Source organism: Haliotis rubra, unplaced genomic scaffold (genome assembly GCF_003918875.1).
Source record: "Haliotis rubra isolate DU_JTF1 unplaced genomic scaffold, ASM391887v1 Scf11, whole genome shotgun sequence".
Lineage (NCBI taxonomy): Eukaryota > Metazoa > Mollusca > Gastropoda > Lepetellida > Haliotidae > Haliotis > Haliotis rubra.
This window is the reverse complement of record NW_025765003.1, coordinates 2,841,379-2,985,557: the sequence shown is the minus strand read 5'-3', so window position 1 is coordinate 2,985,557 and position 144,179 is coordinate 2,841,379. Positions and strand designations below refer to the sequence as shown.

Sequence of the window (144,179 nt, the reverse complement as noted above, 5' to 3'; positions counted from 1 at the left end):
TACGCTTCCATATATACTGCATCAGTTGCTGCGCAGAATTACCGTACAGCATGCGATGTCGTCAGAACGCCGGTAAGGTCAACCGTATGGCATAATGCAACGTTAAAATCTTACAGTCGTCAATAAAACTTATATTTCTAGGTAAATATGATGCATACCAGCATATTTAGTCACGTAAACTACAAAAAATAAGAGACGTTAGTTGCCGTGTTGCGATCGATGTGCTTAGGTGCGTGGAATTACCGGACGGCATTGTATCAATCTTTTCGTCCCGACCATCGTCGCTGTATGGCTGAAGCTAAGTTGATGCGACGTTACATTTTAACTCACTCACTCGTCCCGACCACTTGCTGCACATATTAGTCGAAAGGCCTATAATGAACTATGGTTATAACGAAATCAGTGGTCAATTTGGATTCGGTATAACCGTAGTTTTTTGTAATTACTGACTGACTGATTGAGTTTGGGTTTACGCCGCTTTTAGCAATATTCCAGCAACATCACGGCGGGGAACACCAGAAATGGGCTTCACTCATTGTGCCCATGTGGGGATTCGAACCCGGGTCTTCGGCGTGACGAGTCAACGCTTTAACCACTAGGCTACCCCACCGCCCCGTTTTTTGTAATTAGAAGTACATGTAGTATCAAATTAAAATACAAAAGGGACGGTGGGTAGCTTAATTAATGGTTAAAGCGTCCGTTCGTCACGCTGAAGACCCGGGTTCGATTCCCCGCTGGGGTACAATGTGTGAAGCCCATTTCTAGTGCCCCCCACCGTGATATTGATGGAATATTGCTGAAAACGGCGTTAAACCATACTCAATTACTACAATACAAAATACCCAAAATACCCTCAGTATTGTGTGCGTATGGGAAATATTTGAGTGTGCATGTATGGAATATATATTTATCAATTACCTTAAGTTCATCACGACATTGTTAATCCCCTTTAGGACGCTGAGGCCTCCCTGACAACGACCTACATTCCGCTCTTGCTCCCCATCCCTCTTCCTCAGCCCGATAAGCTCATATGTATATATACTTACATAATATAAGCCATTGTTACCTACTTATAATAAGCAACGTGTAGGTCAGATGACCGACAGGTAGCTGACCCTTAAGTGGTAGTTGACCGCATTTGAAACATGGAGGATTGACCTGCATGCCTACAAAGGGCATCGGTATACTGACTTTCATATTTGAACCTACTTAACCCCTTATGTTTAATGTGAACATTCTGGTCCGAGAACTGGTCAAATGTGCTTTGGATTTATTCCAGGACAGCAAACTGACTGACTGACTGAGTTTGGTTTTACGCCGCTTTTAGCAATATTCCAGCAACATCACGGCGGGCGACACCAGAAATGGGCTAAGCCCATTTCTAGTGCCCCCACCGTGATATTGATGGAATATTGCTGAAACCGGCGTTAAACCATACTCACTTACTACAATACAAAATACCCAAAATACCCTCAGTATTGTGTGCGTATGGGAAATATTTGAGGTGCATGTATGGAACATATATTCATCAATTACCTTAAGTTCATCACGACATTGTTAATCCCCTTTAGGACGCTGAGGCCTCCCTGACAACGACCTACATTCCGCTCTTGCTCCCCATCCCTCTTCCTCAGCCCGATAAGCTCATATGTATATATACTTACATAATATAAGCCATTGTTACCTACTTATAATAAGCAACGTGTAGGTCAGATGACCGACAGGTAGCTGACCCTTAAGTGGTAGTTGACCGCATTTGAAACATGGAGGATTGACCTGCATGCCTACAAAGGGCATCGGTATACTGACTTTCATATTTGAACCTACTTAACCCCTTATGTTTAATGTGAACATTCTGGTCCGAGAACTGGTCAAATGTGCTTTGGATTTATTCCAGGACAGCAAACTGACTGACTGACTGAGTTTGGTTTTACGCCGCTTTTAGCAATATTCCAGCAACATCACGGCGGGCGACACCAGAAATGGGCTTCACACATTGCGCCCATGTGGGGATTCGAACCCGGGTCTTCGGCGTGACGAGCCAACGCTTTAACCATTAGGCTACCCCACCGCCCCTCCAGGACAGCAAACACCTCTACAGGACAGCAAACAAAAGTACCTCTTCGAAGTCGGGCTCTCCCCCAACAAAAAGCTGTGAAGCCCATTTCTGGTGTCCCCCCGCCTTGATATTGCTGGAATATTGCTAAAAGCGGCGTTAAACCATACCCACTCACTCACTCACTCCCACATTAACCTGACACGACGTGATATAACTTGAATATAGTTCCAAGCGGCGTAACACCCAATTCATTCACTCGCTTTGCACAAAAGGACGATTTTAGAAATGACTACAGGAATTATTTAATAAAATGAAATGTATCGACATGTTGTCTTTGATGAGAACTGAACAAAGAGAACGTCAGGGCCTACGTGGCACTGATATTTATATAAATGTCCCCCTCTCGACTGTAGCGTAGAGATTACCAGGACCATGAACGTATTGACCCCGCCATAAAGGACAAGATTAGTGGCTAAGACCGAAATAATCAATTTGTTACTGCCACGTCCTATTTGTTTAACACTTTACACATGATTTGTCTTAGACTGCCGCCTAGTCCCAGGAATAGTTTTCATGTTTATCTATCTACAAACAAATCAACATGAAACCCAGGATAAGCCTTTATCTGAGATTGGAAGTAAGCTAATCAGGAAGTCAGGTTTTGCCAAATCGATCTGTACTTGCGTAGGAGTTATGGTAAAATATATCCTGTAAGGTCCGGGGATGTATATTTGTATCAGAGTGTGTTGGACAAGATGTAGCGTTGCCATAGTTGGATTTATGGGAGGTAAATCTTCCCCACGTGAATAACGTGTCACTATATGACTACCACGTTGACTGCTGTGTCACTATATGACTACCACGTTGAATGCTGTGTCACTATGACTACCACGTTGAATGCTGTGTCACTATGACTACCACGTTGAATGCTGTGTCACTATGACTACCACGTTGAATGCTGTGTCACTATATGACTACCACGTTGAATGCTGTGTCACTATGACTACCACGTTGAATGCTGTGTCACTATGACTACCACGTTGAATGCTGTGTCACTATATGACTACCACGTTGAATGCTGTGTCACTATATGACTACCACGTTGAATGCTGTGTCACTATGACTACCACGTTGAATGCTTTCACTATATGACTACCAAGTTGAATGCTGTGTCACTATGACTACCACGTTGAATGCTGTGTCACTATATGACCACCACGTTGAATGCTGTGTCACTATGACTACCACGTTGAATGCTTTCACTATATGACTACCACGTTGAATGCTGTGTCACTATGACTACCACGTTGAATGCTGTGTCACTATATGACTACCACGTTGAATGCTGTCACTATATGACTACCACGTTGAATGCTGTGTCACTATGACTACCACGTTGAATGCTGTGTCACTATGACTACCACGTTGAATGTTGTGTCACTATATGACTACCACGTTGAATAACGTGTCACTATATGACCATCACGTTGAACGATGTGTCACTATATGACCATCACGTTGAACAGGTCAGTTGAACAGGTCGTGTACTTTGAACTACGGAATGTCAAGATCAGAGTTTGAGATCAGGGTCCAGCATTCTTCGCTTTCCGGCCACGTGTGTCTCCGCCCTCTGTCATCGAATACCGCCGTGAGTAATCTCGTCAGTGCAATGATATTCACCACTCAGCGGCTCCATCTTCAACAAAAGAACTGGTGTCATGGAATGACCTACACTAAATAAATGACTCATGATGTTCGAAAAGGTGCCTTAAAGCATGGCAAACTATTCTGCTAATGTTCTAATGTTCTAGTCAAATACATTGCATAAATTGTTGTTAATTTCAAAATAGGCTTCACAAGCAGTGTCAATTAATTTGTACAATAAGTGTGATAATCCAGGTGAGAACTGGTCTTCAGTAACACATGCTTGTAAGGGGCGACTAACGGGATCGGGTGGTCAGGCTTGGTTGACCCATGCCATCGTATCCCAATTGAGTAGATCGATGCTCATGCTGTTGAGCACTGGATTGCCTGGTCCAGACACGATTATTTACAGACCGTCGCCACATAGCTGGAATATTGCTGGGTGTGGGGCTTAACAACACTCATACAGATAACGAGATGCAAGTCGTTTCAGTTTTGTACTAACCATGTCAAATAGCTTAGTAGATAAAGGGGGCGGCGGGGTAGCCTAGTGGTTTCGCTTGTCACGCCGAAGGCCCGGGTTCGATTCCCCACATTGGTACAAGTTGTGAAGCCCATTTCTGGTGTCCCCCGCCGTGATATTGCTGGGATATTGCTAAAAACGGCGTAAAACCATACTCACTCAGTCAGTCAGTAGTAGATAAAGCGTTCGCTTCCGACGCCGAAGGGCAGAGCTCGGCCATACAGCACAACTATATTTGGTAAACTTGATAAAAACCGAACCTAGGACAATATATTCAGATAACTGCTTGAGCCAAGAAACATCTGAACTGTCAGTGATATTTTTTCGTTTCCCTGTCTCGTCCTTTGAAGTTCTAAGGGCCATTCTGTAGTGTATATGTTCAGACAAGACATTAAGCCTGCATCATGTCAGTTTGCTAACTGGGCCATGAAACGACTATTCTTCACTATCTAATTTGCACACAAGGGGAACACAAATAATATTCTATAAAATGTATTAAAAAGTTCTTTGAGTCGAATATTAGCTTCCCCCTGGGCCCTGTTGATCGTAGGTCCCATACTCCAAGACAGGCTTACGATAGTCGTACCCAAATGGCTTTGTTACAAGGGACCAGAGCCTCGTTCAACAAACTCGTTAGCACTGAAAAAGGTAGGCCCCATACTCTAAGACAGACTTACAATAGTCGTACCTGTACGATGGTTTTGTTACAAGGCCCCAACAAAGCGTTCTTAGTACTAACATAATCGTAAGTCCCATACTCTAAGACAGACTTACAATAGTCGTACCTGTTTGATGGTTTTGTCACAAGGCACCAACAAAGCGTTCTTAGCACTAAGATGATCGTAGGTCCCATACTCTAAGACAGACTTACAATAGTCGTACCTGTTTGATGGTTTTGTCACAAGGCACCAACAAAGCGTTCTTAGCACTAAGATGATCGTAGGTCCCATACTCTAAGACAGACTTACAAGAGTCGTACCTGTACGATGGTTTTGTTACAAGGCCCCAACAAAGCGTTCTTAGTACTAACATAATCGTAAGTCCCATACTCTAAGACAGACTTACAATAGTCGTACCTGTTTGATGGTTTTGTCACAAGGCACCAACAAAGCGTTCTTAGCACTAAGATGATCGTAGGTCCCATACTCTAAGACAGACTTACAATAGTCGTACCTGTTTGATGGTTTTGTCACAAGGCACCAACAAAGCGTTCTTAGCACTAAGATGATCGTAGGTCCCATACTCTAAGACAGACTTACAAGAGTCGTACCTGTACGATGGTTTTGTTACAAGGCCCCAACAAAGCGTTCTTAGTACTAACATAATCGTAAGTCCCATACTCTAAGACAGACTTACAATAGTCGTACATGCACGATGGTTTTGTTACAAGGCACCAACAAAGATATCTTAGCACTAAGATGATCGTTAGTCCCATACTAACAGATAGGCTTATGACAGTTGTAGCGCTGCGACGACTGCGTGAAACGAGGTCAAGGTCTTCTTAGTCCCAAAGGACCCAAATACCACTGACCTACTGCTATATACAGCACAGGTAACCAGAAACTTCTCAAACATAAAGTTCGTGACTGCGACACAAAGGGTCAAAAGATCAGATGTTTGATCAGTAGAACCGGCTCAATATTCACAAACGTAACCACCCTCAGAAACCCAATATGGCGGATTTTATGGTTGGTTAAATCAAACATATATCTTGCTGCAACTGGTTTTAACTAGATTTATTGGGCATGTGATGTTTTCGTGATGGCGGAGCAGCCGGGTTGGAATGTGTTGTCATCAGCCAATATACTCTTTTGATCCTTACAAAAATATTATGAAATTGCAGCTATTGTTATGTTGACGCACTCACATAACTGGTGCAGTGTGTTGTGATGAAGCTTGTCATGATATTGTGGACGATGATGTTTGCCTCGTTGTTAAAGCATAGACGGAGGGACGTCCTTTTTTTCAGAGGGACGGTTAGGATAGTGAGTGAGTTTAGTTTTACGCCGCAATCGGCAATATTCCAGCTATATGGCAGCGGTCTGTATATAATCGAGTTTGGACCAGGCAATCCAGTGATCAACATCACGAGCATCGATCTGCACGATGTCACGGCGACCTATGTTTGTTTGTTTGTTGTTTAACGCCACACTTAATGACTGACACGTCCGTTCAAGGAGCAATATAGTGCTGTTGCCACAACCAGCAATATTACAGCTATATGGCGACGGTCGGTAAATGATCAAATCTGGACCAGACAATCCAATGATCAACACCATGAGCATCGATTTCGATGGGATACGATGACATGTGTCAACCAAGTCAGCGAGCATGACCACCCGATCCCGTTAGTCGCCTCTTAAGACAAACATGGGTTACTGAAAGTCAATTCTAACCGGATCTTCACGTGTCCGGTTAGGATATATTTCAATGTACACAAATTTGGCTGGTTTTCATCACAAGGCTGCTAATTATGCATGTACGGATATGTACTAGCCTGTTTCACAATGAATCCATTACATTCCCCTTATTGTGTCCAAACCCTTTCAGCAATGGGGTCGGTAGGGTAGCCTAGTGGTTAAAGCGTTGGCTCGTCACGCTGAAGACCCGGGTTCGATTCCCAACATGGGTACAGTGTGTGAAGCCCATTTCTGTTGTATTGCTGGAATAGTGCTGAAGTGGGCGCAAAACCTTACCCTCCCTTAGTGCAATGCTAAAGAATGTTAGCAAGTCTATATTATGCTCCCTAAGTATGGGGCTCCTTTTCAATTTTAGTGTAGTGGCATCATTGTATGTGTTGAAGCGTTGCTCACCAATTTGATGACAACGGTGGTTTTGATATAGTTGTATTTGGGTAGTGACTTGGATGGGCACAGCTGTTTGTAAATTATATAAAAGATAAATGCAAATAATGCTTGTAGGAAACATTTAACTAAAAAAATAAGCCTGACTCAAAAAACTGTTTGTGTGTGCCTCCTCCCCCTACACGCACACACACACGCGCACACGCACGCACACACACACACCATCCCCTTACCTAGCTGCGGGTATGCCAATATAGGTCAATGCACATTTGCTACTTCCTGGAGACACCCATTCGAGTGACGTTTTGTCCTTTTTACAATCGGTGTCCTTTGGTGCCCTTTAACTTCAGTTGAAGTCAAACATCGGAATCACTCGTAACAGAATTGAAAGTGAAAAGGAAACATAGTTCTATGAAATGCTGATATTAATGGATCACATTATATAGATCATTTCTAGTGTTCGAATCAAGAATTCACAGAGAGAGTTGCTGGCAGGTGAATTTGTATGCGTTTATGGCTGACGGAGTTGTCTCCCCTGGATGTGTGACGAAGTACTGTGTCGCTATCGATCGTGCTACAACGTGTGCGACTGTGTACAGCACAGGAATGAGTGAGTAACTATAATTTTACGCCGCACTCAGCAATATTCCAGCTATATGGCGGCAGTCTGTAAATAATCCAGACAATCCAGTGATCAACAGCATGAGCATCAAGTCAGCGAGCATGACCACCCGATCCCGTTAGTCGCCTCTTAAGACAAACATGGGTTACTGAAAGTCAATTCTAACCGGATCTTCACGTGTCCGGTTAGGATATATTCAATGTACACAAATTTGGCTGGTTTTCATCACAAGGCTGCTAATTATGCATGTACGGATATGTACTAGCCTGTTTCACAATGAATCCATTACATTCCCCTTATTGTGTCCAAACCCTTTCAGCAATGGGGTCGGTAGGGTAAGCCTAGTGGTTAAAGCGTTGGCTCGTCACGCTGAAGACCCGGGTTCGATTCCCAACATGGGTACAGTGTGTGAAGCCCATTTCTGTTGTATTGCTGGAATAGTGCTGAAGTGGGCGCAAAACCTTACCCTCCTTAGTGCAATGCTAAAGAATGTTAGCAAGTCTATATTATGCTCCCCTAAGTATGGGGCTCCTTTTCAATTTTAGTGTAGTGGCATCATTGTATGTGTTGAAGCGTTGCTCACCAATTTGATGACAACGGTGGTTTTGATATAGTTGTATTTGGGTAGTGACTTGGATGGGCACAGCTGTTTTGTAAATTATATAAAAGATAAATGCAAATAATGCTTGTAGGAAACATTTAACTAAAAAAAAATAAGCCTGACTCAAAACTGTTTGTGTGTGCCTCCTCCCCTACACGCACACACACACACACACGCACGCACGCACACACACACCATCCCCTTACCTAGCTGCGGGTATGCCAATATAGGTCAATGCACATTTGCTACTTCCTGGAGACACCCATTCGAGTGACGTTTTGTCCTTTTTACAATCGGTGTCCTTTGGTGCCCTTTAACTTCAGTTGAAGTCAAACATCGGAATCACTCGTAACAGAATTGAAAGTGAAAAGGAAACATAGTTCTATGAAATGCTGATATTAATGGATCACATTATATAGATCATTTCTAGTGTTCGAATCAAGAATTCACAGAGAGAGTTGCTGGCAGGTGAATTTGTATGCGTTTATGGCTGACGGAGTTGTCTCCCCTGGATGTGTGACGAAGTACTGTGTCGCTATCGATCGTGCTACAACGTGTGCGACTGTGTACAGCACAGGAATGAGTGAGTAACTTTAGTTTTACGCCGCACTCAGCAATATTCCAGCTATATGGCGGCAGTCTGTAAATAATCCAGACAATCCAGTGATCAACAGCATGAGCATCAATTTACACAATTGGGATATAAATTAAAACTAGTACTTAACTCTAAAATATTGTAACTATACATGACAATACAATATAAACACAAGCTATATTTTGCTAACAACAGAAGTTAGATCACCATACTAGGGACCATGGGGACTTACAATACAGTTGCTTCCTGCATGGACCCTAGCTGGATTTACACCATCCTTTCAGCTGTCAGCTCACAGCAAGTTTAGACAATTTAGCCATAAGTTAAAGTAACACACATTCTACGGTTAAAAATAATGGTAGGTTTAAATTTACTTTGAATGTTTTGGGACTTGCGTACCCCACTTAAACGTAGATATATAATTTGAAATCGTATCCATTTAAAACTGGATAAATAATAATAATATGGTAACACCTCTTTAGCAAACAGTCACTTTAATGTAACCTTATGCACTTGATACATGAGTACCAGTAAAAATGGTTTTCATGGCACCAATCAACCATTATGCAAATCATGGAACGAGTCATTGACAAGTACACAACACCTGTCAGTAGCAGGTATGGGATCCACAAGATGAAATGACAAAATGAAACCTAGGATTCATGATTACAATAAGCTTAGATATGGAAACCAAGTTTGACCCCACATCATAGTTTTCTGTTGAATCCATGATTTGTTCCTTAGCAAAGTGTGAAAAGTATATAAAACGCCAGATTTTCGATGACGTAATGTCAGCCACCAAACAATCTTAAGCACGCTTCAAGACGAAGCTGAATGTAACAAGATTTCTGCCGGACCGGTGCGGGTGGGAAGGGGTCATTGAAGCGTTCGTAAAGCTTCTTCGGCGACGGACATTGATAATCTATGGAATCATCAATGAATAATTGGTTATGTTTAGCTGAATGTACAAATATTTCCATGCACCATCTGCCACCTACCATTATGTTAATGGTATATATGTTACGATGATTCGCATAAACAATTTATTACCCATATGGTGAATCATAACCAGTGTCATATATATCATATGTGCACATATCACTTTTCCCCAGCAATGATTGTTTTTGTATTTTGTAGTCTGTATTTCGGCGCCATTAAACAGTTGAACGTGACGTCAATGAAGAGGGTAGTCACACTTGGGGCTGCTTACCGTGTTTTACTGCACAAATGTACATGAATAAAATGGATAATAAAGACATTATTATGACCTATGCGAAACGAGTGTGAAATTTTGTATTGCCATTTGCTCGTGTAATAATCTCTGTACGTGTTTCGGGGTAGCAGTCCAAACGGTAGAGACAGTGCAGGAAAGATTTCACATCTCGCTAGACTGTTTGCATGGACTATTGAAGGGCTGGTTGTGTGGTGAACTAGTGAAGAACTAGTAATGAGGAGAATGCAAGACTAATTGCGTGTCGTAGTTAAAGACTACTAGCCACCAAAACCACCACAAATCGGCTCTTACTACTGGGGTACTGAGGACGTATTCTACTGTGGTGCTCCCACAAGAAGACAGAACTAAAATGCTGAGGACCTAATGTGTCCAGGATCTCCAACAAGAAGACAGACATGGGGACTGAGGACCTATTGTATCCAGGGACCACACGAAGACAAACATAGGGTACTGAGGAGCTGCTGTGCCCGGTGCTCCCACAAGAAGACAGACAGGGGGTAACAGGACCTATTGTGTCCAGGGGCTCCCACAAGACAGACAACAGGACAGGGTGTCCCTGACAGGGGGTAATGGACTGAGGTCCCACAAGGACCTATTGTGTCCATGAGGTCAGAAGACAGACAGGGGTAACAGGACCCTATTGTGTCCATGAGTTCCCAAAGAAGACAGACAGGGGTAACAGGACCCTATTGTGTCCATGAGGTCCCACAAGAAGACAGACAGGGGGTAACAGGACCTATTGTGTCCATGAGTTCCCACAAGAAGACAGACAGGGGGTAACAGGACCTATTGTGTCCATGAGTTCTCACAAGAAGACAGACAGGGGGTAACAGGACCTATTGTGTCCATGAGTTCCCACAAGAAGACAGACAGGGGGTAACAGGACCTATTGTGTCCATGAGTTCCCACACAAGAAGACAGACAGGGGGTAACAGGACCTATTGTGTCCATGAGGTTCTCACAAGAAGACAGACAGGGGTAACAGGACCTATTGTGTCCATGAGTTCTCACAAGAAGACAGACAGGGGGTAACAGGACCTATTGTGTCCATGAGGTCCCACAAGAAGACAGACAGGGGGTAACAGGACCTATTGTGTCCATGAGTTCCCACAAGAAGACAGACAGGGGGTAACAGGACCTATTGTGTCCATGAGTTCTCACAAGAAGACAGACAGGGGTAACAGGACCTATTGTGTCCATGAGTTCCCACAAGAAGACAGACAGGGGTAACAGGACCTATTGTGTCCATGAGTTCCCACAAGAAGACAGACAGGGGGTAACAGGACCTATTGTGTCCATGAGTCCCACAAGAAGACAGACAGGGGGTAACAGGACCTATTGTGTCCATGAGGTCCCACAAGAAGACAGACAGGGGGTAACAGGACCTATTGTGTCCATGAGTTCCCACAAGAAGACAGACAGGGGGTAACAGGACCTATTGTGTCCATGAGTTCCCACAAGAAGACAGACAGGGGGTAACAGGACCTATTGTGTCCATGAGGTGCCCAAGAAAGAGAAGACAGACAGGGGGTGCAACACAAACCAGACAGGGGACTAAGGTGACCCTATTGTGTCCATGAGTTCCCACAAGAAGACAGACAGGGGGTAACAGGACCTATTGTGTCCATGAGGTCCCACAAGAAGACAGACAGGGGGTAACAGGACCTATTGTGTCCATGAGTTCCCACAAAGAAGACAGACAGGGGTAACAGGACCTATTGTGTCCATGAGGTCCCACAAGAAGACAGACAGGGGGTAACAGGACCTATTGTGTCCTGGAGGTCCCACAAGAAGACAGACAGGGGGTAACAGGACCTATTGTGTCCATGAGTTCCCACAAGAAGACAGACAGGGGGGGACTAAGGACCTATTGTGTCCATGAGGCTCCCACAAGAAGACGAGACAGGGGTAACAGGACCCTATTGTGTCCAGCGGAGGTGCCACAAGAAGACAGACAGGGGGTACAGGACCTATTGTGTCCATGAGTTCCCACAAGAAGACAGACAGGGGGTAACAGGACCTATTGTGTCCATGAGGTCCCACAAGAAGACAGACAGGGGTAACAGGACCCTATTATGTCCATGAGGTTCCCACAAGAACAGACAGGGGGGTAACAGGACCCATTGTGTCCATGAGTTCTTCACAAGAAGACAGACAGGGGGTACAGGACCCATTAAAGTCCTGAGGTCCCAACAAGAGACCCAGACAGGGTACTTGGGACCTATTGTGTCATGAGTTCTCACAAGAAGACAGACAGGGGTAACAGGACCTATTGTGTCCATGAGGTCCCACAAGAAGACAGACAGGGGGTAACAGGACCTATTGTGTCCATGAGTTCCCACAAGAAGACAGACAGGGGGTAACAGGACCTATTGTGTCCATGAGGTCCCACAAGAAGACAGACAGGGGGTAACAGGACCTATTGTGTCCATGAGTTCCCACAAGAAGACAGACAGGGGTAACAGGACCTATTGTGTCCATGAGGTGCCACAAGAAGACAGACAGGGTAATAGGACCCATTGTGTCCATAACAAGAAGACCTGGGGGTAATAGGACCTATTGTGTCCATGAGTTCCCGCAAGAAGACAGACAGGGGGTAACAGGACCTATTGTGTCCATGAGGTGCCACAAGAAGACAGACAGGGGGTAACAGGACCTATTGTGTCCATGTGTTCCCACAAGAAGACAGACAGGGGGTAACAGGACCTATTGTGTCCATGAGTTCCCACAAGAAGACAGACAGGGGGTAACAGGACCTATTGTGTCCATGAGTTCCCACAAGAAGACAGACAGGGGGTAACAGGACCCATTGTGTCCATGAGCCCCCATGAAGAAGACAGACAGGGGTAACAGGACCCATTGTGTCCTGAGGTCCCACAAGAAGACAGACAGGGGCAACAGGACCTATTGTGTCCATGAGTTCCCACACGAAGACAGACAGGGGGTAACAGGACCTATTGTGTCCATGAGTTCCCACAAGAAGACAGACAGGGGGTAACAGGACCTATTGTGTCCTGGAGGTCCCACAAGAAGACAGACAGGGGGTAACAGGACCTATTGTGTCCATGAGTTCCCACAAGAAGACAGACAGGGGGTAACAGGACCTATTGTGTCCATGAGGTCCCACAAGAAGACAGACAGGGGTAACAGGACCTATTGTGTCCATGAGTCTCACACAAGAAGACAGACAGGGGGTAACAGGACCTATTGTGTCCATGAGTTCCCCACAGAGCCACAAGAAGACAGACAGGGGTAACACAGGAAGACTCAGACAGGGGTAGCTGAGACCATGTGTGTCCCACAGTTCCCTCACACCTAAGACAGACAGGGGTAACAGGACTATTGTGTCCATGTGTTCTCACACAGAAGACAGACAGGGGTAACAGGACCCTATTGTGTCCATGAGTTCCCACAAGAAGACAGACAGGGGTAACAGGACCTATTGTGTCCATGAGTTCCCACAAGAGAGACAGACAGGGGTAACAGGACCTATTGTGTCCATGAGGTCCCACAAGAAGACAGACAGGGGGTAACAGGACCCATTGTGTCCATGAGGTCCCACAAGAAGACAGACAGGGTAACAGGACCTATTGTGTCCATGAGTTCCCCACAAGAAGACAGACAGGGGGTAACAGGACCCATTGTGTCCATGAGTTCTCACAAGAAGACAGACAGGGGGGTAACAGGACCCATTGTGTCCATGTGTTCCCACAAGAAGACAGACAGGGGGTAACAGGACCTATTGTGTCCATGTGTTCCCACAAGAAGACAGACAGGGGGTAACAGGACCTATTGTGTCCATGAGTTCCCACAAGAAGACAGACAGGGGGTAACAGGACCCATTATGTCCATGAGTTCCACAAGAAGACAGACAGGGGGTAACAGGACCTATTGTGTCCATGAGTTCCCACACAAGAAGACAGACAGACAGGGGTAACAGGGACCTATTGTGTCCATGAGCTCCCACAAGAAGACAGACAGGGGGTAACAGGACCTATTGTGTCCATGAGTTCTCACAAGAAGACAGACAGGGGGTAACAGGACCTATTGTGTGAATGAGGTGCCACAAGAAGACATACTCGGGGTAACAGGACCTATAGTGTCCAGGAGCTCCCACAAGGAGACAGACATGGGGGACTGAGGACCTATTGTGTCCTGGAGGTCCCACAAGAAGACAGACAGGGGGTAACAGGACCTATTGTGTCCAGGGGCTCCCACAAGAAGACAGACAGGGGGTAACAGGACCTATTGTGTCCATGAGGTGCCCACAAGAAGACAGACAGGGGTAACAGGACCTGTGTGTCCATGAGTTCCCACAAGAAGACAGACAGGGGTAACAGGACCTATTGTGTCCATGAGTTCCCACAAGAAGACAGACAGGGGGTAACAGGACCTATTGCTGTCCATGAGGTGCCACAAGAAGACATACTGGGGTACAGGGACCTATAGTGTCCAGGAGCTCCCACAAGGAGACAGACATGGGGACTGAGGACCCATTGTGTCCTGGAGGTCCCACAAGAAGACAGACAGGGGGTAAGAGGACCTATTGTGTCCAGGGTTCCAACACAGAAGACAGACATGGGGTATATTGTGTCCATGTGTTCCAAGAAGAAGACAGACAGGGGTAAGAGGAGAGGACCTATTGTGTCCATGAGTTCCTACAAGAAGACATAAGTTATTGAGGACCTATTGTGTCCTGGAGGTCCCACAAGAAGACAGACAGGGGGTAATAGGACCCGTTGTGTCCATGAGCTCCTACAAGACAGACATAAGTTATTGAGGACCTGTTGTGTCCATGAGCTCCTACAAGAAGACATAAGTTATTGAGGACCTATTTCTATTGGCAGTTGCAGTATATACTTAATGAACAAAAATAGATTGTAAATATATGTATTTTGTTATTCAAGAAGCAACTTGAATGAAAAGAAGAATACATGTACAACAATCGAGAATAGTTTTGAAATTGGGTTGCGTACTACATTGTCAGACAGTGCAGTCTAACTTGTATTAGAGGTGGAAACAGTCCTGCCCTTGTTCTGGTAATGAAAATCACAAACAGTAACATAGAAATGCCAACACCTTTGAAACTGGATAAAAAATGATTTAAACATTAAAACACATGAACATAGCATTATTTTGAGCTATTCAGAAGACTGTGATGGTGATGGAGATTCAGGGGTTTATGGAGATGTGGGGTTTCATTAAGATTCAGGGGTTTATGGGAATGTGGGGTTTCATTAAGATTCAGGGGTTTATGGGAATGTGGGGTTTCATTAAGATTCAGGGGTTTATGGAATGTGGGGTTTCATCAAGATTCAGGGGTTTATGGGAATGTGGGGTTTCATTAAGATTCAGGGGTTTATGGAATGTGGGTTTCCATTAAGATTCAGGGGTTTATGGGAATGTGGGGTTTCATTAAGATTCAGGGGGTTTAGGGGTTTATGGGAATGGAATGGGGGTTTCATTAAGATTCAGGGGTTTATGGGAATGTGGGGTTTCATTAAGATTCAGGGTTGGGATGGAGATGTGGGGTTTCATTAAGATTCAGGGTTTATGGAGATGTGAGGGTTTTCATTAAGATTCAGGGGTTTATGGGAATGTGGGGTTTCATTAAGATTCAGGGGTTTATGGAAATGTGGGGTTTCATTAAGGGGTTTATGATTCATTCAGGGGTTTATGGAGGCGGGGTTTCATTAATGTGGGGGGTTTCATTAAGATTCAGGGGTTTATGGAGATGTGGGGTTTCAGATTCAGGGGTTTATGGAGATGTGGGGTTTCATTAAGATTCAGGGGTTTATGGAATGTGGGGTTTCATTAAGATTCAGGGGTTTATGGAATGTGGGGTTTCATTATGATTCAGGGGTTTATGGAGATGTGGGGTTTCATTAAGATTCAGGGGTTTATGGAGATGTGGGGTTTCATTAAGATTCAGGGGTTTATGGAGATGTGGGGTTTCATTAAGATTCAGGGGTTTATGGAATGTGGGGTTTCATTAAGATTCAGGGGTTTATGGGAATGTGGGGTTTCATTAAGATTCAGGGGTTTATGGGAATGTGGGGTTTCATCAAGATTCAGGAGTTTATGGGAATGTGGGGTTTCATTAAGATTCAGGGGTTTATGGGAATGTGGGGTTTCATTAAGATTCAGGGGTTTATGGGAATGTGGGGTTTCATTAAGATTCAGGGGTTTATGGGAATGTGGGGTTTCATTAAGATTCAGGGGTTTATGGAGACGTGGGGTTTCATTAAGATTCAGGGGTTTATGGAGATGTGTGGTTTTATGGGCATTCATGGTCTTAAGGGGATGAAGGGTTTTATAGGGATGTGGGGTTTCAGGGGGATGCAGGGTTTTAAGGAGATGTAGGGTTTTATGGAAATTCTTTTTTTTTATAAGAATGCATGGTTTCATGTGGATGCAGGGTTAGCAATGCTGGGTTGCATAGGGATGCAGGGTTTATTGGAATTCTGGGTTTATGGGGATGCAGGATTTTATGGGGATGTTGGGTTATATGGGAATGCAGGCTTGTATGGAGATTATCGGTTTTATGGGGATGTGGGTTTCATGATAATTCTGGTTTCATGGGGATGTGGGATTTATGATAATTCTGGTTTCATGGGGATGTGGGGTTTCATGATAATCTGGTTTAATGGGGATGTGGGTTTCATGATAATTCTGGTTTCATGGGGATGTGGGGTTTTATGATAATTCTGATTTTATGGGGATGCAGAGGTATATGGTGATCTAGGGTTTCATGGGGATCTGGTATGGGATCTTGCATGAAGCAGACATTTACATCCAATAAGCAGGACACATAATAATATTTCATGGAACCCAATTCTAGTCAAGAAGTATGACGTTCCTGCAATAAAAGTAACTACTAAATCTTACAACACAGTACACTAAACCAAAATCTGTCATACAGACCTTGAAACAAATATATCCAAGAAACCCCATTGAAGCCTAGATTATGTGGCAAGTCTAGATTTCTACAGTTTGATGAAGAAAGTCTCTGGGCTCCTTTTTATTATATTTTATCATTATAAGTTAGGAACTGTTTTTTCTGTAAAACATGCTCAATTCAGAGACTATAACTTTATACAGGGGCAAATCCAGAGGCGGGGTGCAGGGGTGCTGGGGGGTGCACCCCCTCACCCCAAAACAAATTTTCCCTGAGGAGCATTTTAACCTAACCTTTGGACTTCATGATTTATGTGCACCCCTGTTCTCCCAAATCCTTGATCTGCTCCTGTTTACAGTATCATCTATGAAGGCCTTTGATCATAGTACTGATATATGGGGGTCCTCTGGTCAATTAGTTTGTTGGTCAAAATAAAAGGCTGATGATATATTGAATACAGCGACAGTTAAGTATGATTCTTTATGCTACTATCAGTCGTCATTTTAAGATTCCCGTAGATTTCTGTCTTCAAACTTGATGTGTTATGGTAACAACTCAGGGGCGAGCGTGGCTAGACTGAATGAATGACAGGTTTATTCGCGGTGTATAAATTTTCGCTCTAAAATGTTTTGCGCGAAAAGCCCGAAAATAAAACCTGCGCAAAATATAATACGTTTACAGTATTTTGATAACGAGATTGAGGAGGTTACTGGTACACTGGAAAATGTGAAAATTTAATGCCAGATTGCTATAAGGGCTCTTGTGAAACTTGGGAATATGTAAGAAAGAGCAAACCATTCCTTAAATGGCCAGATGTACACATATGAATGAGAATTAGAGATAACATGAGATAACACTACATTTATGCATTTAGCTAAAATGTGTTGAAAAAGCTGATTTGAGAACTTTTTTTCCAAGCAGGTTTTAAATATTTTCACATGAGCAAATCTTTGACTAATGGTGTCCTTTAGAAGAGATGCAAACATAAACCATTCAAACATGTGATAACAAATCTAACAAACCCTATAGATCTTCGTACCAGATTCACTGCTTAATTACCTGTTGATTGGGGCTGTGTAAGGCAAATAAACTGTATAGCCATATATGGAGATTGTGGTACTCGTATTGCAATACTCATTGCAATATATTGTCAGCTAAAGTGTTTGTCCTTGAGTGACACACAGTGATAGTACAAGCACACGTAAAGATCCGGGTAAGAACTGGTCTTCACTAACCCATGCTTGTCATATGAGGTGACTAACGGGATTGGGTGGTCAGGCTCGCTGACTTGGTTGATGTCATCGTACCGCAATTGAGTAGTCCGATGCTCATGCTGTTGATCACTAGATTGTCTGTACGGCGCTAAGCAACCAACCAACCAACTGATAGTACAAGCAGATCCTATTTTCTACATATTAAGGCCATAAAAATACATGCTATGGTTCTGATAACAACAATCTTTAATCTCTTGGATAGTTAAAGATTTATTTTTCAATTTTTCAAAAATTTATAGCATGTGAAGCAGGCCACTGTTTCAAAACATTACAAAGGGACACATTAGTTGTGAATGAAATTCTGTGTAGATTTTACCTTAAACCATAGAGACAATCACAAAAATGCTTATATTCTTTTACCCAACGTACTGGTTCTCAAACATTATATTGCAATACGGTTCTTTCAAAAAGTGTATTGCAGTATACCTGTATTCTGGTTACACTGTGTAGTGCTTTTCTACTCATATTAGCCTTTCATTTCATACTCAAATGACAGAGGTCATCAGCTTGTAAATACAAGAAAGACAAAAAGCTTTTTATCAACCATTTTATATTTTACATTTCGACCATTTGCACCAATCATACTTCATCATTCATAAGTAATAAATTGCGGTCAAGTAATCACTGAAGTATTATCCTGGAATGACAAATACATATTTTCCATCCTTTTGCTGAATAAGATTCTTCAAAGCACCCATCTTGCTAACATCCAGGTAGTACAACAGACCTCCCTCTAACTGACCACTGGGTAGCAGACAACTCACGGGCAGCTCTCCGACTCGTGTAAAACCAAAATAATCGGAGAGCTTTTGCATGACTGTGTTATTTCTCACCATGTTTAACAAAAGTCCAACATAACCAAAATCGCGTGCCAACAGAATTGATAAATGGAGGACCAAGTATCCTAGCTTTCGACCTCGTTCTGAACGTTTGACGACGAGGAAGGCTTCGACAACCACCTGAGTCCGGCATGTATGTCCGATACTGTTTCCCACACCTGCTATCAGCTCGCCTGTGTCCCGTCTCATGACCGCCAGCTTCTCACCTGACCCAACTTCAGATCGGAATCCTTCCTCATTCAGATATTCATCCATTCCATATCCTTCACCGTGTTGGGCGGCATCTTTAATCATTGCATACATCTCGGTCATCTGGGCATCGGTCAGGTGGTCAATGATGACGTCACTACCGTCGGGGAGAGTCAGAGTCAGGGGAAGGGGTATGCTCAAACGTTGGACAGGATCTGCCATGTCTGAATCTGAAATCAGTGATGTTATACTCAGGAGTGAAAATATGTATTTACAGTTGCTTACATCTGTGTTCACTGCTGTATCAACAGTTGTTTACATCTGTTTACTATTGTATTTACAGTTGTTTACATCTGTTTACTATTGTATTTACAGTTGTTTACATCTGTTTACTATTGTATTTTACTATTGTACAGTTGTTTACATCTGTGTTTACTGCTGTATCATGTTACACAAAGACCTGTTATGTTTGTTACAATGGCCGACTCCTAATCTGTTTTCTTAAATCCTGGTGAAAAATAATTCTCAAAGTTTTTCAAAGACATGATTCACTTAACATTATGGATGCACTGAAAAATTATCAATGGGGGAGAAAAAATAAAATTTTGGCTGCTTTCAATGACTGAAATTGCATGTTTGGATACTTTGACTTTAAAGACATGTTCTGCCTTAAACAGAAATCCCAGTTTCTGGTACAACAAAGGGAAGCAACTCAAACCTTAACTCATATTGTAACTGGGGTGGTGGGGTAGCCTAGTGGTTAAAGCGTTCACTTGTCCTGCTGTATACCCGACATGAGTACAATATGTGAAGCCCATTTCTGGTGTCCTCCACCGTCATATTACTGCAATTTTGCTAAAACTGGCGGAAAATCAAACTCACTTACTCATATTGTAACAGATATAGTGCCTGTCAGCGTCATGGGATATGGGTTCCAACATATTTCCTACTTGGAATGTACTCCCCGACTCTATGGTGGCTGAGACACTGTGATTGATCATGCAGTGTTATATAATGAAAGGCTTCAAGCTCCAGCGACCATCAAGCGATATAAGCAAAAACAACAACAGCAATTACTGTGGGCTCATTTGCATCTATTTTCTTTGCAAGATCAGACCTGCCATCACATTGGACTGTCATCACTAATAGGTTAAAGGAAAATCACTAGATGACATATCTTCAAAGTTGTGTTTGGGCATTTGAATCAAACATGGTGCTGGTGTGTTTCAGCACCCTTGTTTTTCAATGTTTTTAACAATGTTTCATTTCACTCAAACTCAACGAATATTGAATCAGTTGCTTCACTACATGTTCCAACATGTCGTTTAAAGTGCCCATTAAGCACACACAAAGTTGCATTTACCTCACCACATTTAAGTTTATGTATAACTATCAAATATTAGGGTGTTCCCATACTTTTTGTTTGTAGTATATTATCAAGAGCTCATTGTTATCACATCCTGGGGCGGATACAGCTTTTTGAGAAAGGGATGCATGTTCAGCACACCATTGACAAAATGGGGGTGCACATTTCATTTTCACCCGAGTCTCAATGGTCATTTAACAAACTTTCAGGACAAAAGGTGGGGTGCGTACCCCTGCACCCCCCTCTGGATCTGCCTATGACATCCTGGTAATCCTGATAATAATCGGTCAATCGATCGATCTCACTTGCATCAGCCCTTGGGAGACTAACTGATACTAGTATTCATACAAAAAATTAAACATCAAAAACCTTAGAAAGCATGTTTCTTATCGTTATGCTTGTTATATTAAGCTGGCAGTGGGGTAGCCTAGTGGTTAAAGCGCTGGCATCAAGACCCGGTTCAATACCCACATGGGTACAATGTGTGAAGCCCATTTCTGGTGTCCCCCGCCGTGATGTTGCTGGAATATTACTAAAAGCGGCGTAAAACCAAAAGTCAGTCAGTCAGTCAGTGTTATATTAAGCATAAATATTTACCCACCATAATACACCACAGTGTTTAGTCATGCAAATATGGAAGTCAATGTTGAATCACCACATTAATAGTTTAAGTCAATGTCTGGTTAACACAATACTGGTCGACGTCAAAATTTTGTCAACACAAAACTTAGAATAGAAATGTCTTCAGCAGTGACAGAAACAGGTAAATTGTTTCAACCACAAAATAAACCCCACAAAAAAGCTAGTGCATTTATAACCATTTTTACATGCATCAAACATCATATAGGTTTGCCTGTAAACTGTGAATTTTGTACACAATGTAAGTGCTTTGTACTTACATGATAGAGAGAGATGCTGACAGATATACAAGCTACTGTGATGGAAAGCACTGAAACAAAATACACAGCTGTCGCATCACGAAGCTGTGGTTTATCTGTACTCATGACACGTACGTTCTGACCTACATTTTGCATACATACAAAATTCTACACACAATTTGAAGCTCAGGTATTATTCAAGCACCAATTGGAACAAAAATAATTCAAAATTACGAGAACAATTTGCAGTCATTAAAACTCTTCCTCTTTCAAAGTTTGCACATATATTTTCATCCTTGCCTAACCGACAGAGGATTTCTGTAGTGATCATATATATAAACAGCATAGCCTTTAAAATCATTTGGAATAATAAACAGGGTAATATTAATAGAACAGCATAAACACAGAGATTACATGGATGAGGGACTCAGAATGAAAACTTGAATATTGTTATTGAATCTTTAAAGCTCCCCACTTTTCAAATATAGTATTATTAGTCCTAGCTGCTTTCCGTGGGGTAGCCTAGTGGATAAATTGTTTGCTTGTCACACCGAACATCTGGGGTTGATTCCCACATGGGTACAATATGCGAAACCCATTTCTGGTGTCCCCCTACCGTGATATTGCTGGAATATTGCTGAAAGTGTCATTAAACTAAGTTCACTCACTCACTTTTTCTATAATAGAAATCTTCAATATGGCAGCGATTACTGATTATTACTATTTTACTAAGGTTGACCATCCTTTTTGGAAAGATTAACTTTTGATTTGAGAAAGATATTACAGAAAACATACAATAAATCATGAAATAACTGAAAATATTTTATCAGAACCAGGCAGGTTAAACCATTACTCTAATTAGTTTAACGTTGTCAAAGTAAACTGGTATAAGAAAAATCCATTTCAAAATGGGCGTTCAACGTCCAAGGTATCTTTCCTTATATTAGTATTCTTAGAACTAAGCATAACATAAAGAGGACATTTTAGACTATAAAAGAATGTTGAATGATAAATCCTGCAATCCACCCGATCCCGTTAGTCGCCTCTTACAACAAGCATGGGTTACTGAAGATCAATTCTAACCTGGATCTTCACGGGGAGGAGACAAGCATGGGTTACTGAAGATCAATTCTAACCTGGATCTTCATGGTTCTAAACCCCCCCAAAATTAATGTGATTATTGTTGGTGACATGACTTGTTAATTTGGTGAAAATGAGCCAGAATCTGTTACATGTTTATATGGGATGCCACTATGTAATATCATTCATGACACAGCTGAATAACTTTCATAACAAAAGTGTACCTTTCTGAAATTAAGTTTGATAAAAATAAGATAACTATTTGCCATCAATGACAAAAACTGTAATCATATGATACATGAGGTCTCACCTTAGGCAAGTGAGTTTGTTCAAAATTGCTTCTGTTCACCTAGCAGAAAATGGGTACCCGGTGGGGTAAGTCATGTGGCTGTTAACCTAGTGCCTCATAGGCTGCTTGGGTTATCCAAGGTAATAATCATCAGATCGTGCGCTTTGACTCAACATCCTTAAGGTTGGAAATACTGCCATAGAAATGCACTATTATTATTATTATTATTATTATTATATTTAAGTAAAAGATGTATGCATGTCTGGTAATAAAGAGAAAAATCAACACTGATCTCTTTCATAAAAATATGAAAAAAACCCACTGATCCTAGCTGAAAAATTCCTGGCAAAAGCAAATATCTCAATGAATTTTTTTGTATCAATGGTCTTAGACTATCTGATCTGGATGACCTATTTTGCCAAGAGTGAGTGAGTGAGTGAGTTTAGTTTTACGCTGCTTCTAGCAATATTCCAGCAACATCACAGCAGGGGACACCAGTACTAGGCTTCACACACTGTACCCATGCGGGGAATCAAACCCCTGTCTTCAGCATGAAGAGCAAACTCTTAGCCACTAGGCCACCTCTGACCGCCCTATTTTGCCTGAACACAATTGGTTTTAAGAAGTACCCTAAACACATGATCATAAAGATATAGTATTACTGTATGTGTGTACACACAGGGGTGGAAATAACTTTAAAATTGCTAGTGTACTCCGGTACAGTGGCACATGTAAAATCACTTGCCCTGATAATTTTTCCACTATACCGGACGTTTTCTTGTTGATTTTTAAAATAAACAACATAATTAATATTTGGAAAGTCAACTGGACACCGGTACAGTGTGATATACAAATTTGCTTGCCCGACAGAAAAAAACACTGGACTCGGGCGTCGGGCAATGGGTTATTTCCACCCTTGATTTTTAAAATAAACAACATAATTAATATTTGGAAAGTCAACTGGACACCGGTACAGTGTGATATACAAATTTGCTTGCCCGACAGAAAAACCACTGGACTCGGGCATCGGGCAATGGGTTATTTCCACCCCTGACACAGTATATGATTCAATTTCTTAATGATACCAAATTTTAAACAATGCAATGTACCTTGAAACCATATCATGACATATGAGCAAGTTTTGATCTGGCAAGAGTTTAAGGACTAAATTTCCAAAACAAAATAAAACAGGGTTTACCTTGACTTACAAAAGTGGGGATCAAGGGCACCCTAAGCAATAAATTTTATGGTCCTTACAGTTAATATGTAATACTGGTAATAAGTCTCCCACATACAGTGTTGTAAACCTCAAATGCTTATCATTTTACTGACTTAGTGATCATATGCAGTCTGTTGCAATAACAGACAATTACAATACATAAAGTTCATTATGGGGGCGGGGGTAGCCTAGTGGTTAAAGCGTTGGCTTGTCAAACCGAAGACCCAGGTTCGAATCCCCACATGGGTACAATGTGTGAAGCCCATTTCTGGTGTCCCAGGCTGTGATGTTGCTGAAATATTGCTAAAAGCGGCGTAAAACCAAACTCAGTCAGTCAGTCATTATGAATTTCTATACACCTTAAACCATAACATGTTTTCACATTCTAAAATGATAACTTTCCAATTTCAACCCATATAAATCTGTGATAAATTAAATTTGAATGCAATTTGCATTGCACAATGCAGCTTAGATTATCGGCAAGACCATTCATGAGGTATTAAACAATGAAGTCCTTGTAACTGAATTATTTCATAAAGTTGAATACCTACCAGTTGTACTAATAATGACACCCCCTTCCCCCTCAGTCCCCAAAAAGAAAAAAGTGCAAAAGAAAAACAATCTTGGCTAAAATGAATGTGTGTTTAAGAAATAGGTTTCAATAAATGATTTCAGATTTCAGAATGTGCATACTGTCAGACTTCATTATCACCTGAACATGCCGTGTTGCAACAAAGCAATATATACCATTCAAAGAAAGTAGGGATATTGGATTTACAAGATTGATAAAATGCAAATGATGAAGCCAAGGAGGAAACAGATGATGAAGAGAAATTATGGGAAAATGTGACCATTTATTCCATTCCTTTGGAAATGGTTCATCTGTATGGATATATATTACTTTTCTCATATTCATTGGCATTGGCTAGTGGTATGCTCACTATATGGAATATCCCCTACATTTTTGGAATGGTATATAATAGGCAGTGTGAAAATGAAAGTCATATAATTAGAAAGCATTTAATGCACATGCTACTCTCACCCTAATGGCATCACAGAAGTGCATAACCATGACAAAATGCCACATGACATTGAGTGAGTGTGAGTAAGTGAGTGAGTGAGCAAGTGAGCAAGTGAGTATGATTTTATGTTGCTTTCAGCAATATTCCAGCAATATCACGGCAGGGGAAACAAGAAATGGGCTTCCCACAAAATGTTACATGACATGACATGGGAGGGGTGGAGATCAAAGTATTTCTAAGATCCATCTTGTACGGATCACACTTCCATATATATAGCGAGTAGTTATCGGCATTCGCCATCCCTTCTTTCAAGTACTCTGTGGAGCGGTGGGGTAGCCTAGTTGTTAAAGCGTTCATTCGTCACGCCGAAGACCCAGGTTCGATTCCCCACATGGGTACAATGTGTGAAGCCCATTTCTGGTGTCCCCTGCCGTGATATTGCTGGAATGAATATTGCTAAGAAAGCGGCATAAAACTAAACTCACTCACTTACTTTCAAGCACTCTCATGACCTCATCTAGTGTATGTGTTACTTATTCCTCGTCATGAGAACAGGGAAATATAAAAACAAAACCGACACATGTAGGGAAATATTTAAAAAAACAACTCACAATTTAGTACCTCAAACAGCAGTTATTGTCTCAATCCTTGCCAGAAACATGTAAAAACAAGCAACAATCTAAGCCTGAGCCAATATTATTTCAGTTATAAGCTAAGCCCGGTAAACAGTTTTGTTAACTAACTGTACTTTTAGATTTTACCATGGTTACCTCAGAGTGAGTGAGTGAGTTGGGTTTTACGTCGCTTTTAGCAACATTCCACAAACATCACAGTGGGGGACACCAGAAATGGGCTTCACACATTGTACCCATGTGGGGAATCGAACCCGGGTCTTCGCGTGACGAGCCAACGCTTTAACCACTATGCTACCCCACCGCCCGGTTACCTCAGAAATCCATGGCAATGTTACAGATTGGTAAACATAAAATATTCCAGCATACTATGGAATCTCCTGGAATGTATTTCAGGGACATTCCTCTTTAGTCACATATTACATGAAGACTAGTGGTCGTATATTTACCCTGGTTGTCCGGCCTAGGTCTGTTGTGAAAGCTTGACCACAGCTGTTGTTGGAGAATGGTATTATCACTGACCCAACAGCTGTTACCGTTGCTGTGTTATTTCATGCTGCCATTGAATTTTGTGCGGCCACTCTATTGTGAACATGCATTGTTGTTAATAGGGAGGAATTCGTATCGATTTGTGGACCTAGTTATTTTGTGACACAGTTATTGATTGTATAAATTTTGTCAGTTGTTTGCAGGTTTCACACAGAATTCTTTTGTGTGTAGATTTTTATACTGTTGTAAAGCAGGAACGTAACATGATATTCAATTGCGTGTGTGGCTTTTGTTTGTGTCTGTGTGTGTGCACGCGTGTGTCTGTGTGTGCATGTGTGTTTGTGTGCACGCACATGTGTCTGCTTGTGCATGGTGTGTGTCTGTGTGTGCATGTGTGTGAGTGAGTGAGTGACATTTGTTCTGGGAGGTGGGATATGGGGAGTGGGGGTGGGATGTGTCATAAATTTTGTACACATGAACAGGGGTGGGGGTGTCAGCAAGTTTCTATAGAAAGATGTTGAAATATGCGTAAAAATTATGGAAGGGAGGGAGGAGGTCATTGATTTGGTATATGACATGCTGGTCGGGTCACATACTTTGTACTTTTGTAGATAAAGTTTAGTGGGGGGAGTGGGGCATTTGCATTGTACATGCTTCTCCATAAAAATCATCACCACACACACGCACACACACACACACGCAACACACACACGCACACACAGAGCCACAAGTTATGAACGGTACCTTAAAACAAGATACTGGATATACACATTCTGGCCTTGCATCATCCACAGAAGTGCAACATTAACACTGAGAAAAAACATTAAAAAGTTGCGCAGTTGAGAACTAGCACAGTCAGACATCGGTAAAGTTCTGTTGCAACAGTTTTGATTCCTTCTCATCGCATTCAGGCGTGTAGTAAGCCATTTTTTTGTGTGTAAATCCGATAGGTTGCAAAGCTACTGTATATATTTAGAAAGTATTGACGGCTTACCCAACTTTCAGTTTCATAGAAAAAATAATAATGTGTAATCCCGGTCTTTTTATATAATGGTAGCTATAAATCTACTCTAACCTTTCCACGTACTGAAGGACCTTAAAATTCCGCGAGTCTATGATCAGCAAACGAGATATTCCGATATTTGCGCCTTGTTTGATAAATAAAAAAAGGTATTGTTACAGTCATGGACACTCAATAACAAGACTTAGCGGCCACAGGTAATTTAATTAGATACACGGAACATAAACGAAAATGCACGAAGAGTAGGTTAGTTCCGGGAGAATATATAATGTTGTAGATTATCCCTGGTTAGTTGAAGGTTAGCAAAGAAGTGTTGAATAACAATTATTTTACGTTACTGCCATTAACTTAATGCGGAATAACAGGATGAATGCTTACATTGTCGAGGTCGTTGTAAAGCACGCTGGAACACCTTTTCCCAGCTGTGAAACCATTAGCTGTATTAGAGTTATCTCCCTTGGACTGAAGAACCCTCTTCCGGGTCCAAATGCTCGTCTCCCCACTAAGCATATTTTTGGTTATGAGTCAACTCGTTCAGAGACACTTTTATGTATATGATATCATCTGTATCGTAATACCTATTTCCTCTAATAAGCGCTTGGGTGCTTATTTTGTTCAATGAACTTCCAGACCTGGCGCTTATTAGAGGCCCGGCGCTTATTGCTCTTCATGACTGACATAGGAATCCCAACTTGAAAGAGGCCTCCCAAATGCATTAGATGAATATTTTATTGCAACCAATTTCAATGACAAAAATCCCTACCTGTAACAAGAGACAGTGTGACTCTAGGTGTAACAACTCTATTAACAATGCTAGTAACAGCACGCCTTCCGCGCTAATGGTAGTCTGTCACACAGTCCCTGAACCACATTATTTTCCCAACTGCCTAGCCCTCCCTGCAACGTTAAGCCCTAAATGAAACAAGTTGAGATTTCCTCAGGTTCTGCATCTCACATCTCACTGGGGATCCTTTTCAACTTAAATGTGATTATTTGTTACTATCAAAATTATATATATATATTCAGAGACTAAGCGTCAGTGAACGCTCATCGGAGTACGCCGGCCGGCACAGCTCAGCACAGCTCGATCAAGCATTCATTAGGGGATTTATTGTAAATGAATTGTATTCAATTACCGTTTAGGGTGCACACACACTACGTCCAATTATGCGATGCGTCATGCGATACGTAGTCTGTCGTACAGACCCTGAAGCAAATATATCCACGAAAGCCCACACAAGTCTAGAAAATGTGGCAAGTCTAGATTTCCTCAGCTGAAAATGAAGAAGGTCTCAGGGCTCCTTTTCATTTATATTTTATATTTTTTTACTATGAACTTTTTTCAGTAAAATATGTTCATTTCAGAGACTAGTTGTTAGTCTATGCGATATGATGCGTCATGCGATACGATGCGTTGCGTTGCGTTGCGTTGCGTTGCGTTGCGTTGCGTTGCGTTTCGTTTTTCCCCGCTCACACTACATGCGTTTTGCTTTTGCTATTTATACCTTTGTAACCTTGTAGACACTCCTTACATATAAATACTCCTTCAGACTGATCAACATCAATTATTTACTGCTGTATATTTGGCAAAGAAGTTAAACATATACAACGTAGGCTTTTCTGAAAGAATAAAAGAAATACAATTTTTTAAATTGTATTGTTCTCGGTTATGTTATGGGGAGGGATTAGTTGTTGCACTTGATATTGTACTGTCTTACTGCCGGTGTTGCTGAGGCAAATGTATTGGCAAGGATGTAATAATTTATACCCCGTATTTCCAGTAATCAGCGAGTAACAAGCTTTACCGGGATTAGGTGAAGTACGCGGAGGTGGGGTAGTAGTTGAAGCGTTCGCTCGTCACGCCGAAGGTCCGGGTTCGATTCCTTACATGGGTACAATGTGTGAAGAACATTTCTGGCGTCCCCCATCTAGTATTGCTGGAATATTTCTAAAAGCAGCGTAAAACTAAAACCACTCACTAAACCCAGTTTCACCTCTCCAAGACAAGAAAGCTATGGCGCCGAATATCACAACAACAACAGTAGCAGCAGCAGCAGCAGCAGCAAACAACAACAACAACAACAACAACAGCATAATAATCAGGGAAAATCAAACTGAATTACGACATATACCACCTGGTAGCACTTGCTCTTTGTATTACAGAAAGTGCATTCGTTTTACCTCCTGGTGAAACTGACCACAGCGTCACTGACTGACTGACTGACTGAGTTTAGTTTTACGCCGCTTTTAACAATATTCCAGCAATATCACGGCGGGGGACACCAGAAATGGGCTTAACACATTGTGCCCATGTGGGGAATCGAACCCGGGTCTTCGGCGTGACGAGCCAAACAGCGTCACTACATAGTATTAAGATATATAGCACGTTGGTCCTATTTTTGTATATTGACGGATATATTCTTCGAACAAAATACACTGTATCTGCCACATATACATGTAAGTTGTTTGGTTGTAAAGACGATGCGCATTTGTTTTCAATCCTTGGCTGTAGCAGGAACGCGTGAGGCCTCAATGGACACTGATCAAACTGTTCCATACGTAAAATTATCCGTTAATACCAAGTAATTCTTCCAAAGTTACTAATATACAGTTAAAGCCATAATTTCTGATAAAATAAGTTTCATTTCATCGTAGCAAAAAATGTCTTTGAAATTATAGGCTTTTTTAAACTGCATCACAGGTAGAGTTGTGAAAACAGCTGATTGCTGATTGTTTGATTACGAGAACATCCATAAAATAATCTCTATACCTTTGAATAAAACTGTGCCTGATAGGACCAGAAATACAATATAAACATAAAATACCTGGCTTTCTTTTTATAGTCGACTTTGAAAAGCATTTGATACGTTTGAAAGGAATTTTATAGACACAGCATTAGAATGTTTCAACTTCGGCCCCTCTGCAACATATGTTATATTTGGGATTACACTTTCTTAGTAAAGTACAAATTATAGTAGTTTTGGGGTTGAGTCCGATCCGGGATTCGAACCCACACCCAGACACCTATCGCCAGCACACAAAGTCAGCCGCCCAACCCGCTCAGCCACTGCGACTTCCACAAAAATGGAAGTCAGACAACTGGTAGTCTAGACTGCGGACTTTGTGTACCCCTCTGATAAGTATAAATTGGCACGGCTCACACGGCCGAAACCTATGATTACACAATGCCATTTAGAAAGTGGTCAAATGCAACATATGCTACATTTGTATATCTGGGATTACACTTTCTTAGTAAAGTACCAATTCAAGTACTCACCCCAAAAAGTACTAGAATTTGTACTTTACTAAGAAAGTGTAATCCCAAATATAACATATGTTGCATTTTACCACTTTCTAAATGGCATTGTGTAATCTTCGGCCCCTCTTTTTCAAAATGGGTCAAACTATTCCAATCAAGTATCTGCAGTGCTACTATTAATGCTGGCCACGTATCAGATTATTTCAATCTTGGTAGAGGCTGTTGATAACTGGATCCTTTGTCGCCATGTATGTTTCTCGTATGCGCTGAATTACTTTCAAACGCAGTCAAAAAGAATAAAAACATAAAAAGTATTGACATAAATGGCGTAACGTATACAATATTTCAAAATGGAGACTACACGTGTATGCAAATTTTAATCCTGTTGGATCAGAAACTAGTCTTGCTGAACTAATATCTGTACTGGACAAATTTGCTGTATGCTCAGGATTAAAAATATATTGCGAGAAATCTAGAGCAATATGGATAGGATAAAAAAGTAGCAATGAACAACTCTGTCCACATCCCTATGCAGTGGTCCAAAGAACCTTTCAAAATCTTAGGTATTGTTTTTGATACAAATCTAAGTGCGATGAACTTTGCTAAACAATATATATGGTAGAGATGCCAAAGTCACCCAGAGGCACTGGAACAAGTCACTCTACACATCCCACTTTACCGATACGGGTGTGGCGTTGATTGAACGTCACGCACAGAGTTATGTTCGTGAGGTTGTCCAATTTGGAGGGGACAACGTCATGGTTTGAGGAGTATTCTGTTCCAACGGCCGATTTCAACTGATTGTCGTCCAGGGGGTTCTTACTGTCATACAGTTTATGACCCCAGTCCACCTGCCATCCATGCGGTTACATTTCTGGATTCAATACGACGACTCTACGTCCCATACTGCAGTTCTAAAGCGCAACTTCTCGCCTAACATTGGTGTTAATGTCATAGACTGGCCTTCCCATTCCAGAGACTTCAAGTCGATCGAACACAATTTGGATAAACAAGGGGAAGCCGAGTACGATAGCGATTCAACCCCAGATCCTGCAATGAGCTTGGAAGGCTCTCGTTGACCAATGAGGACGACTTCCGGTTAGAATGTTCCAACATGTTCTCCTGACACGGCTAAGGAGCTCACATTTGTTTTACTTCTTCAGTTCCAACAGTTTTATCACTGTGAAGTTCGCATTTAGGGGTCATGGAACGTTGTGGATTGTTTTTTGTTCTTGTATTTTTAAAAAAAATAATGCAATGCACTTTTCATCATCTTTTCATTATTACAGCAGTATGATACCATAGGCTATAAAATAAATATTTAATAATATATTATAATAATGTATTATATGGTCTCTGATGATACTTATCTACGTTCATAATAATGCTCACACTACTTCCATAGCGGGATTTAGTTTGTCAGGTTTTTAGATTGTGTGAGTATTCGAACTGCACAAAGACGCCTACGATTTAATGAATTGGTCAGGTTTCTATTTACTTCAGCTGATAAGATCTATTCATGCATCTTGGTATTGTCCATGGATCCATGGATCGTCAGGTGGTACATATGTTCCTAGAGCCATTCATTTTCCACCACGGCTTCGTTCCGGAAGTGACGTCACCCGTTCCATCTTCTTAACCCCAACTTACCCTTAAGTGAGTGAGTTTAGTTTTACGCTGCACTCAGCAATATTCCAGCTATATGGCGGTAGTCTGTAAATGATCGAATCTGGTCCAGACAATCCAGTGATCAACAGCATGAGCATCCATCTACATTAGTGGGTTACGATGACATGTGTCAAGTCAGCGAGCCTGACCACCCGATCACGTTAGTCGCCTCTTACGACAAGCATGGGTTACTGAAGATCAATTCTAACCCGGATCTTCACGGGTTCTTACCGTTCAGAAGCGTACATGTTCATAATACGTCATAGTTCAAAACACATTTTGTTCAAATAATTGACAGGACCATTACTCGAACGTCTATCTAGAAACATGACAACAGCGTTCATCTCGGCTCACACAGTGGGACCTGTGCCTGTGCGTAAGTTTCCGTAGTCCTCAACACTACTTCCGGTTTTGACGACGCATATTTCTCAACACGGCGATCGCTGTAGTAAAATGAGTTGGGATGTGGCAGGAATGTGTCCTTCCAGGGCTGTCTGCAGTATTTGTTTTCTGTCTGTTTTCCTACCTTCTGTCTCCACTGTGAAAAAAATGTAAGTCACTTTCCATGTGCATTGTTTGTTTGCATGATCGATATTCAATTGCGCACGCACGCACGTACATACACACACGCACATATGTATATACACTTACATTCCGGAAGCGAATCCTTTAACCACCAGACAATTGCAGAGTCTGTGACATCTAGTTTACATGATTTAATTCGGATTAGATTTTAAAAACGTAATGTTTATAAAGGCTAGATTCATGCTTTGGGCTCCTTCCAATCAATTCGTTGTCATGAATTCAGTCTCTTTCAGTCTTTCACTGACGAGTTTTGAAATAAGTCTACCGTAATGAACCAACGAAGGGACACTACTCTGTAATACTTCACGTGTAATGTTGAAGCTTTCCCAGGGTCGGATCTCGATATGGATACAGTGTTTGGAATCCATTGCTTGACTGACCCCCTGACTGTCTCACATTCACTCAGTCACTCAAATAACTCACCAACTCACTCGTCACATACTCCAGCTGGCAACTATCCCCTTACTCAACCCGCCCCAACTCTCCCCACACCACCAAAACAACCAACTCACTCAAGCAACTTACCCACTTACCACGCAAAGCCCATCCAACTCACGCTTGCAATACAAACTGTTTGTTTCAGATGACATGGGTACGATGTGTGGAGACAGACTAGACATGGATGTAGCAGGACTTGAGAACTTGGAGATCACCAACAACGTCGCTGTTGAAAGCGGACGTAACTGTGACTTCACCGTCTTGGCACCTGCAGGCAAGATGATGATGGCGACCTTCACCTTCGTCGAATTTACCCCGGGCATTTTCTGTGAGAGTGCCGGTTACGTGACGCTAAATGGTATGTATTTTATTATCAAGAACATGGCAACCAATATAACACCGACTACAGACCCACACGCAGTTAAGTGAGTGAGCAACTTTAGTTTTACGCCGATTTGAGCAATATCCTAGCAACATCACGGCTGGGGACACCAGAAATGGGCTTCACACATTGTACCCAAGTGGGGAATCGAACACGGCTCTTCGGGGTGACGAGCGAACGCTTTAACCACTTGGCTACCCCACCGCGCCGCAAGCAGTTTAAGAGTAGCCACACAGACAGTGTTACAAAAGTCAAACACTGCCCCGATTTCTCGAAACAATCTTAAGTCTGAGTTTTGACTTAAGTTAGAGTTTTTTACTCAAATTTGAGAAAACGCATTTCCCAGAATGAACTGAAATCAATATTTAATTCAAACATAGTAGATAATTTGAGTTTGGTGAATAGAATACTGAAGTTGTTTGGGCTCTTTTTATTTAAAAAATACAGATTAGTTAAAATTCAGCCGTTTCAAATAGTCAAACTCAGTTTGAAATTTGAGTAAAAACTTAAGTTTGTTTCGAGAAATCGGGGCCCGATCTTAGTCCGATCGTAGCCGGTCCCGATCTTACGATCCGATCCAAGCTTAGATCGAGACTCTTTCGTGCGAGAGATAGAGGAATGAGAGGCACGAGTTATCTCCCTTTGCATAGTCTAGCAAGTGATGGAAGTAGTTTACGAACCAACTGAGTGAGTGAGTGAGTTTAGATTTACGCCGCACTCAGCAATAGTCCAGCTATATGGCGGCGGTCTATAAATAATCTAGCTAAGATGCATAGCGTTCACTAACATGAGCGTTCATGTTAGTGAACGCTATGTATCTTAGCTATAAATAATCGAGACTGGACCAGACAATCCAGTGATCAACAGCATGAGCATGGATCTGCGCAGTTGGGAACCGATGACATGTGTCAACCAAGTCAACGAGCCTGACCACCCGATCCCGTTAGTGGCCTCTTACGACAAGCATGGGTTATTGAAGTTCAATATTCTAACCCGGGCCTTCATGGGTATTTTTCCAACCAAGTGTAAACGTGGAGAAAAAACCTAGAGCAAAATATTAGGGTAGTGAGCACCTTGGTTTCAGGTGCAAGTGCGTGTGAACGCTGGGTATCAGGCATAATAATAATAACAATAAATACATATTTATAATGCGCCTATTCCACATCCTGGGGCATGCTCAAAGCGCTATGTACAGATAATTTACACGAGAGTATTTACAGCCGACATTCAGGGGCGGATACAGCTTTTTGAGAAAGGGGGGGTGCACACTATTGAGAAAAGGAGGGGAGCACACTTCATTTTCACCCGAGTTTCAATGGTCATTTAACAAACTTTCAGCACAAAAGGGGAGGTGCGCACCCCTGCACCCCCCCTCTGGATCCGCCTATGGACATTATAAGTAATAATGTACTGAGAACAGGTTTTAAGTTTGGACTTTAAAAATGTCAATTGTGTCAGAGCTTTTAATATGTGCCTGAACCTTGTCAATCAGAATAAACAATGCGTGAGGAGGCATCCTCTATAACGTATGTAAAATCTGTCAGTGGTCTTGCATAATAACACGCGGCCTGCCTTTAGAATCCCCCACCAAATAAGCGCACGTGAAATCAAACATATTTGTATCTTTTTGCTTCAGAACATTGTTCACTTCACGGCTGTCCCTATTCTTAACCATGACGTTGCAATATTGTTGTACAAATGTGTTACACCGACTCGCTCGGTTGTGTTCCCATGACGACAGTGGTCAGACTGGCCTGACATTTGTAAGGCTTCAGTGCAGTGTTTGTTTACATCACAGAAATATACAAATTCATTTCATGGGGGATTTTAGGGGACGCTCACGGTGAAATCCGCGCTTATTTTTCACATAGAATAGGAAAGCCACCATTTTGGTTTTTCTACGATTGATTTTAGCTATCCGAAGTTGGTCATGAGCAACTTAGACTTTGAATCTTAACTTTACGATTGACTTAGGTAAGATTGGTTAGTGGAACGGTATGCCGATCGTAACGTCACGCTAAGATTGGGATTTTAAGGGTTTACGATTGGCCCAGGGCTAAGATTGGTTAGTGGAACGGCACCCTGGACTGATCACTTGCACAAAGCGATTCTAGCTCTATAATGACAGTAACTCCCATTCTCCAACATAGGCTTAAGATAGTCGTAGCGCTAAGATCGCTTTGTGTAAGTGGGCCCTGGGTGCCGTTCCACTAACCGATCTTATCTAAGATCAATCTTAGCAAGTTACGCCAATTTTACAATCGTCTTAGCTAAAAGTTACACCCGTTCCACTAACCGATCCTAGGCCGATCGTAGCCGGTCCCGATCTTACGATCCGATCCAAGCTTAGATCGAGACTCTTTCGTGCGAGAGATAGAGGAATGCGAGGCACGCGTTATCTCCCTTTGCATAGTCTAGCAAATGATAGAAAGTAGTTTACGAACCAACTGAGTGAGTGAGTGAGTTTAGATTTACGCCGCACTCAGCAATAGTCCAGCTATATGGCGGCGGTCTGTAAATAATCTAGCTAAGATGCATAGCGTTCACTAACATGAGCGTTCATGTTAGTGAACGCTATATCTTAACTATAAATAATCGAGACTGGACCAGACAATCCAGTGATCAACAGCATGCGCATCGATCTGCGCAGTTGGGAACCGATGACATGTGTCAACCAAGTCAGCGAGGCTGACCACCCGATCCCGTTAGTGGCCTCTTAGTGGCCTCTTACGACAAGCATGGGTTATTGAAGTTCAATATTCTAACACGGTCCTTCATGGGTATTTTTCCAACCAAGTGTCAACGTGGAGAAAAACCTAGAGCAAAATATTAGGGTAGTGAGCACCTTGGATTCAGGTGCAAGTGCGTGAGAACGCTGGGTATCAAGCATAATATAATAATAATAAATGCCCATTCCACATCCTTGGGCATGTTCAATGCGCTGTGTACAGATAATTTACACGAGAATAATTACAGCCGAGATTATAAGTAATATACTGAGAACAGGTTTTAAGTCTGTACTTTAAAAATGTCAATTGTGTCAGAGCTTTTAATATGTGCCTGAACCTTGTCAATCAGAATAAACAAGGCGTGACGAGGTATCCTCTATAACGTATGTAGAATCTGTCAGTGGTCTTGAATAACACGCGGCCTGCCTTTAGAATCCCCCACCAAATATGCGCAGTGAAATCAAACATATTTGTATCTTTTTGCTTCAGAACATTGTTCACTTCACGGCTGTCCCTATTCTTAACCATGACGTTGCAATATTGTTGTACAAATGTGTTACACCGACTCGCTCGGTTGTGTTCCCATGACGACAGTGGTCAGACTGGCCTGACATTTGTAAGGCTTCAGTGCAGTGTTTGTTTACATCACAGAAATATACAAATTCATTTCATGGGGGACTTTAGGGGACGCTCACGGTGAAATGCTCGCGCTTATTTTTCACATAGAATAGGAAAGCCACCATTTTGGTTTCTCTACGATTGATTTTAGCTATCCTTAGTTGGTCATGAGCAACTTAGACTTTGAATCTTAACTTTACGATTGACTTAGGTAAGATTGGTTAGTGGAACGGTATACCGATCGTAACGTCACGCTAAGATTGAGATTTTAGGGGTTTACGATTGGCATAGGGCTAAGATCGGTTAGTGGAACGGCACCTTGGTACTTTATTAAGGGTGGGAGTTTGAACGATTAGAAAGTGTGTATGTGAATGTGCGTGCTTGCGTGCTTGTGTGTATGTATGTGAGTCTATGTGCGTAAGTGTGTGAACGTGTGTTTGAGGAAATAGTGGTTTGGGGTTCATTATATTATGATACGGTGCTGATTTTACAAATTATAAAACAAGTTATAAAAGTGAACATTATATTGGGACTGATAATCTATTACAGTGGTGCCAGAATGAAATCGTACAGTATTGTCTCTGTTCTACGGGTCAATCAGAATAAACAAGTTCTTCTTCCTAACAGTTTATTTGCCACCCGAATTGTATATACTCTCATCTTTGTCCTACACCTCGCTTACTACTAATAATCGATCGTCATGCTGAAGACCCGGGTTCGATTCCCCATATGGATACAATTTGTACCCCCTCGTGATATTGCTGGAATATTTGCTAAAAGCGGCGTAAAACTAAACACACTCGCTAATGATCGAACATTTTATTGTCTCTGTAGCTTACAGTTCACTTGCAACAAGAATGAACAGGTAGACAGATCACGAAGGAACCAGTATATCATTATCTGTCTATCCTACACTCCTTGAAATACTAAGGAACAGGTGTATCATTGTCTCTCTATTCTATATTTCACTTGGAGCAAGAAGCAACAAGTATATCATTGCCCATCTATACTACTTATACCTTCCACGTGGAACAAGAAGCAACAAGTATATCATTGCCCATCTATACTACGTATACCCTCCACGTGGAACAAGAAGCAACAAGTATATCATTGCCGATCTATACTACGTATACCCTCCACGTGGAACAAGAAGCAACAAGTATATCATTGCCCATCTATACTACGTATACCCTCCACGTGGAACAAGAAGCAACAAGTATATTATTGCCCATCTATACTACGTATACCCTCCACGTGGAACAAGAAGGAACAAGTATATCATTGCCGATCTATACTACGTATACCCTCCACGTGGAACAAGAAGCAACAAGTATATCATTGCCCATCTATACTACGTATACCCTCCACGTGGAACAAGAAGCAACAAGTATATCATTGCCCATCTATACTACGTATACCCTCCACGTGGAACAAGAAGCAACAAGTATATTATTGCCCATCTATACTACGTATACCCTCCACGTGGAACAAGAAGGAACAAGTATATCATTGCCGATATATACTACGTATACCCTCCACGTGGAACAAGAAGCAACAAGTATATCATTGCCCATCTATACTACGTATACCCTCCACGTGGAACAAGAAGCAACAAATATATCATTGCCCAACTATACTACGTATACCCTCCACGTGGAACAAGAAGCAACAAGTATATCATTGCCCATCTATACTACGTATACCCTCCACGTGGAACAAGAAGCAACAAGTATATCATTGCCCATCTATACTACGTATACCCTCCACGTGGAACAAGAAGCCACAAGTATATCATTGCCGATCTATACTACGTATACCCTCCACGTGGAACAAGAAGGAACAAGTATATCATTGCCCATCTATACTACGTATACCCTCCACGTGGAACAAGAAGCAACAAGTATATCATTGCCCATCTATACTACGTATACCCTCCACGTGGAACAAGAAGCCACAAGTATATCATTGCCCATCTATACTACGTATACCCTCCACGTGGAACAAGAAGCAACAAGTATATCATTGCCCATCTATACTACGTATACCCTCCACGTGGAACAAGAAGGAACAAGTATATCATTGCCCATCTATACTACGTATACCCTCCACGTGGAACAAGAAGCCACAAGTATATCATTGCCCATCTATACTACGTATACCCTCCACGTGGAACAAGAAGCAACAAGTATATCATTGCCCATCTATACTACGTATACCCTCCACGTGGAACAAGAAGCAACAAGTATATCATTGCCCATCTATACTACGTATACCCTCCACGTGGAACAAGAAGGAACAAGTATATCATTGCCCATCTATACTACGTATACCCTCCACGTGGAACAAGAAGCCACAAGTATATCATTGCCCATCTATACTACGTATACCCTCCACGTGGAACAAGAAGCAACAAGTATATCATTGCCCATCTATACTACGTATACCCTCCACGTGGAACAAGAAGGAACAAGTATATCATTGCCCATCTATACTACGTATACCCTCCACGTGGAACAAGAAGCCACAAGTATATCATTGCCCATCTATACTACGTATACCCTCCACGTGGAACAAGAAGGAACAAGCATATCATTGTTTCTCTATTCTACATTTCACTCGCAACGAGAACAAATAAGTAAGATCGCCATCATATACCTGGGATATTTTAGAGCGGATGTTGAACACCAAACAAAGAAACAAATACATACGACCCAGCATGAAACAGCTTTTACTCATCCTCCATCTTACGTTTTTGACATGTTCCTGATTTTGTAGGGGCGGTGTGGGTAGCTCAGTGGTTAAAGCGTTCACTCGGATTCGATTCCCCACATGGGTAAATGTGTGAAGCCGTTTTATGGTGTCCCCAGCGATGATATTGCTGGAATATTGCTAAAAGCGGCGTAAAGCCATACCCACTCACTCCTGGTACTGTAGTCCACTTTTTATAGGTACGTTTTTTGCGAAAGGATGTCTCTCTTTCCTCCAGGTGAGAGATGCAGGACGCGGTTTCCTGTTCCCAACGTCCCCCGCCTTTTCCCACGGGTCGACCTCTCCATCGCTTTCAGGCCAGGTGGAAACAGGGATGGACCACGCTTCAGTCTCCTCCTCACTGCATACAGTAATGGTTGGTGGTCTGTTAGCACTCTGTATTGTACATTGAGTAACGGTTGTTTTATGCATTTAGTGAAGGTTGGTAGTCGACTAACCTTGTGTAGTTTGCATTCAGTGAAGGTTGGTGATCGGACAATTGAGATTTCATTGCGATGCAGCCATATTGCGAGGCGCAACTTCCGATACTAAGCTGGTTCCCGGCTCCCTTAGCACGCGCCTGCTTGCGATAAGCGAGACGGGGCCCAGTTTACTTCCGGTACCTGATTTCCGGTGACAAGCGTATATTAAAGAACCAGTTCTGGTTCCAAATTGCGCTAAATATGACTTTACTAGACTGGACCAAGTGCACAGCCATGCATGGCTATTGACAGTCATGATAGTTGGCTAATTTGGGGATGGTTAGATCGGAAATTTGTTATTCCTGCAAAAGTTATCGGTTCCTTACTGTCAGCTGACAACCATGAGATCATTTGAAAAGGAATGAAACGTTGTTTGTCACCGGATGTACTAAACAACGTGAGGTCTCGCGAAGTCCCTTGACCTACTTACGGGCCTATACCTTGACGTGTAATGGAGGAACGTGTGCACACAAACAACTTAACTAATGACGCAGCTTTATTACAGCTTCAAGTTTGTCTGAAGTGTATTGACCGTTTGTCCAGTGACAATACAAATTAAAAACCCTTTAAAGTTGGACTTTTATTTTAAGTGTTGACAGAGAGTTGTGACAAGTATACTATTTCTTTTCCTATATCCAGTAATTCACCAGCTATTTTTTCACCAGCTCCCTGTCTCCCCGAGGACTTCACCTGCTCCAACAACGTGTGTATATCTCGCCGTCTCCTTGGCAACGGGTTGGACAATTGTGGTGATGGGACCCTTCAGGCCGACGATGAGTCTGAAGCACCTGTGCCCATATGGGTGCTGGCAGTGTTCGTTGTCATGGCGATCTTAACCGTTATTATCGTCATAGTGTGCGTTATTCGTTGGCGGAAGAAAAAGCGGGATGACGTATCAACTGTCCACGTCATTAGTTTTACTAATGAAAACTTCCGTACTTCACAGGCCCTAGCCGACACCTAATCTGTTGTATTCTATATATAAGGGTATATAATTGAAGAACGAGGTAGGAAAAGGACCTTCAAATCCACCCAACATCGTTAAATGGCAAATTTTAATGTAGTGTTAAACGTTGAAACATCGTATTGGGATGAATATTATTAAAATTTTATATCTAGCTGTTTTCGTTTTATTCATTCGATTTGAACTCTTGGCATGATTTTGACTACATTTAGGAAATACCACCAAATTTAGTGAATTTAGGAAATTATTTGCTTACTAAGTTATATGCTCTTATTGGTTAGTTTATCCTCTTATAAAAATAGACCAAACACTTGTTCGTATTTAGTTATCAGCAAATGTGTCCCTCCAAACTTTTAACCTAAGTTTTTGAACTCACTAGCTGTCAACATGAATTTATCGCTTTCACAGGACAAAATTAACAAGATTTCCTACTTTCCAAATTATGCATAGCACATAGGCCAAACAAAGTCCTTATATCCACTTCATCTTTTCTTAATCTTTGGATATTATTTGACCATTCATGTATTTTTTAGCCAAGCCGCTTTCCTTTATATATAGTTTGGTTGTTTTTCCTACTGTCAAGGCCTCAAATTACATAGAAATCGGTAAGCATCTCTATATTAACCGTTTGATCAAAGAACTTGATATAAGTGACATATTAAATTGTGCCACATACGAAGCCAGTATGTTACCTGAGGAAGTAGTTTATCAAGATCAAGGACCAGAACTATTAATTTGGGCTTTATTCTAAAACCTGGAGACCTTTTCCAACTTTTCCCACCCACATACTAACTTACGGAAAAGCTTGTTTCCTTGATCCATACAGGACTCGCCGGTATTTTCTCATTCTGAACGTGGATATAGTTACAACCATGTGTTCAAAGGTTCAGGAGGTCTATATAATATAATATAATATAATATAATATAATATAATATAATATAATATAATATAATATAATATAATATAATATAATATAATATAATATAATATAATATAATATAATATAATATAATATAATATAATATAATATAAAGGTGTATAATGAAATAAGTTGTTAGGTGAAGGTTACTGAGAAAACAATTTATGAACTTCGGAACTTACAGACAACATATCACATGTGAAACTAGGGGATACGACATTTAAGCAAGAATATGCATCTCCATTGGTCCTAACTGCTGGGGACACCAGAAATGGGCTTCACACGTTGTACCCATGTGGGGAATTGAACCGGGGTCTTCGGCGTGACGAGCGGACGCTATAACCACTAGGCTACCCCACCGCCCCGAGAAAATTGTAAGTTGGACGCATCGGCGTTTCTACGGACAGTGATTCATAAAGATATGCTCCCGATGTGGTGTTAATCGTGTAATACACTCTGCTTCTAGCAGATATTTCTTATTATGGAAAGGAGTTGTCTCTTTTTCATCATTTTGGTAAAATAATTACCTTTGGACATTTGGATTGTGCCTCACACCATATCAGAAATATACATTTATTTACTTCAGGGTGTGTACAGAACGCGTCATATTATATGTAATTAATTTTTACCTTAATAAATATATTTTTGTGGGGAAAAAAGTGTGTTGCATATAATTTGAAGGTGATAGGTGTCTCAGCTGTACGCATGCTCACTGAGGTCACTGTTTTCGCATCGTGATTTTCTGGAATTTGCTGTTAGTTATTGATTAAATAAGTATTCTGTGAAGGGTTAATGGCAAACTACGATTTTAACGAACTGAAATTAGACCTCCCGTTGAGTTCGTTTTAACCGTAGTTCACTGTATCTAGCCTTCCAGTATATCATGCAGTTCTCCACAATATCAATACCATTGTTTAAGGAGGACGGACTGTTTGTCTTGTCTGAAGTCAGAACATCCTGCTTCTAGTATTGTTGTAAACATCCTCGACACACGCGTTTGCAAAACAACGGAAAGCTGTCATAAGGCTAATAATTTCCGCCCTCCACAACGACGTGCCGCGTCCCAGTCCAACACCACCGTGGTTGTCGTATACTCGTCGTCGTGGTATACGGTAAGTGAGTGAGTGAGTGAGTGAGTGAGTTTAATTTTACGCCACATTCAGCAATATTCCAGCTATATGGCGGCGGTCTGTAAATAATCGAGTTTGGACGAGATAATCCAGTTATCAACAGCATGAGCATCGATCTACGCAATTGGGAAAAGAACACAGATGTGTCAACCAGGTCAGCGAGCCTGACCACCCGATCCCCTTTAGTCGTCTCTAGCTCTGTCAGAATACTCGGGGTCAATCAATAGAATACTATTACATGTATGCCATTGAGATACAATGTCCGCCGTGATGTTACGATGACATCACATGTGTCATCTAAGTTAGCGAGTCTGAACACCCGACCCCGTGGTATACGGCCTATGTAAGGTAAGGACGGGTCTGAAGCTACCCGCTTGATTTGTATCATTGCTATTGATTTGTCAACGGGTGTGAGTTCGAGACTGCAGACATGTAAGAAGCTTAGTCAAGTGGTAAGACGCTTGCTTGTCTCGCTGAAAGTTCGGGTGTGATTGGAAATATCGATCGTATGTGTGGAGCCAGTTTTTGTCTTTTAGCCACGATATGGCTTAAATATTATTAAAATAGCCCTGAAACGTTTCACACTTGTTGAGATCAGTCTGGTCAAATTTTATTTGGAACATCAGACGAAAACAACGGGACGTGATAACAACCCAATGAGCTCGTTAATCAAGAAGTGTGCTTATAGAAACGATCTTTCTGGAAATACTCGCCGGGTAAATAACGTTACCATTTATCAAGGAGACGTGATATACCCAAAATGGGATTCAAGATTCGAACCTTGGGCGCGGTCCACAAACGATCGTAACGCAGAGATAGTCGTTAATCTATGTTGAAGCATGGGAGTTTGATCACCTTAGCGCACCGCTTGCTTTGTGGAACAGACCTTCATCAGTCTGGGAGCAAGTACACCATTTCACAAATCACGTCTATCTGCCACATACAAAATACGTTTGAGTGAGATCCCTGTCCCAGTTTACAGGAAGGGCACAAAGCACAACGTCATCTGAAGCGCCGGATTAGTTCCTCAGAGTTACGCGCCTTGGGTGAGGCTGATAACCACGATTACATAAGCACAGCCAAATATTTTTCCATTGACTTCAACAGTAGCGTCATATTTAAAAAAATAACTAAGATATCAACAGATATATCATGTACATATGTGCATTACCTTGCCTTAAAGAAGCAATAAAAAGATAAAATATGGCCACCGTAAAGAGGCAATAAAAAACATAAAATATGACCACCTCAGGCACCTCCTTTTCCCAGTAGAGGACTGACTGACTGACTGAGTTTGGTTTTACGCCGCTTTTAGCAATATTCCAGCAACATCACGGCGGGAGACACCAGAAATGGGCTTCACATATTGTACCCATGTGGGGATTCGAACCTGGGTCTTCGGCGTGACGCGTTTACGCATTAACCACTACGCTAACCAACCAACAAAACAAAAAAAAACGCCCCACCCCCACCCCCAAGTAGAGGATGGCCCCCATATAAATCATTATGTAAAAGAAAACAGCACTAAAAGTTATGGTCAGGTTTAATTACTGGATGGATGTACATTTTAAAAACACAAAAATCTTACACAAAATCACCCAATCACAGCTGTCAAATGATTCCTTCAAAAACTGCTCGTTAAAATACGGATTCTGATTTAGTGTGGTGTAACCTGTATGGGAACCGCCTCGCATCACATCTCCGGTTTCCCCCAACATCAGCAATAATAATAACCTTGATGATACAGCTCAACCACATAACCTTTACGAGAGGCATTTAGAAGCTGGCTTACTAAAGAAGGATAATAACATATGGATGAACAGCATCTTAAGTGACATTTTTGTGTGGGTTTTCAAACACATTATCAGTGAAACGTCGCTCCTATTGTAAGAAATTAATAACGTTGTCCGTATATTCTTATCCTTCCAAAAGTGCAACATGCTTTTTCCAGCTGCTCTGGTCAGGAGAAAAATATAATTTGTGAGTGAGTACGATGATATAAATTTAACAACTGTATTGCGACGAAGGCCAACACAGATACTCTTGCATTGTTGCCATTGGGTTTGAATTGGTTGGAAGGAATCAAACCCGTTATTCAGAATGAGAGGCGAACGCCTCAGCCACTTAGCTACATCGACGCCCCATGATCGTATGCAAAAGCAATTACAGTCCGTTTGGATCAAAATCGGACCGATGAATTGCAATTTAACTCGAAAACAACTAAACATGGAATACTCAGTGAAACACTGATCATAATCATAACATCAGACCAGCTCTGTGATTTTTTGCAGAATTTATGACCTAAAGATACAAAAGTTGTATTAATTTTGATACAGTTCACTATTTGTTACGAGGGAGGACTGCAGAGGGAGGAACAGCGAGGTGTACGTGAAGCACGTGCACAAATGCCGAGAAAGTCATTGATTCATTAACCTGTGCTGTGGTGTCTCCATCCTTTCTTGCATACCTGGCTGTTCCTCTCTTTGCAACCCTCCCTCGTAACAAATAGTGAACTATCGCTAAGAGAGTCCCACGGACTATAGACGAAATAGCAGTCCGCAGTCCGTTTTTTTTAAGGTTAAACTACCGTTATAACGAACCCAAGGGGAACACTAAAAATACTAGTTCGTTATAACAGTAGTTCGTTATGTGCATTTCTACTAAAATATACGGAAAACATCCCAGTTCGTTATACATAGTTACCAATTCGTTACAAGCATGTTCGTCATACACGAACTGTAATTATAACACTGCACCAATGACTTGTTGTGCCGTCAGATATAAAACGTCTCAGCTTTACATAAAAAAGACTGCCCAATTTCTAGAATTGATCAGGTGTTACTTGTCTAAGTTAAAAAGCGAAGTGTGCCTTTACTTTAATCTACTTAATGATAATAAGGCATGCTGTTCTAAGGGATGTTATTGCAGATGGCCATTGCTCAAAGAAGCTCTCGTTTGGGATGCTATAATACGTTCAGTTAGTTGTATGGTATAAATAGAGGAAATATACAACAACTTAGCACTCAAAGAACATTTCTATATGATTCCTTTTATAGAAAATATTAATAAATTGCATGATACTGCAATAATTAAATAATAACTGTTGATTGGTATTGAAACCTGATTTTTCTAAATAAAAGCTGATTTAAGGGACCGTTCATAATATATGGCTAGGGGGTGATGATAATTTTAAGGGGGTCACCCATTTTGTTCTGGGGAGGTAGGGGGGTCATCAATTTTGTATATAGCAATATTAAAAAAAAATATGCTTACAAATTATGGGAAGGAACAGGGGTCTAATTGATTTTGTACATGACATGCAGGGCGGTGTCACTTACTTTGTACATAAATTAGGGGTGGGGTGGGGGCATTCACATTGTATATGCTTCTCCATGAAAACCATCATCACCCCCCTAGCCATAAATTATGAACGGTCCCTTACCAACATATTTACGACATTTCAAACGTGGTAGTGGTGGGTGCTAATTCATTTTTTTCCCCAGTCTCACTGAACCATCCTGTTACACAACATTAACCCTGTCACAGATTACTTTACAAACTGTTGCATGAATCAAGCATGGTGAAAAGAAAAAGATTTAGAAAAAAGATTTATGTCAGATTTTACTATAGTTCTTTTACTTTTAATTTGTATAAAATACCAACACTAAATACTTTCTTTTACCCGTCAGTCTAAATATATTAGTTGAGTTGACTTGGGTCTTAGGTGACATCGGCATTATTCCAGCCATATAGTGACGAGAACAAGTTTGCATTAATAAACATTGTAAGTACATACTCGGAATGAGTTTTATTTCAAAAGCATATATTCATTACATTGTCATTTAAAAACCGAAAAAGTCATAACACCAAATTTAAAAGCAGGCGATTCGTTAGTCACATTACACAGTTACAATTTATGATACAGATCAACTTCCCTCAGGTAGTTCACTATCAGATGAGCGCTCACGCGGGAGAACAGATCTTTCAGATTTGTTGCATCATAATGTGAGTCCCTTGCAGACGACAAGTCCACACAGTCAAGCAGAATATGCTTGATGGTGAAAACCGCATCGCAAGAGACACACATGGGGGATCCAACTCCATCCGTCTTCAGCAAATAGTCATGTGTAAACCGACTGTGGCCAATACGACATCGTCGTAAAATTACCTCATCGCGTCTTGACTGACAACCCAAGTAGCTATAACCAATTATTGGCTTCAATTCATACAGTTTGTTTCTTCCTACTTGAGTGTCCCACCTTTTTTGCATGAGGTCCCGTGTATAGCTTTTGATCCTGAGACCTACCTCACTGCAATGGTACAACTTCCGGTTTCCAATCCCTTTTAAAGAATTGAATTGTATATTCAGAATTGCAAGCTCGTGTATTAATTTCCTCTTGTTCTGGAGTTGAAAAGTGTTGGGTGTTTCAGATGACATGGGTACGATGTGTGGACACACACCAGACAAGGATGTAGCAGGACCTGACAACGTGGAGATCACCAACAACGTCGCTGTTGAAAACCGACCTTACGGTCGTGGCTCCTTCGAACAAAACGCTGATGGCAACCTTCATCTTCATAGAGTTCACGCCACAAGGCCTATCTTGCGACGATGTCGGTAACGTGACGGTATATCATTTAATATTTTGAAGTTTATGACTGTGTATTTCTTAAAACAAGCCCGCATGGCGTGTTACGGTGAGTGAATGTGTTTTCACGTCGTTTTGGCAATATTCAGCAAGATCACGGCGGGGAACACAGAAATGAGCTAAATATGTTGTGGAGAAAATCCCAATACAGTGGGAATTAAGTCACCAAGCATTTTCCTCCAAAGTCGATATTCGCGCGCTGAATTGTTTTCGTTAATATGCATATACTACTGAACAGTTTATGGGGATATTCTTAACGTGAGGCTGGAATTGTCTGATTGTAGCCTCCAAGATGGAGTCCTACAAATAGTATCCCATATTGCCACGTGGCTGGGTAATGCTCGGCTTATGTATTTACTAATCTAAATTACTTAAAGTCAGTCCATAACTGAAGTACACCGGATGCTGTCATCTAATTACTCATTGAAGTAACCCTGCATCCCTCTCAAATATTGACTCACTCTGGAAGACATACACACACACGCTCGCACACACATACATACATGTATACTATATACATATACCTGAGTAGAGTCCCATGACCACATCAGGATCCGCTTATCAGTGGTTTATATCCCAGGCTCTACAAATTATGGCGGCTTGTTTATAAAGATCGGGGCGGTGGGGTAGCCTAGTGGTTAAGGCGTTTGCTCGTCACTCCGAAGACCCGGGTTCGATTCCCCACATGGGTTCAATGTATGAAGCCCATTTCTGGTGTCCCCGGTCGTGATATTTCTGGAATATTGCTAAAAGCAGCGTTAAACTAAACTCACTCACTCACCCTACAAATTATGACGGCTTGTTTACAAAGATCGGATCGGCCCTCCTGAGTCGCTCTTCGGCTGTTCGACACCGTGATGCCTATTTAGAAACGATACCCAGCAACATGCGCTGGTCGCAAGATATGGATGGGGTTGTCAGGCTGGGTAATTTGGTTGATGGCGTGTCTTCGAAGGCGTAGATCGTTTCACCTAGAAACAAGTTAATCACCCGTGAATCTGTTGACCGCTAACAGAAGTATGGTCAAGTTCAGCTTGTGTATGATGATAAGTATGATAATAATTTTCATTTGAGGAATTATGGCAAGTTTACTTGGCGGAAAGTGTCTCCCAAACACACCCCGTTGACCATGTCCAGAAGCAAACCCTCGATTTTTCAATGCAGTTTGTGGTCCTGTCACATGTCGGTATTTAATCTGGATGGGTTACTATGTTCAGTCATTTTCTGCAACCATGGTACGAAGAAGATTATCAGATGGCCAGAGATGGCAAATTACTGGTTTGTATAGCTTGTTTTCATTCCTTTTATTGTTCCAGGTGAGCTATGCAGATCTCAGTCTCCATCTGCAAACATCTCCCGCTTTCCCCCGTGTCATGACCTCACTGCTGCCTACCGACTTGAAGAGACCCTGGGTGGCCCTCGTTTCAATCTCATTCTTACTGCACACACTAACGATATTAAATCTAACACGATATCGATATTCTACCTTTTGCCTGTTATTAGATTTTGGGAAATATCCAAATATAATCACAGAGTACGGTGTATGGAACCCGTGAAGATCGGGTTAGAATTGGTCTAACTAAACAATGCTCGTAATAGGCAACTAATGGGATCGGATGGTCAAGACCCCGTTTCACAAAGCGATGGTAACGCAACGACAGTTTAACATTGATTTACGACAGTAGTAGCGCTACGATCACTTTGTGAAACTGGACCGAGGTCCAGATCTATGCGCATGACATCGGGCACTGGATTGTCTGGTCCAGATTCGATTGATTTACAGATCGCGGCCATATACCTGGAATATTTCTGGTTGTGGCAACAGATTGGTATTTGGACAGACGGACCAGTCATTATTGCATGACTCCGAAATACATGTCAAAATGATCACGAATCCCTTCCTAATATTGAATAATGTTATAATGTTTTTTAAAAAATGTCTTAATTGTTTTTTAACAATGCCTAAAAGATAAAATGTTCATGCCTTTTCTTGACAACAGCCTAACTATTGAATGACCGTAAACTACATCTTCACAGCAAATATTTTAAACGCTTTCTTTATATAACTTTTTTCTTGCCTTCTTTATGAAACTAATAATAATTTATGTAATTAATCGTAACACTATTACACACCAAGCATAGTGCAGCTTCTTCGCTGAGTGGAATGGTCGAGACAGGGTAATATGAAGTGAGCTGGTGGATTTCTGAACTAAATATCTGAAAAATGGTTCGATTATACAATCTGATTAGTTGAGGCTGCCCAAGAGAATTAATTAAGCCTGAAAATGTTTTACATTCAATAACCTTGTGTTATAATTATTTGTTTGGTTATAAATCAGAAAATAAACCTATATTATAATGATACGTTGATGCATGATGTTTTGCCTTGAGTTAATGTGCTGTATGTTATTTCGTCACATCGGTATATATAAACAGACTTCTACACTGAGGTTATTAAACAAAATGGCAACAGCTGTGGGCCGAAGCGTGAGCGAGTCAGACGTATTTGAAAAAATACCAGTTTTGCAGAGATATTACGAACAGATGCAGATCTTACTACTTTGGCAGGAGCTTGATCAAACGAAGCCGGGCTTCGAACCCGTCTACATGATTTCTTTTCACGTCTAGGGGACGCAGCTCGGCGCCTTTGGTCATGTGACCACGGATCCGTAGGTGCCTTGCTGGAAACCCATCAAAGGATTTGTCCTTCAATGAATCAAATGTTTGTGATCCATGACACCGTCTCAACGTGTGAGACTGAGTGAGCTTATAGCTTCCCATTGTGAACTCTTTCCGGGAATCCAAATCAGTAAGACGAGTCAACAGATTATCCACAGCGCCTTAGATCTCTGAGGTAACTGAATGCTACCAAGGAGTCATCATGTTATCTGGAACCAACTCAATAATGCCATCGTGGCAGTTCTTTAAAACTCAGCTTCGAGCCAATTCATAGCCGAAACAGAACAATATAATTATGATACTACATGATAACCTAGGAATCAAGTCAATTTAACAAGAAAGAATACAAGACAACGTGATTCTTCTGTGCCAGAAATTTACGTTGCTCCGAGTTGACAAGAGCGCTGCTAAAATCTTGTAGGTTTGAATATCGAAAAGCGTCTATCCATCCAACCACAAATCGCCAGAGGAGGTGATTTCAAGGCTCTCAGTCTTAACCCTCTTAAAAGACACGAACAGCATTTCCGTCACATCAGAGCAAAATATATGTCTCCAAGAAGACATCAAGTACATCGGATCTGAAAACCAATACAAAGTAGAAGTGGGTACAGATATTTGGCCCTTTGTTGAACTACTATCATTACTCACCTTCTTCGTACGATAATCTTCACCGTACTGAGGATGAAGAAAAGAGGAAGAGGAGAAACAATGGGTAAAAGACATGCGGTAGAGGAAAACTTAAAGTCTAGAGATTGACGCGGCAGAAAGATCCAGTACATCAGTAACCGGTGCAAAGAAGAAGATATCTAAAGGTGGAGAGTCAGATAAAGTTGAAAAGGAAAAAGGAAGTGACACGCCCAAGGAAAATGTCACTGTCACTGCTCAAAAGACCGAAACACTGAGGCAAGAAAGACTCTTGGGCACCTGGACAATCACAAGGAAAAGACGGAAAAATATGATGGACGACATGAAGCGACATCAGCGGATGAACAGACCTACATCGAAGGGGAACTATCAACATGTCACAAGGAGAAGAAGAAATCAGATAGGGGACGACATGATCCATCAGCTGCCCCAAGGACACCCATTGGATCATTCACAAGGCACAAGGTGAAGGTGAGACAAGACTGTCATAATTGGACCTTTAGTTTTGCGTTATCAACCTGTACCCACCAAGGTCGAACCTGAAACAAGTGGTCACGCATCTATGGATTCCGATGCTGAGAACCCTGATGATGAAGGTTTGTGTAATGAAGACGAATGTTCTCCCTTGAGATGATCCAGGTATTGGAACCTCTGGAGAACATCGCCAAAAACTCAGTCGCCATCGACTTCCATGTGAGACGGCTCTTACCTGAAAAGACCATCTTTATCAGCTATCGCAAGGTAATGCACTCCAGGTACAGCAGTTCATTGGTGTATGTCAGTGCTCCAAATACCTGTTTTATAAACATTTTAGTGCAACAATGTACTGACGTAGACAATATTTCACACTTCCAGACGGGATCGGATGGTCAGGCTCGCTGACTTGGTTGACACATGCCATTGTATCTGTCATAAACTATACATCATTTATAGGTCGCCGACCTGTTTTGAATTGATTTTCAGCAACCCATGCTTGTCGTAAGAGGCAAATAACGGGATCGGGTGGTCAGGCGCGCTGACTTGGTTGACACATGTCAGTGTATCCCAATTACTTGGATCGATGCTCATGCTGTTGATCACTGGATTATCTAATGAACATGACACCAATGAAGGATTTCCTATTTCGTTGTTCTAGAACGCCATCAACTTTCTACTTCTACTACGTCAACAACTAAACTAACGGGGTACAGAAACGATACCAAATCGAGATGACTGATACAAACCACCATTGTGAAAATGGAAGTGAATTTTAATAACAGGATTAAAATTCACTTTCCTTTTTCACAATGGTGGTTTCTGCTTCTTCAACTTCGACAACTACCAACTACGTCTACTTTTGTAATCATGTTGTAGACTGTTTTTACATCCTAAGTATGTTTATCTAAGCTCCTATATCTGGAGTATGCACAACCTGTGTCGCCGAGCACATGTAGGCCACTTGGTAATAGTCTATGAAATTAAGATACATGTAAAAGTAGATCAAGTCTCTTTGCTCCACGCAAAAAGCCCGAGAAAAATATACGGACAGCCTTCCAGAACAGGCTGTCCCAAACAGGCTCCGACGATACAAATAACTCCTTTTCTATCCATTTTTCTCTGTACAACAATATTCATTCAAGTGTAACGTAGCCTGTGTAACAAGAATTCGAAGTCTCTGAGAAGTGAACAACGCCCTGTATTCACTGTAGGTAGGCGGATGTTCATAATGCCCTAGAATTATTATGTAAGGGGTCACCATTGACGTATCACTGTCACGATATCTTGACATGCTCGGATACACATACCTTATGTAGAACCTATAATAGCTGCAGGACAAATATCTAATTTTGGCACTCATGATCCCACACAGTATTATTGCGAAAGCAGCAATTTTTCACATACTTAATTTTACATGCCCCAACACGCATGCATGATCTGGATCTTGAAATAGCTATATGACGAATGTAGCTTTTTGCACTCGTCTTACATATCATATCAGGTGTATTACAGAATATACACCGGCCGAAGTGAGGGTCCACGAGCACTCCAAAAGGGTTCCTACTTTCAACTTTGTACCTTGTGAGTATGGTTTTAGTAATTTACCAATACCTTTATAAATATTCCACTAACATCGAGTCTAGGGGCTTCACACATTGTCCCCATGTGGGAAATCGTACCCGGGTCTTGGGCGTAACGAACGAACGATGTAACCACTAGGCTATCCAACCACACCTTATTTGGGACTTAGACTCCTTCCCCAGTTCAAAGGATCGTGTCGCCCGGGACGGTGATATCGTGTTTAGTTCCAAGGATCAATCACTAAACTGTTGAAATATTGTTGAGTGTGGCGTTCAAGAGCAACAATACAAAAATATTCAAACAAATCTGACAATGACGAGTTTTGACTATTCATCGAAACAGAGACCACTGCGCGGTATAGATGCAACAGTTACTTAGGAATACATTACTTGAGATGAAACCTAGTATGTCACACATACTGGCACACTTAACAAGTTAAGGGTTAAGAAAAATCTGGATGCGCGAGGTCTATGGATGACAGAAATATGGACACCCGCTCAACGGGAGATTAATGTTAAGTAAAGCACAAACGCCACTTTCACAAGTTTTTTTTAATTGCCTTGCAGCGTCGGAATTGTCTAATAAGGGGCGGTGGAGTAGCATTGTGGTTAAAGTGTTTGCTCGTCACGCCGAAGGCTCGGGTTCGATTCCCCACAGGGGAACAAAGTGTGAAGCCCATTTCTGGTGTCCCCCGCCGTTATTGCTGGAATATTGCTACAATCGGCGTAAAACTAAACTCACCCACTTTGCCGACAAAACACGGACTTTTAAACATACTCACTGCCAGTGCACGTTGTTGAGAGACGGAGTGTTTTTCGGTCACAGCTGAAGCACATTTATTGCAAAAGATGCCCAGCAAAAATATGATACGTATATTGTTTTATTTTTAATGTCAAATATAAAAAGAGTCGAAGGTTTAATTGCCTGTTCTGATAAATATTTTTTCATTCACTTTTGCTATTACTTCTAAGAGGTATTGACAATTTTAGGATCATGTGTCATAAAATAATAATAATAATAATAATAATAATAATAATAATGGGATTTCAGGGGATTCCTTTAGTCCTTTGCTTTTTGTCTGTCTTTAAATCCTTTGAGCTTTCTGCTCAATAAAGAGGAGGGTTACCATCCCGGACCTCCTCAGCACAGATCCCCAACACCTCTTACTCATCTCCTTTACATGGATGATATCGAGCTCCTTGCCAAAGGAGATTCCAATTTGAAAGAGCAGGTTCTCCTTGTCGAGTCCTTTTCTAATGATATTGGCATGACATTTGGACTCGACAAATGTAATACTCTTCATTTGAAACGTGGCAAGGTAACTAATGATGGCTCGGTCAAGTTACAAGGGGGAGGAGTTATTGAGCATCTTGTGGAAGATCAGGCCTACACCTATCTTGGAATGCAAGTTCGAGATTAAGCTCCAGGATGCCCAGATTCAAGACAAACTTCGGGCTGAGTATAAATCTCGTTTAAAGAAAATCACTGAGCTCAGAGCTAAATGCTCGAAACAAGGTCAAAGCCACCAATACTTTTGCTGTGCCAGTCCTTTTCCTATTCCTTTGAGTAGTTGATTGGACGAAACAAGACATCCAGAGTCTTGACCGTCTAACCAGAAGGATCATGTCTGATAACAGAGCCCACCACCCTCGTTCCTCTCTTAACCGTTTATACATGCCAATCAATTCTGGAGGTCGGGGTTTGATTAATGTGGAAAGTGAATTTTAATAACGGGATTAAAATTCACTTTCCTTCACAATGGTGAACTCTAGGCTCTTCATGATAGAATTTTATTGTGTACTGCTACTTTGCATATTTATTTATCAGATGATCTAAGCTCTAGTGATGCATGTGAAGACTCATGATGAAAGCAAGAGATTCCACAGCTATTTTAAGCGTGCCAAGGTTGTTGGACAGAATCTGAAATTTGAGGGTTGACTTTGCTGATGGCAATGTACCGCTGGACGGGGTACAGCGATGGGAGTAAACCAGGTGAAGTCCTTTGCACCAAGTCTGCCCAGAGTCGGTCTTTTGTGGACAGCTTTCTGAGTAAGCCATTGCATCGTGTTGTACATGCAGTGTGTTGAATAGAATAGCAATCCCACCGACTCCTTCTGCCTGGATGAAGTCGGCTGGTCTTAAATGTGAAACTGAGGGGCTTCCTTTTGCTGCCTGGGACCAGTCACTTCCCACTCGTAATCGCCTAAATGTGATTCTTAAAGAGAACATTAACATGAAAATGTCGACTTGCAATGAATTTACTATTAGAGACTGTCCAACACCTTGTCAGTGGATGCCCCTTCCTTGGCACAAACAGCATATCTTAAACGACATGATGGCATGGCTCGTTGCTTTTACTACCGTCTCCGACATGCCTGTGCCTTGCGACTCTTTTAATAGGTCCATCCATGGTGTGACCCTGACTCCATGTCCCATGGGACCCCGAACGTCATGGAAAATGATGCTTTCAAACTTCTGTGGAATAGGCCCATATACAGCCTCAGAAGAATTCCAGCTAACAAACCTGATCTTGTCCTTTTTGATAAAGCCAATGAATTTTTTATATCATTGAATTTTTGACACCAATGTGATTGGCAAGATTGAGGAAAAGCATGATAAATATGCGGACCTCGCCTTTGAAATGTCTCGCTTGCATCCCAAGTACACTGTCGTCAGGCTCCCCATTGTTCTCGGTGCCCTTGGCTTGGTACCTCCTGATCTCTTGGCGCAGATCAGGAGAGTGCCCGGGTTCTTCACCGGGAGCACAGCCCTTCTGACACTCTGGGTAATGCAGAAGGCTGCAGTGTTAGGGAGCCTTCATATTCTCCGGAAAGTTCTTGGTGGGTCTGACTAGGCAGCGTTTCCTGGGAGAAGTCCCATTCGCTGTCTGGGCTGCGTGTAGAGGGGGGCAAGGGCCCTGAGCTGATGATGAGCCTTACCAGCCTGACTGTGCCAGGATCACCCGAACCCTCTCTGCTGCATACAATCTTAATAATCTGTAAAATAATAATGGCATGGCTTGTTGCTTTTACTACCGTCTCCGACATGCCTGTGGCTTTGACTCCGAGGTCCATCCATGGTACGACCCTGAACATGTCCAGGGCGTCATGGAAAATGATGCTTTCAAACTTCTCTGGAATAGGCCCATATACAGCCTCAGAAGAATTCCAGCCAACAAACCTGATCTTGTCCTTTTTGATAAAGCCAATGAATTTATTTATATCATTGAATTTTCTGTCCCTTTTGACACCAATGTGATTGGCAAGATTCAGGAAAAGCATGATAAATATGCGGACCTCGCCTTTGAAATGTCTCGCTTGCATCCCAAGTACACTGTCGCCAGGCTCCCCATTGTTCTCGGTGCCCTTGGTTTGGTACCTCCTGATCTCTTGGCGCAGATCAGGAGAGTGCCCGGGTTCTCCACCGGGAGTACAGCCCTTCTGACACTCTGGGTAATGCAGAAGGCTGCAGTGTTGGGGAGCCTTCATATTCTCCGGAAAGTTATTGGTGGGTTCGACTGGGCAGCGTTTCCTGGGAGAAGTCCCATTCGCTGTCTGGGCTGCGTGTAGAGGGGGCAAGGGCCCTGAGCTGATGATGAGCCTTACCAGCCTGACTGTGCCAGGATCACCCGAATCCTCTCTACTGCATACTATCTTTAATCTATAAAACATAAAATATAGAGTTTGATATAGCGGCAATATCCAGACGAGTCCTGCTCAAAGGCGCTTTCGTATGAGTCTGACAAGGAAAGAGTCACTAGGAATTGTAACATGATTTGAAAAAGAATGTTTTCAACATTCCCTGAAATGCACAGATTTTCTCTGCACTTTTAATGCCCATTGGAATGTTGTTCCAAAGCATCAGACCCGCTTTTGAGAAACATTTGTCTCCAAATGTCTTTGTCCTCGTACGTGGCACAACTAGTAACTGGGCACTACCAGACCGTAGGGAACGGGAGGGTTGATGGCACTGGGTCAGTTCGTTGATGTATGATGGGCCAATACCGTGAAAAACTTTGTATACAAGCACAAGAATCTTAAATTCTATCCGTTTGACTATTGGGAGCCAATGCAGATGCATCAGAACTGGAGTTATGTGCTCATATTTGCTGGTTCGAGAGATAACTCTAGCAGCTAAATTTTGTACCCGCTGTAACTTTTCAATTCGTTAAATTAACAAAGAAGAAGACAATGGGTAGAACATTGATGACCTAACTACTAGTATTTGAAAAATGAGGCATACAACTCTATGGTGCGTGTTTATTGCACACTGTTATCACGGGCGTGTGTCATAGTTATTACTTTATCTTTCAGGAAACAAATATGGCCTCTAACAACTACGAATGCAGTATTTGCGACATTATTGGTTCAAAGGAAAAGTTAACAGAGCATTTCATCCGAACCCACGTGAGCCTTGACAAGGTTCCCTGGATATGCTCACTTTGCGGTTTCAAGGCTGTGTCGCGTCTTCAGTGTAGCAATCATGTAGGTCATTTTCGTCATAAAAAGGCATTAGAGCGAAACCCTGGAGGAAAAACCGAGTACAGAAGATCCCAATCCCCGTATGAAGTACAAGTTGGACGAGATATTTTCCTTTATCGTGAGGATGAACCTGTCTATCGTCACGGCGTGGACAAGGTCATCGATTACAATCATAGATCAGTCGGTATGGTTGTCGGTAATAGATCCAAAGAAGGAGGAGGGAGCACAATTGAAAGAAGAAAGACAGTGGAGGACAGAGAAGGAAAGGGCGGAGAAAGAAAAGGGAAATTGGACAGCAGAGAAGAAAACGGCGGAGAAGGAAGAGAGATATTGGAAGACAGAGAAGGAAAAGGTGGAGGAAGAAAAAGGAAATCGGAGGAAAGAGAAGGAAGCACAATCGAAAGAAGAAATATATCGGGGAATGGAGAACAGAATGGCGAAAAAAGGAGACAAAAACACAGAACATCAGAACCAGACAAACTACAGAAAAAGCCTAAACTGACGTCATCACGGGGCAAGGACTCAAACACTTTGACCAAACTAGACCGACCAGTCAGTGACACGCATCAAAATTTGCGACGGGAAAATGGACACGTTGTAACCAACGATTCTGGCGCAAAAGAGAAAACAAACACGAAGAACAATCTCGAAGAGGATCATGGGATTGGAATTACCAAGATCCACAACGAGGCTCAGAAGGCGACGACATTTTTTACAGAAAGAACAGAAGAACCAGCCATGTCATTTAGCAGCGAACAAGGATATAACCTCGCAAGTGAACCTGAAGAATCAGCAGAGGTCAAGGTCGAACCTGACATTGACACTGAGGGTCAGACATCACGAAGTGGTATTGAAGGGGAATCGGAAGTCAGGGCTCCGTGGGAAGAGGGCGCTCTGGTCGAGAAGATAACTGAGCTTACCCAGAGTCTCGAACCACTAAAGAACATCTCAAAGGCCCTCATCGCTCTGGACCACCACATGAGACGCCTTTTGCCTCTAGTAAACCAGATTCTTACTGGACCCCCTTCTTCAACAGCAGGCTTGGGTGCGGTCAGAAAATGACTGTGAACTCGGGAAGAAATTCCTACGTTTACTTATTGGTAAATGTTGATGATGTAGCCCTCAGCAAGCAAAAGAAATGGTAAACATGACATGTTTAGAATATTCTTTTACATTAGCATCTTGAAATACTTTTAAATGTGCTTCAAGCTTCTCTCTAATGTTTGGTCAGATTCTCTCATACGATCCGTGTAAACTACTAATATCTGTCATCTGTTGACATGCCTGTCAACAGCTGTCAGCTTTTCAAAATATATATATACACACAATGTATAGTCTTAACTTTATGTGTAATTAGCATGCAGTTACATATTCTTATCACTTAATACAGTGATATTTTCGATGATATTGACGTTTTTTGCCACCCCAATATGGGCAGGATCGGCATGGTCATTTATAACCCACGTGGTCAACGTATGGGTAGTTGCATACTAATCTCGTACGTCACACAAGTGTCGTATCGCGTTGACCTGTGTCGTAACGACTTGACCTGAGATTCTAACGATTTGATTGGATAACCGATGACCTCTCAATTAGGTCACATTCTGACGTAACTAGTTTTTCATTCATAACAAACACGTGAATTCATTCATTCTACAACTTAAATGCATTGTGGGAATGTAAACATTGCGAACGTTGCCGTGTCGCTGTTTAATTGTGAGTCGAACTGAGACATTATATCCGTCAAAAAACATAAACGCAATGTTTCCACCAGTGATGTTAGCCGAATGAAGCAACTGCAAACCAAGAAACGGGGTGCTACGGAGTAGTTTACTGTAGGAGGCTGTACGAGGCGATGACAACTGACATGCATCGTGACGTCGGTTACCAAGGCAGTGACGTCATTACAGTGTGACGTCATGCAAATATTGTACTACAGTACAAAAATTCTTCCGCAACCTCTTTATGAAACCGGTTTCGGTTTGAAGCCATAAAAATAACAAAAAATACGCTATTTTGTCAATTTAATGTATGTAAGACCACTCTCCTACCCAGAGTTCCATGCGGCAAGCCAGCATAGTACCTCTGCCACAGGCCAGAAAAAAATGTGACGATTCGCCACATCTTGCAATGTCCATTCAATATAATGTACATATTTCTTTTACTCTTTTATTTTTGACGAGTCTACACATCTAACTAAACATCTTTAATAGAATGGTTTAGTTTCACTGAGAAAATATCCAAAAACATGTAACACTATTTCGATTTGCGTAGCGATCCTTTGTTTACATAGGTTGTATGGTTCCACGTGCTGTCATCGAAGCCGACGAAGAGCGAACGATGCAGCCAGTTTGATATCTAAATATGTACTGTCATAGACCTTACTGTCGCAGTTGTGGAAGAATATATATGTAACAATGTAAAACCTTATGAAGAGAGCGCAGAAAAGCTTTGGTGAGTCCAGTCTCTTCTTACTATGAATATGCGCGTTTGATTACAAACAAGAGAAAAGTCCGGTCACGTGATATGCAAATTAGCCTGTGGCAGTGATGTTATGTTAAGTCATCGCTGTAGTCTGGCAGAATGTTGACATGACCTTGCAATTAAGGTCCCACAATAGTTTTTGCATGATTTCATTCCCTCAGACACTAAAGATGAATAAACTATCGGATGCCACCTTGGCACCCTTGAGGGTTTGAAAAAAAATGATTTTTAAAAAAAATGACCCTCTTTTGATGATCGGCAACATTTTGGTGGTTATAAATAAACACACTATGAGCTTTACAGTGATTAAATGTGTTGTATATTCTTAGTATACAACATGTTTTCACCACTGTTGCTCCACACATGATATGTGAGTTCTTTACAGTATTTAAACAAAGGGAATTATGGGTTATTTTAAAAAAAAAAACCTCTTTTGTCCAGACAGTATCCAATCAATACCATTTTACTCTAGAATAAGGCAATTATTTTGTTGTGTAATTTCTGACATGAATATAGTTGATTTATACCCGAAAAACAGGTCAAGGATGTTATTAAATTAATTGTATGGATAATAGAGTGTTATTACAACATCTATTCAGGGCTTTAATCTTATTGTTTCATAGAATCTTATGCATGAATTATGAATATAATTATCCATTTAAAATCCATGTCCAAACTGTATGATATATAGACTGATTGTTACTTACAATGCTACAAAAGTGAAGAGCTTGCATAATACAAATAATTACCCAAATCAATTTGAGTCTGTATTCATGAGTGAGAGTCATAGGCAAAGTCTGTTTCAGACTCTTGGCACAATGGATTTGAAATGTCAGTCACTTTCATTGAGCACTCTAAGGGCAGCTCTGGTGTGCTGGTTATAGCAGTCATCACATCCTGTACACTCGCAGAACATTGTACAGGGAAGTCGAGCAACAGCACATCCACACTTTGCTGAGGTGCAGTTTTCACAACAACATTTCAGCAGTTTGAGAATGTAGTCGGAAGCTGAGCACTGAAGCACTGAGCCACTGTGTCACAGCTTCATCAGTAAACATAGAAGTAGGCACTGGTGCCAACTCAAATGTTAAGACTTGGGCAATGTTGATATCTCTCCCTGCGGCTTGAAGTCCAATGATTCTGGAGTAGATAAGATTTGTGTCATACAAATTTGCAGATCCAATCTGAACATGATTCTTCAAGACAGCCCTAGTTTTTATTTTCTTTGACAAAGGCCTATGAAATCCATCTGGCCATGACCTTTCAAATTTCTCCATTTCTTCCTGGCCTACTGCCAGTCCCTTATCAACATTCACAGAACTGTCTGCAAATCGGCCACTCACAACCTGCAACAGTTTATCTGTAGGGAGCTGTGACACATCTAATGGATCACTTGACTCTTGGAGTTTCTGGCGAATGTTTTTACGAGATTCGGCCTTTCATTTCTTCTTTGTGAATTTGACTTGTTGATTTATCCTTGGTTGTCATATCAGAGATATCGTTTGACAAAACACTGCAAGTATGAAGAATCAAGGCCCATGTCTTCAGAGTATTTGGCTTTAAGGTGATGCCAATGATGCCATCTGGACCCTTTCCATATTTCATGAATGTAGTCTCAATCATCATGTCTGTCCATATCCCATTCCAAGTCCCAGGTGTATGGCGCGTGACATGTTCCCCTGTTAGAAATTTCTCAAGTTGTTCTGGATTGAGATCTTCTGCTGTTCTAAGATAGTACAGGCCACAACGTGCATAGTTCTGATGTCCAGCAGCAAAGAAGTAGGGCATCATCAACTTAACTGCAAGCAAATGGAGTGGCCAATCTGCTTCTTTCTCAGCTCTGACAAACTGTAGCATCAGTAAAACTGGCTTGATCGGCATATCGAGCCACAGTCTTGTTGTTCTGGCTTGTCTTGCTCTTTCTTCCAAGATGCTAAATAAGTCATCTGGCGTGGATACCTCTGTTAGCACGTTCCGTAATAGTTCTTCAACTAGAATTCTTAAGGCTCGTAAATTTTGAGGATATCTCTTTCCTGACATCATGTTTGCTACACTTCCAAAAGAACTTTCAAGAATGTCCAACAGTCCACTTCCAGCCATCAGTGTGCCAACACATCCAATAAAATTCATAAGGAAGTGCATTCCTCCTAGGCGTAGAAAGAAATGACTGAATCTTTCTGGGTATACCCATGTTATGTGAACTGCCACCCTGTAAAGTTGTTGGTGACATGTGAAAACAACAACATTTTGTCCAACTTGTTTAGTCAATTTGTCAGCTTCCTTCATAGCAGTTAACATGGTGTCAGGGTCAGCTGGTTTCATGTCTATCAAAAGAGTGTAAACTGATGTTGTTTTCGACCTGACTGTGTGACCTTCCCTTCTGTTCAGTGCACTGTTATAGCCGTTCCATTCTGGACAGGGGACATCTTGAACAACTTTAAACAAGAAGTCCACATCCCTAACAGTTGCACGTGATGTCGAGACGATCTGCATGGCTAAAATTTTCAGTGGTTTCACTGACTTCATGATGCAGTCCTTAGGCATGTTTGGCTTTTTGGGACCTGTGTATCATTCTACTGTGATTTCATCATTCACTTGCTGTGTCATTTCCTCTTTCTTTATCCGACGAAATGTATCTTTGTCACCAGTGTTCTTGTCATCATCAAGTGTCTGAGTTAGAAGCATTGCAAGAGCATGTGTTGATTGGAGTCATTTTGGCTGGAAATGTTGGCATCAAAGTTGTCGACTATGACTTGTACAAGGGGAGTTTCTCTTGGTGATTCCAACCTTAATCCTCTAGATGTGACATCATTTGATGCAAGGGCTGCTGACTTTTTGAATCGAAGAACTTCATCAAAGGTGCACATCATACCAAACTTGTTCAATTCTTGAATCAGATCTTTTCCTTTGATGAATACTCCAAGACTTGTCTGCAGTGGTGTTGGTTGCTTTTTTTAGTAGACCAGTAATCATATTACAAATCATCAGGACTGGCAGCGCATGTTCTTCACCTTGGAGAATGTAACTCAAGAGTTCTTGAAATGTTGGACTACAACTCTCTCCTGCAATCTGGCAGTCTATTCTCTTTTTGTATTCCTCTTTGGAAAGCGGTATTTCTTTAGTCTCTTGTCGTACCTGTTTGGAAATTTTCTTCATGGAAGAAGTCAAATCATCATCTTCAGTTTCATCAAGGACCACCTTAAGGGTGTCTGTTGCAGTTTGCCGGAAGACAAGAATACTGGCTATTCCTTTTCCTCTTAGAATAATCAGTTCATCGGCAAAACACCTTGATATTTCTTCAATAAACTGTCTTTTTGAAAGCTTGACCCCACCACTCTCCAGGTACTGGTTGTATACTTCTGTGGAGTTTCTGATTTGTTTCCGATCAGCATTCATTGATCTAATCACATAATCAAATGCTTCATCTGAGCTTGACTCAGTTCCTTTCAATTTTGAAATGGCTAATCGAACAGATTTGGGGGCCATAAAATTTGTACGATAGTTGTCATGATATCTTGCTTCTGCAGCTGAAGATCACTTATGGCTCCTTCTACTCTCAGTCTTACTTCATCTCCCCACTTATCCTGACGTATGTCACATGTGCCAAGAATTATATTCTTGAAGGATCTTTGGCCATCATCCACAGTTCTGCAAAGGATAGATCTCTTCCATCGTCTAGGATTTCTAGAGTCTTTCTCAATTTCACATGGTCTCCCACAGAATACACAATGTTCGAGAAAGTTGAAGTCAGCAGCTGAATCTGAACGACGGCTTCTCTTTTTGGGTGGTTCTAACAGGCATATTTCTGAACATGATTTTGTCAGTCTTTTAAGATGTGTCTTTGATGTGTAAGTAGATACACAGTTTTTGTGGTAGAATAATCAATTTTCTTCAAAATAAATACTATTTCGTTCAATTTCTAAATGCAGGTCATCCCGTCGGATCTTGCTAGCATCAATAATAGATGTGATACGCTGTGTCGTCGAGTTAGTTGTCAGTTTCTGATTATTACAGCAGACAAATGTTTTAAATATTTACAAACCAAATACATATACAATATCATTCTCTGCAGACTGTACCAGTTATCAATTACTTTAATTAAAATTATGAAGTATCATATTATGTTATAGCACCTTACTGGGCACATATTGCCAAAAAATCTGTTTCATTTAAGGTTGATGTAAATCATTGTCATGACTGTAGTCCACAGGAAAATAGTATCTACAAATCAATACTATCACTTAGATTAATGCTGTTATTCAGTTTAGAGAAAAAAATAATTAAAAACTTTTCCCTACTTGCATAGTCAATACAGCCCAATGGCTGTATGATTTGTTGTTCCGAAAGTAGTACACAGAGTTTTCATCAAACTATCAATTCAAGGGAATGGAGACATTTCTTCTATGAAAACCTTTGAACATTGTTTGCAAACATGAATATATGAATGCATATATAAGTGGTTCTGATAGATTTCAACATCAGATGAAGTTTCCACTGATGCAGATACTAAGCCTAGCAGACGACGCTTCACTAGTTTGCATTTTGATCTGAATTATTTTTATCACATATCTTTCATACAATTACTCTGATTTACAATGTTGTACATGTTATAAATCAGTTGGACAACAAAACTAATTTACCATTGTGACATATTATTTGGGCAGATGATGTTTCAGTTGAGTAGCTAATGTAAACAGACTTCACAGGAAGTATAAGCTGGTTCCCGGCTCCCTTTGCGCACGCTAACGTTCGACAAAGCTACTATTGCGATATGCGAGACGGGGCCCAGCTTACAGGAAGTACTCCATTTTGTGCTACTTACCCAACAACTTATTGTGCCTCCACATGGTCTTCTGCTGGCGCTTGAGATGTTGGCATCCGGCTGTTTTATGATCTACATATATTAAACTTATAAAATCAGCAATAAAATACTGTGGGACCTAAAATGCAAGGTTAGGACTGAAAATTGCTTAGGGCTACGAACGTTTCGAGAATAAGGACCCAGGAAGCTAAACAGACCAACCCAAGTTCCGAATGTCAACTGCTTGACAATACCTGTGCTTACATTCAGTATAAGTTATCATGTAAAAAAGACAGCACTATATATTGAAAAATATGGTCAGTTATAATTACGGGATGGATGTACAAAGAACACGAACATCTTACATAAAATCACCCAATCACAACTGTCAGATGGTTCCTACGAAAAGTGCTTGTTCAAATACGGATTCTGATTTAGTGTAGTGTAACCTGTATGGGAACCGTCTTGTATCACATCTATGGTTTTCCCCCAACATCTGCAATAATAATAACCTTGATGAAATAGCTCACCCACATAACGTTTTCGAGAGGCATTTAGTTAGCTCACTAAGGAGGTGAGGTGAGGTGAAATTGGGTTTAACGTCGTGCTTGAGAATATTTCGCTCATATGACGACGTGCACGCGTGTGTATACGTATGTGCGGTTGCTTGTACTAGCCAAGACTGAAGCTGGTTCTATAGTGCTAGCCCACTGAGATACCATGCCCAGTGAAGCATGAATACCCCACTCAGACACATTATACTGACTCCGAGCCGACCAGTCCTTGTTGTACCCATTAATGCCGAGCGCCAGGCAGGGACCAACAAGTACCATATTTTAACGTCTTTTGGTATGACGCTCTCCGGGCGGACGCTCTAACCACTACACCACGGACGCGGTCAGCTCACTAAGGAAGGATAATGAACATCATCATCTTTAAGGAGACCACCTTAGGCTGTTGACAGGGTCGGACGTGCTTGTCAGCCGCTCCGCTGTAAGGGCCTGTGTTGGGTCTAGAATTTCATATTCAGTTCTACGTTTGGCATATATATTTGTGTATTATCATTAAGGTAAGCGATTGTAGGCTATCGAGGGTCAAATATTGGCTTATTTTGCCATATTTGTGTGTTTTGTTGGCTCGCGGTGACTTACCGCACCACGTGGCCTCGGTTTTCGCGCATTGTGTCTGCGTGAAATTTTTCATTTCGACTTGGTCTTAGGACTATTTGGGTATGGAGAGCGACACTGATGGGGATGGGGATGATAATATTCACGCTACCTCATTTGAGGAAACCTCGACAGATGCTGAATTTGCAGAGAAATACGTGTCAATGATTTCCAAACGTTTGAAACGAAAACATGAGGATGACCGAGTTGTAAGTGATACGACATCGTCATTACCTATCAAATTTGTTGTCATACTTACTTCTGTTGACCCAAGATTACGTTTGACAAACTTGAGTCCAATTGCTTTGGCTCGGGATATCCATAAAAACATTGGCGATGTGGAGTATATGAAAAAACTGGAAAAGGGAGATTTAGTGATACACTGCAGGTCTGCTGAGCAACTTAACCTTGCCCTGAATGTAGCGTGTGTCTGTGACGTTCGTGTCAAGAGTTCTGTCCCTAAGAGTCTTAGTGAATCTAAGGGAGTTATTTACAATGTTGACACAGATGTAAATGAGGATGAGATAGTTGAGCAATTGAGAAGTCAAAAGGTTAAAAGTGCCCAGGCGACTTTTGCGTGGAAAATAAAAGGAACTTACTACTTCCATTCTTCTTACTTTCTCAACCCCACATTTGCCTGAACGTGTTAGGATGTATTATCAGTCCTTTCGAGTGCGTCTGTATATCCCACCAGCTTTTAGATGCTACAATTGCCAGAAATATGGCCATGTTTCAACACGATGTAAAAGTAAAAAGCCTGTATGTCCCAGGTGCAGTGGTGAGCACAAAGTAGAAAATTGTTCGGAAACAGTATCGAAGTGTTGCAATTGTGGTGGTAGCCACAGTGCTGCCTACAAGGGATGTGAGAAATACAAGGAGGCAGTATCTGTGCAAAGGGTACGAGTAGAGAGTAAACTGTCTTATGCTGAAGCAACTCGTATAGTCAAGTCCACTCCAGCTCCATCTTATGCAGCTACTGTAACCGCCGCTCAGAAATCACGATCTGTGTCGGTACAAGCCTCACAAACAACAGTTGGAACCCGTCCTGTTCCTCTTGCAGCTACATCTGGGTCTAACCCTACCTGTATTTGTAAATGTCAGTCACGAGAGTCAAATTTAAGCCAGAGTGTATCAAATCCATCTGTTACAGCTCAAGTCAGCTCTCCACAGGTAGCCAATCCATTTCTTAGTACTTCTCCTCAAACCTTTTTAACGTTCTTGTTTGAGGTGATTTCAGGATGCTTTAATGCAACAACCAAAGAGGAACAGATTAATCGTCTTGTGTCGGCGGCAAAAATACATCTTCACATCGATGTTCCTAGTGATCTGTTGACTGAGGTACATGTGGCGATGAATGATGGATAAAGCATTAGTATTCTTGACCATAATGCAATGGAATGCACAAAGTCTCGTTGCACATTGGGGCACTTTTTTCTAGTCTGTGTACTGAACATATCACACCCGATCTTATAAATGGTGATGTAAATATGTCTAATGAAAATATCACAACACAATTAATAAGAATTGCAGAAGAGTCCATTGGAAAATCGTCTGTTAAGAAAGCGGCATTCCCGCCAAAGTCCTGGTGGAATGACAGCTGTGAAAAAGCCAATATCGCAAGGAAAAAAGCATATAATAAGGTTCGCCACTCGTCATTGCCATGTGATTTGGCTGATTTTCGTAAGAAACGAGCTACGTTCCAACGTATTGTACGGAGTACAAAACGGTTGAGCTGGAGGGAATATATTTCTAACATTAATAGATTTACATCATTAACTAGTATCTGGTCCAAGGTGAAAACGATCGGTGGAAATAATATTCGTTCACCTATACCGGTAATGGGAGAAGCTGGAGAACTCGTATCAAAAAGTCAGAAAGTAAATGCTCTTGTTAAGCAATTTAAATCTGTTAGCAGTTCTGAAAATTATTGTCATGAATTCAGATAACAAATTTTATTCCTGAAATGTCTTCTGCCATGTTGGAAAGTAGCTTGGAAATCAATACAGCTATCACTCATGATGAACTTAAGGCAGCCATATCAAGAACACATAATTCGGCACCAGGCGCGGATGAGTTGTGTTATGAAATGTTTAAGCATATGCCAGATTCTTCTCTAGCTGTTATTCGGGAACTATTGAACTTAAGTTGGTGTTCTGGATCCTTGCCTACGACATGGAGACATGCAATAATAGTTCCAGTGCCCAAACCAGGAAAAGATCCATCGCTTCCTGCATCATAAAGACCGATTGCTCTCACTTCTAATTTATGTAAAATCATGGAGAGAATAGTTACTACCCGCCTGAACTATTATCTTGAACGAAATGAGCTTCTTACTCACATCCAGTCAGGATTCAGAAAGGGGCGTTCATGTATAGATCAGCATGTTCGTCTGGAAACTGAAGCACAGAAAGCTTTATGCAACCAGGAATACATGTTGTGTGTATTCCTTGATATCGAAAAGGCTTATGACATGATTTGGAGAAATGGTTTGCTTTTTAAATTGTGTAAACTTGGAATTAGAGGCAACATGTTCAAGTGGATATGGTCATTTTTGTCCGAAAGAACCATTCAAGTTCGCATATGTCAAGAACTGTCAGGCGTGCATATGACTGAAAATGGTACCCCACAAGGACTGACTGACTGACTGACTGAGTTTAGTTTTACGCCGCTTTTAGCAATATTCCAGCAACATCACGGCGGGGGACACCAGAAATGGGCTTAACACATTGTGCCCATGTGGGGAATCGAACCCGGGTCTTCGGCGTGACGAGCCAACGCTTTAACCACTAGGCTACCCCACCGCCCCACCCCACAAGGAAGTGTAATAAGTCCAGTTTTATTTAATATTATGATCAATGACATTTTCGAGGACCTGCCTCTAAACATAAATGCAGCACAGTTTGCTGATGACGGATCGTTTTGGAGACGCTTTGGTAATTTTCAGTTTGTCATAGAATCTATACAAAACTGCTTAAGTAAAGTCAGTACATGGTGTTCAAAATGGGGGTTTAAGATTTCAAAATCAAAATCAGTGGCAATGATGATCACAAGACGTAAGATCCCTCATGATATCAGTTTATCTCTTGGACATCATAAACTGGAAATGGTGTCAGTGTTCAAATTTCTTGGTGTGTATTTTGATCAAAGATTAACATGGTCTCATCACATCACACATTTGTATAACACATGTAACAAGATCATCAATCTATTAAAGTGTATTTCAAAAACAAAGTGGGGCGCTGATAAGTCAACTATGTTATTGCTGTACAAGGCCCTTATCTTGTCCAGACTTGACTATGGTTGTCAGGTGTATATGTCGGCGGCTAAATGTCATCTTAATAAGCTTGATAGAATTCAGTCTAAAGCTTTGAGAATATGCACTGGTGCATATTGTACAACTCCAACCTCAGCTCTTCAAGTTGAGTGTTCAGAAATGCCCCTTCACCTTCGAAGACAACAGGTATCTTTGAAATATTTCTTGAAAATGAAAACCAAGAACAAACACCACGCAGTCACTGAGATTGTTAATGACTGTGTGGAATATGTCATGTGTGACTGGACTCATGGCAAATAACCCTTTGGCTTGAATATTCAGAGATTAGCTGATCAACATGGTATCTACAACTGTAACCCAGTTGATCCTTCTGCTCCGCCTGTCACACCTCCGTGGGTTCTGCTGAAGCCTGGATTGAATTCGGAACTCAATTTAATCGTGAATAAGAGAATGGACCAAAACATAATAAAAGTGATAACTCAAGACTTTCTGTCTGAAAATTATTCTAATTTCACACATATATACACTGATGCATCGAAAGAACCATCCAATAAACGTACTGCTGGGGCTTTTTGGATACCCAATTTATCGATTGCTAAAGGTGTTCAGATTCCCTGATTATCTTTCTGTTTTTGCAGCTGAACTTTTGTCCATTTTGCAAGCATTGAGATGGGTAGATGAACATGACCATGAAGCAATTATCTTTACAGATTCTATGGCAGCAATCAAAGCTATAGAAGCTGGTGCAAATGGATCTAGAGATGAAATTGTGCATGAGATATTAAAGTTGGATACATCGTTAAACATGAAGTATATTGCATGCGACATTGTGTGGGTCCCAGCACATGTTGGAATACATGGGAATGAGATTGCAGATAATTTGGCCAAATCCGGATTACAGTTTCCTGAAGTTGATTTATTTAAATTTCAACCAATCCCTAAAGATTATGAAAATGTTTTATCGAAATCTGTTACAAGGAGTTGGCAACAGTTGTGGGATACAGGTACTACCGGCCGACATATGTACAAACTTAGACCATCACTAAAATCTGGTCATAAAATTCGTCGTCGTAAAAGGCGTGATGAGGTTATTCTTTCACGTCTAAGACTTGGACACTGTGGGCTAAATGCCTACAGGAGTATTATAGATAAGACGGTCTCTTCTAAATGTGGCCATTGCAATTTGGAGACGCCTGAAAACATCGAACATTATCTTATTACATGCCCTGGGCATAACAACATAAAACAAAATCTCAGAAGTGCTGTACTTGAGGTTGATGATGTATTCTCATTAGAAACAGTTTTGGGCACCAATATCATGTATGGGTCTGTGCAACGGGCAGGTTTAGATTTTGTCTCGTCATCTGGAAAATATGATGTAATCTAGACAGGCTCTCGAATGGCTTAGACAGATTTAGTTCTGTGGTTTTAAATCATTTTAACACTCTGTCATCTGAACCTACTGCTTTTTTATTGAATGAGTATTTCATGTTTCAGAAATGGAAGTGATTACTTAAGGTTTTTAATCCGTAACACGAAGTAGAGGTTATTCCATATATGTATACATCTATCCAAATTAATAGTGTTGTCGTTTCCTTTATCTTAGCTAAACGATTCCTTTTGGCGATGAAATTACATATGATTGTTTATTAAATCAAGTCAATGTGTTGGGCGCAAATAGGCCTCTTATTGGCCCACGTCGCCCTAAAACTATAAAACCAACCAACCAACCAACATCATCTTAAGTTCAACTGGAGCGACGTTTCGGTGTAGGTTTTTTAACACTGTATCAGGCATGTGAAACCTCGCTCCTAAGACGTTAATAACGTTGTCCATATATTCTTATCCTTCCGAAAGTGCCACATGCTTTTTCCAGCTCCTCTGGTCAGGGGAAAAAGAAACTTTGTGAGTGAGTACGATGATACAAATTTAACAATTATCCGTTTATATTGCGACGAGAGCCGAAACAGATACACTTGCATTGTTGCCATGGGGTTTGAATTGGTTGGAAGGAATCAAACCCATTATTCAGGATGAAAGATGAACGCTTCAGCCACTAAACTACATCGACGCCCCATGGTCGTATGCAAAAGCAATTAGGTTAATAAAGTCCTCTGTATTGTTAAATAACGAATATGTGCCCTGGTATAAAGAGTGAAAACACGAGAATCTTGAATTAAACGTTGAATTAAGTGCAAACTCCTTGCACTTCAAGAGGGGCTATAGACTGACGAAATGGCAGTTCGTTTGTCAGGTTTATCGTTTATTTTTAAGTTTTAATAGCTAAACTATGGTTATAGCATACTCAAAAATTAGTATAATAATATAATAATAATTGATTTATAGAGCGCCTATTTCCAAAAGATATTGCTCAATGGCGCTATAAAGAGAAAAGATTGTAGACAATGTCTATGGAAAAGAGAGTTTGAACAGATGAGTTTTGAGGGCAGTTTTGAAAGCGTCAGCAGATTCTATTTCTTTTAGGGCGAGTGGTAGAATGTCCCAGAGATAGGGGGCTGCAGCGGAGAACTTGTTAGTTCATTACAACAGTAGTTTGCTATATGCATTTCGACTAAGATATACAGCAAGTGATCGGGAAAAACATCCCAGTTCGTTATAAACATGTTTGTTATAAAGCAGTTTACTGTTTACTGTTATAAAGCAGTTTACTGTTATAAAGCAGTTTACTGTTTATAACAGTGCACCAATGATATATTATGCTGTCACATATACAGTGTGTCACCGTTACATAAAACACTGTACAATTTCTACAACTGTTCAGGTGTTACTTGTCTTTGTGAAAAAGCGGGTGTCAGGGTGTGTGTGTGTGTCAGTGGGGAGGGGTCCAAGGCCCTACAAATTATGACTGCTTGTTTATAAAGATCTGACCGGCCCTCGTGAGTCGCGGTTCGGCTGTTCGACACCATGATACCAGTTTAAAAAACATACCCAGCAACATGCGCAGGTCGTAAGAGGCTGGTTGGTTGGTTTGTTGTTTAACGCCGCACTCAGCAGTTATTCCAGTTATGTGGTGGCGGTCTGTAAATACTCGAGTCAGGACCAGACAATCCGGTGAAAAACAGCATGAGCATCGATTTACGCAACTGGAATACGATGACATGTGTGACCCTGGTCAGCGAGCCTGACCACCCGATCCCTTTAGACGCCTCTTACGACCAATTCTAACCGGATCTTCACTGGTCGCGGTGGAGGACACCAGAAATGGGCTTCACACATTGTACCTAGGGGAAAAATCGAACCCGGGTCTTGGGCGTGACGAGCGAACGATTTAACCACTAGACTACCCCGTGACATAGCTGGAATATTTCGAAAAGCGGCGTAAAACTACATACACACATTTTACGATAAAACACGGACTTTTAAAATGAAATGTTATATTTTGGGTTTTTTTTTGTCAGAGATGGGGTGTTTTTTGGTAACTACTGAAACACATTTATTGCATAATGCCCAGCAAAGATATGATACGTATATTGTTTTATTTTTATTATCACATGTGAAGAGTCAAAAGTTTTATTGTCTTTTTTGAAAAATATTTTTTTCTTTCACTTGTGCTATTACTTCTGAGGAGTATTGACAATGTGTAATTAACAAGACAATGGGTACGACAAAGATGACCTTCGTGCAACATAGAATGGCGGATTATCTGCTCCTCGTCATTTTTTAATTACTTCTGACAGGTAACATATGTTATATTTGTGATTACACATTCTAGTACATATTCTAGTACTTGTGTTGGGCTGAGTGCCATCCGGGATTCGAACCCACACCCTCAGAGTCAGGCGCCTAATTACCAGCACACAAAGTCAGACGCCTAACCCGCTCAGCCACCGCGACCTCAACAAAAATGTCGGACAACTGGTAGTCTAGACTGCAGCCTTTATGTACCCCTCGATATTATGGTATTATGATCATGAGTGATAAGAAAGAAATGGACCCAGTTTAGCTGAAAAGGGCATGATAACATCTCTTTCTATATTTTCACTTTTGTTTCGGGGGAACTAATGTTATTTCCAGGAATAGCTACCCTAGCTTAAAGCCAGTTTGGTGGGTCAGTCTTAGTGGATTGTCATCAGCGTTCCACAGCAGTTCGACAGGTAAGTGGTTTGATTTTATTATATATTGTTTAAACTTACAACAGTTTACTATTCAACAACATACTGGTGTTCTAACGTGAAATAAAAACATTATGTGTTTACATCTTTTTGCAAATAATATAGTAAGTTTGTTGTGTCCATCATTAAGTATACTACCCATCAAAAGTTTAGACTCACTTAAAGCACTCACTATATGCTATGTTATATATGTGGTTCCATCGAAGATGAATTTCTCACCTAACTTGGGGGACCAACTGCAAACCTTATGCAGATGAATTGCACGAGGATCATGCATCAGATTGCTGAAAAACATGTGCAAATATCGTGCATTTGAACAGCTGCGTTTTGGTGTAAGGTTTGTTAAGAATTCGCCAATTTTCACTGAGTTTCACCATTTATTGAACTCATGACAATAATCTTTTCAACGTTACGAATTTGTTTTACAATACATCAGTTCATGTGCAAACAGTACCTTTAAACAGTATGGAATATTTTGCAAAATCTAGTTTAGAACAATTGACTGAAGTAAGTGGCTACATTTACACTAGTGATGGGTAGCATGTAATAGCTTGAGCAAACACTCATATCCAGCCGGACAAGTAGCCATGCTTGAATACTCAACCTATCATTAACTCAGATGTTGAAGTGGGGGATTTTTCATTGACTAGTCATCGAATCATACACTGGTTTATCCACTTTAAAGGCAAAAGAGAAAAAAATAAGAAAAAGAAAAAGATATAATACCTGATAGTCCTTCCCTTGAAAACTCTTCGGGTTCTTTAGGGTATTTTGCTGGCAGAATTATTACTTTTTCTTTCAGGAAAAAGCATGACCTCTGAAATGTACGAATGCAGTAAGTGCTACGAGATTGGTAAACGGGACACGTTAATAGAGCATTTCATCCGAACCCACCTGAGCGATGAGGAGGCTCCGTGGACGTGTTCCCTGTGCAATTTCAAGGCTGTGTCGCTTGTCCAGCTCCACTGTCATACAAATCGTTTTCGTCATCAAGAGGCATTAAAGCGAAACCCTGTAGGAATAGTTGAGTACAAAAAATCCCAAAGCCCGTATGAAGTACAAATTGGACGAGATATTTTCCTTGCCTCTAACAACTACGAATGCAGTATTTGCGACATTATTGGTTCAAAGGAAAAGTTAACAGAGCATTTCATCCGAACCCACGTGAGCATTGACAAGGTTCCGTGGATATGCTCACTTTGCGGTTTCAAGGCTGTGTCGCGTCTTCAGTGTAGCAATCATGTAGGTCATTTTCGTCATAAAAAGGCATTAGAGCGAAACCCTGGAGGAAAAACCGAGTACAGAAGATCCCAATCCCCGTATGAAGTACAAGTTGGACGAGATATTTTCCTTTATCGTGAGGATGAACCTGTCTACGGGCACAGCCGGAACAAGGTTATCGAATACAATCACGAATCTGCTTGTATCGTTGTCGGTTCTTGTATGGGCCTTGGTAATACACATGGGCAGACAGAATCAGACAAAGACAAGGAAGGAGAAAGAAACACAAGAGAAAGAGCTAGGTCCCAAGAAGGAGGGGGAAGCACAAGTAAAAGAAGAAAGACAGTGGACAAAAGAGAAGGAAACGACGGAAAAAGAAAAAGGAAATCGGAGGACAGAGAAGGAAAGGTCAGAGAAAGAAAAAAGAAATCAGAGAGCAGAGAAGAAAACAGTGGAGAAAGAAAAAGGAAAACGGAGGACAGAGAAGGAAACACGATCGAAAGAAGATATATATCGAGTGGAGAACCGAACGGCAAAAACAGGAGACAACAGCACAGAACATCAGAACCAGATCAGAACATCAAACTTAATAAAAAGCCTAAACTGATGTCATCACGGGGCCAGCACTCATACACTTGGACCAAACTAGACCTACCAGTCAGTGACGCGCATCAAAATTTGCGACGGGAATATGGACACGTTGTAACCAACGATTCTGGCGCAAAAGAGAAAACAAACACGATGAAAAATCTCGAAGAGGATCATGGGATCGGAATTACCAAGATCCACAACAAGGCTCAGAAGGCGACGACATTTTTTACAGAAAGAACAGAAGAACCAGCCATTTCATTTAGCAGCGAAGAAGGATATAACCTCGCAAGTGAACCTGAAGAATCAGAAGAGGTCAAGGTCGCACCTGACACTGACACTGAGGGTCAGACATCACGAAGTGGTACTGAAGGGGAACCGGAAGTCAGGGCTCCGTGGGAAGAGGGCGCTCTGGTCGAGAAGATAACTGAGCTTACCCAGAGTCTCGAACCACTAAAGAACATCTCAAAGGCCCTCATCGCTCTGGACCACCACATGAGACGCCTTTTGCCTCTAGTAAACCAGATTCTTACTGGAACCCCTTCTTCAACAGCAGGCTTGGGTGCGGTCAGAAAATGACTGTGAACTCGGGAAGAAATTCATACATTTACTTATTGGTAAATGTTAATGATATAGCCCTCAACAAGCAAAAGAAATGGTAAACATGACATATTTAGAATATTCTTTTACATTAGCATCTTGAATTACTTTAAAATGTGCTTCAAGCTTCCCTTTAATGTTTGGTCTGTTCTGGGGCGGGAGGTAGCCTAATGGTTAAAGCGTTGGCTCGTCACCCTGAAGACCCGGGTTCGAATCCCCACATAGGTACAATGTGTGAAGCCCATTTCTGGTGTCCCCCGCCGTGATGTTGCTGGAATATTGCTAAAAGCGGCGTAAAACCAAACTCAGTCAGTCAGTTGGTCTGTTCTCTCATACGATCCGTGTAAACTACTAATATCTGTCATCTGTTGACATGCCTGAAAAAAACTCAACAGCTGTCAGCTTTTCAAAATATAGATATACACACAATGTATAGTCTTAACTTTATGTGTAATTAACATGCAGTAACATATTCTTATCACTTAATACAGTGATATTTTCCATGATATTGACGTTTTTGCCACCCCAATATGTGCAGGATCGGCATGGTCATTTATTACCCACGTGGTCAACGTATGGGTAGTTGCATACTAATCTCGTACGTCACACAAGTGTCGTATCGCGTTGACCTGTGTCGTAACGACTTGACCTGAGATTCTAACGATTTGATTGGCTAACCGATGACCTCTCAATTAGGTCACATTCTGACGTAACTAGTTTTTCATTCATAACAAACACGTGAATTCATTCATTCTACAACTTAAATGCATTGTGGGAATGTAAACATTGCGAACGTTGCCGTGTCGCTGTTAAATTGTGAGTCGAACTGAGACATTATATCCGTCAAAAAACATAAACGCAATGTTTCCACCAGTGATGTTAGCCGAATGAAGCAACTGCAAACCAAGAAACAGGGTGCTACGGAAGAGTTTACTGTAGGAGGCTGTACGAGGCGATGACAACTGACATGCATCGTGACGTCGGTTACCAAGGCAGTGACGTCATTACAGTGTGACGTCATGCAAATATTGTACTACAGTACAAAAATTCTTCCGCAACCTCTTTATGAAACCGGTTTCGGTTTGAAGCCATAAATATAACAAAAATACGCTATTTTGTCAATTTAATGTCTGTAAGACCACTCTCCTACCCAGAGTTCCATGTGGCAAGCCAGCATAGTACCTCTGCCACAGGCCAGAAAAAAATGTGACGATTCGCCACATCTTGCAATGTCCATTCAATATAATGTACATATTTCTTTTACTCTTTTATTTTTGACGAGTCTACACATCTAACTAAACATCTTTAATAGAATGGTTTAGTTTCACTGAGAAAATATCCAAAAACATGTAACACTATTTCGATTTGCGTAGCGATCCTTTGTTTACATAGGTTGTACGGTTCCACGTGCTGTCATCGAAGCCGACGGAGAGCGAACGACGCAGCCAGTTTGATATCTAAATATGTACTGTCATAGACCTTACTGTCGCAGTTGTGGAAGAATATAGATGTAACAATGTAAAACATTATGAAGAGAGCGCCGAAAAGCTTTCAGTCTCTTCTTATTATGAATATGCGCGTCCGACAGTCCACTTCCAGCCATCAGTGTTTTCGACCTGACTGTGTGACCTTCCCTTCTGTTCAGTGCACTGTTATAGCCGTTCCATTCTGGACAGGGGGCATCTTGAACAACTTTAAACAAGAAGTCCACATCCCTAACAGTTGCACGTGATGTCGAGACAATCTGCATGGCTAAAATTTTCAGTGGTTTCACTGACTTCATGATGCAGTCCTTAGGCATGTTTGGCTTTTTGGGACCTGTGTATCATTCTACTGTGATTTCATCATTCACTTGCTGTGTCATTTCCTCTTTCTTTATCCGACGAAATGTGTCTTTGTCACCAGTGTTCTTGTCATCATCAAGTGTCTGAGTTAGAAGCATTGCAAGAGCATGTGTTGATTGGAGTCCATTTTGGCTGGAAATGTTGGCATCAAAGTTGTCGACTATGACTTGTACAAGGGGAGTTTCTGTTGGTGATTCCAACCTTAATCCTCTAGATGTGACATCATTTGATGCAAGGGCTGCTGACTTTTTGAATCGAAGAACTTCATCAAAGGTGCACATAATACCAAACTTGTTCAATTCTTGAATCAGATCTTTTCCTTTGATGAATACTCCAAGACTTGTCTGCAGTGGTGTTGGTTGCTTTTTTTAGTAGACCAGTAATCATATTACAAATCATCAGGACTGGTAGCGCATGTTCTTCACCTTGGAGAATGTAACTCAAGAGTTCTTGAAATTTTGGACTACAACTCTCTCCTGCAATCTGGCAGTCTATTCTTTTTTTTGTATTCCTCTTTGGAAAGCGGTATTTCTTTAGTCTCTTGTCGTACCTGTTTGGAAATTTTCTTCATGGAAGAAGTCAAATCATCATCTTCAGTTTCATCAAGGACCACCTTAAGGGTGTCTGTTGCAGTTTGCCGGAAGACAAGAATACTGGCTATTCCTTTTCCTCTTAGAATAATCAGTTCATCGGCAAAACACCTTGATATTTCTTCAATAAACTGTTTTTTGAAAGCTTGACCCCACCACTCTCCAGGTACTGGTTGTATACTTCTGTGGAGTTTCTGATTTGTTTCCGATCAGCATTCATTGATCTAATTACATAATCAAATGCTTCATCTGAGCTTGACTCAGTTCCTTTCAATTTTGAAATGGCTAATCGAACAGATTTGGGGGCCATAAAATTTGTACGATAGTTGTCATGATATCTTGCTTCTGCAGCATGAAGATCACTTATGGCTCCTTCTACTCTCAGTCTAACTTCATCTCCCCACTTATACTGACGTATGTCACATGTGCCAAGAATTATATTCTTGAAGGATCTTTGGCCATCATCCGCAGTTCTGCAAAGGATAGATCTCTTCCATCGTCTAGGATTTCTAGAGTCTTTCTCAATTTCACATGGTCTCCCACAGAATACACAATGTTAGAAAGTTGAAGTCAGCAGCTGAATCTGAACGACGGCTTCTCTTTTTGGGTGGTTGTAACAGGCATATTTCTGAACATGATTTTGTAAGTCTTTTAAGATTTGTCTTTGATGTGTAAGTAGATACACAGTTTTTGTGGTAGAATAATCCATTTTCTTCAAAATAAATACTATTTCGTTCAATTTCTAAATGCAGGTCATCCCGTCGGATCTTGCTAGCATCAATAATAGATGTGATACGCTGTGTCGTCGAGTTAGTTGTCAGTTTCTGATTTGGGGTACTACAGCAGCCAACTATCTTAAATATACATTCCTCAACACCAGTCTGAAATTAAAGAAACAAAAGGATATATTTTATTTCTCTTAAAATGTGCAAAAATGAAATATTGAGGGGTAGTTGAACAAGGTATATTGAAAGGTATAACACAATTATGACAAATGTTTTAAATATTTACAAACCAAATACATATACAATATCATTCTCTGCAGACTGTACCAGTTATCAATTACTTTAATTAAAATTATGAAGTATCATATTATGTTATAGCACCTTACTGGGCACATATTGCCAAAAAATCTGTTTCATTTAAGGTTGATGTAAATCATTGTCATGACTGTAGTCCACAGGAAAATGGTATCTACAAATCAATACTATCACTTAGATTAATGCTGCTATTCAGTTTAGAGAAAAAAATAATTAAAAACTTGTCCCTACTTGCATAGTCAATACAGCCCAATGGCTGTATGATTTGTTGTTCAGAAAGTAGTACACACAGTTTTCATCAGACTATCAATTCGAGGGAATGGAGACATTTCTTCTATGAAAACCTTTGAACATTGTTTGCCAACATGAATATATGAATGCATATATAAGTGGTTCTGATAGATTTCAACATCAGATGAAGTTTCCACTGATGCAGATACTAAGCCTAGCAGACGACGCTTCACTAGTTTGCATTTTGATCTGAATTATTTTTATCACATATCTTTCATACAATTACTCTGATTTACAATGCTGTACATGTTATAAATCAGTTGGACAACAAAAATAATTTACCATTGTGCCATATTATTTGGGCAGATGATGTTTCAGTTGAGTAGCTAATGTAAACAGACTTCACAGGAAGTACTCCATTTTGTGCTACTTACCCAACAACTTATTGTGCCTCCACATTGTCCTCTGCTGGCGCTTGAGATGTCATGGCTGCATCTTAAAACATGTTTTATTCAAAACCCTCAAGGGTGCCAAGTTGGCATCCAGCTGTTTTATGTTCTACATATATTAAACTTATAAAATCAGCAATAAAATACTGTGGGACCTAAAATGCAAGGTTAGGACTGAAAATTGCTTAGGGCTACGAACGTTTCGAGAATAAGGACCCAGGAAGCTAAACAGTTCCGAATAAAATGTCAACTGCTTGACAATACCTGTGCTTACATTCAGTATAAGTTATCATGTAAAAAAGACAGCACTATATATTGAAAAATATGGTCAGTTATAATTACGGGATGGATGTACAAAGAACACAAACATCTTACATAAAATCACCCAATCACAACTGTCAGATGATTCCTACGAAAAGTGCTTGTTCAAATACGGATTCTGATTTAGTGTAGTGTAACCTGTATGGGAACCGTCTTGTATCACATCTACGGTTTTCCCCCAACATCTGCAATAATAATAACCTTGATGAAATAGCTCACCCACATAACGTTTTCGAGAGGCATTTAGAAGTTAGCTCACTAAGGAGGTGAGGTGAGGTGAGGTGAAATTGTGTTTAACGTCGTGCTTGAGAATATTTCGCTCATATGACGACGTGCATGCGTGTGTATATGTATGTGCGGTTGCTTGTACTAGCCCAGACTGAAGCTGGTTTTATAGTGCTAGCCCACTGAGATACCATGCCGCAGTGAAGCATGAATACCCCACTCAGACACATTATACTGACTCCGAGCCGACCAGTCCTTGTACCCATTAATGCCGAGCGCCAGGCAGGGACCGACAAGTACCATATTTTAACGTCTTTTGGTATGACGCGATCGGGGATCGAACCCGCGACCTTCCGCTCTCCGGGCGGACGCTCTAACCACTACACCACGGACGCGGTCAGCTCACTAAGGAAGGATAATAAAACATGGATGAACATCATCTCAAGTTCAACTGGAGCGACGTTTCGGTGAAGGTGTTTTAACACTGTATCAGGCATGTGAAACCTCGCTCCTAAGATATTAATAACGTTGTCCATATATTCTTATCCTTCCGAAAGTGCCACATGCTTTTTCCAGCTCCTCTGGTCAGGGGAAATAGAAAATTATTACGATGATACAAATTTAACAATTATCCGTTTATATTGCGACGAGAGCCGACACAGATACTCTTGCATTGTTGCCATGGGGTTTGAATTGGTTGGAAGGAATCAAACCCGTTATTCAGGATGAAAGATGAACGCTTCAGCCACTAAACTACATCGACGCCCCATGGTCGTATGCAAAAGCAATTAGGTTAATAAAGTCCTCTGTATTGTTAAATAACGAATATGTGCCCTGGTATAAAGAGTGAAAACACGAGAATCTTGAACTAATGCCAATTAAACGTTGAATTAAGCGCAAACCCCTTGCAGTTCAAGAGGGGCTATAGACTGACGAAATGGCAGTTCGTTTATCAGCTTTATCGTTTATTTTTAAGGTTTAATAGGTTGACTACGGTTATAGCATACTCAAAAATTATATAATATAATAATAATTGATTTATAGAGCGCCTATTTCCAAAAGATATTGCTCAATGGCGCTATAAAGAGAAAAGATTGTAGACAATGTCTATGGAAAAGAAAGTTTGAACAGATGAGTTTTGAGGGAAGTTTTGAAAGCGTCAGCAGATTCTATTACTTTTAGGGCGAGTGGTAGAATGTCCCAGAGATAGGGGGCTGCAGCGGAGAACTTGTTAGTTCATTACAACAGTAGTTTGCTATATGCATTTCGACTAAGATATACAGCAAGTGATCGGGAAAAACATCCCAGTTCGTTATAAACATGTTTGTTATAAAGCAGTTAACTGTTTACTGTTATAAAGCAGTTTACTGTTATAAAGCAGTTTACTGTTTATAACAGTGCACCAATGATATATTATGCTGTCACATATAAAGTGTGTCACCTTTACATAAAACACTGTACAATTTCTACAGCTGTTCAGGTGTTACTTGTCTTTGTGAAAAAGCGGGTGTCAGGGTGTGTGTGTGTGTGTCAGTGGGGAGGGGTCCAAGGCCCTACAAATTATGACTGCTTGTTTATAAAGATATGACCGGCCTTTGTGAATCGCGGTTCGGCTGTTCGACACCGTAATGCCAGTTTAAAAAACATACCCAGCAACATGCGCAGGTCGTAAGAGGCTGGTTGGTTGGTTTGTTGCTTAACGCCGCACTCAGCAGTTATTCCAGTTATGTGGTGGCGGTCTGTAAATACTCGAGTCAGGACCAGACAATCTGGTGAAAAACAGCATGAACATCGATCTACGCAACTGGTGGAGGATGACGTGTGTGACCCTGGTCAGCGAGCCTGACCACCCGATCCCTATAGTCGCCTCTTACGACCAATCCTAACCGGATCTTCACGGGTCGCGGCGGGGGACACCAGAAATGGGCTTCACACGTTGTACCTAGGGGAAAAATCGAACCCGGGTCTTGGGCGTGACGAGCGAACGATTTAACCACTAGACTACCCCGTGACATAGCTGGAATATTTCGAAAAGCGGCGTAAAACTACATACACACATTTTACGATAAAACACGGACTTTTAAAATGAAATGTTATATTTTGGGTTTTTTTTTGTCAGAGATGGGGTGTTTTTCGGTCACTACTGAAACACATTTATTGCATAATGCCCAGCAAAGATATGATACGTATATTGTTTTATTTTTATTATCACATGTGAAGTGTCAAACGTTTTATTGTCTTTTTTGAAAAATATTTTTTTCTTTCACTTGTGCTATTACTTCTGAGGAGTATTGACAATGTGTAATTAACAAGACAATGGGTACGACAAGGATGACCTTCGTGCAACATAGAATGGCGGATTATCTGCTCCTCGTCATTTTTTAATTACTTCTGACAGGTAACATATGTTATATTTGTGATTACACTTTCTAGTACATATTCTAGTACTTGTGTTGGGCTGAGTGCCATCCGGGATTCGAACCCACACCCTCAGAGTCAGGCGCCTTATTACCAGCACACAAAGTCAGACGCCTAACCCGCTCAGCCACCGCGACCTCAACAAAAATGTCGGACAACTGGTAGTCTAGACTGCAGCCTTTATGTACCCCTCGATATTATGGTATTATGATCATGAGTGATAAGAAAGAAATGGACCCAGTTTAGCTGAAAAGGGCATGATAACATCTCTTTCTATATTTTCACTTTTGTTTCGGGGGAACTAATGTTATTTCCAGGAATAGCTACCCAAGCTTAAAGCCAGTTTGGTGGGTCAGTCTTAGTGGATTGTCATCAGCGTTCCACAGCAGTTCGACAGGTAAGTGGTTTGATTTTATTATATATTGTTTAAACTTACAACAGTTTACTATTCAACAACATACTGGTGTTCTAACGTGAAATAAAAACATTATGTGTTTACATCTTTTTTGCAAATAATATAGTAAGTTTGTTGTGTCCATCATTAAGTATACTACCCATCAAAAGTTTAGACTCAGTTAAAGCACTCACTATATGCTATGTTATATATGTGGTTCCATCGAAGATGAATTTCTCCCCTAACTTGGGGGACCAACTGCAAACCTTATGCAGATGAATTGCACGAGGATCATGCATCAGATTGCTGAAAAACATGTGCAAATATCGTGCATTTGAACAGCTGCGTTTTGGTGTAAGGTTTGTTAAGAATTCGCCAATTTTCACTGAGTTTCACCATTTATTGAACTCATGACAATAATCTTTTCAACGTTACGAATTTGTTTTACAATACATCAGTTCATGTGCAAACAGTACCTTTAAACAGTATGGAATATTTTGCAAAATCTAGTTTAGAACAATTGACTGAAGTAAGTGGCTACATTTACACTAGTGATGGGTAGTATGTAATAGCTTGAGCAAACACTCATTTCCAGCCGGACAAGTAGCCATGCTTGAATACTCAACCTATCATTAACTCAGATGTTGAAGTGGGGGATTTTGCATTGACTAGTCATCGAATCATACACTGGTTTATCCACTTTAAAGGCAAAAGAGAAAAGAATAAGAAAAAGAAAAAGAAATAATACCTGATAGTCCTTCCCTTGAAAACTCTTCGGGTTCTTTAGGGTATTTTGCTGGCAGAATTATTACTTTTTCTTTCAGGAAAAAGCATGACCTCTGAAATGTACGAATGCAGTAAGTGCTACGAGATTGGTAAACGGGAAACGTTAATAGAGCATTTCATCCGAACCCACCTGAGCCATGAGGAGGCTCCGTGGACGTGTTCCCTGTGCGATTTCAAGGCTGTGTCGCTTGTCCAGCTCCACTGTCATACAAATCGTTTTCGTCATCAAGAGGCATTAAAGCAAAACCCTGTAGGAATAGTTGAGTACAAAAAATCCAAAAGCCCGTATGAAGTACAAGTTGGACGAGATATTTTCCTTTATCGTGAGGATGAACCTGTCTACGGGCACAGCCGGAACAAGGTTATCGAATACAATCACGAATCTGCTTGTATCGTTGTCGGTTCTTGTATGGGCCTTGGTAATACACATGGGCAGACAGAATCAGACAAAGACAAGGAAGGAGAAAGAAACACAAGAGAAAGAACTAGGTCCCAAGAAGGAGGGGGAAGCACAAGTAAAAGAAGAAAGACAATGGACAAAAGAGAAGGAAACGACGGAAAAAGAAAAAGGAAATCGGAGGACAGAGAAGGAAAGGTCAGAGAAAGAAAAAGGAAATCGGCAGTCAGAGAAGGAAAGGGCAGGGAAAGAAAAAAGAAATCAGAGAGCAGAGAAGAAAACAGTGGAGAAAGAAAAAGGAAAACGGAGGACAGAGAAGGAAACACGATCGAAAGAAGATATATATCGAGTGGAGAACAGAACGGCAAAAACAGGAGACAACAGCACAGAACATCAGAACCAGATCAGAACATCAAACTTAATAAAAAGCCTAAACTGACGTCATCACGGGGCCAGCACTCATACACTTGGACCAAACTAGACCTACCAGTCAGTGACGCGCATCAAAATTTGCGACGGGAATATGGACACGTTGTAACCAACGATTCTGGCGCAAAAGAGAAAACAAAAACGATGAAAAATCTCGAAGAGGATCATGGGATCGGAATGACCAAGATCCACAACGAGGCTCAGAAGGCGACGACATTTTTTACAGAAAGAACAGAAGAACCAGCCATGTCATTTAGCAGCGAAGAAGGATATAACCTCGCAAGTGAACCTGAAGAATCAGAAGAGGTCAAGGTCGCACCTGACACTGACACTGATGGTCAGACATCACGAAGTGGTATTGAAGGGGAACCGGAAGTCAGGGCTCCGTGGGAAGAGGGCGCTCTGGTCGAGAAGATAACTGAGCTTACCCAGAGTCTCGAACCACTAAGAAACATCTCAAAGGCCCTCATCGCTCTGGACCACCACATGAGACGCCTTTTGCCTCTAGTAAACCAGATTCTTACTGGACCGCCTTCTTCAACAGCAGGCTTGGGTGCGGTCAGAAAATGACTGTGAACTCGGGAAGAAATTCATACATTTACTTATTGGTAAATGTTCATGATATAGCCCTCAAGAAGCAAAGGAAATGGTAAACATGACATATTTAGAATATTCTTTTACATTAGCATCTTGAATTACTTTAAAATGTGCTTCAAGCTTCCCTTTAATGTTTGGTCTGTTCTGGGGCGGGGGGTAGCCTAATGGTTAAAGCGTTGGCTCGTCACGCCGAAGACCCGGGTTCGAATCCCCACATGGGTACAATGTGTGAAGCCCATTTCTGGTGTCCCCCGCTGTGATGTTGCTGGAATATTGCTAAAAGCGGCGTAAAACCAAACTCAGTCAGTCAGTTGGGCTGTTCTCTCATACGATCCGTGTAAACTACTAATATCTGTCATCTGTTGACATGCCTGCAAAAAACTCAACAGCTGTCAGCTTTTCAAAATATAGATATACACACAATGTATAGTCTTAACTTTATGTGTAATTAACATGCAGTAACATATTCTTATCACTTAATACAGTGATATTTTCGATGATATTGACTTTTTTGCCACCCCAATATGGGCAGGATCGGCATGGTCATTTATTACCCAATTGGTCAACGAATGGGTAGTTGCATACTAATCTCGTACGTCACACAAGTGTCGTATCGCGTTGACCTGTGTCGTAACGACTTGACCTGAGATTCTAACGATTTGATTGGCTAACCGATGACCTCTCAATTAGGTCACATTCTGACGTAACTATTTTTTCATTCATAACAAACACGTGAATTCATTCATTCTACAACTTAAATGCATTGTGGGAATGTAAACATTGCGAACGTTGCCGTGTCGCTGTTAAATTGTGAGTCGAACTGAGACATTATATCCGTCGAAAAACATAAACGCAATGTTTCCACCAGTGATGTTAGCCGAATGAAGCAACTGCAAACCAAGAAACGGGGTGCTACGGAGTAGTTTACTGTAGGAGGCTGTACGAGGCGATGACAACTGACATGCATCGTGACGTCGGTTACCAAGGCAGTGACGTCATTACAGTGTGACGTCATGCAAATATTGTACTACAGTACACAAATTCTTCCGCAACCTCTTTATGAAACCGGTTTCGGTTTGAAGCCATAAATATAACAAAAATACGCTATTTTGTCAATTTAATGTATGTAAGACCACTCTCCTACCCAGAGTTCCATGCGGCAAGCCAGCATAGTACCTCTGCCACAGGCCAGAAAAAAAATGTGACGATTCGCCACATCTTGCAATGTCCATTCAATATAATGTACATATTTCTTTTACTCTTTTATTTTTGACGAGTCTACACATCTGACTAAATATCTTTAATAGAATGGTTTAGTTTCACTGAGAAAATATCCAAAAACATGTAACACTATTTCGATTTGCGTAGCGATCCTTTGTTTACATAGGTTGTACGGTTCCACGTGCTGTCATCGAAGCCGACGAAGAGCGAACGATGCAGCCAGTTTGATAACTAAATATGTACTGTCATAGACCTTACTGTCGCAGTTGTGGAAGAATATAGATGTAACAATGTAAAACATTATGAAGAGAGCGCCGAAAAGCTTTCAGTCTCTTCTTATTATGAATATGCGCGTTTGATTACAAACAAGAGAAAAGTCCGGTCACGTGATATGCAAATTAGCCTGTGGCAGTGATGTTATGTTAAGTAGTCCGGCAGAATGTTGACATGACCTTGCAATTTAGGTCCCACAATAGTTTTTGCATGATTTCATTCCCTCAGACACTAAAGATGAATAAACTATCGGATGCCACCTTGGCACCCTTGAGGGTTTTAAAAAAAAATGATTTTTCAAAAAAAATGACCCTCTTTTGATAATCGGCAACATTTTGGTGGTTACAAATAAACACACTATGAGCTTTACAGTGATTACAGGTGTTGTATATTCTTAGTATACAAACATGTTTTCACAACTGTTGCTCCACACATGATATGTGAGTTCTTTACAGTATTTAAACAAAGGGAATTATGGGTTATTTTTAAAAAAACAACTCTTTTATCCAGACAGTATTCAATCAAAACCATTTTACTCTAGAATAAGGCAATTATTTTGTTGTGTAATTTCTGACATGAATATAGTTGATTTATACCCGAAAAACAGGGCAAGGATGTTATTAAATTAGTTGTATGGATAATAAATTGTTATTACAACATCTATTCAGGGCTTTAATCTTATTGTTTCATAGAATCTTATGCATGAATTATGAATATTATTATCCATTTAAAATCCATGTCCAAACTGTATGATATATAGACTGATTGTTACTTACAATTCTACAAAAGTGAAGAACTTGCATAATACAAATAATTACCCAAATCAATTTGAGTCTGTATTCATGAGTGAGAGTCATAGGCAAAGTCTGTTTCAGACTCTTGGCACAATGGATTTGAAATGTCAGTCACTTTCATTGAGCACTCTAAGGGCAGCTCTGGTGTGCTGGTTATAGCAGTCATCACATATTGTACACTCGCAGAACATTGTACAGGGAAGTCGAGCAACAGCACATCCACACTTTGCTGAGGTGTAGTTTTCACAACAACATTTCAGCAGTTTGAGAATGTAGTCGGAAGCTGATGGGGTCCCTGGTGGAAGCAAAACTGGAAGCAAGGTCTGGTTGAGAGTTTCTTTAATCCAGCCATGCTTGAGAGGATCTAGTGTTGGGGGATCTTCATCTAAAGCAAGTTTCCAGATGCAGGTTTGCAGGTGAGCCCTCAGTGCATTCTGCTCAAATGCCTCCTGAGTAGGTGGCAATGACATAATCTTCACAGATGAGAGAGCATTTCTTCTTCCAACTTTTGATTTCCACACCTTGAATCGAAGCTCATGCATTGAAGATGCAGTGTGTCCATAACATGCAGACAGAAATGACACAGATTCTTGTATGATTTCTTCAGTGGAAGCAGACAGATCCCCAACATGATGAAGATGGTAATTACCTTTTAACAATTTCACAGCAGTAGATTTTCCAATACCCCAGCACTGAGCCACTGTGTCACAGCCTGTAAGGGCATGAATTGCAAGAAGTGTGGGAATAATAGCAGAATGTTTCTCAGCTGTGGCCTTAATGTCGATGCACTTCTTGTTCACAGATGATGTTGACTCCATGCATAGCTGACATGTTAATTGTTGGCACAGGTAGAAATGTAGTAGCAGCACGAACACATCAGTGTCATCACACACCACTGTAATAGATGCATTGGTAAGTGACTCTGCAACAGATACCACTTGCTGTATGATGATAACATCAGCTTCCTCATGGGTACCGGGGACCTTCCAGTTAAAACTAACTTGTGTGTGCAGACTTTCAGTGATTCTCTCATCTCTTGGAGGCAATCTACTACAAGATCTATCAATTGAACTTTGTTTGAAGTAACTGTGAGTAGAATCGTCTGTGGTGGGAGGGGCATGGAAAGATAAATCTTGCGTTGTCTGTTGGCTTCTTTGTCCCGTGATGATCTAGTGACACCTTTGATGCTGAATTCAAAGTACCTGTCAAACACAAGGTACACATCAGCTTCTTTCATTTTCCTCATTACGTATGAAACAACGTTGTCAATGAAATCTTTTACTTTTCCGTCTTTTGGCCAGTGAACCACCCACAGCATTGCAGAACCATCAATGATAATACTTTTTTGGTCCAAGGGGAGACCTTCTGACAGTTCAACCTGCAAGTTGTTCTTCAAAATAGATTTGTTTGTGGCTGTTCTCATAACACCTTCATCAGTAAACAAAGAAGTAGGCACTGGTGCCAACTCAAATGTTAAGACTTGGACAATGTTGATATCTCTCCCTGTGGCTTGAAGTCCAATGATTCTTGAGTAGATAAGATTTGTGTCATACAAATTTGCAGATCCAATCTGAACATGATTCTTCAAGACAGCCCTAGTTTTTATTTTCTTTGACAAAGGCCTATGGAATCCATCTGGCCATGACCTTTCAAATTTCTCCATTTCTTCCTGGCCTACTGCCAGTCCCTTATCAACATTCACAGAACTGTCTGCAAATCTGCCACTCACAACCTGCAACAGTTTATCTGTAGGGAGCTGTGACACATCTAATGGATCACTTGACTCTTGGAGTTTCTGGCGAATGTTTTTATGATCTTTTGAACCTGCTGAGATTCGGCCTTTCATTTCTTCTTTGTGAATTTGACTTGTTGATTTATCCTTGGTTGTCATATCAGAGATATCGTTTGACAAAACACTGCAAGTATGAAGACTCAAGGCCCATGTCTTTAGAGTATTTGGTTTTAAGGTGATGCCAATGATGCCATCTGGACCCTTTCCATATTTCATGAATGTAGTCTCAATCATCATGTCTGTCCATATCCCATTCCAACTCCCAGGTGTATGGCGCGTGACATGTTCCCCTTTCAGAAATTTCTCAAGTTGTTCTGGATTGAGATCTTCTGCTGTTCTAAGATAGTACAGGCCATAACGTGCATAGTTCTGATGTCCAGCAGCAAAGAAGTAGGGCATCATCAACTTAACTGCAAGAAAATGGAGTGGCCAATCTGCTTCTTTCTCAGCTCTGACAAACTGTAGCATCAGTAAAACTGGCTTGATCAGCATATCGAGCCACAGTCTTGTTGTTCTGGCTTGTCTTGCTCTTTCTTCCAAGATGCTAAATAAGTCATCTGGCGTGGATACCTCTGTTAGCACGTTCCGTAATAGTTCTTCAACAAGAATTTTTAAGGCTCGTAAATTTTGAGGATATCTCTTTCCTGACATCATGTTTGCTACACTTCCAAAAGAACTTTCAAGAATGTCCGACAGTCCACTTCCAGCCATCAGTGTGCCAACACATCCAATAAAGTTCATAAGGCAGTGCATTCCTCCTAGGCGTAGACAGAAATGACTGAATCTTTCTGGGTATACCCATGTTATGTGAACTGCCACCCTGTAAAATTGTTGGTCACATGTGTCAATTAGTCAATTTGTCAGCTTCCTTCATAGCAGTTAACACGGTGTCAGGGTCAGCTGGTTTCATGTCTTTCAAAGGAGTGTAAACTGATGTTGTTTTCGACCTGACTGTGTGACCTTCCCTTCTGTTCAGTGCACTATTATAGCCGTTCCATTCTGTACAGGAGGCATCTTGAACAACTTTAAAAAAGAAGCCTACATCCCTAACAGTTGCACATGATGTCCAGACAATCTGCATGGCTAAAATTTTCAGTGGTTTAACTGACTTTGTGATGCAGTCCTTAGGCATGTTTGGCTTTTTGGGACCTGTGTATCATTCTACTGTGATTTCATCATGCACTTGCTGTGTCATTTCCTCTTTCTTTATCCGACGAAATGTATCTTTGTCACCAGTGTTCTTGTCATCAAGTGTCTGAGTTAGAAGCATTGCAAGAGCATGTGTTGATTGGAGTCCATTTTGGCTGGAAATGTTGGCATCAAAGTTGTCGACTATGACTTGTACAAGGGGAGTTTCTGTTGGTGATTCCAACCTTAATCCTCTAGATGTGACATCATTTGATGGAAGGGCTGCTGACTTTTTGAATCAAAGAACTTCATCATAGCTGCACATAAAACCAAACTTGTTCAATTCTTGAATCAGATCTTTTCCTTTGATGAATACTCCAAGACTTGTCTGCAGTGGTGTTGGTTGCTTTTTTAAGTAGACCAGTAATCATATTACAAATCATCAGGACTGGTAGCGCATGTTCTTCACCTTGGAGAATGTAACTCAAGAGTTCTTGAAATGTTGGACTACAACTCTCTCCTGCAATCTGGCAGTCTATTCTTTTTTTTGTATTCTTCTTTGGAAAGCGGTATTTGTTTAGTCTCTTGTCGTACCTGTTTGGAAATTTTCTTCATGGAAGAAGTCAAATCATCATCTTCAGTTTCATCAAGGACCACCTTAAGGGTGTCTGTTGCAGTTTGCCGGAAGACAAGAATACTGGCTATTCCTTTTCGTCTTAGAATAATCAGTTCATCGGCAAAACACCTTGATATTTCTTCAATAAACTGTCTGTTTGAAAGCTTGACCCCACCACTCTCCAGGTACTGGTTGTATACTTCTGTGGAGTTTCTGATTTGTTTCCGATCAGCATTCATTGATCTAATCACATAATCAAATGCTTCATCTGAGCTTGACTCAGTTCCTTTCAATTTTGAAATGGCTAATCGAACAGATTTGGGGGCCATAAAATTTGTACGATAGTTGTCATGATATCTTGCTTCTGCAACATGAAGATCACTTATGGCTCCTTCTACTCTCAGTCTAACTTCATCTCCCCACTTATCCTGACGTATGTCACATGTGCCAAGAATTATATTCTTGAAGGATCTTTGGCCATCATCCGCAGTTCGGCAAAGGATAGATCTCTTCCATCGTCTAGGATTTCTAGAGTCTTTCTCAATTTCACATGGTCTCCCACAGAATACACAATGTTCGAGAAAGTTGAAGTCAGCAGCTGAATCTGAACGACGGCTTCTCTTTTTGGGTGGTTGTAACAGGCATATTTCTGAACATGATTTTGTAAGTCTTTTAAGATTTGTCTTTGATGTGTAAGTAGATACACAGTTTTTGTGGTAGAATATCCATTTTCTTCAAAATAAATACTATTTCGTTCAATTCCTAAATGCAGGTCATCCTGTCAGATCTTGCTAGCATCAATAATAGATGTGATACGCTGTGTCGTCGGGTTAGTTGTCAGTTTCTGATTTGGGGTACTACAGCAGCCAACTATCTTAAATATACATTCCTCAACACCAGTCTGAAATTAAAGAAACAAAAGGCTATATTTTATTTCTCTTAAAATGTGCAAAAATAAAATATTGAAGGGTAGTTGAACAAGGTATATTGAAAGGTATAACACAATTATGACAAATGTTTTAAATATTTACAAACCAAATACATATACAATATCATTCTCTGCAGACTGTACCAGTTATCAATTACTTTAATTAAAATTATGAAGTATCATATTATGTTATAGCACCTTACTGGGCACATATTGCCAAAAAATCTGTTTCATTTAAGTTTGATGTAAATCATTGTCATGACTGTAGTCCACAGGAAAATAGTATCTACAAATCAATACTATCACTTAGATTAATGCTGTTATTCAGTTTAGAGAAAAAAATAATTAAAAACTTGTCCCTACTTGCATAGTCAATACAGCCCAATGGCTGTATGATTTGTTGTTCAGAAAGTAGTACACACTACATCAAACTATCAATTCAAGAGAAAGGAGACATTTCTTCTACGAAAATCTTTGAACATTGTTTGCAAACATGAATATATGAATGCATATATAAGTGGTTCTGATAGATTTCAACATCAGATGAAGAATGCAGCTGATGCAGATACTAAGCCTAGCAGACGACGCTTCACTAGTTTGCATTTTGATCTGAATTATTTTTGTCACATATCTTTCATACAATTACTCAGATTTACAATGTTGTACATGTTATAAATCAGTTGGACAACAAAAATAATTTACCATTGTGCCATATTATTTGGGCAGATGATGTTACAGTTGAGTAGCTAATGTAAACAGACTTCACAGGAATAAGCTGGTTCCCGGCTCTCTTTGCGATATGCGAGACGGGGCCCAGCTTATCACAGGAAGTACTCCATTTTGTGCTACGTACCCAACAACTTATTGTGCGTCCACATGGTCCTCTGCTGGCGCTTGAGATGTCAAGGCTGCATCTTAAAACATGTTTTATTCAAAACCCTCAAGGGTGCCAAGTTGGCATCCAGCTGTTTTATGATCTACATATATTAAACTTATAAAATCAGCAATAAAATACTGTGGGACCTAAAATGCAAGGTTAGGACTGAAAATTGCTTAGGGTTACGAACGTTTCGAGAATAAGGACCCAGGAAGCTAAACAGACCAACCCAAGTTCCGAATAAAATGTCAACTGTTTGACAATACCTGTGCTTACATTCAGTATAAGTTATCATGTAAAAAAGACAGCACTATATATTGAAAAATATGGTCAGTTATAATTACGGGATGGATGTACAAAGAACACAAACATCTTACATAAAATCACCCAATCACAACTGTCAGATGGTTCCTACGAAAAGTGCTTGTTCAAATACGGATTCTGATTTAGTGTAGTGTAACCTGTATGGGAACCGTCTTGTATCACATCTATGGTTTTCCCCGAACATCTGCAATAATAATAACCTTGATGAACTAGCTCACCCACATAACGTTTTCGAGAGGCATTTAGAAGGAGGTGAGGTGAGGTGAAATTGGGTTTAACGTCGTGCTTGAGAATATTTCGCTCATATGACGACGTGCATGCGTGTGTGTATATGTATGTGCGGCTGCTTGTACTAGCCCAGACTGAAGCTGGTTTTATAGTGCTAGTCCACTGAGATACCATGCCCAGTGAAGCATGAATACCCCACTCAGACACATTATACTGACTCCGAGCCGACCAGTCCTTGATGTACCCATTAATGCCGAGCGCCAGGCAGGGACCAACAAGTACCATATTTTAACGTCTTTTGGTATGACGCGATCGGGGATCGAACCCGCGACCTTCCGCTCTCCGGGCGGACGCTCTAACCACTACACCACGGACGCAGTCAGCTCAGGATAATAAAACATGGATGAACATCATCTTAAGTTCAACTGGAGCGACGTTTCGGGGGTAGGTTTTTTAACACTGTATCAGGCATGTGAAACCTCGCTCCTAAGACATTAATAACGTTGTCCATATATTCTTATCCTTCCGAAAGTGCCACATGCTTTTTCCAGCTCCTCTGGTCAGGGGAAAAAGAAACTTTGTGAGTGAGTACGATGATACAAATTTAACAATTATCCGTTTATATTGCGACGAGAGCCGACACAGATACTCTTGCATTGTTGCCATGGGGTTTGAATTGGTTGGAAGGAATCAAACCCGTTGTTCAGGATGAAAGATGAACGCTTCAGCCACTAAGCTACATCGACGCCCCATGGTCGTATTCAAAAGCAATTAGGTTTATTATGCTGTCTTATATAAAGTGTCTCACCTTTACATAAAACACTGTACAATTTCTAGAACTGTTCAGGTGTTACTTGTCTTTGTTAAAAAGCGGATGTCAGTGTGTGTCTGTGTGTGTGTGTCTGTGTGTGTGTGTCTGTGTGTGTGTGTGTGTGTGTGTGTGTGTGTGTGTGTGTGTGTCAGTGTGTGTGTCAGTGTGTGCGTGCGTGCGTGTGTGTGTGTGTCCCAGGCCCTACAAATTATGACGGCTTGTTTATCAAGATCTGACCGGCCCTCGTGAATCGCGGTTCGGCTGTTCGACACCGTGATACCAGTTTAAAAACACATACCCAGCAACATGCGCAGGTCGTAAGAGGCTGGTTGGTTGGTTTGTTGCTTAACGCCGCACTCAGCAGTTATTCCAGTTATGTGGTGGCGGTCTGTAAATACTCGAGTCAGGACCAGACAATCCGGTGACAAACAGCATGAGCATCGATTTACGCAACTGGGATACGATGACATGTGTGACCCTGGTCAGCGAGCCTGACCACCCGATCCCTATAGTCGCCTCTGACGACCAATTCTAACCGGATCTTCACGGGTCGCGGTGGGGGACACCAGAAATGGGCTTCACACATTGTACCTAGGGGAAAAATCGAACCCGGGTCTTGGGCATGACGAGCGAACGATTTAACCACTAGACTACCTAGACTAGACTAGACTACATAGCTGGAATATTTCGAAAAGCGGCGTAAAACTACATTCACACACATGTACGATAAAACACGGACTTACTGCCTGTGCACGTTTAAAATGAAATGTTATATTTTGGGTTTTTTTTGGGACAGAGATAGGGTGCTTTTCGGTCACTACTGAAACACATTTATTGCAAATTGCCCAGCAAAGATATGATACGTATAATGTTTTATTTTTATTATCACATGTGAAGTGTCAAACGTTTTATTGTCGTTTTTGAAAAATATATTTTTCTTTCACTTGTGCTATTACTTCTGAGGAGTATTGACAATGTGTAATTAAAAACAAGACAATGGGTACGACAAGGATGACTTTCGTGCAACATAGAATGGCGGATTATCTGCCCCTCGTCATTTTTTAATTACTTCTGACAGGTAACATTTGTTATATTTGTGATTACACTTTCTAGTACAGATTCTAGTACTTTTGTTGGGCTGAGTACCATCCGGGATTCGAACTCACACCCTCAGAGTCAGGCGCCTAATCGCCAGCACACAAAGTCAGACGCCTAACCCGCTCAGCCACCGCGACCTCCACAAATATGTCGGACAACTGGTAGTCTAGACTGCGGACTTTTTGTACCCCTCGATATTATCAGTGATAAGAAAGAAATGGACCCAGTTTAGCTGATAAGGGCATGATAGACCCTTTTTCTCTATTTTCACTTTTGCTTCGGGGAAACTAATGCTAATTCCAGGAAGTAGCTACCCAAGGTTAAAGCCAGTTTGGTGGGTCAGTCTTAGTGGATTGTCATGAGCGTTTCACAACAGTTCGACAGGTAAGTGGTTTGATTTTATTATATACTCATGCCAATAATGGTTGTCACCCCTTCAATTTTTAATTGGAGAGGGGGTGTGGAGTGGGGTGGGAGGTGTGTGTGGGTTGGGGTGGGAGGGGAGGACAACCATTATTGACATGAGTATATATTGTTTAAACTTACAACAGTTTACTATTCAACAACATACTGGTGTTCTAACGTGAAATAAAAACATTATGTGTTTACATCTTTTTTGCAAATAATATAGTAAGTTTGTTGTGTCCATCATTAAGTATACTACCCATCAAAAGTTTAGACTCAGTTAAAGCACTCACTATATGCTAGGTTATATATGTGGTTCCATCGAAGATGAATTTCTCCCCTAACTTGGGGAACCATCTGTAAACCTTATGCAGATGAATTGCACGAGGATCATGCATCAGATTGCTGAAAAGCATGTGCAAATATCGTGCATGGGAACAGCTGCGTTTTGGTGTAAAGTTTTGTTAAGAATTCGCCAATTTTCACTGAGTTTCATCATTTATTGAACTCATGACAATAATCTTTTCAACGTTACGAATTTGTTTTACAATACATCAGTTCATGTGCAAACAGTACCTTTAAACAGTATGGAATATTTTGCAAAATCTAGTTTAGAACAATTGACTGAAGTAAGTGGCTACATTTACACTAGTGAGTGTAAACTTTTGATGGGTAGTATATAATAGCTTGAGTAAACACTCATTTCCAGCCGGACAAGTAGCCATGCTTGAATATTCAACCTATCATAAACTCAAATGTTGAAGTGAGGGATTTTTCATTGACTAGTCATCGAATCATACACTGGTTTATCCACTTTAAAGGCAAAAGAGAAAAGAATAAGAAAAAGAAAAAGAAATAATACCTGATAGTCCTTCCCTTGAAAACTCTTCGGGTTCTTTAGGGTATTTCGCTGGCAGAATTATTACTTTTTCTTTCAGGAAAAAGCATGACCTCTGAAATCTACGAATGCAGTAGGTGCTTCGCGAATGGTAAACGGGACACGTTAATAGAGCATTTCATCCGAACCCACCTGAGCCATGAGGAGGCTCCGTGGACGTGTTCCCTGTGCGATTTCAAGGCTGTGTCGCTTGTCCAGCTCCACTGTCATACAAATCGTTTTCGTCATCAAGAGGCATTAAAGCGAAACCCTGTAGGAATAATTGAGTACAAAAAATCCCAAAGCCCGTATGAAGTACAAATTGGACGAGATATTTTCCTTTATCGTGAGGATGAACCTGTCTACAAGCAGAGCGGGAACAAGGTTATCGAATACAATTACGAATCTGTCGGTATCGTTGTCGGTTCTTGTATGGGCCTTGGTAATACACATGGGCAGACAGAATCAGACAAAGACAAGGAAGGAGAAAGAAACACAAGAGAGAGAACTAAATCTAAAGAAGGAGGAGGAAGCACAAGTAAAAGAAGAAAGACAGTGGACAAAAGAGAAGGAAACGACGGAGAAAGAAAAAGGAAATCGGAAGTCAGAGAAGGAAACGTCGGAGAAAGAAAAAGGAAATCGGAAGTCAGAGAAGGAAAGGGCGGAGAAAGAAAAAAGAAATCAGAGAGCAGAGAAGAAAACGGTGGAGAAAGAAAAAGGAAAATGGAGGACAGAGAAGGAAACACGATCGAAAGAAGATATATATCGGGGAGAGGAGAACAGAACGGCACAAAATGGAGACAACAGCGCAGAACATCAGAACCAGACAAACTTAATAAAAAGCCTAAACTGACGTCATCACGGGGCCAGCACTCATACACTTTGACCAAACTAGACCTACCAGTCAGTGACGCGCATCAAAATTTGCGTCGGGAAAATGGACACGTTGTAACCAACGATTCTGGCGCAAAAGAGAAAACAAAAACGAAGAACAATCTCGAAGAGGATCATGGGATCGGAATTACCAAGATCCACAACGAGGCTCAGAAGGCGACGACATTTTTTACAGAAAGAACAGAAGAACCAGCAATGTCATTTAGCAGCGAACAAGGATATAACCTCGCAAGTGAACCTGAAGAATCAGCAGAGGTCGAGGTCGAACCTGACATTGACACTGAGGGTCAGACATCACTAAGTGGTATTGAAGGGGAACCGGAAGTCAGGGCTCCGTGGGAAGAGGGGGGTCTGGTCGAGAAGATAACTGAGCTTACCCAGAGTCTCGAACCACTAAAGAACATCTCAAAGGCCCTCATCGCTCTGGACCACCACTTGAGATGCCTTTTGCCTCTAGTAAACCAGAGTGTTACTGGAACCCCTTCTTCAACAGGAGGCTTAGGTGTGGTAAGAAAATGACTGTGAACTCGGGAAGAAATTCCTACGTTTGCTTATTGGTAAATGTTGATGATATAGCCCTCAGCAAGCAAAAGAAATGGTAAAATGACATATTTAGAATATTCTTTTACATTAGCATCTTGAAATACTTTAAAATGTGCTTCAAGCTTCCCTTTAATGTTTGGTCTGTTCTCTCATACGATCCGTGTAAACTACTAATATCTGTCATCTGTTGACATGCCTGAAAAAAACCTTAACAGCTGCCAGCTTTTCAAAGTATATATATACACACAATGTATAGTCTTAACTGTATGTGTAATTAACATGCAGTTACATATTCTTATCACTTAATACAGTGATATTTTCCATGATATTGACTTTTTTTTGCCACCCCCATATGGGCAGGATCGGCATGGTCATTTATTACCCACGTGGTCAACGTATGGGTAGTTGCATACTAATCTCGTACGTCACACAAGTGTCGTATCGCGTTGACCTGTGTCGTAACGACTTGACCTGAGATTCTAACGATTTGATTGGATAACCGATGACCTCTCAATTAGGTCACATTCTGACGTAACTATTTTTTCATTCATAACAAACACGTGAATATACCCCACCCACCCTCACTCACTCATCACTCGATCACTGTCACGTGGTTATTTAGGACTGCTACAATGAAAACCGGGTATGAAGCCCTCGTAAAATATCTCGTTCTTCCAGTGAACATTCGTTGGTGAGGTTTCTTCATCTTGAAGCATGTGAGTTTAGTTATATACAGCTTTTAGCGATATTCCACAATATCATGTCGGTGGACATCAGAAAAAGGCTTTACACACCGTGTGTGAGGAATCGAAACGGTGTCTTCGGTTTGACGAAGGACCGTTTTAACCACCCTCATAAACTTATGCTCCCAGGTGATGTTTGGATGTGAATCACACGTGCCTCAGACACATGACATCCTCTGGGAGAATAGTTTTTGCAGTACTTTTGGTCTGTCTAACTGTCAAATATGTTTTTCCCTCTGTCGGTTCACCACAGATTAAATCCGAAAAACATCCGCCTGTTTTCCCCTGGAACCGGTCAATAATTCCATCTCTATGGGTGTCCACCATTGAATGGTTAAAATGTGTGACATGGTTGTCAGTTTACCCCGACTGCAATGAGTTTAACAACAATAGTTTCTCTGTCATAAATAAAATAACATTCATAGGTCGCCGACCCGTGAACATCCGGGTTAAAACAGTTCTTCAGTAACCCGTGCTTGTCGTAAGAGGCGACTAACGGGATCGGGTGGTCAGGCTCGCTGACATGGTTGACACGTGTCATCGTATCCCATTGAGATCGATGCTCATGCTTTTGATCACTTGATTTCTAGTCCAGACTCAATTATTTACCGACCGCCGCCCTATTGCTGAAATATTGCTGGTTGTGGCAACAGATTGGTCCTTGGACGAACGGACAAGTCATTAAGTGCAGCGTTAAATATGTCGCCGTGACATCGTTACTAGCGGTTGGCTGCCCAGCAAAAGGCCTACTTAGAATTTTAGCTTGTCTGAAGATAAAAAAGAATTCTATTTTTGAACTGACTGATAGTCAGTCTAGAAAGTATTGACTTTTCTCGACATACAAATCCACTACTTTAAAACTGGGTAACAGCTAATATAGATACAGTCAAGGCTGATCGAGTTTGTAGTTAGCCCCAGCACTCAGTGACCGACTCACAAGTACTATACGTCATGCGCTTTCTCGCTACACATATGTACACCGTTTGCTTGTTGTTCTCAGCAATGTTTCACATTTAGTGAGTGAGTGAGTGAGTGAGTGAGTTTAGTTTTATGCCGCACTCATCAGTATTCCAGCTATATTATTATTATTATTAATTTTTTTTTTATAGGATACTTATATAGCGCACATATCCAGGCAACTAGTGCTTGCTCAAGGCGCTGATATTTTTTCCCCTCGATCATTGGATGTCAATCTCAATGGCACATCGTATTAGCAATCTCAACTCCCTGGGGAGTATACAACTCTTGCAGCCACTAGGCGCACCGAGTTATTGTGGTTTTCTCATCCTAATGAGCTATATGGCGGCGGTCTGTAAATAATCGAGTCTGGATCAGACAATCCAGTGATCAACAGCATGAGCATCAATCTACACAATTGCGACACGATGACTTGTCAACCAATTCCGCAAGCCTGACCACCTGATCCCGTTAGTCGCCTCTGACGACAAGCATGGGTTACTGAAGATCAATTCTAACCCGGCCCTTCACGGGTATTTCAGATTTAGACGGCGAAATGTAAATAATCAAGTCTGGACCATTGGAACTCGTGATTGATATCTTGAGCGCTTTTGCTACACATTCAGGACAGAGTGACATGAATCAACCAGTCAGCAAGTCTGGCCACCCAATCCCCTTAGTCGCCTTCTACGACCAGGATGGGCTGCTGTAGACAACTAACCCTTGAAAGGTGCTATAGCTATGTACAATCATTATATAAACGGGGTCAGGGTTTAAATACAGGGGCGGTGGGGTAGCCTTGTGGTTAAAGCGTTGGCTCGTCACGCCGAAGATCCGGGTTCGATTCCCCACATGGGCACAATGTATGAAGCCCATTTCTGGTGTCCCCCGCCGTGATATTGCTGGAATATTGCTAAAAGCGGCGTAAAACTAAACTCAGTCAGTCAGTTTAAATACATAATTTCTTTATTGATTAAGACCTTATTAACATTGTTCTCCCCAGGAATCAAGTAATAATTTGACCTGCTTGACCCCTCGGCACTTGACCCCTGTACGACTTGACCTCTCACGACTTCATGGACGACCTTTTTCGTTTGAATCCTCCTCCAAAATGTGACACCCGTGATGTGAAGAGTGGGTGAGCATAAGTGGAAAAGAGTGAGGTTAATGACGATTTTAGAAGCATTCCAGCTATACTGAAGTAGATGGTGCCAACAATCCACTCATTGTACCAAGCTGGGAATCGAACCCGCTGGTCTGGGAAGACGCATGCTTACATCGAAATCAGGTGACATGAGTGAGTGAGTTTAGTTTTACGCCGCTTTTAGCAATATCACGGCGGTGGACACCAGAAATGGGGTTCACACATTGTATCCGTGTGGGAATCCGGGTTCTCGGCGTGACGAGCGAATGCTCAACCACTAGGCTACCCCACCGCCCCTCAGTTGACGTGAATGTTAATAGAATGACTGGGTATGCTCTGTTATATTGCACTTGCGTCGTACTATAACAGCTGGTATCATTTCTTTGTGATAGCTGCATGTAATGATCACTTTAATAAATTCAGTTTTCAGACACACTCTATTGTATTATGAGTGGCACTATATCATGTACCAATGATATTCATGACAGGTAATAATATCCTTTCCAGAAATACACCAGCCTTCTAAAAAACATGCACGATGAACTTTAGCTCACGGATATTATATATGATGTTCTCATTTTTTAAGTGTAACGTATCACCACGACGATTATGGATAGAGTAGTTGGATAAATAGTTTGTGACAGGATTATAGGCGAGGTTCGTTCCGCTGTTTATGTTCTCATTGAGAGAGAAAGCGTGGGAGTTTGGGTGGTGCTGCTGTGTGTTTGTGTGCGTGTGTTCGTGAGTGCGTGTGCGTGTCTGTGTGCGTGGTGGGATTGGGAAAGTGGATGAAGGTGGGGTGTTGTGGGGATACGGAGGTGGATGGGGATAGGGTGGGATGTTGTAGGGGTATGAAGGTGGATGGATATAGGGTGGGGTGTTGTGGAGGTACGAAGGTGGGTGGGATGGGGAGGATTGTTGTGGGTGTGTGAAGGTGAGTGGGATTTGGGTGGGGTGTTGTGGGGGTACGAAGGTGGATGGGAATAGGGTGGGGTGTTGTGGGGATACGAAGGTGGGTGGGATGGGGGAGGGGTGTTGTGGGGGAAGAAGGTGGGTGGAAATAGGGTGGTGTGTTGTGGGGTACGGAGGTGGATGGGATCTCATGTTGTTGGGGTACGAAGATGGATGGGATGGGGAGGGGTGTTGTGGAGGTACAGAAGCCTTCAAAGTGGATGGGGATAGGGTGGGGTGTTGTGGGGGTACGAAGGTGGATGGGAATACGGTGGGGTATTTGGGGGAAACAGGGGGTGGATGGGGATAGTTTGGGATGTTGTGGGGGTACAGAAGCTTTCAAGGTGGATGGGGATAGGGTGGGGTGTTGTGGGGGTACGAAGGTGGATGGGAATAGGTTGGGGTGTTGTGGGGGTACGAAGGTGGATGGGGATAGGGTGGGCTATTTGGGGATACGGGGGTGGATGGGGATAGGGTGGGGTGTTGAGTTGGTACGAAGGTGGATGGGGATAGGGTGGGGTATTAGAGGGGATACGGGGGGTGGATGGGGTTAGGGTGGGGTGTTGTGGGGGTCCCGGAGGTGGATGATATAGGTTGGGGTGTTGTGTGGAAGTACGGAGGTGGATGGGGATAGGGTGGGGGTGTCGTGGGGGTACGAAGGTGGATAGGATAGGTTGGGGTGTTGTGGGGGTACGAAGGTGGATGGGGATAGGGTGGGCTATTTGGGGATACAGGGGGTGGATAGGGGATAGGGTGGGGTGTTGAGTTGGTACGAAAGGTGGATTTGGGATAGGGTGGGGTATTTAAGGTACAGGGTGGATGGTGATAGGGTGGGGTGTTGTGGGGTACGAAGGTAGATGGGAATAGATTCAGGGTGTTGTCAGGGGTACGAAGGTGGATAGGGATAGGGCAGGGGTGTTATGGGGATACGGAGGTGGATGGAATGGGGTGGGGTATTTGGGGATACAGGATGGATAGGGATAGGGTGAAGGGTGTTGTGGAGGTACGAAAGGTGGATAGGGATAGGGTTGGGTATTTGGGCATACAGGGTTGGATAGGGATGGGGAGGGGTGTTGTGGGGATACGAAGGTGGATGGGACTAGGGTGGGATGTTGTAGGGGTATGAAAGTGGATGGATATTAGGGTGGGGTGTTGTGGGGGTACGAAGGTGGATAGGATGTGGAAAGGGTGTTGTGGGGGTACGAAGGTGGGTGGGGATAGGGTGGGGTGTTGTGGGGATATGGAGATGGATGGGATGGGGTGGGGTGTTGTGGGGGGTACGAAAAGGTGGATGGGGATAGGGTGGGATGTTGTAGGGGTATGAAGGTGGATGGATATAGGGTTAGGTGTTGTGGGGGTAGGAAGGTGGATAGGAGGATAGGGAGGGTGTTGTGGGGGGTAGGAAGGCGGGTGGGGATAGGGTGGGGTGTTGTGGGGATATGGAGGTGGATGGGATGGGGTGCAGGGTATTTGGGGATACAGGGGATGGGTGGATGGGGATAGGGTGGTGGGAGTACGAAGGTGGATGGGGATAGGGTGGGGTGTTGTGGGGGTACAGAAGAAGGTGGATGGGAATAGGTTGGGGTGTGTTGTCAGGGTACAGAAAGGTGGATGGGGATAGGGTGGGGGTTGTGGGGGTACGAACGTAGATAGGATGGGGAGGGTGTTGTGGGGGTACGAAGGTGGATGGGGATAGGGTGGGATGTTGTGGGGGTACGAAGGTGGATGGATATAGGGTGGGATGTTGTGGGGGTACGAAGGTGGATAGGATTGGGAGGGGTGTTGTGATGGTACGAAGGTGCATGGATTTGGGTGTGGTGTTGCGGGGGTACGAGGTGGGTGGGGATACGGTGGGGTGTTGTGTGGGTACGAAGTGGATGGACATAGGATGGAATATTTCGAGGAACGGAGGTGGATGGGGATGGGATGTCGTGTTGCGAGGATACGGATGTGGATGAGGATAGTTTTTCCATTTTTTCAGGTATTAATATGAAAGATGCGTCCACTGACCGGGGCTTTACCCGGACTCGAACCCAGAACAAGCCTACTGTTCTGAGACTAACTGACCCGTGAAGATCCGGGGTAGAATAGGTCTTCAGCAACCCATGTGCTTGCCATAAAAGGCGACTATGCTTGTCGTAAGAGGCGACTAACGGGATCGGGTGGTCAGTTTCGCTGACTTGTTTGACACATGCCATCGGTTCCCAATTGCGCAGATCGATGCTCATGCTGTTGATCACTGGATTGTCTGGTCCAGACTCGATTATTTACAGACCGCCGCCATATAGCTGGGATATTGCTGAGTGCGGCGTAAAACTAAACTCACTCACTCACTCACTCTGAGACTAACTCTCCGGAACTCACTGTCGGATATGGCGCCTGCCCCTTGAGCACCTGAATTAGGATCGTGACAAGAAAAGGATCTCGTATTTTGTTGCTATATTTGGCGTACTGAGCAACACGAACTGTTATGTACCAGGAAGTACTCTCGCCATGTTGATAAAGGCTGATTACAAAGGCTGGGGTAAGACGTGCTCTCAATAGATTACTTGTCAGTGAATGCATCAAAGAGTGGGGTTTACACTGGGCGTGCACGATACTGAATACGTCTGGGGATCTCACATAGACCTTCTCCTTATGTCAAAGAAGCGACAACTCCACCCAGGTCTGCTACATGGCAGTTGACATGCTTGTGTGGTCTGTCAACGCGTATGTTGATAGGGGGATTTGGTACACGAAGACGAATGAAGATAAGCCCATGCTGCTTTTGTTGGTTACAAAGTAAGCTAATACGATTAATAATTCTGTAAGATATTTTGTTTGTTGCTTAACGCTGCAGTCAGCAATATTGGGGCTATATGGCGCGGTGACCTGTAAATTATCGAGTCTACACCAGACACTCCAGTGATCAACAGCATGAGCATCGAGCTACGCAATTTGGATACGATGACATGTTCAACCAATTCAGCGTGATTGACCACCCGATCCCTTTAGTCGTCTCTAGCTCAGTCAGAATACTAGGGGTCAAACAATAGAATACATTTACACAACCACGTACACAGACACACGTACACAGACACACGTACAGACACACGTACACATACACACGTACACACGCACGCACACACACACACGCGCGCAACACACACACACACACACACACACACACACACACACACACACACACACGTGTTTGCTGAAGACCAAATCAATGCAAATAAGTGTCAAACAGTCGACTAATAAAACTGGCTGCCATTAGAGCACATGCGTTTCATTTATAAATAAATAAATAAATAAATAAATAAATAAATAAATAAATAAATAAATAAATAAATAAATAAATAAATAAATAAATAAATAAATAAATAAATAAATAAATAAATAAATAAATAAATAAATAAATATTATTTTTAAACTATGGTGGTTGGATATTATTCCAGTGGAAGTCTTTTCTGAAGTGTTTCTCATCGCGGTCCAAAGTATTCTTCATAGCTGATGTCACGTCATCGTTTAAATGGATTCCTAAAGGTTTGGGAACAGCTGAAATCTGATGGAGCCAGATCAGTGCACGCAGTGTAAATCACACTCATGCATTGTATCCATGGCAATGAGTAGCGCTCTGGCACATTGCACTGTCTTGATGGAAAAGCAGACTCTTTCTCAGCTTCCCATGTCCCGTAATTGCCCAGAATGACATGCTTCATATATTGTGAGGTCCTGAGTCACGACGAGGACACCTCGACATTCCAGAGCCTAAAAGCGAAATCATTTCTAGATGATAGAACACCGCTTGGTTTCTTTAGCTGTGATGATGCCGAGTTTCCTACATTGTTTTGGTTGTCGGTTTGACCCTGGCTGCAAATGGAAATCCTAGGTGTAATCCTTTGTCACAAATCGTTGCAAGAACCTTACTGGATCAGCTTCCAACAGAGACAGAGTATCACAAGACATGCTGTGCCTGGAGCAAGTTTGATGGGATGCCAGAAGCTTAGAAACCCAGTGAGCCTCCACTTTATTCGTTGCCAAAGTTCCTGTTATAAAGGAATTTACTTACTTCTGGGGAATACCTAAGGAACTAGTATAGGCCGGTCGGCCCTCAACATTCCTGGACTTGGTGAAATATTTCTGGTTATGCTGACGAGGTAATTGGGGTCATTTTTAAGGCTCCCCCTACAACGCTACGCTTGCAGTCTACCACAGGACGGCTACTCTTAATTTATGTTGAAATTATACCTTATAGGATGGATTTTGGACTGAAGCCCATTTTCTGCATGCAGATCACCACTGGAAGTTTGTCCATTTTCCGAAGGACAGTCTAACTGCTTATTTTACTGATTTAGCCCAATGTGGGCAGCTGACTCAAGTTTTTGCTAATATACCTCTATGATATCATGCAATGGCCAAGCTCGCAAATCACCGCTAGTGTCTAAGACGTGTGTTTCTGGAATACATGCACGTTGCAGCAATGCCCACAACTGCTACTGTTACCAGCCTCTTTGCCTTTGAGTACCGAGTCATTCTCTTCGACTGGTAGTCTGAAAATCCACAAAGCAATGGAAAGCAATTACGGAATTCTCGTCGAAAGCATCTATGAGAGTCGGAAAAGGAGTCATAAACGATTGCTATTAATTTAGGAAAATTTCAAAAGAAAAATCTTGAATGTACAATGCACACACAGTTCATTATTGTAAACGGTTGTGAACCTGAGATACGCTGATCGAGATCCGGTTTCAAAGCACACTTCGTAGCGTTCACATGTTATTCAAAACTGTTCTCAGCATTCAGAGTCTGAACTCAAACTTAAATATGACTGTCCAATCAGGAAGCTGCCTGTGAACCAATCATACGTGCTTGCACTGGGAAGTTACTTTAAGAGTGTGGACTTTGATGGCTGGGGTTGCCAAGTGAAGGTCGTGTGACCGAGAAACATATACCATCTTTAGGACACCGTTTTCATTGGAGCGCTTTGTGGTGCATGACATCAGTTCTGGAGCTGTTTAAGTGTTGTGTGTACATGGATGTAACCTTGATTATTGGTTGACGAGTGCAGAAGATTGGGTGTGTGCATACACGAGTATTGTGTGAAGTGTGTGGTGTCTGGTGTGGTGTGGTGTGGTGTGGTGTTGTGAGGTGTGGTATAATGTAGTGTGGTGAGGTGAGGTGAAGGGATGTGAGATGAGATGATGTGAGGTTTGGTGTTGTGCGGTACGGTGAGGTGAGGTGAGACGAGATGTGGTGAGGTGAGGTGTGGTGTGGTGAGGTGAGTTGAGGTGTGGTGTTGTGAGGTGTGGTATGGTGAGGTGAGGTGGGTGGTGTGGTGTGTGAGGTGTTGTGAGGTGAGGTGACGTGTTGTGAGGTGAGGTGAGGTGAGTTGTTGTGAGGTGAGGTGAGGTTAGGTGTGGTGAGGTTAGGTGTGGTGTGGTGTGGTGTGGTGTGGTGTTGTGAGTTGAGGTGAGGTGTGGTGAGGTGTGGTGTTGTGAGGTAAGGTGTGGTGAGGTGAGGTGTGGTGTGATGAGGTGATGTGGGGTGTGGTGTGGTGTGATGAGGTGAGGTGTTGTGAGATGAGGTGTGGTGAGATGAGATGATGTGAGGTGTGGTGAGGTGAGGTGAGGTGTGGTGTGGTGAGGTGAGGTGAGGTGAGGTGTGGTGAGGTGAGGTGAGGTGAGGTGAGGTGAAGTGAGATGAGATGATGTGAGGTGTGGTGTGGTGTTGTGAGGTGAGGTGAGGTGAGGTACGGTGTGATGAGATGATGTGAGATGAGGTGAGATGTGATGAGTGATGTGAGGTGTGGTGAGATGATAAGGTGAGTTGTTGAGGTGAGGTGTGGTGAGATGGTGTGAAGTGTGGTGAGATGAGATCATGTCAGGTGAGGTGAAATGAAGTTAGATGTGATGTGGTCAGGGGAGGTGTCATGTAGTGTATGCTTGTGTGTACTCATAGCTAGTGGTACGTGGTGTGTGTGTCACAGAATGTGTTTTTTGTGGCATGTACATGTATGTACCAAATGGTTGCTGTATGTGTGTGCTCTATGTGTATGTGCATGGGGTTTGTGGTGTGTGTGTGTGTGTGTATGTGAGGGGGGTGGGGTGTTGTGTGTGAGGTGCTTGTAATATGTGTATGTATGTGGTGGTGATTACCTGAATATATCTGTGGTGTATGTACAGGGGTGGAAATAACTTTAAAATTGCTAGTGTACTCCGGTACAGTGGCACATGTAAAATCACTTGCCCTGATAATTTTTCCACTATACCGACCGTTTTCTTGTTGATTTTTTAATTAACAACATAATTAACATTGGAATATCAGCTGGACACCGGTACAGTGTGATATACAAATTTGCTTGCCTGACAGAAAAAATCACTGGACTCGGGCGTCGGGCAATGGGTTATTTCCACCCCTGATGTATATGTGTATGATGTGTATACCTGTGGTGTGTGTGATGTGTGTGTTTGTGTAGACATGTTCATTTCACACAAATCATGAACAATACCTCTTTGTTTCAGGGGCGGTGGGGTAGCCTAGTGGTTAAAGCGTCCGCTCGTCACGCCGAAGACCAGGGTTCGATTCCCCATATGCGTACAATGTGTGAAGCCCATTTCTGGTGTCCCCCGCCGTAATATTGCTGGAATATTGCTGAAAGCGGCGTAAAACCATACTCACTCACTCTTTGTCATGTCATGTCAACCTCCTATCTTTATCCTGACATAATGATGTATGTTACAGTGACATCAAAACCTATATGGGCAGCATTTTTATTTTCTGTGTTTCACATCGCCCGACCGACCCTTCTAATATTCTATTGCCGATCCCCCAAAGAACTTTTTTTTTCATTCCAACACCGCCGACTCGAACCAAAAACGTACCGCCTCGTCATATAAAATGTTTATCTTTAACTCAGTCGCTACCACAAGTCCAAAGAACGCGAGAAATTGTAATAAGACTTACACTAAATGAGAACCAAGAACATTTTTCAGATAATTTGGTCATTTTTATTATTATTTATATTTTTTTACCCGACCGACAGACCCATGTTCAGAACTTTCTGGCTACGTGAAACACATAAAAAAATGATGCCCTATACGTGCCTTGAGTATGACATAACCGCTTAACAGTTATATAACTAGAATATTACACACATCACGTACAGGGATATATCTGTTGTAAGTAATAAAATAGGTGCACTAGCTTTATGCATATATACTCATGCCAATAATGGTTGTCACCCCCTCCCCAACCCACAGCCCCTCTCCAATTATAAAAATTGAAGGGGGTGACAACCATTATTGGCATGAGTATATATTGCCATACGCCCCACATAACACGCGGGGTGAACAGGACAAAAGTCCGTTTCGTGACACAAGCTAGTTACTTAACTTCAGAGGGGTGATGGGGTATCCTAGTGGTTAAGGCGTTCGCTCGTCACGCCGAAGACCCGGGTTCGATTCCCAACATGGGTACAATGTGTAAGGCCCATTTCTGGTGTCCCCCACCATGATGTAGCTGGAATATTGATAAAAGTGGTGAAAAACTAAACTCACTTTCATACGTTTAAGACATGAGTGAATGGCAATGGGTTTGAGCCGCTTCCTTCCATGCTCCAGTTTCGTTTGAAAATATACTTCACGCCGCTTTGAAAAAGATTCCAGCAATATCACGGCGGGGTACACCAAACAAAGGCTGTTCGTACCAGTTGAAGAAGAGAATCTGCCTTGGCCACGACAAGACAACACATTGGCCATTATGCTACCACATCCGTACTGTTAGGTCATACCATCTTTAAGTGAGTGAGTGAGTTTAGTTTTAAGCAGCTTTAGCAATATTCCAGCATTATCACGGCGTGGGACACCAGAAATGGGCTTCACACACTGTAACAACTTTAAGTACACGGCTGGTACACCTTTGGTCTTCGTCACACAAGACGATCACAAAACCATTTTTCTTTCATGACAATTTATTCAAATAAATAAAGTAACAGTACATTTCCCGATTTCAACAAGACATCAATAAATGTGAGCATGTTCCCGTCAATGTAACCATTGAATCATAATACTGCGTGGTGTGTACCAGGGACGAAATATGTCCCGAGTTGGTGTTCTGGGTGAGTGAGTGAATGAGTTTAGTTTTACGCCGCTTTTAGCAATATTCCAGCATTATTTCCCATGTGGGAAATCGAACGGGTCTTCGTTCAAGAGCGAACGCTTTTAACCACCAGGCTACCCTGATGTTCTGGGAACAGCCTTGACTTTATAGTACAGTTACAATATCAACGCTACTTAACGGTAAACTAGAATGAGCTAAACCATTCTCGTCGGTCCACTAGTCAAACATTCAGATGCTATTCAACGAACCAATATGTGAAGCCCATTTCTGGTGTCCCCTGCCGTGTGATATTGCTGGAATATTGCTAAAAGCGACGTAAAACTAAACTCACTCACTCACTGATGCAACTTTGACGATGTTCATTAAATATTTCATATTGAACTCGCTCAAATACACGAAATAGCTTAACAGTGACCCTAAACAAAGAGTGTGACTGATACGAGTTCTTTTCAAGATCTATTTGCCTGTGACATTGATTTTCAATATATTCTGGTTAACCTGTTATCCCAATATATACACAACGTGATTATGAAAATAAAGGAACAGTTCATACATACCGACATAATGGATACATTTACTGGAAAATGGAAAAAAATAAAAATAGATTCAATAATATGACAATTGTGAACATTCAGTATGAGCACCGTTGCACAGTTATCGTCCTACATCAGTCTTTGGTTGAGCGATTACCTCGCTGTTGTGAATCACATTTTTGCTTAAGTCGATGGCGGGCTAAACAGTCTAAGTAAACTTAGGCTCAGTATTATTCGTTACACTACTATACTGAGTCTAACAAAACCTTGTAGAAGGTCGCGTCAGCTGACCTTTGAGCGACCTATGACCGTCCAATCAAACGCGAGACGGCCGAGCGGATTTAACCAATCAGACAACGACTACTTGTAAGGGTTCGGCGGGACTTGCAAAACGGTTTTTGGATTTTCTCTTCCCTGGTCGCTGACACTGATCTATCAACAAACGAAAATCCGCATAAAACACAGATATTTGACCTGCTCTATATACGCTTATGGGTTTCTAATGACATGGTTACTATTTACTTATATTTTCGCAAGATGACATCCTTGAATATTGACAAAAAACGCTATTTTCAGCGACTGTTTACTCATTGCGTGTATCACTCGGAAGTGATCGTGCGGAAAACAACATTCGGAATAGTTCGAGTTTTTTAGGTAAAGGTTCAAACGGTATGTGCGAATGTTAACTTTCGCGATTTGGTAAGCTGTGTTCTGATTGGTCAGCCCAAAAGGTTAGCTGACTCGACCTTCCACTAGGTTTTGTTAGACACAGTGTAGCAGTGTAACGAATAATACTGAGTCTACGTTTACTTAGATTGGCGGGCTAAAAAAACAAACAAAAGCAGACAGACAGACACGGACACGTTAACGAATGCACACACGTGTGCCACATCACACACACGTCCACGTACTTCAGCACGCATGCACACAGCTTTACATTCTTCGTTTCAGAGATCAGTCCTAGTTTTGTGAACACCTTCTTGATCGGCATCCGGGTTATTGCATTCACAGTAACCTGGTAAAGAGTGTGAGCACCTCTTGTTGTGACAAATCGGACAAGGACAAGTGGTTACATCTGTGACATTGTTAAAAAGGGATATTCTAATACTTTCAACAAATTCAATCTGAAGTATTGTCTGTAAAGTCAGTTTTCTAATTTACATCTGATTATGGAGAACTCAGAAATGATGACGAGGAATGTTCTTGACGGAGCCTTCAAATATTCCCTTGGTTGCGGGGTCGAGGATGAGAATGACGGTGGGGTATTTTCATACGATGTTCTAATTGATACACGCACGCACGCACGCATTCACGCACACATCTCCTTCCTTCTCCCTTGATGACCTTCAAAATTTTCTAAACACAGGATGAACGAGATTCCACATTGTAAGGAACATGTGCTAATTACAATGCTACCCAGTATCGCCTAAGGCATTGAAAGAAGGTTCGGCTGTTTCCGAGAACGCTGAGATTGTACGGTTTGTTGAGAGTGGCATCTCCGGGAGATGCTGATGATGTGGCATCGCGTTCTGGATGCGGGTGGATGCGGAGCAACAGCTTGTGCTCAAGCTACTGCTTTGCAAACTCCCTCTAGATACAGGGGAGTTGACTGTTGATAAATCCGTCATAGCAGAGCCTGGTCGGCTCGTTTCGTCCTGTAAATGTACCCTTGTGCTGAAATTATTGTGAACAACGTCAACAGAATTGTTGGAAACGTCATCAGTTTCTGGTCCCATATGCGTCGAGGGTAAACGCGGGTCTTTGTACACAAGTATGGGTTTTGAAACATTTTTGCTGCAATGGTTATTCTTACCGTTTTCGTTATTACAAATGTTCCTGTTATCGTAAGATTTCAGATACCCATAGTTAAAGTTAGAAAACGTCACACACTGTCGCCTTCCCTGTGTCCCCGGAAGTGCTATGTCACGTGACTGGGGCTCCATCGGATTTGTCACGTGATAGTTCGAGCTCTGTTCGGTGATATCGCCCGTTCCACATGGGGAATATTTAATGACACGGCTCACAGTTTGCAAAATCATCCAGAAATTAAGAACACAGAAGAACACGATGCACATGAAAAACAAAATCATTGGAGGAAATTCCATCTTCAGCGGGGAGTCATGTTTTAAAGCTATGGCTAGACACACAACAGGAATAACACCCCTTGAAGCCATGGTAACAGCACAGCTGATTATTCCAGTTCTTCTGTAAAGGGCAGAGGATTTCTGGACACCCAAGTCCCGCATAAACCGGCCGGTTTCTATGGGGATGACGTTGAGCTCCATCAACAAACAAGCAACACTGAGAAATATATTTTGCCTGTATGCCAGGAATGTACCGTATGAGACCGTTGTAACTATGTGGTGAATCAGATCTGTTTTAAAACGATCCAAATGCTGATGCAAAAAGCAGTCTTGGACAGTCATGTAGATGTAGCGACCCACATTTACAGACATGACTGTCTGGGTAATCGGGTCCAGGGGAGCCGACTGGTTTCCGGTAAATGGTAAATTTGACACGGATGTAGTTGACAGAGCGATAGCAGCCAGCGTGATGAGGAGGCACGTCACCAGTAGCTCCGTTATCCTGGAAAATATGAAAAAAAATAATGCAATAAACCTGTCGTATATAAGTTAATGTTAGACAATGTTGGTGGGTTGGTTGTTTAACGGCGCACTCAGCAATATTCCAACTGTATGGCGGCGTTTTGTAAATAATCCAGTCTGGACCAGTCAATCCAGTGATCAACATCATGAGCACCGATCTATGTAACTCGGATACGATGACGTACAGGCCTGAACACCCGACCCCGTTAGTCGCCTCTTACGACAAGCATGGGTTACTGAAGATCAGTTCTAACCCGGATCTTCACGGGTTGTTAGACAATGCCACAAACATCATGGGCATAGTCAGTTGGTACATCAAATCAAATCAATTCCTTTATTTCCAATACTGTGAGGCCACGGGCCTATGAGTACAAAAAACTCCTCATCGGTGCAGACATGAAATATAATGATAACAATGAAAGCATGTACAGCATATACATGTCTTAATATGACAAAATTGATTTCCTTTTTGAAGGCATAAAACAAATATTTAGCAGTATCAAGGAAATGTCTACATTTTTGGATGATAACAACGAATTAAATTTTAGTATATTGGGGAAAATATAGAATTGCAACCAAAGATATTTACGTCTTAATTCAATGTAGGCTGGCCATATAAGTAAGAAGTGATAGTCATTTTCAATTACATTTAAGTTACATCATTGGGGCATTATGGCAGCTTTGAACCAACATTTGGTGATTGTAAGTATTCAAACCAGCTTTTCAGCTTGAAAGAAAAACGTGGCTTCAAACGTTACTCGATACGTCTTTTTACGAAAATAGAGCAGTTTAGAATGTAAGCAGTGACATTGAAATATTTCTGCTAAACACTGACGTCTGAAACACTATGCACTGGAAAAACGTCCACATTTACAAGCTTGTAACATAAGATTTACAATTTTGTAAAGATGAGGTTTACACGACATTCACAATTTTGGAAATATGAACTTTACAAAAATTTACGATTTTGAAAATGTCCACGGGGGAGATAACTGGTGGGTGATGGTAAATGATTGTTCTTTGTACGTCCAAAGGCCTACTGCCTTGTTAATTGATGAGTAAGTCAGTTAAGACAACCTCTGGAAGTAAGTTATTTAAATCTGCTGAGCTGTAGCTTGGTTCGACATGTCGCGATGTGATCATTGCTCGAATACACCTAAGAAATTCGCCAACAGAGTGGTATGCACAGGCGGTGAAAGTTGTATTGTATTGAATTTGGTTGATTGTATATTGTTTTGTGTTGAGCTGTCAGTTTGTATGGTATGTGTGAATGAGGAACCTCGCGTATTATGACATTGAAATCAAACTGAACTAAACATTATTCCAATATCAATGGTCAATATCGCAATGTTTCACAGTTTGTTTCACATTTTGGATAATCCCTTCTTTTACGCAGATAAAATTATTAAAAAAGAACGAATAATGCCATGCTTCTCTCAGAATTAGGAAAGATAATATATATAGTGTTTCTATATAAATTATATATTTCTTTTTCGTCGAACAGAATTCACAATGGTCCGTTGATTACAATACCAGAGCGCCTGTTATCATGATAAGAAACATAATGCAAAATGTCATTTCCTTCATTCGGGTTAGACAGATTGTTTTCTAAGCCAAATAATGCAATTTGAGAGATCGGCTAAAAATATATGTTTTTCAATATGGTTGCCACAGAATCGGATTAAAAAAATCTTGAACAAGGTCAGGTGTCGTCACTGGTGGGAACAACTAAGTGATTATTCATTTTTACTCTGGAAGTCATAAGTCATTTATACTTCCGGTTAGTCAAAACACAAAGGTCAAATCCACGTTACAATTTTAGATACAGTACCTACTTGCAGTTTTTAAAGCCACAACATACAGATAACATATACCAAATTTCATTCAATGTTGAAATACAATGAATAAGTGGTGTCGTTAAGTAGTTTTTCAATATGGCTGCTGTTTTGGCCATATTGAAGATCCCATGAAAAATGAGATGAAAATCAATGTCGAAAAACAAGCGTCGACAGACGATTACATGATTGTCATTCAGTTGGGCGGAAATTTAAATTATGTCAAACCCAAAATAAAATAAAATTCGAATTGAATTATAAATATTTAACATCATTATTTTGACACTGAAAATAGCCTCAGTGTAAGGAACAAGGTACCATGTGAACTTTGTGCTACTTGAGTATTTTAACACAAATGAATAGAAAGGAAATTCCATCAATCCCAAAAGGAATTTGTTACATAATAGCATAGGAAAACAGCGTCACATCCGTATACGCTTAACAATTACACGGTCCTGTTGCTGTTATCGTGCTCACAGTCACACACCTGTGCGTCATGAGCGACAACAACCACGCACCAGGATTCTGTTACCAATCTAAGTACGACAGTCCTTAAGTTGATACGCATAACGAAATAAACATTTCAAGGGAAATCCTGTTTCTGCATATCGGTGTCTTACAAACGCACCTTTAAAAGCGGTGTCCGGTATAAGCCATTTACGCACTTCAAATAACGAGAATCATTGTACTGCGGATCCTGTTTCCATAATGTGAGCGCGATAATATATCTACTGTGGGTTCAAGTAACGTGGAGCTAGCCGTATATATACGTTATACACAGTCGAACTTTGATCTCTCGAATCGAAGTTAAAGCTGTCTCAAAGTGAAATCTTCATAATATTTCGGGTTAGAATTGGTCTTCAGTAACCCATGCTTGTAATAGGCGACTAATGGCACCGGGTGGTCAGGCTCGCTGACTTGGTAGACTCATGTCATCATATCCCAATTACGTAGAACGATGCTCATGATGTTGATCACTGGATTGTCTGGTCCAGACTCGATTATTTACTGACTGACGCCATATAGCTGGAATATTGCTGAGTGCGGCGTAAATGTATACTCACTCAAGCATAATGTTTCGGTTGTGTCGAAGCTCGTACAGCGTGAAATATATCTAGATACTTTTAATTTCGACACAAAGGTATTAAAGTTTACAAAGACATACTCAAACTCAAACATTTTTGTGATTATTCAAATTTATTTCTAACTGAAAAGTAATAATATTAATGGTGATGATAGTGTCTATACGCATATAGCTATACAAACTGATCAAATGAGTACGCAACGAGACTTGTCAAGTGTAGCCCAACAGCGTTTTAATCCACTGGGCTTAAATATAAAACCAAACCTGGATGTTCTTTCACTTTTAAACTGACGAACATGCGTCCTCCGGGATGGGAATCAACCAGATAGTTCACGATACCGTGTAGGGGAACACAAATTAAATTTGAAATCTTGAATTTAATTATATTAAAACAAGAATTTTGTAGAAACTCTATTGGGAGCATCTTACGCAGATTAAACGCCTGTTCACTTTAAATAATAGAGTTTGAGACTGGTGTTTTTCAAAATTTGTATGTGAACTTGACAAGGTATCAGAGTTTTCGTTAGATAAGAGGCTTGCCACAAAACCATGGGGTTGACGTTCATGTATTCTTGAAAAGACGTAAACACTGACGTCTTTCAAGGGAATTCCCTTTCACGAATAAATACAAAGGCGTTGTTTCTGATCGTGTAGACACTTTAGAAACTCAGGTTTGTTTATGCATCAGAAAGAGAGGAGAGTTTGGCAGCTTCGGGTAGATACATCCTAGTGAACAAAACGAAGAAAAATACAACCAAACTATAGATTTGATCCGACGATAACAAGGACAAACAAGATTTTCAGCAGTCTATCAATTTACACAAGTATCTATTTAAGATACCTTTATTTATATCCCCTAAATAATTTGCCGAATGATTAATGATGACGTACTCTTGTAATTGTCACAGGCATATTGCTGATTACGGATATCTAAGGTTCAAACTCCACTGAACCACACAAAGTGAAAGTCCATTTTAAAATAGTTTTTACACACACGCACTGACACACACACACACGCACGCACGCACACACGCAGACGTAGTCTTTTCTCAATGCCTGGCATTTTATAGGAGTGACAGTAAGATGTTTGGTTGGTTTGTTGTTTAACGCCGCACTCAGCAATGTTCCAGCTTTATGACAGCGGTCTGTAAATAATCGAGTCTGGATCAGACAATCCAGTTGGCAACATCATGAGAATCGATCTACGTAATTGGGATACGATGACATTTGTCAGCCAAGTCAGCGAGCCTGACCACCCAATGTCGTTAGTCGCCTCTCACGACAAGCACGGATTACTGAAGATCAATTCTGACCCGGATCTTCTCGGGTCACTGTATTTAAAATCACACATGCGAACGAGTCTGCTCTTCCAAGAACCTCAAATGAAATAAGGTTCCAGGTTATCGCACTTATAGGATAGCCACCCTTCCCAACGAAACTTAGTTGCAATGCTTTTTATGTAGCCGTACATTCTGGTCGTGTTCAGTCAAACTTACTGATACTATCGAAGCGAGTTATGCACCAAACACACATGATGAAAGCATGGTTCATCTAAGAGAGTAGAAATCATGGCTCGTCTAACAGTAAAGAACACACATGATGAAAGCATGGCTCGTCTAACAGTGTAGAACACACATCGTGAAATCATGGCTCGTCTAACAGTGTAGAACACACATGATGAAAGCATGGCTCGTTTAACAGTGTAGAACACACATGATGAAATCATGGCTCGTTTAACAGTGTAGTTTAAAGCGTAGAACACACACACATGATGAAATCATGGCCCGTTTAACAGTGTAGAAAACACACATGATGAAATCATGGCCCGTTTAACAGTGTAGAACACACATGATGAAATCACATGATGAAAGCATGGCTCGTTTAACAGTGTAGAACACACATGATGAAATCATGGCTCGTCTAACAGTGTAGACCACACATGATGAAAGTATGGCCCGTCAAGCAGTGAACCACATTCATGACGAAAGCATGGCTCGTTTAACAGTGAAGAACACACATGATGAAGGCCCATTTCACAGTAATGAACACATGTGTCAGTCACTCGGTGTAGAACAGGAAGTGCTGCGAGCGCGGATCAGACAGAGGGATCAATATAGAATGTCATACACTCCACACTTGCCGTCGTCTGTCTCCAACAAGTAAATGCCAGTCGCCCCAGTCCTCTAAGAGATTGGACGAACACGGCAGTGCCGCGTCACGTGGCTGCCCGAACAAGTGTACAATGTAGGCCAGTGGGTCGGTGATATTGGAAACATTGAACGGTGGGAGATCGATGTCATTTTGCGATCACTCTGACACCGGGACAGATAACCTTGTGGAAAATAAGACTCCATTTCACTAAATATTCCGTATTCGCAGATATTATTCTTTCACAATATTACTTAAATATGTCAATATTGGCTTAAGAAAATTATTTGTTTGGCAAAAAAGTGTGTGGTTAAATATTGGATTTTATCGATTTACATAAATGGATCCATTTAAACAAACAGCCATATATATACGACTGCCCATCATCAATACTGTGGCATCATTAAAAACTTTTCATTTACTGATGTCACGATTTCGATTCAGTGCTATTACTAATTAGAGGTATTGATGTAAAATCCAATTTTGATAAGAAAACATACAGAATGATGTAGTGTTATTCCTTTAGGATATATTAAAGAATATTAAATGTCTACACCTCATTTCAAAGAAACTGAATTTTGTTCAAACAGTGAGCCCTCGTTAGACCGGACATCGTATTAAGGAAACATGATATTCTAGGAACTCGTTACTCAGGACGGACATCTGTGAAAGGTTAAACTCGGAGGTTAAATCTATTGACCTTATATACAGAGTGAAGCATGTGTCGTTCGCTCGTCTATAACCGTGGCACGCAGGATCAATTATCGCATTCACAGTGATAACACGTAGAGATCACACTCGCCTGGTGATACCAAACATTAATCAGTCCTGTTAATAAGTCACGTCGAATGGGATATGATTTCAGGGGACTGTTATGTGGCCCTGTAGTTAAACGGTCGGTTCGGCTTGCAGAAGATTGGGTTTGATACAATTTGGAAATAAAATGATTAAAAAGCCCAAAAATATCAATGATTACGATAATATACTAAAAGGGGTGGAGGGTAGCCTCATGGTTAAAGCGTCCGCTCGTCACGCCGAAGACCCGGGTTCGATTCCATTTCTGGTGTCCCCCACCTTGATATTGTGGGGATATTGCTTAAAGTAGAAAAAAAACTATACTCGTCCCATGAGAATCAAGAAACGATTTGCATAATACGTCTCTGATAGGGCTGATATTTACTCATGGTACCAATCCCGGGTTCGATTCCCAACATGGTTTAAAACATGGGAACCCGGCATAAAGTGCCCCCGCTGTGACATTGCAGGGATACTGATAGAGGCGGCGTAAAGCCATACTCACTCCCCGGAAAGATATAATAATGCATTTCCGATGCATCTATGTTTGTATCTGCAAAGGTCAACGCAATCACGGTGTTCTTGTGATCATCGCACAAATCGATTTTGTGACGTTCTAGATAAGGATCTAATTACTGCTCACAAATTATCAAGTACACGTGAACCAGGAAGAAGGTAAACGAAGTGTTATCTGAGAATATGCATGTATAAATATGTATATGTCATAGGGCAGAATGATAGCATCGTCCTATCTGTGTACAAGGAGGGAGTGGGGTTGCCTAGAGGTTAAGGCGTTCGCCCGTAGCGCCAAATGCCCGAGTTCGATTCCCCACATGGGTACAGGGTATGTGTGAAGCCAATTTCTGGTGTCCCCAGTCGTGATATTGCTGGAATACTGCTAAAACTAAACTCACTGCACAAGAATACTGTACGTGCAACTGGGATGATGTCACCACGGTCATTGTCCCACTCCCAACCCCATCAAATACTCATTGGTTCGGTGAAAGGGTGGCATGAAATCCATAAAGTCACTGTGCAATCAAAAGCGCATTCATCCTGCTTAAAGTGTTAGGACCACAGGCCTTTGCAATATCACGCTGAATGACAAACCGTTTTCTACGCTTGTTTCTCCTGACTCCGTGTAATATAGAACTGAAACACGTACTAACCCGTACATATAGGTTACATGCCTATGTATATTTACAAACTGCTCTGCATGTAGAAGCCTCGTCTGTTTCAGCCCCGAACCCCTAGTACCAAGCCCTCACTGCAATGATTATAGTCTGCTTGCAGTGAAAACGTACCGATAAATTTCACTTTAAACAAAAAAGTAAATCAAATAAAGTGAAATTAAGATTGCGAATCCTCATAATTTTACCTTGCCAATTAAACATTTAAATTTCAGAATTTTATTCAACTTAGGATAAAAGTTGTATAACAGACGATCATAGATTCAAATCGCTATTATTGGTTTGTAGACCAACCCTACTTGTTCTCGGTGTTTCATTTAATGTGCATACCCCCTTGTAATACAAACCAATAATAGCGATTTGAAACTATGATCGTTTGTTAAACAACGTATATCCTAAGTTGAATAAAATTCTGAGATTCATGAGGTAAAATCATGAGGATTCGCACTTCTAATTTCACTTTATTTGATTTACGTTTTTGTTTAAAGTGAAATTCATCGGTACGTTTTCACTGCAAACCTACTATAGGCCCTAAATGAAGCGTCGAGATTTCCACAGGTTCTGAATCTCCCAACTCGGGTTTCTTGTTAACGTAAATGGGCTACCATCAAAATTACATATATTCCGAGACACAGCGTTAGTCTAGTCTGAATTATGCATGGTGATTCGATCCCTGTGACAGGCATGCCTAGATAAGGGCAACGATACCTATACAGAGGCGGTTTATAGGTAGAACGTATTAGGATTTATATAGTCTAGGAATCATTATGTAAATTTGTATTCGTTGCCGAAGAGTTGTGTGCAGGTCTAGTGAATTACTTTTCAGGGGGAAGTTGCCTTTAAGGAGTTCTTGTTCATTACATCGTTGATGTATTGGCAGTCATAAGTAGAGTGATAAGTTCACAACGTCACAGTTTCCATAATATTCTAAATATTGATAATGGCATTGCTACACACATGGTTCCTTGTTTCCTAGCTTGAGAGAGAGAGCGAGAGGAGCAGATCGGGAGAGAGAGAGAGAGAGAGAGAGAGAGAGAGAGAGAGAGAGAGAGAGAGAGAGAGAGAGAGAGAGAGAGAGAGAGAGAGAGAGAGAGAGAGAGAGAGAGAGAGAGAGAGAGGAGAGGAGCAGAGAGAGAGAGAGAGAGAGAGAGAGAGAGAGAGGAGCAGATCGAGAGAGAGAGAGAGAGAGAGAGAGAGAGAGAGAGAGAGAGAGAGAGAGAGAGAGAGAGAGGAGCAGATCGAGAGAGAGAGAGAGAGGAGCAGATCGAGAGAGAGAGAGAGAGAGAGAGAGAGAGAGGAGCAGAGAGAGAGAGAGAGAGAGAGAGAGGAGCAGATCGAGAGAGAGAGAGAGAGAGAGAGAGAGAGAGGAGCAGATCGAGAGAGAGAGAGAGAGAGAGAGAGAGAGAGAGAGAGAGAGAGAGATCGAGGAGCAGATCGAGAGAGAGAGAGAGAGAGAGAGAGAGAGAGAGAGAGAGAGAGAGAGAGAGAGAGAGAGAGAGAGAGAGAGAGAGAGAGAGAGCGAGAGGAGCAGATCGAGAGAGAGAGAGAGAGAGAGAGAGAGAGAGAGTTAGTGAGAGAGAGAGAGATCTCAACACGTACATGCACACACATATGTACATTTCTACATCTATAATATATACATATACATACATACATACATCTACATCTGATACGATAATCCAGATTACTTACGTTTTCCCCAAAAGCCAGGGCTTGCTTCTCTGTAGGTCGGCTAATTTAGTAAGCAGAGTAGCTTTGGCACCATGTTTGTTGCTAATAAACTCCACGAGTCGTCCACAACCGAAGAAAGAGAGCGTACACACGTTGATGGTTAGAGAAATACATAACAAACAGCCGTCCGTGAACATGTGCATGAGGACGTTGTCAGCCGTTGTGTGGACCCACGTGGATTGGCCCACCATCTGTTGGCACGCGCTATCGCCCAGAGAGTCAACTGTCAAATGAGACAAATCCGCGCCAACCAGGAAGTAGTTGCTATTAATAGAGAAAGAGGAATCCCCTTTTCAGAAGCGCTCCAACACGGCTGTCAAACATTGCCGGGGCTTTCTGGTCTGCGGAAGCGAATGAAATGGAAATCCCAGGTAAGTTTTGATGAGCTGTTTTGCGTGGCTTCGTGTTTTCATTATTAGTATATCAGTGTTTTACCACACTGTAAAGAAGGAAGCGTGCCCATGAGATATAAACCCCCTAAACATTCATGACGTAAACGCGACATGCAGGATCCGGATGCTATTTAAAGTAGGGAACAATCAGCAAGTTACTTTGTTCATTAAATATAGGGGATGGTGGGTAAATATGTGACTAGTATTCAGTAGTTATAAATATTTTTTAAACAAATTTTGGTGATATAAAATATCACGATGATAAATCATAAAAAATGTGATTATTATTTTCATTATTACTGTACCATTGTTATCATTAATATCATTATACACATCACGATATGACATTATCAACAATGTACCGCTGTGCTGCTACGGTTTGGTTTTATAGAGATTTAGTTATGTTGAGAAGCTTTTCCACAACCACAATGAATGTATACCAAGTGTTTGTAACTCACATTAGCTGCCTTTCTACCTCCTGATGCATACAAGAACATGTTAACACTAGAACCGACGTTTTGTCCAGGTGTGATGTCGAAATGGCTTTCAATTAGAAAATGAGCATATTGAAATAAAACATGCTTTTTTCAAAGGAAAACACACTCTTCAATCTTTATGTTGACATATTTGCCCGTTTCGATTCTAGAATGTGCAAAAAAACATCGAAAATTTGCAAAGGCAGAAACTCTTAATAATAAATTGATGCTTTCAAACTTCTGTGGAATAGGCCCATATACAGCCTTAGAAGAATTCCTGCCAAAAAACCTGATCTTGTTCATTTTGATAAAGGCAATGAATTCATTTTTATTATTGATTTTTCTGTCCCTTTAGACAGCAACGTGATTGGCAAGATTCAGGAAAAGCATAATAAATACGCGGACCTCGCCTTTGAAATGTCTCACTTGCATTCCAAGTACACTGTCGTCAGACTCCCCATTGTCCTCGGTGCCCTTGGTTTGGTACCTCCTGATCTCTTGGCGCATGCAGATCAGGAGAGTGCACGGGTTCACAACCGGGGGCACAGATTTTCTGACACTCTGGGTAATGCAGAAGGCTGCAGTGTTGAGGAATCTACATATTCGCCGGAAAGTTCTTGGTAGGTTCGACTAGGCAGCGTTTACTGTGAGAAGTCCCATTCGCTGTCTGGGCTGCGTGTAGAGGGGGCAAGGGCCCTGAGCTGATGATGAGCCTTACCAGCCTGACTGTGTCAGGATAACCCGAATCCTCTCTGCGTCATTTTTATCTTAATCTTAATTATATAAACAAACAAAAAACAAGCAAAAAATCAAAGAAAAATCAAATCCTTCCCTCCAAAAAAATACAAACAAAATTAACATAAAAACAACCAAAATAATAATAATAATAGTGCACATTTATAATGCGCCCATTTCCACGCTTGCAGTATGCTACAATTAAAAAGTACATAGGAAGGGATGATGACAAAGTTATTATGATTCGTAGAACTGAAAAGATAGGTTTAAGACTCGCTTTGAATGACTCAAACGTTGGAGAAAGTTTAAGGTCTTGGGGAAGAAAGTTCCACATGTAGGGCTCATATTGTTCAAAGATCTCTGACCAAAGAACATGAGTTTTCATTGTGGCACTGTCAGTAGGTTCTGGTGTTGAGATCTTAGTTCCCGTGCTGGGGCATAGGCTGATATCAGCTCTGATATGTATGAAGTAGATTGCTCGTGAAGTGATTTATATGTCAGACAGAGAATTTTGAAATGGATCCTTGCTCTTATTAGAAGCCAGTGGACATTTCTAAGAACAGGAGTGATGTGGGATTTCTTGGAGGTGAAGGTCATGATTCGTGCTGTCGTATTTTGCACCTTTTGAAGTTTGTCGAGGAGGACATCAGGGAGTCCTACATAGAGGCTGTTACAGTAGTCGAGAAGGACATCAGGGAGTCCTACATAGAGGCTGTTACAGTAGTCGAGGAGGACATCAGGGAGTCCTACATAGAGGCTGTTACAGTAGTCGAGGAGGACATCAGGGAGTCCTACATAGAGGCTGTTACAGTAGTCGAGGAGGACATCAGGGAGTCCTACATAGAGGCTGTTACAGTAGTCGAGGAGGACATCAGGGTAGTCCTACATAGAGGTTGTTACAGTAGTCGAGGAGGACATCAGGGAGTCCTACATAGAGGCTGTTACAGTAGTCGAGGAGGACATCAGGGAGTCCCACCTGTTACAGTAGGAGGACTCAGGGAGTCCTACATAGAGGCTGTTACAGGAGGAGGACATCAGGGAGTCCTACATAGAGGCTGTTACAGTAGTCGAGGAGGACATCAGGGAGTCCTACATAGAGGCTGTTACAGTAGTCGAGGAGGACATCAGGGAGTCCTACATAGAGGTTGTTACAGTAGTCGAGGAGGACATCAGGGAGTCCTACATAGAGGCTGTTACAGTAGTCGAGGAGGACATCAGGGAGTCCTACATAGAGGCTGTTACAGTAGCCGAGGAGGACATCAGGGAGTCCTACATAGAGGCTGTTACAGTAGTCGAGGAGGACATCAGGGAGTCCTACATAGAGGCTGTTACAGTAGTCGAGGAGGACATCAGGGAGTCCTACATAGAGGCTGTTACAGTAGTCGAGGAGGACATCAGGGAGTCCTACATAGAGACTGTTACAGTAGTCGAGGAGGACATCAGGGAGTCCTACATAGAGGCTGTTACAGTAGTCGAGTTTACTCAGTATCGAGGAGGACATCTAACTAGAGAATTAGCAGCTTCCAGGGTTCTCAAGGGACGAATATTCCCAATCATTCGGAGATTCCAGTGGCAAATCTTGCAGATGTTATTAATCTGAGCTTCCATGGAGAGCGTTGGGTCCAGCAGGACACCAAGATCTTTGACAGTGTTTGCTAACTGGACTTCCGTGTCTGAGACATTAATGGTGTGTATGTCCACCTTTGGAGCTGCTGCTTGGTTCCGAAAAAAGATCGCTTCAGATTTATCACTGTTCAATTTGAGTTTGTTTACATCCTTCATATGTACTAATTTTGTTTGTACAAGAATTAACACTAATTATCCATTAAAAGTTCCTTCAACGTTGCAACCCTTTTAGGTATTTTCCCAAAAACGTGAACTCCAATTCTTATGATTAACGCCAAGCATTTCCCCTATATAAAGCCATGTTTATATAATCGATCATGTATCGTGCTGGCTCTTGTTAACATGCAATAGAATGACTAACGGATGCCATGGGCTGCTAAATCAACAGCCGAGAGACGTCGTATTAATTTGACACTTCCGCGTTTCTGCTTTTCGTGCATTCCAAAAATGCCACTGCTTTTTCAAAACATTATTTCCTGTATCTATTTTACTTTAGGTATGCTTTTATCAGAGCGAAGCATGCATGCAGACGAACGAGCGCAAATGTCCCACTTCCTTTGGCTTCAGATCGATGGACCAATCATAGTACACTATCAGACAACCAAGGCTTTTGATTGGATACGTCCAACCAGGAAGTAGGTCGCTTTCCCTGTTCGCTATTGATGTTTTACATATACGTCGCCAGCCTTCTCGTAACCCGAGAGCACGTCGTTAATGCCAACCAGCGTAGCTTGTCAGTGGGTGAGGATTGACGGCAACAATCCATTACAGCGAATAGATAGGACGCTGAGAAGAGAAATAAATGTCAATTTCATCAATGCGTGTCAAACGACTCGAGCATGAATACAGCGAGGTCGTTGCATCTCTTGCGAGTGAGGGACGTGCTTTGATTAGATAAACAGCGCTTTAATTAGATACTGCTTTTGTTTATTGCAAAACTGCTGATACCAATAAATACTGCTTATGTAGAGAGTGTGGTGAGACAAATACGGGATTGATACCATGAGTACATATCAGCACTATCAGAGACGTATTATGCAAATTGCTTCTTGAATCTCACGGAATGAGTATAATTTTATGCTATTTTTAGCAATATCCCCACAATATCACGGGGGAATCAGAAATTGGCTTCACACATTGCACCCATGTGGGGGAATCGAACCCCGGTCTTCGGCGTGACGAACAAACCCTTTGACCACTAGGCTTCCCCACGGTCCCGTGATACAGAGAATATATTTTAGGGCCTTTTCGATTATGCTAAACCGGTTTTGGTTTCGGGAAAACCATGCACTCGATTATGTCGAAACCTAATACTGGGTTCTGAAACCTCGAAACCATCACCGAGGCAGGTTTCGCAGTTTCAGTTTCGCGTTCTCTCACAACAGACATGGCGGAAACGAAAGCGCCAGGTTCAGCTGATCTTGGTGGCAAAATAGAGCAGCAGTTTTTGGAACCAAAATAATGATAAAAATCAACTGAGAACTAGAAAAATATTTTTTAAAACCCCAGTCTATTGAATATGGCTATTTTATGTAACTTGTATATATATAATTACTTGTAGCAGGATAATTACATATACGCAAATATTTACCTCCATAAGCATCTCATCTCTTTATTATTTGTGAATTCACTGATAAAATGAAAAACACATGCTGTCATCCAATTCGTTCCACATATACAGTAGCTGAGACATGTTTTTGGTATCCATTTTGAAAACGGATGGTGAAACCATCCACTCGTTTATAAAACTGGAAACTAGTTTCACTTTGAAACCATGTATCCGAAATTAGACACTCGTTTATAACAGGAGAAACAAGTTTCAAAAACGAAAACCATATTCGCAATAATCGAACAGGCCCTTAGTATTCATATTGTTATCTAACTGCAGCATCTGCAGATCTAAACACATTGATATGATTTATATACGGGACGCTGTGTGGCTCACAGCAGTGAAGGCTGTTAGGTTGTTGAACGCGCCTGTTTGTAATTTATTTGAAGTTGTTTCAACTATATATTGTAATACCTCGTTTGCTTTGTGTCAGCTGTCGATATGATTCACAGCATATATTTACGTTGTGGTGCTTGCCAATATGACTATGAGGCTTCATTTGTTGTGTGTTGGTGGCCCCGGTGATTCACAACCCTCACATCCCGTATTATACACCACAGTCTGTTGGTTGCCCGTATAGTTGGCAGATATTGCTTGCGATCTGTCTGTTGGTTAAAGCAATCGTTTGTGTTGTGCCCGGTTGTCCTATGTGTTCTATTGGTTATTGTTCTATCTGTTATTAATAAAACCCGTTTGTGTTCTGTTGGTTGTCCTGTTATTTTAAAACCCCGTTTGTGTTCTGTTGGCTGCTCCTGTTATTATACACCCCCGTTTGTGTTCGATTGGTTGCTCCTGTTATTATAAACCCCGGTTGTGTTCGATTGGTTGCTACTGTTATATACCCCCGTTTGTGTTCGATTGGTTGCTACTGTTATTATACACCCCCGTTTGTGTTCTATTGGTTGCTCCTGTTATTATACACCCCCGTTTGTGTTCTATTGGTTGCTACTGTTATTATACACCCCCGTTTGTGTTCTATTGGTTGCTACTGTTATTATACACCCCCGTTTGTGTTCTATTGGTTGCTCCTGTTATGTATAACCCCGTTTTGTTCTATTGATTTCTATTATACATTTGTGTTGGTTACTGTTATTATACACCCCCGTTTGTTGGTTGTGTTCTTATAACCCCGTTTGGTTGCTGCTACTGTTATTATACACCCCCGTCTGTGTTCAGTTGGTTGCTCCTGTTATTATACACCCCCGTTTGTGTTCTATTGGTTGGTCCTGTTATTATATAACCCCGTTTGTGTTCTATTGGTTGCTACTGTTATTATACACCCCCGTCTGTGTTCAGTTGGTTGCTCCTGTTATTATACACCCCCGTTTGTGTTCTATTGGTTGCTACTGTTATTATACACCCCCGTCTGTGTTCAGTTGGTTGGGTCTTGTTACTGTATAACCCCGTTTGTGTTCAATTGGTTGCTACTGTTATTATACATCCCCGTCTGTGTTCAATTGGTTGCTCCTGTTATTATACACCCCCGTTTGTGTTCTATTGGTTGCTACTGTTATTATACACCCCCGTTTGTGTTCAGTTGGTTGCTACTGTTATTATACACCCCGTGTGTTCGAATTAGTTGTATTGTATAAATCCCCAGTTCCTCCTGTTATTATACACCCCGCTCTGTGTTCAGTTGGTTGCTTCTGTTATTATACACCCCGTTTGTGTTCTATTGGTTGCTACTGTTATTATACACCCGTTTGTGTTTTCAGTTGGTTGCTCTTGTTATATAACCCCGTTTGTGTTCAGTTGGTTGCTACTGTTATTATACACCCCCGTTTGTGTTCAGTTGGTTGCTACTGTTATTATACACCCCCGTCTGTGTTCAATTGGTTGGGTCTTGTTACTGTATCCCCGTTTGTGTTCAATTGGTTGCTACTGTTATTATACACCCCCGTCTGTGTTCAGTTGGTTGCTCCTGTTATTATACACCCCCGTTTGTGTTCTATTGGTTGGTCTTGTTACTGTATAACCCCGTTTGTGTTCAATTGGTTGCTACTGTTATTATACACCCCCGTCTGTGTTCAGTTGGTTGCTCCTGTTATTATACACCCCCGTTTGTGTTCTATTGGTTGGTCTTGTTACTGTATAACCCCGTTTGTGTTCAATTGGTTGCTACTGTTATTATACACCCCCGTCTGTGTTCAGTTGGTTGCTCCTGTTATTATACACCCCCGTTTGTGTTCTATTGGTTGCTACCCCGTCTGTGTTCTGGTTGCTACTGTTATTATACACCCCCGTTTGTGTTCTATTGGTTGCTCCTATTATTATACACCCCCGTCTGTGTTCAGTTGGTTGGGTCTTGTAACTGTATAACCCCGTTTGTGTTCAATTGGTTGCTCCTGTTATTATACACCCCCGTCTGTGTTCAGTTGGTTGCTCCTGTCATTATACACCCCCGTTTGTGTTCTACTGGTTGCTCCTGTTATAAACCCCGTTTGATTTCAGTTGGTTGCTCCTGTTATTATACACCCCGTTTGTGTTCGATTGGTCGCTACTGTTATAAACCCCGTTTGTGTTCAGTTGATTGCTCCTGTTATAAACCCCGTTTGTGTTCGATTGGTTGCTCCTGTTATTATACACCCCCGTGTATGCTCGATTGGTTGCGTTAAATCCTCGTTTGGATACTATCTGATTGCCCTATCGTTATAAACACTTGTTTGTGTTTAAGCTTCCTGGACTGTTCTTATGATTATAAGCGATCGTTTGGTTTGTATTGGTAGTCCCTACTGATGTATACTGTGAAAGCTGGAGGGTTAATATTGGGAGGATTTGTTTGTGAAATTGTGTGCTCGGTCTTCAAAAAGAATCCCCCAAATTCATGATCCCTAACTTTTTTGTTTAGTCTACAATGGATCGGCTCCGTGTTTTAATGGATAGAGAGCCTACGGTCGATGGTTGGATTTTGGGAATCGTACTAAGTGATGTTAAAAGATGACACTTGTTGTTTCCCAGCCTCGCTCTGTCAAGGCCTAAAACAAGGCAGATCGTCTCGGAGTCTGTAAACTGTGTCCAAGGGACATCCACGTTAAAGTGCCAGTGGCGTAGCCTAGTGGTTAAAGCGTTTGCTTGTCACGCCGAAGACCCTGGTACGATTCCCCACATGGTTACAAAGTGTTAAGGCCATTTCTAGTGTCCCTGGCCATGATATTGCTGTAATATTGTAAAAAGCGACGTAAAACTAATTTATACTCACTCACTCACTCCACGTTAAACATTTAGCTTGCGTTGGAAAACTGACTATTCCTCGCTCGTATGTAACCGTTTCGCTGTGTAATTGGAATAATCTTGAACGCAACTCTAAACCCCGCCTCACCTCAGTCCGACTGTCATGGTTGTCAAGGCGACTTTGAAACGAATCTGTTGGTAAGAACTTTGTTTTGATGATATATTTTTGACACACCACGTGATACCCGTGTGCCATCTGTCTGAATCTGGTCACATGGCACCACGTGCGATCTACGTGCCCTTGAGTGCCTATGGCATTCGGAGACAGGGAAATAAATGGCCATTTGTCTTATACGTTATTCACTGTAAACAGCTGCGTTCCTCAAACGTAACAGGATTCGATGACCATGGGCTCAAATCTAAGATTCACCAAATTGTGATCCTTGGTTTTTAAACACCTTACGTAACGAGTAAAACCTTCATCACTCCCGGTTCACAACCGAAGTACTATTCAAAGGGGGTTAAAACCCTCACTCACTCATTACCCCAGCTGTGTTGTCTGAGAAGTTTGTCTTGTCGGATACTTGTTTGTTATTCGGGGGCGGTGGGGTAGCCTAGTGGTTAAAGCGTTGGCTCGTCACGCCGAAGACCTGGGTTCGAATCCCCACATGGGTACAATGTGTGAAGCCCATTTCTGGTGTCCCCCGCCGTGATGTTGCTGGAATATTGCTAAAAGCGGCGTAAAACCAAACTCAGCCAGTGTTATTCAACGCTGATATTTTAGATACATAGAATTGGTTTGAAAATAGTATATTTTAGACCATACAATCCAGTGATTGACATCATGAGCATCTATCTACGCAGCAACGTCATCAATCCTGACCACCCTATCCTGTTAAACGTTAGTTACTTCTCAGGACAAGCATGGGTTCCGGAAGGTCGATTGCAACCCGGATCTCAACGCGGCTTGTCATACCATCATATCTCCATTTAGACGATGTTGTATTCACAACACAGCTGTATCCTCTCCTTTGATGTTATAACGATGCATAAAACATCCTTTTTTGTGTTCTTGGCAGCCCATATAGTCATTTAATGACACAGATGCACTGTGTTGAAGACTGTTTAAACGCTGGAACCATGCAACAAAACAGTTCGCGGTGCATTTCTTCCCTGTGACAGGTGGACTCAGTCAAGGATGACAGTTATTACCTTATGCCTCGGTGAAGTCATAATAAAAATTAAACGCCCATCGAAGATAAATGTTATATAGTTTCTTATAGGGAGTCTGTGTTTGTCTGCATTGGATCAAGCAAAGGCAAGGTGCACCCTTTAGTTTGAAAATTTACTGTGAGACAAGGGATACAGTCCAGTCCACACACACTGACGCACATACACACACAAACCCAACCCAAGAACACACACATCCCAAAAAACAAAACAAAACAAAAACAGGTTAATACAAATGAATAAGCAAACTAAAAACCACCTCCCCCACCCCACCCCCAATAAAAAAATAATAATAATAGTTTATAATATATATATATAAGATAAATATAAAACCCAAACAAACAAATTGAACTAAAGAGCAACCAGAAAACCCCGGCAACTCCAAAAACAGCAATAAAACAAGTATATGTACGCATTCTTTGAATTTAAGACCGCATGATACAATGTCGGCTCGGGTCGAGTTTGTTGACCAGTCACATTCTCAATGCACCCGGCAAGCAAAACACAGGTACGTGATTGGCTCTATATAAGCTCCATCATGGGAAGTTCCTGCTAGATAGCAGGAATGATAAACACTTGCATACTGACCAGTCGCTGACTGACGTTGATATTATTTCTGATTGACGCGGGACGTGCCGCTACCAGCACGAACTTCCGGGACCGCATTGAGATGAGCAATGTTAAGCTGATGACTGGGCAATTTCCAAATATGATTATGCATAGCCTTCTATCAGGGGAAGGACATAGTATACTTGCTGTGAGATATTTGCTCTTCGTTCATTCGTTCGTGTAACCCGTAAAGATCCGGGTTTGAATCGGTCTTCAGTAACCCATGCTGTCGTAACACGTCAAAACATTGATTACACAGCAGTCTCGTTTCCTACTGACTGGGTTCCGTCCTACTGCGCAACTTAGTTTACAATAACCAGTCTAGAACTTTTAGACCAACTCATTCAACTGTATACATAAATATTAATCAGTATTATTTGATACATCTAATCACTTGTGTATTGCAACACTACACTCCTTCTAACCCTTGCAAACACGTCGTGCAGCGTGCTCTGTCGTACAACGTGCTCTGACAAACGGAAATCTGGAAATCGTGGAAATCTCAAAACGACGCTCGGCCAGAAGAAAAGTTTGGCGGTCTGGTACGGACTTATACGGATATTATATCAATCACATTGTACGTTACAAATATACACTTAATAAGCGCAAAGAACACATAACAGGTGTAACCAGTGAGCCAGATGGTGAATTGTAAATCGTTGTACGACCTGTTCAAACAGGGCAGTCTGTGACGTCTTAGTTAACGACGTACTGCCTAAACCTTGACATAAAACATAGAAATGCGATTTTTTTAGATTTTAAAATTAAAATTCATTTGTTTATACCATTTTCTTATGAAACAAGGAATTGGAATTTAGTGTAACCATAGTTGTTTGTAGTGTCTCTTTTCACTTTCACACGAGAAAATTCGGATCGACTGAATTGGTTAATGAGACTCATGTTTCGATTTGAGGCGACTAACGGGTGGTCAGAGTCGCAGACTTGGTTGACACATGTCATCGTCATGTCATCGTATCCAAATTACGGAGATCGATGCTCATGCTGTTGATCATTCGATCTGCGCAACCGATGACATGCTTCAGCGAGCCTGACCACACGTGGATTGAAGTACCCTGCGGATGAATAGGTACATCAGTTAACTTCTTCATCAGCTGGTGACTATCAATTTTCCCATGAAGAAACATTGATTTCCTGTTTGAAATGAGTTTGCCAACCCCCCATGAATCCTGAATCGACATTTCTCCAGCCTCAGTTACATTGCTCGCACACGGACCCCGAATACTTTTTAAATGTAAAATATTTGATAAAACAGCTGTCAGTTCTCTTAAAATATATCATAACTTTTTGTACATTTACATATGGTCGATGTGCAACGTATATATCACCCACTGTGGGTTGTCATGTTTTATACAAATATTCTTGTATGGGAGAGGTCTGCTGACTAATCCGTTTTTCAAGAAAATATGGACCATGCCACGTGTATGTATGTTACAAACTAAATAATACACTACAGATACTGCCCATCAAAAGTTTAGACTCACTAGTGTGATTTTGCAAAATATTCCATACTGTTTAAAGATACTGTTTACACGTGAACTGATGTATTGTAAAACAAATTCGTAACGTTGAAAAGGTTATTGTCATGAGTTCAATAAATGATGAAACTCAGTGAAAATTTGTGAATTCTTAACTAAACTTTACACCAAAACGCAGCTGTTCACATGCACGATATTTGCACATACGTTTCAGTAATTTGATAATTGATCCTCGTGCAATTCATCTGCATAAGGTTTGCAGTTGGTTCCCCTAAATTAGTGGCGAAATTCATCTTCGATGTAACCACATATATATTCATAACATATAGTGAGTGCTTTAAGTGAGTCTAAACTTTTGATGGGTAGTATAGAAAACTTATTCAACAGTCTTTGTTTCTGTAGAGTCGAGCAAATAAGTTGGATGTTAAAAACTCACGCCAAGTAGACAGCTTTGGTTGCATCCTTCCCAGGAAGTTGAGAATGATAAATGGGGAATAATTAAACCTGATTTGAGCAGATAATGGTGTCTGTATAGGTGAAGTGCCATTTATATGTGTGATTGTCTGTAGTTCTGTTGGTCTTAGGTGGACAGTGGCCGCCAATATTTACTGATGTTGTCCATGAATGTCCAAGCGTGTCTGGAAGTTTGTTTGTTGTTTTAACGCCGCACTCAGCAATATTCCAGCTATATGACGGCGGTCTGTCAATAATCGAGTCAGGACCAGACAATCCAGTGATCAACATCATGAGCATCGATCTACGCAAATGGGATACGATGACATGTGGGGTCAACCATATTAGCGAGTCTGACCATTCAATCCCGTTAGTCGCCTCTTGCGACAAGCAAGGGTTACTGAAGACCCATTCTAACCCGGATCTTCACGGGTTGCACGAACGAACGAAGAGCAAATATCTCACAGCAAGCAGCCCTATATAAATGTATAATGACATGAATAATATGCAAGCAAGCAGTGCATGGGTAAATCAAAGCAACACAGACTATTTAACAGACAAACAGACAAATATTTGCAAGCGACATAGACATCTTTGGTTTATGCAAGCTGTTATTGCTATATGTATCAACCACATCCATCGGTGAATTCATAAGAATGAATAATTGAATTATGCAAATGTGAAATATCGTTGGACTAGTGTTGCAAACAATAATGTGATCCAAAATGGAATTGTTTATTCATGCGTTGCTCTATACGACAATAGTTTTGAAATGTGACACATGCTATTACTAGATAAAATGCCATTGTAAGGCTGCCGGGGATGCCTGTTTGGTTTCAAAATGTGTTGGGGCGGTGGGGTAGCCTAATGGTTAAAGCGTTAGCTCGTCACGCCGAAGACCCGGGTTCGAATCCCCACATGGGAACAATGTGTGAAGCCCATTTCTGGTGTCGCCCGCCGTGATGTTGCTGGAATATTGCTAAATAAAACCAAAGTCAGTCAGTCAAAACGTGTTGCCATTGTTAAAGATCTACGAAAAATTACATTTTTGTTTTTACAGAAATTGTTATTCAGAACAGTTATTTTGCATTTTCAAAATGTCACATATATGAAAAATACATTTTTATCTCCCAACTCCTGCACCCTGTTGGATCTCATTGATGCAACTTTCGGGGCGGTGGGGTAGCCTCGTGGTTAAAGCGTTTGCTCGTCATGCCGAAGACCCGGGTTCGATTCCTCACATGGGTACAATGTGTGAAGCCCATTTCTGGTGTCCCCTGCCATGATGTTGCTGGAATATTGCTAAAAGCGGCGTAAAACTAAACTCACTCACTCACTCACTGATGCAACTTTGACGATGTTCATTAATTATTTCATATTGAAAACTGTTAGTGAATTTTAACAAGAGCCAGTGCTGTGATCTATTATCCATATATGGTGAAACATAACCAATGTCATAAATACCATATGTAGCCAAGCGGATAAAAGCAGTTTTTTCACTGAATTGTGCACTTTGTGTTACAAGCATGAAATTTGGCATGATTGTAGCTTATACCCTTCTAATTGAATAAAGATCGAGAGGCCTCGCAGACTTTTTATATTTTCCATAATGTTTTGGGGAAAAGTGAAAAAAAAAACCATTTTTTCTACTATTTTCGTCATAACTTCTTTTAAAATTCTTCAATTCTCATAAGGCATATATCAAATTGTAGGAAATTCATAGCTGACCATTTTCCATCTATACATGTCTTTAACGGTTAGGTCTCCGGAAGTCAATTTATACCATGACTACCCGAAAATAGAAAATTGGCGGCCATTTTTCATACAAAAACCTCATACAGTGTTCAAATTTCGCACTCGTATCGTATAAGTCGTATGACACACTTGCTCGTGTAATAATCTCTATTTATTTGATTAAATATGACATCCAAGATATTTTTATGGATTAAACTTCTTTATAATTTCACTCACGACGTTTCGAGACCATTCCAGGTCCCTTCATCAGGTGAACTGACAGTTGGGACTATGACGTCGTCACTATGACGTCATAACTGAGAATGCAAGTGACATCACAGTACACAAGGGCGAGTACAGTATAAGTGAAGTTAAGGTGTTAATTACATAATGATGATAAATTCATGCTAGATAATAGAGTTGAAAGGTGAATTGTCAAATAAATATGACAGTTCTGTTGTTTGGCTTCCTTTAAGTTTGAATGATTGATATGACGAATTATAGCTGCCAGGAAAATTATTTTAGGTAAGGACAGACAGAAGTATTCTATTACGGCTTGTCATGTTGAAGTGGGCGGAAGTGACGTAGTTTCCAGCTGCCTATTTGGATACTGAACCCACAAGCACAACATGAGTTTGGCAGATAATCGGGAAACTAGGATTTCAACCAATGACTCGACAAGGAACATGACACTGCGCTACAGATACCTTAGAGCAGCAGCAGCAACAACAAGAACAGCAGCATCTCTATATTTACCGTGACTCATATGAGAGTATCAATACACCCACTTGATACATACCCACTCAGGATATATTCCTTGTGTCGTGTAATCGAGATGTGGCGGTTTTTATTCATAATTTGATTAGGTATACTATCAGTTGCTTCTGGTATACCATTTGCGCTGATATATCTCACAGCACTAACTCTAATCGAGCTAAAAGATGATAAACATTATATTTTCATTTGCTCTTTATATTCTTTGTATTTTCGAAACAAATCTCAGTAAAGTTTATGGCATTAACGGTGGGTATCTAGGATAAAGCTAACGGTAAGATACGTTTTTTTAAGTGGCATTGTTTAGAAGTTGGAGACTAATATACAGACAAACTTTATGGATAGACCACTTCTTTATTCGGTAGATGCATTCAGGTAAGATACGTCATCGGTTGGGGTCACTTTAAAAGTGCAGAAGAATACCTTTGTGCAATGGAGATGATAACTTGGCGTATTTAATGAATATAATTTATAATTATATGACAATAATTGGCCACTTATATAGCGCTGAACTCCCCGCCGCAGGGACATGCTCTATACAACGTAATAGACATTATTACCCCGGATAACCCAAGCTGCCGGTGAGGCGCTAGAAGGTTAATAGTCAAATGACTTATCCAACCAGGTACCCATTTTCTGCTGGGTGAACAGGGTCAATTTTGAAAAAACTCACTTGCCTAAGGTGAGACCACATGAATGCTTCGTTGCGGGCCAGGAGTCAAGTTGCCAAACATGGTCACCCACGGACTCCGTGAACACCGTTGCTTAACTTCTCTTCTCTTCTTCTTATGCACAAGACCCCACGCCACACACCGACTTAGAGAATCTAAAGCCTCTGCTCGAGCTCCACTTCTACTGCTGTTACCATTAAAGTCAAATCAGATGGAGATGCCCAGAAAGCTTAATAAAAGCGATACAACTATTTCCATAACAATACAAATCTCCATTACGATTCCAACTATATAACATTACCACTCGTTTATGAATCGGTTTTAAATAGCAATGAGAACAGTTGTTAATTAATTTCCATCTTACCCAGACGTCTTGCTTGTATCATCTGAGTCATACTAAACTGCGATTTGGATTTTGAGTCAGCGAGTGAGTGAGTGAGTGGGGTATCTATGCTAAAGTGTGGCAAGTTTCTCGTTTGGCTAGTATTATACAAAACCATCATTAGTCAGGACTAGAACAAGAAAACAGACAGACAGACAGACGGACGGACGGACGGACAGACAGACAGAGAACCAGACGGACGGCAGACGGACAGACAGAGAACCAGACGGACAGACAAACGGACGGACTGACGGACGACGGACGGACGGAGAGACAGGTGGACAGACGGACGGACAGAAAAACAGACAGACAGAGAAACACACAGAAAGACAGAGAAACAGACAGACAGACAGAGAAACAGACAGACAGACAGAAAGACAGACAAACAGAGAAACAGACAGACAGACAGAAGACAGACAGACAAACTGACACAAACTGTTGTTTGTTTGTCCCAGCCACTTGCTGTATATTTGTAAAGTGAGTGAGTTTGACTTTAGTTTTACGCCACTTTTAGCTATATTCCAGCAACATCACAGCGGGGGACACCAGAAATTGACTTCACACATTGTGCCTATGTGGGGAATCGAAACCGGATGTCTGGCGGTACGAGCGAACGCTTTAACCACTAGACTACCCCACTGCCACCTTATTTCGGTAACTACTGTGAGAGAACATTATGAAAAGTGATGCTGTTCTTTGATCTGGGCTCGTTATCGACGTCATTTGCGTGGACAGATGCTAGTGATGTCAGTCACCGGATTATCTGGCCCCACTCTGTTATTTAAATTAAACATTAAATACAAACTGCTTGCATTCACTGTGTAGGGTTGATCCTAATTCATTCTTGAAACCTAGGATGCAGGGTTCGAATCCCGGTTCGACATGATGATGTAAAGGTTTGTCTGAACCAAACACTTTGCAGTGGGTGTAAACGTTTGCATCACACCCGGCGGTCCTCCCAAAAGTCCCAGCGGCGCTGGAGAGCGGAAGGTCGCGGGTTCGATCCCCGACCGCGTCATACCAAAAGACGTTAAAATATGGTACTTATTGGTCCCTGCCTGGCGCTCGGCATTAATGGGTACAACAAGGACTGGTCGGCTCGGAGTCAGTATAATGTGTCTGAGTGGGGTATTCATGCTTCACTGCGGCATGGTATCACAGTGGGCTAGCACTATAAAACCAGCTTCAGTCTGGGCTAGTACAAGCAGCCGCACCTACACATACACACGCATGCACGTCGTCATATGAGCGAAATATTCTCAAGCACGACGTTAAACCCCATTTCACCTCACTCGCCCTTTGTGTTGCGAGTTTACAACTAAACTCGCTCCCCAACCTTGTATAAAGTTGTCTTTCCAAAGAATACTCATAAAGCCAAGAGTAAAAGAAGCACTAGTGTAGAATTTGATGCTTTAATTTCATTGACACACAAGTCAACATTAGATATGGACGTTTTTCATTACCGCAATCCAATATTCAAGCTGAAAGACGGCGTCTGTAGATAACCTAGTTTGGACGAGACAGCTAAATTAATCACGCTACAAACCCTGACCTTTCGAGACCGTCGTATTCGCCTCTTACTGTAAGCATGTGTTACTGAAGACCAGTCATAACCCGGGGAGACATGAAGTAATCCAGAAGTTATTATTTATAAATTATGGTAATAAAAATAAATCAAAGAACGCCGTGGTTCACCCGTTAGGTGGGACGGTGGGGTAGCCTAGTGGTTAAAGCGTTGGCTCGTCACGCCGAAGACCCGGTTCGAATCCTCACATGGGCACATTATGTGAAGCCCGTTTCTGGGATTCCCCCGCCGTGATATTGCTGGAATATTGCTAAAAGCGGCGTAAAACCATACTCACTCACTCACTCAATCACCCGTTAGGAGCTGGCAACGTCTCAACTGGGTATGGTTGATTGATTGATTGATTGATTGATTGTTGCTTAAAGCAATATTCCAGCTATATTGCGGTGGTCTGGAAATAATCGAAACTGGACCAGACAATTAAGTGATCAACATTAACTGGGATACGATGACATGTGTCAACCAAGTTCCCGTTAGCTGCCTCTCACGACAAGCATGGGTTGCTGAAGATCAATTCTAACACGGATCTTCACGGGTTCAACTGGGTATGGTATCTGTGGTGTTTTGGAAACGTGTACTCAATGTTTGAATGTTTCCTACTTGCAAGTCACATTCAAAACAGTTTTCAAGATACTTATTTCCTTTTTTTTAAAAATAATCCCCATACACCAGGCGTGTACTTTCATCTGTACGTCAGCTTTAATTATTAAAGATATCGTATAGAGTTTATTAAGGACGGTGATGGGATGAAGGGCTGCTGTGTTATAACATCCTCTCGGTCCACGCACCCAAAAAAATCCGGATTGGCACTATCTCAAATGAAACATATCAAATAACATAATTTCCTACCAGATCATGTTTGTGTGTAATAACCTCTCTCCCTCCTTTAGTCTGACTCACAGTCTCTGAACCACATTATTTTCCCTACTGCCTAGCCCTCCCTGCAATGTTAAAGCCCTAAATGAAGTAAGTCTAGATTTCCTCAGAATATCCCATCTCACTGGGGCTCCTTTTAAATTTAAATGAGTTTATTTGTTACTATCAAAATTATATACTAGTATACTACCCATCAAAAGTTTAGATTCACTAGTGTAAATGTAGCCACTCACTTCAGTCAACTGTTCTTAACTAGATTTTGCAAAATATTCAATACTGTTTAAAGATACTGTTTACACATGAACTGATGTATTGTAAAACAAATTCGTAACCCTGAAAAGATTATTGTCATGAGTTCAATAAATGATGAAACTCAGTGAAATTTTTTGTGAATTCTTAACCAAAAACACTTAACACCAAAACGCAGCTGTTCACATGCACGATATTTGCACATACATTTCAGGAATATGATGCATAATCCTCGTGCAATTCATCTGCATAAGGTTTGCAGTTGGTTTCCAGTTGCAGTTGAAAAATTCGGCTTCGACGTAACCATATACTAGTATAGTATGACCAGAAATTATTGAGAATTTTAGGAATATGATTAATTGGATTTCTAGTATAAAACAACCTTGACCAGCTATCAAGTGCTTGGTTTCATTCAAAAGAGACAACTCAGTTAATACTTTTTCATAAGTTGTGAAGAGTTATCCCTCTTTGTTTACTTGCTAGCAGACGACATTTTCAGTGATCCTCAGTATGGATGATTTAGAGAAGAGGAAGGTGATTTCAAGTAGAACAGGCATCCATTTGTGCACTGTTTATCGTGTTTTGAAAAATATTGCAAATGGATATGGCATTGAGCACAAGGGAGGCGCAGGTAGGCCCAGACAATTGACAGGAGGCGGCTTGGTATTCTTGTTTCTAAAAACAAACGAAGGAGTTTAGAAAACGCTGGATAAGGCCGGATAAGATTGATAGAGGAACTGTGGCTGTCTGTAAGAAGACAATTAGAACTGGGCTGCATGCAATGGCTTGGCAGAAAAATCGAGGAATTCCATCACCGATCATGAAACCTGAACAGAAGGAGCGAAGGTTGAACTGGTGCTTACAGCATAGAAATTTTGACTGGGACAATGTGATTTTCTCAGATGAAAGTTCTGTGTGGCTGTTTCTTAATACACTGAAATTCTGGACCAAACAAACTGAAAAACCTTTGTATCAGCGCCCAAATTTAATGTATGGGGTGGCATATCTGTGTTAGGGGCAACGCCCCTCTGCGTTTTTTGATGGGAATATGAACAGTGAGCGGTACACAGATATTCTCGAGGGACATTTACTTCCATCTTCTAACGTGTTCTATGGAAATGTTTGGATTTTCCAGCAGGACAACGACCCAAAACATCGTTCAAAGCATTCACAGGCCTGGTTTCGGACCCAAAATATGACATTATTAGATTGGCCAAGCTATATAGCCCTGACCTAAATCCAATAGAAAATGTTTGGGGACTTATGAAGGAAAGTGTCAATAAGAAAAATCTGACAAATATTGCTGAAATGAAAGGAGAGGTGGTCCGATATTGGGACAGCAGTGACCACGACTTTCTAAATTCTTTGATTAGTAGTATGCCCCGCCGCATTGAAGCCTGTATTGCTGCCCATGGTGACTTGACAAAATACTAACTGTACACCTGTCATTGAATCTGGAGTTATGTTCTGCTAATATTCACATTTAATACGTGAGTAATGAGTGAAAAAAATGAAAAAATTACAATCTTTAAATTCTCAATAATTTCTGGTTGTACTGTATATATTCAGAGACTAAACGTTAGTCTATCGCTCCTCCCATGACTAGAACAGGCGGGATAACAATACGTCTTCTGTTAACAATGAACAGTGTCACTGTGTTCTCGTTAACAAGGGTCTAGTGTACTTTTCGGAAAGACGGGATCGTTGACTTGAGTATTGTTTTCTTTGTCAATTTGCCGACCTGTTAGAATAAAGACGAATGGCTGTATGGCGGATGTATGTTAAAGGGCTTCTATCTAAATAGTTTATTTGGGAGGATGAATTTGTCCGTCCATAAGCTCGAGTGAGTGAGTGAATGTTGTTTTATGTCACAGTGTGCTAGTGTGACGTCACTGTGTGGCAGTGTGACGTCACTGTGGCAATGTCCCAGATAGCATTCGGACGTTGGGCCAACGTTGCCAATGTTGGCAAAACCATTGCCAACGTTGGGCCAACGTCTGAATGCTATCTGGGGTGACGTCACAGCGTGGCAGTGTGAAGTCACAGTGTGGTCGTTTTTAAGGTTCCCTGCAGTATTTTGTTTCTGTCTGTAACTATATCCACTGTCTACAACGTGATGAAATAGAATTAAGTAACCTTTGTTTTCGTCTTTTGTTTGCTGTCTACAATTACATGTAAATGGAGTCTGTGGCTTAGGGGTGTACAACTCAATTTCCTATCACAACACATTTATTCCAACTTGAAAATCAAAGAAAATGGCGGCTGGGGTATGGCTAAATCTAACAGCTAATATGTTTGGATATCAAATACTCGGTGCTGTACTTGCAACCAGGGGCGGTGAGGTAGCCTAGTGGTTAAAGCGTTCGCTCGTCACGCCGAAGACCCAGATTCGATTCCCCACATGGGTACAATGTGTGAAGCCCATTTCTGGTGTCCCCCGCCGTGGTATTGCTGGAATATTGCTAAAGGGGGGCGTAAAACAAAACTCACTCACTCACCCGTGAAGATCCGGGTTAGAATTGGTCTTCGTGAACCCATGCTTGTCATAAGAGGCGACTAACAGGATCGGGTGGTCAGACACACTGACGTGGTTGACACATGTCATCGGTTCCCAACTGCGTAGATCGATGCACATGATGTTGATCACTGGATTGTCTGGTCCAGACTCTATTATTTACAGACCACCTCCATATAGCTGGATTATTGCTGAGTGTGGCGTAAAACTAAACTCACTCTTAATGGAAAACTCCACATAGTCACTGGAAAGTAACTCATTTCAAATGATTCAATCATTTTCATTATGGCAATATCAGCTGTTTGCGTGCGTTTTTGTAACCACGCAAATATTATTAAAATTCCTCTGAGACATGATTACATGCAAGATCAATGGAGATATGAGGCAAACGTGATAACTGAATAATGCTTGTCTTTTTGCAAGTCATATGAGACCACTGGAGCTGGACTTGCACAAGTCTCTAATTTCTAAAAAATAATGAATAACAGACTTGGGTCCTTGTACTGTCCGCTTATCTAGACTTGCCTCTTTAAGGGTCCTTCACACTTATTTTGAATTGACAGGAATCAAGGAGAATCAGCCAGAAAAAAAATATTTCCAAAATTCGAACCGCATTCGGGAGAGAATGTCTAAATAAACATTTTTTTCAAGCTTTGTAAGAATGCTGTAGGAATACTTAGAACGCACTTCGAACCCGCCTCGAATTATTCTTACTCATTCCAAATGTACTAGATCACGAATGCAGTTCGAATGAATCGGAATACAGTAGGAATAACTAGAACGCCGTCAGAATACACTAAGAATACTTAAAATGAATTTCGACTGCAGTACGAGTCCGGTTCGATTGCTGCGTGAACAGCACTCGAATTTCAGTTGGAACGTACCTCGAATGCTGCACGAATTTACATAGAATGCATTCAGAACCTTCTTGGAATGGCCCCCGAATATGGGTCGAATATTAAAGAATTAAAACAGAATGCAGCTCGAATATTTCAAATGTCCTTCAAATGCACTTAGAATGTAACAAGAATGTCCGGTATTCATCAAGAATGCTGCCGGAATTTTCCACGATGGGGTATAAAAGCCGGTTGAATCTGGACTATTCATCAGTCACTGCCCAACTCCCATAGAGTATGGACCACCTGGACCATGTTGCGGTGCTCCCGATTGCTGTCCTCCAGCAAGCCCAGATTGAAAGAGATGTGGAAAAAAAACAGGAGAAGACCCAGGAGATTCCAGACCAGACCATGGCTGACAGAGGAAAGGAGG

The 144,179-nt window shown here is 41.5% G+C and overlaps 7 protein-coding genes and 2 long non-coding RNA genes across 11 annotated transcripts; 6 read left to right on the top strand and 3 right to left on the bottom strand.

The window, feature by feature from the left end:
• Nucleotides 1-18,800: 18,800 nt before the first annotated feature.
• Nucleotides 18,801-27,793, bottom strand: LOC124284640. 2 transcript variants are annotated; one of them, XM_046720748.1, is made up of 3 exons: nt 27,657-27,793; nt 21,548-21,597; nt 18,801-19,512 (listed from the first exon to the last, which is right to left on the bottom strand). In XM_046720748.1, the coding sequence occupies exons 1-3, from the start codon at nt 27,710-27,712 to the stop codon at nt 18,887-18,889; spliced, it is 732 nt and encodes a 243-aa protein (XP_046576704.1). In that variant the 5' UTR covers nt 27,713-27,793; the 3' UTR covers nt 18,801-18,886. The 2 variants fall into 2 exon arrangements, with proteins under 2 accessions (XP_046576704.1, XP_046576712.1); XM_046720756.1 differs by lacking the exon at nt 21,548-21,597 and having other exon boundaries at nt 27,657-27,788.
• A 4,625-nt stretch (nt 27,794-32,418) lies between these two features.
• Nucleotides 32,419-41,305, top strand: LOC124284656. The gene is made up of 4 exons (XM_046720765.1): nt 32,419-32,756; nt 33,374-33,586; nt 39,944-40,081; nt 40,853-41,305. The coding sequence occupies exons 2-4, from the start codon at nt 33,379-33,381 to the stop codon at nt 41,149-41,151; spliced, it is 645 nt and encodes a 214-aa protein (XP_046576721.1). The 5' UTR covers nt 32,419-32,756; nt 33,374-33,378; the 3' UTR covers nt 41,152-41,305.
• An 11,795-nt stretch (nt 41,306-53,100) lies between these two features.
• On the top strand, nt 53,101-59,118 carry LOC124284623. 2 transcript variants are annotated; one of them, XM_046720738.1, is made up of 3 exons: nt 53,101-53,232; nt 57,546-58,335; nt 58,408-59,118. In XM_046720738.1, the coding sequence occupies exons 2-3, from the start codon at nt 57,555-57,557 to the stop codon at nt 58,773-58,775; spliced, it is 1,149 nt and encodes a 382-aa protein (XP_046576694.1). In that variant the 5' UTR covers nt 53,101-53,232; nt 57,546-57,554; the 3' UTR covers nt 58,776-59,118. The 2 variants fall into 2 exon arrangements, with proteins under 2 accessions (XP_046576694.1, XP_046576689.1); XM_046720733.1 differs by having other exon boundaries at nt 57,546-59,118.
• Nucleotides 59,119-81,947: 22,829 nt separating this feature from the next.
• On the top strand, nt 81,948-82,149 carry LOC124284667. The gene is made up of 2 exons (XR_006900614.1): nt 81,948-82,017; nt 82,059-82,149. It is a non-coding gene; the product is annotated as an uncharacterized LOC124284667 (long non-coding RNA).
• Nucleotides 82,150-83,254: 1,105 nt separating this feature from the next.
• On the top strand, nt 83,255-85,746 carry LOC124284604 (DEAD-box ATP-dependent RNA helicase 42-like). Its single transcript, XM_046720712.1, has 2 exons — nt 83,255-83,495; nt 84,317-85,746. The coding sequence occupies exon 2, from the start codon at nt 84,325-84,327 to the stop codon at nt 85,672-85,674; it is 1,350 nt and encodes a 449-aa protein (XP_046576668.1). The 5' UTR covers nt 83,255-83,495; nt 84,317-84,324; the 3' UTR covers nt 85,675-85,746.
• Nucleotides 85,747-88,018: 2,272 nt separating this feature from the next.
• On the bottom strand, nt 88,019-90,492 carry LOC124285478. The gene is made up of 2 exons (XM_046721723.1): nt 89,638-90,492; nt 88,019-88,825 (listed from the first exon to the last, which is right to left on the bottom strand). Exons 1-2 carry the CDS (start codon nt 90,490-90,492, stop codon nt 88,097-88,099), a joined length of 1,584 nt encoding a protein of 527 aa, XP_046577679.1. The 3' UTR covers nt 88,019-88,096.
• Nucleotides 90,493-95,906: 5,414 nt separating this feature from the next.
• On the top strand, nt 95,907-98,836 carry LOC124284613 (DEAD-box ATP-dependent RNA helicase 42-like). The gene is made up of 2 exons (XM_046720722.1): nt 95,907-96,175; nt 97,135-98,836. Exon 2 carries the CDS (start codon nt 97,143-97,145, stop codon nt 98,484-98,486), a length of 1,344 nt encoding a protein of 447 aa, XP_046576678.1. The 5' UTR covers nt 95,907-96,175; nt 97,135-97,142; the 3' UTR covers nt 98,487-98,836.
• Nucleotides 98,837-111,441: 12,605 nt separating this feature from the next.
• Nucleotides 111,442-122,571, bottom strand: LOC124284588. The gene is made up of 2 exons (XM_046720697.1): nt 122,289-122,571; nt 111,442-113,524 (listed from the first exon to the last, which is right to left on the bottom strand). The coding sequence occupies exons 1-2, from the start codon at nt 122,516-122,518 to the stop codon at nt 112,351-112,353; spliced, it is 1,404 nt and encodes a 467-aa protein (XP_046576653.1). The 5' UTR covers nt 122,519-122,571; the 3' UTR covers nt 111,442-112,350.
• Nucleotides 122,572-122,616: 45 nt separating this feature from the next.
• Nucleotides 122,617-126,471, top strand: LOC124284596. Its single transcript, XR_006900591.1, has 2 exons — nt 122,617-122,698; nt 126,053-126,471. It is a non-coding gene; the product is annotated as an uncharacterized LOC124284596 (long non-coding RNA).
• The last annotated feature ends 17,708 nt before the right edge of the window (nt 126,472-144,179 follow it).

What these genes read in the sequence shown, in the direction of transcription:
- LOC124284640 (XM_046720748.1), bottom strand. Translation starts at nt 27,712, where the DNA reads ATGGTTTCACAGCTGGGAAAAGGTGTTCCAGCGTGCTTTACAACGACC. An exon ending in TTTACAACGACCTCGACAAT is followed by an intron (nt 21,598 to 27,656) that starts GTAAGCATTCAT and finishes ATTTTGTTTCAG; the next exon opens with TGCTTTCCATCACAGTAGCT. An exon ending in TCAGCATCTCTCTCTATCAT is followed by an intron (nt 19,513 to 21,547) that starts GTAAGTACAAAG and finishes CACTGATTTCAG; the next exon opens with ATTCAGACATGGCAGATCCT.
- LOC124284656 (XM_046720765.1), top strand. Translation starts at nt 33,379, where the DNA reads ATGGGTACGATGTGTGGAGACAGACTAGACATGGATGTAGCAGGACTT. An exon ending in CGGTTACGTGACGCTAAATG is followed by an intron (nt 33,587 to 39,943) that starts GTATGTATTTTA and finishes TCTTTCCTCCAG; the next exon opens with GTGAGAGATGCAGGACGCGG. An exon ending in CCTCACTGCATACAGTAATG is followed by an intron (nt 40,082 to 40,852) that starts GTTGGTGGTCTG and finishes TTTTTTCACCAG; the next exon opens with CTCCCTGTCTCCCCGAGGAC.
- LOC124284623 (XM_046720733.1), top strand. Translation starts at nt 57,555, where the DNA reads ATGGCCTCTAACAACTACGAATGCAGTATTTGCGACATTATTGGTTCA.
- LOC124284604 (XM_046720712.1), top strand. Translation starts at nt 84,325, where the DNA reads ATGACCTCTGAAATGTACGAATGCAGTAAGTGCTACGAGATTGGTAAA.
- LOC124285478 (XM_046721723.1), bottom strand. Translation starts at nt 90,492, where the DNA reads ATGGCTGGAAGTGGACTGTCGGACATTCTTGAAAGTTCTTTTGGAAGT. An exon ending in AAGAAATGGAGAAATTTGAA is followed by an intron (nt 88,826 to 89,637) that starts AGGTCATGGCCA and finishes CTGTGCCAACAA; the next exon opens with TTAACATGTCAGCTATGCAT.
- LOC124284613 (XM_046720722.1), top strand. Translation starts at nt 97,143, where the DNA reads ATGACCTCTGAAATCTACGAATGCAGTAGGTGCTTCGCGAATGGTAAA.
- LOC124284588 (XM_046720697.1), bottom strand. Translation starts at nt 122,518, where the DNA reads ATGGTGGGCCAATCCACGTGGGTCCACACAACGGCTGACAACGTCCTC. An exon ending in CCCTGGCTTTTGGGGAAAAC is followed by an intron (nt 113,525 to 122,288) that starts GTAAGTAATCTG and finishes CATATTTTCCAG; the next exon opens with GATAACGGAGCTACTGGTGA.